This window comes from Leptidea sinapis, chromosome 8, assembly GCF_905404315.1.
Source record: "Leptidea sinapis chromosome 8, ilLepSina1.1, whole genome shotgun sequence".
NCBI lineage: Eukaryota > Metazoa > Arthropoda > Insecta > Lepidoptera > Pieridae > Leptidea > Leptidea sinapis.
The window spans coordinates 14,135,422-14,270,909 of record NC_066272.1 but is presented as its reverse complement, the minus strand read 5'-3'; the positions used below and the strand labels follow the sequence as shown (position 1 = coordinate 14,270,909).

The window sequence follows — 135,488 nt, the reverse complement described above, 5'->3', positions numbered from 1 at the left end:
TTTCACACAAAAAAGGAAAAAAAAAGTAAATTTTTGGGGGGTTCCCCATACTTAAACTGAAACCCAAAAAATTTTTTTTCATCAAACCCATACGTGTGGAGTATTTATGGATAGGTCCTCAAAAATAAATAGTTTGCGCGAGAGACACTTCCAAAGTGTTAAAACGTGTCCCCCATCCCTTGTTACTTCGAAAATAAGAGAATGATAAAACAAAAAAAAATATGATGTACATTAATTAATATGCAAACTTCCACCCAAAATTGGTTTGGACGAGATTCGCAATTTACGTTTCAATCAATTAACTCAAATATTATTATTATTATTAATTAATTAACTTTTATTTTATGTTACTTGCTGCTACGGAACCCTTTATGGGATAGTCCGACTTGCACTTCGCAGCTTTCTTATTTGTCTCTTGTCAAGGTATTATCTGCCTGTCTATATGGGTGAAGATAGATATTTATATGTATTAAGTATTTCATTATAGGGAGTCCAAATGTAAGTGAACGCATGAGTCCATAAAATGACAATGAAAGTTATGTTTGAAAAATGCGATAAAAACCAAATATTGAAATCCATGTATCGAAGATTGATCGAAGGAGATAATTTATCAGATGGGTAAATAAATTGAAAACTCTCTCTTTAATTCTACCCCAAATTGTGTCTCGTCTCGTGTCTCTGTGAGGTAGAAATAGGAATATTAATGAGGATGGCGGGAATATACCTACATCGATTTGTCTTCGTCTTCGGTTTTTGGGTTTTGCGAAGTTTTTGCCAGCTTCGTAAGTTTTTGTAAAACAATGTTACAATTGATCTACTGTTCGGTTTTTGTTAGCCTTTTTACTGACGAATGACGATGGATTTAAATGTTGGTAGCCAGTTAGGTTATTCAGTTAGTTATTATTTAGGTTTCATGTCGATACGATCAGTGGTTTAGGCTTGAAAGAGCCTCATTAGATCCCCCCACTTTTCTATCTCAGATAAACATAAATATTAGACAAATGGGCCAGAAATTTGTTCAAATAATACCTCGTAGGTTATCAACGGAAGCCATATTAGGATATCCCGCTGTAAGTCCTGTCTGTCAGCGGGCTGTATCGTATACACAGCAATTAAAATTCAAATATTTTCATTCAAAATCAATTCAAAATCGTACAATAAAATATATTATTTAAAAGCCTGAGGGCAGTCGCTCCATTCCCAATCATTAATAAAGTCATTTATGTTTTATAGTAACCTTTACCTAACCTGACAAACGTTTTTTTAACAATTCCTTTGAATATCGCAATATTGTTGCATTGTACATTTTCTGGGATCTTGTTTGATTTGATTCATCGCCCAACAAAAGACTTATTTACTCAACTTAGCCGAGTAGTAGGCATTATAGGTTTATGTTCGTTCCTGGTGTTAACATTATGGTTATGACAGTTTCGACCAAATTCACTTATGTGCCTTTATACAGGGTGGACCAAAAGTCCGTTTACATTTGAATCGGTTGCCGCGTCTAGCAGCGGCGGCGGAGGGTGGTGGAAGGGTTACGCATTGCAAGAGCGGCCAATGGGAATTTAGTACCATGGCGTCGTTTAGCGGTAGTCAACGTGCATTTTGTGTACGCGAGTACTATCGAAACAACGATTCTGCGACCTTGGCTCAACGAAAGTTTTGCAATCATTACAAGATACGACACAAAAATCAAGCTCCATCAGGTGTGTTAATTAAAAAAAGGGTGCTCAAGTTTGAGAAGACGGGTTCAACAATGGATTTACGTCGATCTGGCCGGCCTAGAACGTCGATGGACCCCGAAAACGTGGAGCGAGTAAAATCGTCTGTTCGTTACCAACCTGGACTATCAACTCGAAAGCGGTCTGCTGTCCTTAACGTGCCAAGATAATGATGTATTAAACAGCATTCTCAAGAAAAATTTAAGTCTACATTCCTATAAAATCCAAATGGGGCAGGAATTAAGGCCTCAGGACCATGCCACTAGGTTGCAGTTTGCGAACGAAATGGTAGAGCGATTCACCAGTTTTACAAACATTTTTTTCTCAACTTTGTCGTTCAACGAATTGTCGTTATTGGAGTGACACCATGTCATGGTGATCAAAAACCCCTGCATTCCAGCCAACCAACCCAGTAACTCTTGACGAACTAAAGGATCGTATTCGCACAGAAATCCAAAACATCTCAACAGAAACATGTAAAGCTGTCATCGAAAATTTCCGCTCTAGATTGCAGCAATGCCAGAATAATGAAGGATTGCATCCATATGATGATGTGATTTTTAAGAAATAAATTCCCCTTTTGTTTACTATCGAAAATACAATTTTGATCTATTGTAATTAGTTTTTTTTTAATCATCATTCCAATTATAAACGGACTTTTGGTCTACCCTGTACTTAGTGTGGCCATAAATACTGTTACAATTAAAAATAAACAAAATATTACATTTGAATTTGGAATCTGTCTTTTTTATATGATTGTTCATTGAGTTTTATCATTTTGGCGCCAATACATTGTACGATATTTTGCGATGTTAAAATGGAGTGGGGTGATAAAGAGAACTGAATCGCTGTGATTGCCTTACACAAAGTAGGTATGGAGCCAAATACAATTTTTAAACTCTCCATACGTTTGGTAATAGTAAAATGTTTGTGTACCGGGCTATTAATAGGTACAATGAGACCTCCTCTGTTGACAGAAAATGATCTGGTCATCCACATAGTGTTTGTACAAAAAGGTTGGTCAAAGCAGTAATGGAAAGAATTCAAAGAAATCCTGTCCGAAAGCAAAAGATTCTAGGGAAATGAAGATAGCACCTAGAACCATGTCGCTTATTTTTAAAGTTGATTTAGGACTTGCATCCTATAAGAGACGCATGTAGGTGAACGCATGAGTCCATAAAATGGCAAAGAAAGTTATGTTTGAATAATGCGATAAAACCAAAATCCATGTATTGTGAAAGAGATAATTCATCAGATAACTGGTCATTTCTTAGCTGATAATTTAAAAAAGAATAGGGTGGTAAAATCGGAACAACTACTGAAGCGGTACGCAAAGGGAGGTCACAGAAAAATTTTTGTTTACGGATGAGATTTTTTTTACAATTGAGCAACATTTTAACTTTAATTTTTATTTAGTTTTAATGATCAAAGCTCTAAGGAAGCTTCCCAATTAGTCGGTAGAGTGCAACGTGGGCACTATCCGACTTCAGTGATGGTTTGGTGCGGTATTAGCTATGAAGGAGTGACTGGCCAATATTTTGTGAAAATGGTATCATTAAATATTAATTTAATTTAATCATTTTCATATTTGTGAAAAATCATCGGCACAAGTGTATCAAGATACCATTCTTGAGAAGGTAGTGAAGCCCCTTAACATCACCATGTTCAATAACCAAGAATGGTCTTTCCAGCAAGACTCGGTTCCAGGTCATCGACGAACGTTTCGGACTTCATCAGAGCTGAAGAATGGCCGTCATCTAGTCCCGATGATTTATGGTCAGTTTTAGAGAGTACGACTTGCTATAAGCGCCATGATAATTTGGAGTGCCTAAAACAATCCGTACGATTGGCAGTGAAGATTTCCCATGGAAAAATGCTTGATCCTATTGACGTTTATACGACTGTATTGCAGCCAATGGAGACTACTTCGAATGAGATTTTATATTTTAAATTGTTTTATATTTATTAATTAAACTAACACACTGTAAAAGTATTATATTATTATAATTATTATAATAGAATTTTTTTATTTGTTTTAGTATTTAAGGCAAGACTATACATAACATTATCAAGAATACATTAAGAGGCAACAGTCAAGATGTTTATTTCTTTAAATTTTGTTCTCCATGATTCTTTAGGACCTAGGTTTTAAATAGCGCGAATAGCCCTTTTCTGCAGCATATGGTATTATATCCCATTGCCCCATACCATTATACCATAGTATTATATCCTATGGCATAGGACATATAACTTTACATCATTATATAATATACATAATAAAATTCGACTCTGACACAAATCTTAGTTAAACTTCTCAGCAACTAACTACCTATCTACTCGAAGTTAAAATAAATATATAAATAAATAAAAGGATATATTCAAGCGCAAGTAATCAATCTTAGAATTGCAATAAAATATTAATACATAAGATATCTTTTTTTTATAACAATATTGACACACTCTTACACAACTAATTATCTTGCCCCAAACTAGGCATAGCCTGTAACTATGGGTGCAAGACAACGATATATTTAATACATCACTTAAATACTTACTTAAACATACATAAATAAAAACAAACATCCATGACTCGGAAACAAACATTCATATTCATCATATAAATGATTGGATACTACCTACCGGGATTCGAACCGGGGACCTTTAGTTCAGTAGGCAGGGTCACTAACCACTGGGCTAGAGGGGTCAATAAGAAGCGATCATTTACCTAAATTTGTATTGTAATTTACAAAAACCAAACATTGTATTAGCCAATGAGTCGGTAAGTATTATCACGTACATTCTAGATTAAACAGATTTATTCACGTATAAGGCCGGCAATACACACGCGTGCCACTGGCAGTTACACCAACCAGTTACTCAATACTACACCACAGGACTATTATATGAATACATGTGCCATACTAGAAGTAAGTATCTGGGCTTGCCATTTAATATTTATTAAAAAAAAAACAATTAGTGTATTTGAAAATAGAACACTCCGAGAGAAGTTTACATTTTTATTTGTGTGATTGTCATTTTTTTTGCTATGTGGCATTGTTTTGAAAGGCTCATAGTTTCAGCAAAGGTTACGAAATGTCGTAGTTAGATATGTGACATTATGAATGAGAATCTATAAACTTACAAGATGGCCTAAGTATATGCTTTTTTATAACAATATGTATAAATCGAAATACAGTAATGTTTTCTTATTTAGAGAATTTCCAGACAATAACTTATTGCACAGGCACACGTAGCAAGGGATAAAAATACCTTAGATTATTTATACGTCTCCTCTTGCTAATTAGGCAACGCATGAAAACAGGCCAGGATTATTAGTTTAGTGTGTGTACAAGCTACATCTAACAGTAACTACGTGTATGTCACTTTGTTTTAGTATGCGTGCGTTGAAAATTGAGGTTAACTGTTCGCCACTATTTTTTCGATGTGTCCACACCACAGCATGCTGTCAGTCTGTCTAGACGAATAAATTATCTAAGGAAAATACAATCTTTTCATATCTTTGCCCCTACATCCTTGCCAGGAGAAAATAACGAATTTTTTTTATTTATAAATTATTATTATTACAATTTTACACTAACATTACAGGGTGAACCTAATGCGCTAGTGTAGCTGTCCATTAAAAATAATTATATATATAATTTGTCAAATATTAAAGTTAATTTATTCAAAAAAAAATCTTATAACAATATTTACAATACTATGACAACATAATATTAAAACTAACATTTAGTGGAAGCGTACCAAGAATACTGGCAGCATTTCCGCCTTGGATAGCAAGGCTGATCCGTTGATATGTCAAATTAATAGGTACAATTTAAAAGCTTAGTTATATAGATTATAGCAAGTCACACAATGTCAAAATATGTCAAAACTAGTTGAAATACAATCGAAAAATCTAACTAAATTGCAATAAACATACGATAAAAAATTTAACAAGTCAATATTTTGTCTTAACATTAAACAATTTCTAAAATACAAGAGGCTACCTTTATGAACTCAGTCAGAATACCTACATGTGAAGAGATCGACATAAATTGATATAAGATAAAATGTTTTCATGATACATTGTTTCATTGCTTTGACAGTTGTATTAAAAATATTCAAATTAATTATTTCACTGCTTAGTTTATTACAGGTGGTGCTAGCTCGCAAGATATAACTATTGCTCAGGTAGTTAGTAGATGATTGAGGTACATACAATAAGCAGATATAGCGTAGTGCAGTTGACGAAGTTCTCAATGAAATTGTCGAAAGAAGATCTGGTCAATCAACCTTATTTTGAGCTATTTTCAAGAAGAAAGCAATGTCAGAGATCATACGTTAATTAAAGGCATTTTTGAAACTGCTTTATAAAAAAAAACGAAAAATATAAATGATTGTTACAAAATTTAAAAACAATCACGCCTTATCAAACTGAACTAAAATTAGAACACTATTTATGGAGAGTTAGTTATGTTTTTAAAAAGGCCACTGTTTTATTATTAAGCATGTATAACAGGCCTTATACATAATTGCTGCATCGGGCTTGCAATAACGTTGCACCAGTTTATGTGTTTCAAGGACTTTTAGTCACTAATGTATATTTATATTAATACATTTACTCATGGAGACTTCAACTTCTCTGTTCTCATTAACATGCAATATCATTTTGCATTGCAATATTAGGGTCAAGATTAACTATATTAGTAATAATTATATTATACTAGTATTTACCTATATGCGTATTTAATTATAATTTATGAGCTTTGTTCTATCTTATAATTATCGAATTTATTATTCAAACAAAACAAATCTTATAACAATATTTACAATACTACGACTACATAAAATTAAAACTATCATTACGTGGAAGCGTACCAAGAATACTGGCAGCATTACCGTGTTGGATAGCAAGGCTGATCCGTTGACCGAAATAGCTGCCAGTAAAAATTATAATTAATTTTAATATATTGGAAATTATTAATTTTCATAATTATTATTGTTTGATTAATATTTAAATGATAAATCTATTGAAACAAATTATTTTTCAACTAACGTTAATGACATAAACTATTGAATACCCCACATCCCACATAATATTGTAAACTATGGACCAGGTTAAATTAAAAAACTAAAAAACAATAGCATATAGACCAGTGTCGATAATTTTTGAAAGCAAAAAAAAAATTAAAAAGATAAAAATAAAATACCAAAAACTTAATTCTTTCAATTTTTCACGAGGTTATGTGAAAACAAAAGACGTGATCTTTTGATTACCTACTTTGCCATTTGACTTTTTTCCATTGGACTTGCAGTTTTGCCGGAAATCGAGACAAACTGTTTTTTACCATAAAACACCCCCCCCCCCCTTTTCCACTTCCGGACAGATCCTGTTATTTATTTTTCCTTTCATTTTTGTTATATTCTCATCCTTTTTCAATAGCTTTCATCCTACTATTATTATTGTTTTACTTTTTATCATTTTCAAAGTCTTTAAACTTTTATAGTATCTACGCAAAACACTGTAGGATCTAATGCGGTTAATAGTGTAATATCTACTTTATTCTCGCATTTTAACTTAGATTAAGAATTGCTCTCCGCTGCGCTCCAACTAGATACCGCAAGCGTGGTCACAAAGTGCGGCAACTAATACTACGCCCAAGTGGGCGTACTAGAGCCAGTCTCGATCAATGTGTGACATTGGCCACATGTTCTTTTAAACTTTGTTCAAGATAAACTGTAAAAATAATACTACTATAAACAAGAGAGACACTGGGATCACATATCTTCAGGTAAGTATTTTATATTTTATTAATTTCAATGTAAAATAACATGAAACGTATGTTACCAAATTTGAAAGATGCCATTGAGTGTCAACGTTTTATTATCATATAAACGTTGAACGTCAAAAATTAATTGGAAAAAGTATGCCTCAGACATGAGAAGAAAATTAGCGGTCTTTTTTTCCTTCATTAAAATATGATGACAATGTAATATATAGTACAAAAAAAAATATTATTTAACAGCCTGAGGGCGGTCGCTCTATTCCCAATCTGTGGTATCATTAAACAAGTAATTTTTGATTAAGCATCCATCTCATGCTCTATGGTTATAGTAAACTTTACCACACAAACGTTTTCGACATAGGATGCTAAGTACCTATCATTTGCAAAGTAATATGAAGAATAATTGAAACGCCCTGCCCATTACAATGCAGTGCCACTCAGGATTCTTGAAAAATTCTGAGTGGCCCTAGGATTGCCCTCGTCACCCTGGGACATAAGATGCTAAGTCTCATTTGACCTGTAACTTGACTAGCCACGGCGCCCTTCAGACCAAAACACAATCATGCTTAAACATTATTGATTCACGGCAGAATTAGGCGCCGTTGTGGTAACCATAATCTAGCCGGTATCCTGTGCAAAGGAGCCTCCCACTGTTAACCTTTAAATTGAAACAATAATATTTGCACATGACTGCTTCACATCAGAATGACACACCATACATAACTTCTCCATTTGAAAATCTACTGAAAACCAAAGTAAGTCCAAGCTCACAATACAAATTTTTTATATGAAAAACATTCTAATTCTTCGTTTTTCTTCAAGACTCTTGAATTGTCATTATCTTTGCAATAATTGATTCATACATATTATGTAATCGAATATTATCGACTATGCAGTGAATCTGTCGGTAATATTTTTAGACGGTTAAAGAAAAAAGGAAGAAGTGTTACAAATTTAAATGAAACACTTTTTAAAGGATTAGAACGGATGTCCCCTCGTCCCATACAAACGTGCTCTGTCGCGAATCGTCGGGTTACCTAAAATAATAATTAAGATGTAACTTTTACGCAAAAACGAATGTAAAAACACAGTTACAATTAATTACAGGCGTTGTAATTTTTTTAAAATTTAATTAAATATTCTCAATACTTTTTGCGTTTTATCCGGACATACATACAGTCAAAGACACGAATTACTTTTTTGGGCCTCCGTATTGTTTATAGATCACACAGAATTTAGAATTATTCTAAAAAAATATTATTTCCAAAAAAAATGTTTAATTACGACTCTAATATATGTATAAACATGATTCACGTAAAATTCAGTTTTTAAATGCCCTATCTGTACCCATAACAGTGTATTTGTCAAAAACTATACCTACTTCTATAATGTATGTGTGTCATTCAAGCAGAAGTGTGTGTAATTTTTATTTTATGTTTTTATAAAGCATTTTATATAATAAAAACAGCTTTATCCACTTCTTCTCCGTACTTGAAAAAGGCGTACAATGTTTTCACTTTAATGTTGCTGTATATATAAAATAATATATTATGATTGCAAAACTGAAGTGGCAGTGGGCAGGGCACATAGTTCGACGGACAGATGGCCAGTGGGGCAGTAAAGTCCTCGAATGGCGACCACGTACCGGAAGACGCAGTGTTGGTAGGCCCCCCACAAGATAGACCGACGATCTGGTCAGGATCGCTGGAATACTTTGGATGAGGGCAGCACAGGACCGATCGTTGTGGAGATCTTTGGGGGAGGCCTTTGTCCAGCAGTGGACGTCTTCCGGATGATGATGATGATAATTAATATATAGTTTAGAATACATTTAGTATTATTGAAAGATGTGTCAGCCACTGATACGAGTATAAGTAACTCGCTCGATATTTCTTCAACGTTCGTAAATTGTTTGAACTTTCAATAACCTGTGGTGTTGTAATTCAGGCGGATACTTTACTGTGTTACGTTCGTTTCATTTACCAAAGGCCTTGTACTTTTGTAGAGTAAATACCAGTAATCCAATTATGTATTGAAGAATTCCGACAAAAAATTTGAGAATAATATACATACAAGTAATATGTATGTGTATATACAGTTTATGATTTAAAATTCAAATATTATATTCAAAATAGGATTATCATATTATAAAATCACTTATTGAAATCAAAAACTTCCACATTAAAATTCTATATGATATATATTAATTAATATATATATGGGGGTACCACAAGGGTCTATTCTCGGACCGTTCCTCTTCCTTATCTATATAAATGATCTTCCTAATCTTATAGAGAAAAAACATAAGGTAGTATTGTTTGCGGACGACACTTACTTACACTGATTTTCAAAGTGAAAAGAAACCAAGCTATGTATGACGAAGTGAACGATATTTTATCTGACATCGTGTACTGGTTTAGCGCTAATAACCTATTGTTAAATAGCAAGAAAACTAAATTCATTAAATTTACCGTACCAAATGTCAAAAATGTAAATGCAAATGTTTTGTTAAATGGAGAGGTGATAAAACCGGTGGAATCTGCTATATTTCTTGGCATAACTCTAGATTCCAAATTACAATGGGGCCCCCATATTGAAGGATTGGCGAACAGACTTAGTTCTGCAGCATACGCGGTTACAAAAATTAGACAATTAACTGACATAGATGCGGCGCGACTAGTATACTTTAGTTATTTCCATAGTATTATGTCCTATGATATATTGCTATGGGGCAACGCTGCCGATATTAATACAATATTTGTGCTGCAGAAGAGGGCTATTCGCGCTATTTGTAGGTCCTAGGTCCTAGGGAATCATTGAGAGCAAAATTCAAAGAAATTAACATCTTGACTGTTGCTTCTCAATATATTCTTGATAATGTAATGTATGTTCATAGGCACATAAGTGAATTTGCCAGAAACTGTCATAACCATAATGTTAACACCAGGAACAGACATAAACTGATGATGCCTACTACTCGGCTAAGTCGAGTTAGTAAGTCTTTTGTGGGGCGATGTATATGCTTTTACAACAAGATACCAGAAAATGTTCAAAACAAAGGTGTTACGTTATTCAAAAGAATTGTTAAAAAACGTTTGTGTGGTAAAGGTTACTGTAACATAAATGACTTTCTTAATGATACCACAGATTGGGAATGGAGCGACCGCCCTCAGGCTATTAAATAATAAGGTTAATTGTACAATGTTACTTTGTAAATGTTACTTTAATTGTAAAACATATTTTTGATGAAAAAAAAAGCCCGCTGAGTTTGTTGCGCCCATTCTTCTCAGGCCTGAGGCATTCACTTTGGAATGGGTGGTAGTTTTATTGACTTTCAATAAGTGATTTCACATCCTATTTTGAATAAAAATATTTGAATTTGAATTTGAATTTGAATTTGAATTCCAGAGATATATTATACAGTCTCTAAGAAACGAACATTAACGTTTAATTCAGGATGAAATAAAATTATTTATTTTGCTTTGGAATAAGGTGCAGCTGAACTTAAAAATTACTTTGTGGTGGTGTCTGGTTTCAAAGACTGAGTGGCACTTGATCAGTTTAAGAAAAAAATAGCTTAGTATAGGTAGTGTATAAGAAGAAATATACAAGAAAATAAAAGTATTCATAACGATTGCAGTATGGCTTTTTATCGCTAGATGGCAGTAAAACTGAAATTATTTATAATTCCCCAGAAATTATAGTGCAATATCAATTTAATTGTTGCAAGGACGTTATTTGAAAAAACACAATAATTTTATAAAACTGTATTCATTACTATTATTAATATTACTTAAATTTATTTATTTATATTATTGTCATCAATGATATATATAGTATTCCGCAGTTTTTAAGATGTAATGAGGATCAATATTTTTTTAAGGAGCAGGAGGACAAACGAGCTTACAGGTCACATGATGTTAAGTGATCACCGCCACCCACATTCTCTTGCAAGACCCGAGGAATCACAGGAGCGTTTAAGGTGTACGTGCTTTTTTGAAGGTACCCATGCGGTATCGTCCCGGAAACACTGCACAAGAAAGCTCATTCCACTTGTAGTACATGGAAGAAAGTTCGTTGAACACCGCACTGTGAAGGAACGCCACACATCCAGATGATATGGATGATATTATCCTAATTTATGGCGTGTCGTGTGAAGGTCGAATTTGGCAGGAATCAGGTGAAACAGCTCTTTGAAACACTGCATGTATTATATTATATATACATAAATACGGTAGAAGACACACAAAGAGGCGACGTCTCTACGATCATGATGATGATGCACACAATGATGCTATATCTCAACGCAATGCCAGGTGATTGAGCCGCTAAACCATTTACGAATCACTTACCACGTTAAAATAAAACAACTCTCCACGAAAACACTTCTACACTTTAGCTTACAATTTATTAAGTCAGCTCCAAATGAAATTTCTTCGTAATTGATGAGCCTTAAAAGTCTTGTAAAACGAGGAAAATGTGATGCGTCTTCAGACAAATGGGTTATATCAATTTCAACGTCTGTTTCTTCGTCTAATATGGTAAGATATCTTTCTTTTCCAACGGAATAATAAGAGAGTGTAATTTGTAAAGCCGTTGAAATGACGTCATTTGTGTTTATCATTTTCTTCACATTTACGCGCCTTTTGCAGCCCTACTTGAATAATTAGGTATTTTTATCAAAAAAGATTTTCCTTTGGTTGAGAGGTATATTCATTATTATTATTCTGTATATTAAATATTTATTACTGCCAAACTGAGACTAGAAAAATTATACACTTAATAAGTAAATTGTATTAGTTTATCTTTTGTTTATTTGTCTTCTCTCTTCATTACTGAAAATAAACGCTATTTTTTAAACTTTTTATTGGCTTCAATTTTTTAAATGGAATGGATATTGGCAGTTCTTTAACAGTCATATTTCCTCACTATGTGGATAGGGGACGTCGTTTATCCGCAGTGCGGTTTCCAAGCAATTCTTGAAATTTATATCACCACATACAACCAAACTTTAAAATGACCTGCGCGGTGTTTCCTGGATGATAAAAGAATGGGTAAATATAAAAAGTAAACAAAAAAAGCATGTACACTTTTCTAAAAGGCTGACAACGCTGCTGTGATTCCTCTGCTGCTGGAAATTGGGCGGTGGAGATCACTTAGCATTAGGTTTTTATTTAAACATTATTGTAGGGTGTGTACAGAGAATTAGAATAAAGAAGTGACAAGATGTTACCCTAGATATAAAAAGAGAACCAAAAAAAAATAAAAAAAAAAAATCAGACGGTTTACTGACATAGATACGGCGAGATTAGTATACTTTAGTTATTTTCATAGTATTATGTCCTATGGTATATTGTTTGGGGCAGTGCGCCCGATATTAATACTATCTTTGTGCTGCAGAAGAGGGCTATTCGCGCGATTTATAACCTAGGTCCTAAAGAATCATTAAGAGAAAATTTTAAAGAAATAAACATTTTGACTGTTGCTTCTCAATACATTTTTGATAATGTTTTGTATGTTCATAAGCACATTGAGGAATTTTCTAGAAACTGTGACATTCATAATGTTAACACGAGGAACAAACATAAACTTGTTATGCCTACTACTCGGTTGGGTCGAGTTAGTAAGTCTTTTGTTGGGCGATGTATATGCTTCTACAATATGATCCCAGAAAATGTACAAAACAAATGTGTTACGAAATTTAAAAGAATTGTTAAAAAACGTTTGTGTGGGAAAGGTTATTATAGCATAAACAATTTTCTTAATGACACCACGGACTGGGATTAAAGCGAACACCCTCAGGCTTTTTAATTATAAATGTTTATTGTACGATATTACATTGTAATCCATGTTTTATATAAAAAAAAAGGCCCGCTGAGTGTCTTGCGCCCATTCTTCTCAGGTCTGAGGCAGTCTCTTTTGAATGGGTGGTAGATTTTGACGTTCAATAAGTGATTATAAATCCTATTTTGAATAAAAATATTTGAATTTGAATAAAGGTAGACAGCATCGAAGATGGGAAGGTGATATTAAAAAAGTTGGCAGGAGCGAATTGGATGAGGAAAGCGTGTAGATCTTTGTGAAGAAAACCAAGGGAGGTCTATGCTAGAAAGCAAGACAATCAAGACACCACTGTTTAATACGAAAATGATGACATACTTCTATTGATGTAAACAAAATACAACAATTAGTAGAATTAAGATAAAATGTACTGATACTTAAGATTGTTAATAATGGCTATTATTTTACATCACTATTTCATGCATTTGCGTTTTTACTATCCTATCTATATGTGCCTAATGCGATTAACACACCGTACCTCAATATATTTTTAAAGTCTCAATTTTAGTATTTTTTTTATAAAACTAAGGGACGAGACGAGCAGGACGTTCATCTGATGGTAATTGATGCGCCCTGTCCATTACAATGCCGCGCAGGATTCTTGAAAAACCTCAAAAAATTTGAGCGGCACTACAACTGCGCTCGACACCTTGAGACATAAGATGTTAAGTCTCATTTGCCCAGTAATTTCACTAGCTACGGCGCCCTTCAGACCGAAACACAGTAATGTCTACACATTATTGCTTCACGGCAGAAATAGGCGCTGAATAGTAATAAGATACGCACATTAGATTTATAATATACTTAATAATTGTTACAGAAAACTTAGCCCTTCGATCGACATTTGATAATATAATATAAAACGATGTTCCGTTATGCAATTATAGTTTTAATTTAAAACATGAAATAGCGGATGTAAATAGTCTATAGCTGCGTATTACCAGCACTACGAAATCGCTCACGATGGGCAGGCTTGCGTAAATCCGTTGTCATAATAGGTGGCAAGTGTTAGGGCATCGTGGAGCAAATGAAATTAATTTGATATTGCACACTTTCATACCGGTTTCTGTTAGGTGGTGGATGGTCGGTGCTGTCTGGTCGGATCTGGCAGTGATCGGACGGCCGTCGACTCCGGCGCAGTGTTACGCCGCCGTTATATCGTAATCGAGAGTTCATACCGCGTAACGTTTACCCAACATTATCTTGTTTTAGAGGAAGTGTTTCCGTGCGTTCAACGTTTTTAATAAAACTAAGGTTTGTAATTTAAGTTTTTCAAGTGATTACAGAATATAAAGGGATGGATAGATTTTAATTTATAAAATTAAGAAGTGGACCTTATTAATTTTTTTGTATTCTTCTCACAAAACTGTTACTAGGAAACAGCTGTTAGGAATCGAATATTTATTGAAACGTGTGTCTATATTGTTAAATGACTACAAATGATTCTCTTCATGCTATTACGATTATGAAGCGATAGCTAAATTAAATCTTTTATTCCTTCTAAATAAGTTTATGTATCTCAAAAATAGCTTTACCAATTTTTATAAAATATTCTTCATAGGGATTTTTATTTGTCGTTTTCTAAGTATCTTCCACTCTTAGTGCGCATATCTTTAATGTAGTAAAAAAACCATAACACCTTTACATCTAGGTACCGAAAACATTTTATCGTGACGGGATTTTGACATTTTAAATAAATTATCTTATTAAAATATCAACAGTAATTTGTGCTCATCTTCACCAAGTGAAACTTTTGTTGAATAATTCAAAATCATTATCTAGCACAATTTGTTTGTTATCTGACTCTTTTACTCATGGATTTGAATCTGAATCTGGAAGGTAACCCTTTCAAATAATATTCCAAATCAGTCAATATAATTCGAAGTTTTGAGGTACTTAATAAACAAAAAAAAATATACAGATGATTAAATCTTATCCTTTTATGAAGTCGGTATAAAACATTGAGGCCCCTTGCCTAAATCAGTCAATATAATAATATAGAAGTTTTGAGGTTAAAAACAAGGAGGCAAGCCGTGCTTATTTCTGCTGCTGTACCTAATGCTGTACCTAATAAAATTACTGACTAAATGAAATTTATTTATTCATTTAGATACAATTTGTATGGTTATGAAAGTCGATCTTTAAACACATATTCCTGACCTTTATAATACGCTTCCTTCATTAAAATTTCATTAATATGAAGCTTCAGTGTTTCCACATGAATAAGTGACCATTTCTGTCTGAAAGTTGGAAGAGCAAGACTATTTCTACTTCTTTTGTTTATATATTGATAATTACTATTCCTCAATGGAAATTTTTATGACCATACACCATGTTGACATATACGTATTGGGAAGCAAATGTCAAATGAGACTTGAGCGGAATTGAGATGCAGCTCAAGTTTTGGGCTATTCAACAATACTGAGCGGCAATGCACTGTAATGGGCAGGGCGTCTCTTTTACGATCATATTTAGCTAGCTACCATATTTATGTCCTCCTGGTGTCTATGTAGAGCAACAGGCCGGGCAAATGACGTCAGTATATATATTGAGGTGTACTCGGGTCATACATAAGACAATCTCTTCTTGAACTATGATCACGTAGTACCAAAGCACTGTATTATTTCAACGACTGTCTTACGAATTTTCGATCAGGTCACGTGTCCTGTATGCAAGTTTAATATTTTATAGGAATCCCATGAAAAGTACGTCAACGCCACTAAAGAAGTTTTCACTTCAAAAATCTAACCAGTTTTGTTCGTTCGTTCGATCGTTCTTTGTCTTAGAACACCCTCAATCAAAGCAGAGAACGTGCCCTGCCTGGACCCTCTGAGGATCCTATGTTTCTTAAAAGGAATAGGTCTAGAGAATACAATTTAAATCCCGGCACACGTCTCCTAGTGAGTAGCCTCGATTTCTCCACAGCTGATTGTTTTTTAGACATAAAAAGTCGAGGGTAGGCGCGCGAGCGCAAGCCCCCTGCTTACGCTTGCACAATAGATCCTAGGATTTAAGTGCATCTAAATCCCCTACTCATAATAATAATAATAATGATTCAACAATAATTGTCCCAATAGTCGTTTTCGTGAACGGTCTTATAGCAAAGAGCCTCGACCATCATCTCAAGAGGCTCTCGCTTAAGAACTGGATAAAGGGTCAGTTACAGAAAGCAGCTGTTTTGAGAACGGCACGCATCGTGCCTCAGTTCCTCAGTCTATCGCCCTAACCACCGCGCCGGCGGAATTATCGTGAACCAACGCCGGCGGGACTCTATATTTTATATTTATATTTGTAATATTGTTTTTTTATAAATATGTTCTACATACGTATATATGTATAAAATAAGATGAAATTATAATAAAGAGAATAATAATAATAACCAATTTTGTAATAAAAACTTAAGTTAATGAAATGTTTAACAGCACTGTTCCAATATTATGAGTAGCTCTATCATAACCGAATTAAACAGCGCCTCGAAACCGGTGTTATGTACATTGCGTTGTGCATTGCGTAAATAATAAAAATAATTGCTCTGACCAAACCAACGTTCTATTTCAATACATTTGTAAATTTTACTCACGATCTCACAACTCTAATAATTGAATAGTAGTGTATCGAAAAGTTTGAAGTAAATATTATAATGTACACAGGATACACAATTAAAATAGCGCCTTTTTATATAAAGTCAATTTCATGTGTTATTTAAAAAAAAAGTTTTATTGACGTGGTAGTGTAATAATAATAAAGTTATGAAATGAATAAAAATTTACAATTTAAATATTTGGAAAGTTATATGTGAACACCTTAACAATACAGCGACATAGATTTACAATAATAATGAAATTAATCATTAACTTAAATGATAAATGTTTGTACCTATGTGTGAGTGTGTGTGTGCGTACGATACTGTGTGCGATTCAAATCTTATAACTATATAATATTATTATAATAATAATATTGACACACTTTTACACAAATTATCTTGCCCCAAGTTAAGCATATATCCTGTGTTATGGGTTACAAGACAACGATATATTTAATACAATATGCTTACTTAAACATACATAAATTCATATAAACATACATAAATACATTTAAACATCCATGACTCGGAAACAAACATCCATATTCATCATATGCTTGCACCTACCGGGATTCGAGCCCGGGACCTCTAGCTTATTAGGTAGGATCGCTAATCACTCGGCTATACAGGTCTTCATAACTATATTTACAATTCTATGATTACATTAAATTAAAACTATCGTTACGGAGAAGTGTACCAAAGTACTGGCAGCGTTGCCGCGTTGGATAGCTAGGCTGATCCGTTGATCGAAATAGCTGCCAGCGCTTGGGTTTCCAGTAACCCTATTGAGGCGCGTAGATAGTTTGTACATTCTGTACAATTGTCTCGACACCATACGGCACCAAGATGTATAAATCACTGAGACCGACATATTTGTGACGTTTCCTGTCTTGGGTAGTGGAAGTAGCAGCCCCAGCACCAACTGAAGCATCTTGGACATGAGAAGGAGCCAGAATGTCGACGCAACTTAAGACCCACAGAAGCGTGGTGATCGCTCCATTCTAAAGGTGATATTGTTCCTATAATTCTCAGTACAAATCATTGTAAAATTCGAAATAGATTGACACCAGATTGACACACTTTTACACAAATTATCTTACTCTAAACTGGGCATAGTCTGTGCTGTGGTTGCAAGCCAATGATATATATTTAATGCGATATACACTCTTAAATATAGATACCATTCATGACACTGTAGTAAACATTCATATGATGACTTAAGGTACACAGACGTGGTCGATAACTATGGGCCTGATAAGAAAGCTGATAGTCGCTCAGAGGGCAATGGAGAGGGCTATGCTCAGAGTTTCAGAAATGAAGAGATCGGTAGGAGAATCAAAGTCACCGACATGTCATCGTGTATGATCGTAGAGCAAAGTTAGTTTAAATAGAAAGCTGATATATTTTTATTCCGGCGAAAGTTGCACATTACCACGTGCCATCGCAGCTTGAATCACTGCTTAAATATTGCGTAGTATCGCAAAGGTTACTTATGATCTTGGTAGCTTGTAAACTGAGTTGAAACATTTTAACATTTTAACAATTAAACAACTGACTTCAAAGAAACTGTTCTAAAACATATAAAATGCACTAAAATGTAAAAAAAAATAATTGCGTATTTTTATACAATCTAATTAATTACGATAAATATAGTTACAATTTTTGTTATTTTAAGAGTTACTTTTGTTTCTTTGGAATCGGTGACCTCCATCCGCGGTCTCAATCTCGCCTCTCGCCTCCTCACGTTGCACGTGCGACTCAAGCACATCTCACCTACAACTATGTATATAGTTACAAACCTACCTTGGTTGACACCGACTGTACCGACCGTATGTAAGCTTCTAAATTGGTATTTATATACATCTTAGTACCTTGATTAATGGCTTTGAATTGTGACTTGTACGAACTAATAGAACTGAATACGTCTTTGGTTGTTACGTTTTTTACTGCCACTATCAAGTTAGAAGGAGACTTATTATTGTCTAGTAATCCTAGAGAAAGTGCGACGTAGGGCTACATAAATAGAAACCTTAACAAGATATAAGAAACATTTAAAAAGCCTTAATTTGAGCACATTTTATTACGACTCGAGTGTGGTAAGGTGCACTCATCAGATGCAATCTGCTATTGTATTTAATAAAATAAATAAACAATAAACGGCCACAATGAACGAATCTAAAAAACTGGAGATAACGTTCCAACAAAAAAACAACTTTCAGAAGTAATGTATAGAGATGATAATTATTAATTATCTCAAACAACCTATTCAAATATCAATTGATTATCAAACAATTATTATGAACAGGTTAATAATGTTCCTATACTCGCAAATATGTCAGATTTAAATAAATTTGTACTGGATCAACAGCTGTTCGTCGGTTTTTTATTCAGAAAATGAAACGATATTTAGGTTTTGTATTTTAGACCAATCCCAAGCAAATTATGTCTTAGTAAGCCACAACTTGGATAAAAATTAGATCAAAGGATTTGAAAAGCTAATTCACACCAGAATAAAAATCGTAAAGAATCCAATCGACATCGAAGACTCGTTCAACGCAACTACATTACAGTGAAGATCATTCTTATATTAATACTAGTGGGCCCGACAGACGTTGTCCTGTACACACGTCTTAAATTTGAAAAATCAGTCCAGCCGTTAGGAGGAGTTCACTAACATACACATGAGCAGGAGAATTATATTAAATGGACGGAATTGAGAATCTAAACCAATTTAAAATTCACTGGAACACACAAAAAAATCATCAAAATCGGTCCAGCCGTTTAGGAGGTAGTTCAATTGTGAATCTAAACCATTCTCGAATCCACCTGCAGACACACACCAATCTCAAATTCACTGGAACACACAAAAAAATCATCAAAATCGGCCCAGGCGTTTAGAAGGTAGTTCAATTGTGAATCTAAACCATCCTCGAATCCCCTTAAACTCACACAAAAAATTTCATCAAAATCGGTCCAGCCGTCTAGGAGGAGTTCAGTGACATACACACGCACACAAGAAATATATATATTAAGATAATCGCTAGCTAAGCTTTACATGATCAGTCAGTGGGTTATCTGAAGAGTGCTTGACATTTGGAACATTTGACCGCATACAACCGAGAGCGGCTCGAATCATCAAGACATCTCGAATTGTCTTGATTCTTAGGACTGAAATGTGGGATCTTCTGCCGCATATAACGTACATAGTGGAGTTATTCAGGTCAATACCAGCAGTCAAACCGGACATTACGTCAAAAAGCGAAATTTCACCTGAATCACAGTGATGTCTGAGATTCCACAAACGCGCGTGTCACCAGAAACTTATCTCACAAATCAGTTTTTGTTTTCACCTGAGAGCTGATGTATTCCGATACGGCTTAGGGACCTTCAAGATTAGAGCAAAATTTCATCTTAAAGTCCGGCAATGAATCTATTGACCTCTGGTATTGCAAACGTCTATGGAGGCTTTTTTTTTCTTTTCACCATGTGAGCCACTTTGTCCCCTCCGATATAAAAAAGTTAGCATCGACAAAATTGATTCACGATCCACATTGTGATGATTCTTTTAAAAGCCTTAAAATGGTTAGGTTTATATTTGCACGAAAAGATTGTATGGCAATTGGTGGATTGTCAGTGTCTAATAAAATGATAACAGAAGGATAACAGTTACATATGAAATGTATGTTCAAGCGAATTTCGACCTACTTGTTTATTATGACGGTAGGAAAATGACATTAAGGTGGGTTACGATCCAATTTTGTCAATAGTCAATCATGAAAATTCATTTTATTGACAGCGTGGGCCGTATTGACATAACGCATTGATGGTACATTGTTAAAGCTGTATCGAGAGAGGTCACGGGCCAACGCGGCTTACAAAAGATGAACTTTCACCGTTTGTTGGGTCTGCCCGACGATCGCCGTGTATGTCGTGATATTTGCGTAATACCCACATGTCAGGTATTGCAATAAGCTTATAACAATGCTAACTTCTGTACACATTTAATTATCATTTATAATCTTTTAACCACACCAGCGACCGCCCACAACTAACCCTGAGTAGATTTCGTCTGATGGTAATTGATACGCTATGCCCATTACAAAGCAGTGCCGCTCAGGATTTAAAAAAAAAATCCAAAAATTCTGAGCGGCACTATAATTGCGCTCGTCACCTTGAGACATAAGATGTTAAGTCTCATTTGCCCAGTAATTTCACTAGCTACGGGGCCCTTCGGACCGAAACACAGTAATGTTTACACATTTACGCTTAGATTACGCTTTACGGTAGAAAGAGGCGCCATTGTAGATCCATAATCTAGTCGGCATCCTGTGCAAAGGAGCCTCCCATTGGTACTCCTACGTAATCTTATATTGTAAACAAATTCATGGGTGTCCTATTTGAATTCATCCATTCAAAACTTGATGCATTCATTCTAGATATTGACGTACTATCAACAACTAGATTTACAATCGCCTATTAAAATGTTGTCAAAAATATACGAGTGGCGTTGTATATTAACATTAAACAGTAACAGATATACAGATGAACTGCACGGAGAGATTCAATCAAATGAACACCTTATTTCGTAGCTGTAATATTCAAAGTCTATATACGCTCATAAGAAGCTTGTGATTGTGGTGCGAATTTGGCTTCTCTATCGGACATTTCGTTAGCGATGTATTCTGCTTTAGCAATTGAAATGTTAGTTACATTTAGCAAAATGATTAAAAACGACAAGTAACATACATTATAATGGCTACCAGAAGTTGCAACAATGACCCGAGTAATGTGTAATTAATTGCACCAGGAGCGTCGAGGATTCCAACAATTTCAGCAATTCTTATAAACCTTTCGTACGTTTCTCCTTTCTTAGTTCTGTTCGGTATATCATAAGAACTGACTGTTTTTTGCATCGCAATAATAACCTCTTTTAAGTTTTAACTCCCGTTTATTGTATCATCTGGCGCTGGCATTCCTAACTTTATTAACAAACATTTGTCGCACATCTTTGGTCCCTTGCAATGGTTCACGTCCAAAAAAGTGAACCGATGAACTGATAATAACATATACTCGTAAATGCCGCGGGTTAGTTCACGAAAGAACGAAAGTATTCATTTTCGAATGTTTTAAATATAATGCTGAATAGCCTCATTAGAAGACAAAGAGATAATTCACCTTACATTCAACACCAAAGCAATTACCGTAATGAGGCTGACTCGACCCGTATTCATGCAAATCATCTACCGGGGACTGACATATTTTTTTGCACCGCATTTGTAATTTGTAGTGTTATAAATTTCATAGCATTACATCTAATTATACCTGGAGTCTTCATCCGTGGGAGTACTGGCACCACAATTATTTCTGCCGTAAAACAATGGAGCACTGTTCTGTTCCAATCTCAGTGTATTATTTTTTATTGAAGAGGAGAACTATCGAGCGTACGGGATAATTTGATGTTAATTGATCATCACTGTCAGTTCTCCTGCAACACGACAGGTATATCATTCTTTTAGGAAGGTGTACTTGCTTAGTTGAACTGTTTTCCCTTTCAACTGTTTGATTGAACATGGCAGAAAGGTCCTTCCAACCCCCGTCGTGGAAGAACACCTCATATTCAGATAGTGACAACGATGATACGACTTAGGGATCTGTAAGCATAGGGCATACTCTGAACTTAAAGGCTAGCAATGCATCTCTTACACGGGAGTGGGTCAAGGATTGGGTGGGTGAAGGAATACAAAGCTTGAAGGATCGAACCTTTATTGCGTTCACTTTTCCAAACTTGGAATCCGCCGGTCTGGCACTGTTTCTCTTGCCGATAGCTGTGCCTTTAGCAGGTCACACTGCACCGAACACTAGTTCTCTCTATCTTCTTCTTCTCCTCCTGGATAACCTTCCACTTTTCACTACTTCTTCTTCTCTTCCTTTTTTTGCTTTTTGCTTTTGAGTCTGAGCTAGAATTGCCGTAGGCTACGCTTAGTACGGCTTATATACCCCCGGATCTGTTCTATTTTCAAAATGATTCTCTTCCATTCCATCTTTAAATTTAAAATGTACTAGTAATTTCTATTAACTATTTTTACACATACTTATACATTCTTACACATTTTCCATCCCTTTTCCCCTGGTGTTGCGAATGTCCATGGGCCGTTGCTGCACTTTGTTCCATCACGCGATGCTCTAGTCCATTTGCCTCCTCCTTCATAAAAGAATCTAAATAACTGACAGCTAGCTGACAGAAAGACGAATGGATGTACAGATTTTCTGAGTAATAACGATATTTCTCTCCCGTGGGTAACCTTTCCAGAACCTTAAATAAAAGTAAATTGTGCTAAATTGTATAAAGTCACGAAATGGAAAAAAGGTTTCATTGAAACAAGTCACGTAGTAAACACGCCAGGGGCAGTCTCTAATAAAATGTCGCGTTGGATAAATTATTACAGGATAGCGCTTAACGAGATCGTCAGAGACAATTTGTGTCTTATATTTCTGTATACTTACTAAAACTGCTTGCAGAGAATTAATGAAAAGCATATTCAGGCCATCTGATATTTTGTAAGATGTGATATTACTTGAGTGGTAATATTGGTTATTGGTTATATTCTTCTCAGGGACTACTCTTAGATAAATCTAAGGGGTTTGGACGTACCTAATCAAAATAACGACTACCATATCATATTAAATATCATCATAAAATATATATCAATTTCAAATATATATGATATTTTGTAACAAAAAAACTTGTAACTAAAATAAAATATAAGTACATCTATTCAAAATTTTGAAGTTGGTGTCATTGCAAACGAAGGCATTGCAATTGAGAAGAGCAGCCTGAGTAACACAGGAGAAAAACACAAAGAAGAGATGATGAAAGTCCATCTTATCTCTTTCATCGTCAAAGCAGCTAAGAAACTTTTTCATTCGACAGTTTTCTCTGACTTACTTTACCGACTACCACGAAAAAGATATTTAATTTTTCGTGTTAATATATAGCCTATGTCGCTCACAAATAATGTGGCTTTCTATTGGCAGAGTTTTCAAAATCAGTTCAGCAGATCCAGAGATTACCCCCTACAGACTCACATACTCACAAACTATACCTCTTTATATCATAAGTACAGATATCATAGACGGAAAGCGAAGCAGAGACAGATGAAGGATAAGTTATATACTGTAAATCAAGAATTAAATAAATCTCACGGCGTACTAGGAGGTCGATGAAGCGTCATTGGATTGAGAAGAATGGAGGCAATTACATAATTAAATTATGGTATAGAGACTGCACGAGAGAAGAGATAAGATCTACACAAAAATACGACACGTTTCTATATAAACTTCAACGGCCTTACAAATAAACTTGGTTTACAATACAATGATAATTCTGAAGTTTTTCGAATGTCAGGCAGTATTGCAAAAACGCGGGAAACGTTATAAGCAAAATGTCTATTTGTAAAGTTTTGGCATATTATTCTTGGTGTTAGGTTTAACCTTATACCAAGTTTATTTGTAAAGCCGTACATGTTTCAAGAAATAGAGGGAGACTATAAGATGGGAAGATGATTTCAAGAAGATTGCTTGGCCAACATGGAGAAGATCAACTTACGACAGGAAAATGTGGAAAGATCTGGAGGAAGCCTATGTCGGCGGACAAGCGAGCAATGATTAACATAAGATATAGTCTATATTAGGTGAAATATAATTATGATCATTTAGTATATTAAGTTGTAGCATAAGTTAAAAATGTACCTTTTTAGTTTGCTTGCAGTAAAGGCTTCATTCATTCATTCATATATTTCAAATTGACTCTTCTATATAGTGGTTAAAAATTTACCTAATTCCAATATAGAAATATGTTGGAATAGTTAAATTATAGACATAAACAGACAGATAAGACGCCATTGGTACACTTAGGTATTTGTAGAACAACTTACGTATGACCTGACGTAGGTAAACAGAATACTTGATTTCTCCTGAAATCGGGTCAATCATCTGTAGGTATTCACGTTATGGCAGTAATATGTTAATAACAAAATCAAGCATTACATAAAACTGTGGACGAAATATACTCACTAACTAAATTATTGAAATGTGTTTCTTATTACATATAGTTGCGTTCTGCGGTTTTACACGTGTATTATAATTTGTTTGTCATAAATACCTACTGTTGGCTATATATAAAAAAAGGCTGTTATTGATGTAAAGATTGGGAAAATAATACTATACTACCCACTGAGCACAAATTCAAGAAATATATTTAAGCTTCTTTAAAAAAAAGGCTAAATGTAGCTATACTAGATTATAAACGACATGGGTACCTTCAAAAAAAGCGCGTACACCTTCCTTAAACGCCGGCAACGCTCTTGTGATTCCTCTGGTGTTGCAAGAGAATGTGGGCGCCGGTGATCACTTAACACCAGGTGACCCGTACGCTCGTTTGTCCTCCTATTCCATAAAAAAAAATAGTAGATTATATTAGATAATATAAGATAATATAAGATAATATAAGTATAGCACATTCTGAGACTTTATTCTACTTTGTTTTTTATTCAACCTTGTTTTAGTGTGCTTGCGTTGATGAAAATGGAGGCTAACAGTTCACCGCTATTCTTTTTGACGAGTTAGTCGCTGTCACTGTCTGTCTAAACCTATAAATTAAAATGTAATAATTTAGTTCATAACTTAATTTTTAATGTTAATTGATTATCTCTGTCTGTTACTGTTTGTAATTTATAGCGGTGGTACGGAGGTATAAAAGGCATTTATTTTCTTAAAATTTATTATTTTAGAATTATTTTTGATGTCTTTTCTAATAAACTAGATACTACTACAGCTTCGGAAACAAATGTTTTATAATTATGCTCAGTTTTTTTAAAAATTTATTAACAATATAAATTGTCTAATTTTGTAATTCGTTATTTTCAGGTACTCTGCACTATGTGTGACTTCTGACAAGACTTGAATTTAGAGTTTCTGTAATAATGTGCTCAATAAAATTAAAAATGGGAACTCTTGTGGTGACAATATTTGTGGTCGTGGGTGTTGTGAGTGCGACTAACTCATCCGTACCAATGAATAGTTCACGGATGACCTGGATAAAGAACCTGCTGGATCACCACTTATGGGCTGATCTCTTGGATGGAAACCACACCGTAGCTGCCAGCTGTGAGGCTGATCTGAAGACCTATGTCAACGCTTTGAATCAAGGACAGATATGGGCCTCGAAAAGTGAGTGATATCAATAAGATGTAATTAGCATAGTATCAGGGGCGTGTTGGTTTTCTAGCAAGGTTGGCACTATAGATGTAACTAGTCATAGTTGGGTGTTTTTTATTTTTTTATACCTTGACTTGCCTTTAATTTTTTTCCACACGTTTGCGTGAAATTATTCTTTTACTGCTTTACTGACTGTTACATATATTTATATAGAAGTAATTAAGTATTTAAATTGAATATACCCCCTTCTTTGAGTGTGAGAGTGTCTCACGACAAGCGGCCTTCAGAAAATATAAAAAATCGTTATGTGTTCTTAAGAAGCAACTTACATTTTATAAAGCAAGTATTAATCTGATCTCATTACATTGATTTTTAGTTCTGTTTCTATACTGCATTAACGTTATAACATTTTAATGTGGAATATATTTGAGTCGCATGGCCAAAACTTAACTTAGTAGAAAAAAACATTATGAAAACAAAAGGAATTATATTGTAACTAAGTAAAACATTAAGATGCTCAAGCTGAGACAAATTTTGCAATAATCTGGTTGCTTTTTATGACAACTTTCAAAAAATTATAATGTTCACATAACTAAGATTACAAGAAAACCCATAAATATCATTTAGCTGTCAATCATTCTTTTTCGTCAAACTTTGGTACAAACGCAATATCTCAAAAATTTAATTCACTTAGGTACACAAAAATAAAAAAAAAACGCCCAGTTGCGCTCTAGTCTGACAGTACTAGTTTTTGAGATCTACATACTGGAGTTGTTTGTGTTTCGCATATAGTTTCCGTACCATATAGTCAACCTAATATTTTAGTTTGTGTTATTTATGGTACAAGTACTTACCTACCTACTAATATAATGGTTAGAATTTAGATATTGCACATCTCACAAAGCGAAACGGTTAACGTTGTGCCCTCATGTCAATTTTGTGATTTTTTAATACTTAATAGCGTATAGACCACCCGATAAAGCGTGATCAATTTTGATTGTCAATGTGTGCGTCAGCTTTAATAAAGTTTAATAAAGTTAGTCAGGTTTAATAAAGTTTTTTCACAATTACACTGCTAATTTTTTATTACTTTTTATGATATATTTAATATTTAAAACGAATACGAATTTGTTATGTATATAACAGCCAATATAACAACAATTTTGTATGTTCTTCTCACAAGCTCAAGTAAATTCAAAGATTAAAAGAAATATTTTTTCTCAAAAGACTTTACTCAAAAGGCTTTGTAATACTGGTTATACCTAGGTACCTACCTTTTGAGTAAACCTAAGTTTACTTATCCTTCAAGAATTACCCGTAACATGAACTTTCATCAATAATGTACTATATTTTGGGGAACGGTAGTAAAATAGGCAAGAGAAATACGGTTACAAATAAAGTGTGTTATTATTTGTGTTTAGTATAGCAACGTGCGGTTACCTTTAAATATGGAACAATAACAATAATAACAAAAAGATCTACCACCTACCATTTACCAATGGGAGGCACCTTCTTATTTCTGCCGTGAATAAGTTGTTTACTGGCAAAATTTGACTTAACATCTTTTGTCTCAAGACACCGAGCGTTATCGTAGTGCCGCTCAGAATATTTGGGTTTTTCAAGAATCCATTGTAATGGGCAGGGCGTATCAATTGCCATCAGCAGAACGTTCTGCTCGTCTCGTCCCTTATTGTCATAAAAAATAATTATAGACTTAAAATTAGCAACATATTTCTAATAATTCGGGGTAGGATAGAGTGGTCCTTGTGAGTAAAATAATTTCCTACTTAATTCTATTTAGTTTAGTAAAAACCTAAAGCAAAAAACTGCAGTAATAGGTATACAAAGTGATACCGTGTTATTACGTAACACGACCGCATTGGATATGTTGCAGTCCGTTAGGATAGTTGGACAATTTAATATGAGACCATTTTATGTCGTATGTTTTAAGTTTTGTTTAAATGTATGTTTTGAATTATGTATGTCAATAACACACAAAGTGAAAGATGGAAAGACAGGACAAGAAAGACAGAAAACATGTTCACACGGTTCAATTTTGTATGATCAATAATTTCTGGAACATTCTTTCACGTGGCGATGAAATTCGATTGGTAATTTGAATAAATATTTATTAGACTTGTTCCCGGAGTCAGGAACATTAATTATTATAGACAAAATCGGTTCCTATTGTGGTAGAGCCGATATTTCGGCTAGATTAAGCAAACGGACTTATATTTGTTCACCACTCTGATTGGGCAGCTGAAACAACTCCTTATCGATGGCTTCTTATTCAGACTTACTTACAATTCTTAAGTCTTATTTTCCCTCTTTTTATGTTTTTTCTGTTTGAAGTCCGCTTAGGTTATATTTTTATATACCCCTCTCCAAAACCTTTCTTTCATTGTATATCTTTAACTATATATTTTTGTTATTTCAAACTTACGTTTACCTTAAAATGTAAAATTAAATAAAATTAAAAATGGCTACAGTCGCCGGTAGAGCAGGTAAAGTGTACTTGGTTAAGTGTATAATAAACTATTTGAAATAAGATGATTTATTTGCTTTGGAATGACTAGATCTTGAGTGGAACAAGACATATACAAGATTTATAACGAGACGTTACTCGAACGGTTGGCTCAGTGGAAGAGCACTCACACGGAACGAGAGAGGTCAGGGGTTTGAGTCCCGCATCGTTCATAAATTTTGTTTACAAATTTAATTTGTGTTATAATTAATCACAGAAGTGAGGATTATCACTTTAAAATAACAAATTGTTTAGAATTGCTAGAGCGACATCTTAAGTCAATTTCATAACATGCAAAATATTGGGGTAGAGCAGGTTATCAACTGTAAAGTACATCCTGTAGATGAAGCTACAACCTGAGAGTTGAACAAGACATATATAAGATTTATCAACGATAGGTCACTCGAACGCTTGGCTCAGTGGAAGAGCCCTCACACGGAACGCGAGAGGTCGCGGATTCGAGTCCCGCATCGTTCAAAAATTTTGCTTATAAATCTAATTTAAGTACATCTTTAATATTAGAATGTATCCTCAATCCATCTTATATGAAAAAGCATACAAAAACACAACACTTAAGATATTCACTAATACTATAAACAAAGGGATTGTGTGGTTTTAGGAAACCACGGTAAAAGTGAAACTTTTTTCACATTATAGACATTTAACTAAAAATTTTTGGAATAATATTTACATTAAAAACTGACAAAAATAAACAAAATAGCGTGGAGCACTGGCACAAATGAGTAATAGTCTATACACTATACGGTCAGCTGCTACGAGCTATAGGCGCCGCCCTACCGTCACGCGACATGCAACACACAGACGAAAAAGTGATGCAACACACAGACGATGTAAAAATATTTTCCAGCAACCATTAAAAAAAATCTAGGTAAGTATATCTTCTTACTTATTATTTTCAAGAGAAAGCTCGCCAGGTTTGTGTTTAAGTAATTGAAACCTAGGCACTTCTAGCTACGCCTATATTCAGTACATATACGCATCAACTCTTGTTATATTTTATGATGTCGTTAAGCGCACCGTGCGTACGCCACGCCACTTATGAAACGGGTCAACACTTAACACTCGTATCATTTCACGTTTCAATCTAATAATGTTTTATATTTATTTAAACAACAAAATTACTCTCGTTTTTAATTTTATAAAGATTCATAAAATTTAAATTAATTATTAGCAGTAAAATATAAGCAATGGTGTATTTAATATAGCTGTTTTAGATGTGTACATATACTAAGACTGACCATAAATACTGTTACATTTAAAAATAAAGAAAATATTACATTTGAATTTGGAATCTGTCATCTTTATATGATTATTCATTGAGTTTTCAAATTTTGGCGCCAATACATTGTACATATTGTGTTATCTCGAAAATGGCAAGCCGTTTACTGTTTTTTCTGATCACTTAGCTATCAAATGGTTCCTTTTTCTTACCAACAACAAACAATCGACATCAAACATCGTCGAGGCAAAGATAAGATTCCACCTTCGCACGACACTCCACAAGTTAGGATATCATACCTGGATGTGTGGCGGTCCTCCACAGTGCGGTTTTCAAGGAGCTTTCTTTCCGTACTACAACGCTGTGGAATGAGCTTCCTTGTGCGGTGTTTCCGGGACGATACGACATGGGTGCCTTCATAAAAAGCGCGTACACCTTCCTTAAAGGCCGGCAACGCTCTTGTGATTCCTCTGGTGTTGCAAGAGAATGTGGGCGGCGGTGATCACTTAACACCGAGTGACCCGTACGCTCGTTTGTCCTCCTATTCCATAAAAAAAAGATAACATAATCCCTGATTCATTGTCTAGGGTTCCTACGCTTGCAGCCATCTCCTTAACTATCATATCTAAAGACACATTGAACCACTTTGTACCAAAAAAACTATCATGCTATGTGTGTAGAAATATTTAATAAGTGACCAAAAGAAATAAGAGAGGAGACAGTGTTAAAAAGATTTAAATTTTTATTATTAACACTATTAAAAAATATTGTTTTTACTCAATAAATGAATATTATCAAACGAAGTGGTAACTGTACCAATACTATTTTTTACCAATAATATTATATTTTGTGGTGATTATTTTTACTACATTATCTCTTAGCATTTCATTTATTATTGTAAATGTGTATTTTAGGGTCTTTATTGGGCTTTACGTTGATTAAATTAAATGTAGTTGTAAATACTGACTGCGTTACGTTTATAATATTGTGAAGTGAAACCACAAAAATATTTGCATGTCTGTCAAGGCGAAACATGCGCCTGCTCCTAAATTTGTCATAACTTTATTTGTAAGTATTTCTGGCAAATAAAGAACTTTAACTTCGAATTTGACTTTGACTCCTGGCACCTTCAACTATTTGAAAGCTGTCAAAAGTCTCCTAGTAGCTTCCCAATTACCGTGTTAAGAATGGATGCTAATACCGATTTATGAAAAATAAAAAAGGAACAACGCATTGATATCATTGTTAAAAATCACTCTGAGCCAACGGCACTTCGAAATTTTCAAAACCTATAAAAGACTGTTATTGCGCCATTACTGGCCACGTGTGTTGCCTATAAAACACATACTCACGATACAGTGGAAAAAAATAGCAGCAAACAGTTAGACTCTATTTTCAGTCAACCACACTAAAACAAAAGTATTAAACCTGGCCTGTTGTCGTACGTTGCTTAAGGCGAAGAGTAAGCAGAAAACACGCAAACAAGGTGTTTTTAGACATGTTTTGTGGTGAAAATATAGCATTTGGAGCTATGAACACAATTCTATCCTGTTACACATACCCTTACGTCTTACTTGTTGCTAATGCTTGCTGTTAGTTAAACTAAACACTCCAGAGCTACTACGAACACTCTAGTACTACTTATGAACTACCAGATTTGTTTGCAGTTAAACAAGTTTTTTCTCGGCATGATGCATTTGTTTAGTATACTGCTCTCATAAAAGTTGTTCTTATAGTTTTACCTTTTTTGTGTTGGTACATTTATTAAGATTAGTAATCAATAATGAGGATTGTATGCAATTAAACTGTTTGCGCCTGTTAAAATGTTAAATCTTCGACGCAAGAATTTTGAAAATATTGGCTTTGTGGAGCCGTGATCTCTTATCGCTCAAGGTCGCCGGCATTTAGTGTCGCCTTAATATCAAGAGGCTCTATCTAGACATATAAATTATATAAGCTTTCATTATTATAATTTCTATGATGTTATAATTTTATTTTAAGCTAACTGTCGCTAAAAATTATTTAAATATCTGTAGTCAGAGTAACTCTATTAGCATTTTTGCATTTATACGTCCGTAATGAGCCATAACATTGTCCTGTTATCTGTGGTCATACATAAATTATACAATGATGTAACAATTATTGCAGAAGTACATGGCTTATGTAATATCTTAGATAATTAATACGTATAGATAGACCCCCTTATTCATAATAGTCTGCTAACTTAAAGCATTGCTAATTCTCACTCTGTCTTCTTCTATTGGCCTAGGTCAGAATGAGAAAGAACACTCCTAAGCGGCTGTTTAAAGTGAGCGGACCATTATGAATAAGGGGGTAAGTCTCTTGCTGTTAGACAACCGACAAAACAGGCCAGGAATATTAGTTAAGTGTGCGCGACAAGCTACGTCTTACAGTCGCAATTAGTATGACACTTTGTGTCAGTGTGCTCGAACTAGAGGTTAGTTCTAAACTCAATTTATTTCGACGTTTTCAAAACTGTCATAGTCTATCTAGACGTATAAATGATCTTAGATTTATAGAACTCTCAATAGGTTACTTAGTACCACTTTTACTTATATACTTACTATACTACTACTTATATACTTACTATTACTCACTACTTAAGTCAGGTGTCAAGAACTTCATGGACAAGAAATTCTAACCTTAGTTGTACTTAGCTAAATATTTGCATGCTAGGTAGGGCTAGCAAAACATTAAAAGCTTATTATTGTCTTATAACACTACTGAATACTATGTTATATGCAAATAAATATACTATTATTATTATTATTATTAAGAGACTCTCATAAAGTTATGCAAAATATTAGGTATGTTCCTTCATAAGAGCTTAAAATTTTATTCATTATTTAAAATACGTAAGCATAAATTATATTCAAATAATAATATTTTCAAAAGTGTAAGCAAAAGAGTATTTCAATGATAAATCATATAGTATTGAATCAAATCAAATTCACTTTATTCATGTTGGTCAAGAAAATGACACTTTGACAAAAGTTTTCTTATCTTTATATATTTAACGCCACTTCAGAATTGAGCTTTAAATAGAAGTGGCTAGAAACTCACGCCACGCTCTAAGCCACTCTTATATATCAAGATTTGTAAAAAGATCTTTTCACAAATCATTTCAGTTACTTACAATAAAATATGTAAAGTGATGCAACAAAAATTAATGTTTTTACAAAGTACAAAACTCTTTAAAAATGGCGACCGGCACTTAAATATTCGCATAAGTATACTTAAGAAAATCTGGTAATCAAACGTAACATTTACTAGGAAACACAAAAAAAATATATGTTCATTGAATTGTAAATGCCAACATGACCCTAATCTGTCCACCCGAAAGGATCAAGAGTTGAGTCGAATGTTATTATATCATTTTAATAATTCATTACCCTCCTCAGTAATGTAACAATATAATAAATTTACTTTACATACATTTAACATCTTACTGTTTTCACAAATAGCCAGGTTTTGCCCAGTTTCCTTAATTTCCCTCGAAAAGCATTTCGGAAACACAATAGATAAGGTCATTTGAATAAGTTTTCCAAGGCCTACATAATTTGAGGCTTAAATGTAAATTGCCTTAATGCAGTTATATAAGCACTGCTGTAAATATTTATTAGCAAATAAAGAAATTTGATTCTTTTGTTTTTCTTTATTTTACCTTACCTTCAGACAAGGCCTTAGTAACGTGTCTCGATTATATATGGAATGTTTTTCATGAATTTCCTTAAGATTTACATAAGGTCTTAATAAGGATGAATTGTATTTTTAAATCACGTTTGAGACGTTTGACAATATTAATAAGTGGCTAATTTTCCCTAAATTCGTTTATTTTCAAGGTTAATAAATGTCCCTTACTCAATGATTCCCATATGATATTAAAATTCTTACTTAAGTTACTTATATTATTATCCTTAATTAAAAAAACAATCGTGCCATGTCGTTTGTCCGCGATGAACCGATTTTAATGAAAGCACACAATTTATGGAATTTGAAAGATAGGGTAGTATTGACACCCTAAACCCTGACCCTTTTTTTAATTTTGTATTTTATTTCAGTTTGAATAATTCTATGAGAACAGGGAAAAACTAAATATTTATTGTAACGACTGAACTTCTACAAATTTAATAATTAAAAGTAATTAACAAAAAAGGTTTTAAAGTTTTCATATGAAATGTTGTACTGTGAATCGCATTAATATTTTCATACAAAAATAGAAGAAAAACAATAAATTTTGGGAGTTCCTCAAGCTTAAAACTGAAACTCAAAGTTGTTTTTCATCAAACATTATGGGCATATGTCTTCAAATGATGGATAAGCTCTTCAAAAATGATATTGAGGTTCCTAAATTTGTTTCTAAACTGAATAGTTTGCACAAAAGACACTTCCAAATTGGTAAAATGTGTGTTCCTCCTGTAATTTCTAAAATAAGAGAATAATAAAAAAAAAAAAAACATATGATGTGATGACGTCATAAGTCGTAAACTAACTAGGACTTTTATATTATGTTACTTGCTGCTACGGAACCCTTCATTGGTGAGTCCGACTCGGGTTAAATGAGAGACCTCATTTTCCAATTCGGTCAGTCAACAGCTCAACGGAGAACAGGTTTGAAAACCAGCAAACATGCTGACTGGGGACCACTTTGTGACGTATAGAAATAATTTTCCATAAATTTGTTTGCTTTTTTCTTTCATAGTATAATTTTAAAGTCTTTAGTATTTACGTATACTATACGTTACTAAGAAACATAATATTAAGATTCGTAACATTTAAATGCCGACAACGCTCCTATGATTCCTCTAATGTCATACATGCATACGCTTGTTGAATACCAGACTTTTTTTTATGGAGGAGGAGGACAAATGAGCGTACGGGTCACCTTATGTTAAGTGATCACCGCTGTCCACGTTCTCTTGCAACGCCAAAGGAATCACAGGAGCGTTGCCGGCCTTTAAGGAAGATGTACGTGCTTTTTTTACCAATGTCATATGGTCCCGAAAACACCGCACAAGGAAGCTCATTCCACAGCTTTGTAGTACGTGATTAAATCGACTTGTCAGAAATATGATAAAAATTTGCACATATATTTAACATTTTTATGTCACATAGCGGTTTCTAACACGCTTTCGAATGAAATATCTATGAGTCGAGAATATTGCATCATCCCTAGTACAAACAAGACTGGTTTATTCACTTATGAATGAAATAATCTGTTACGGCGGCCCAGTTTGGCTAATGAAAGTGAGAGTTCTATTAACTTGTTATTTCATATATTTACTATCAATGTGTTATACTTGCGAAATAAATTTAAGTACTTCTGTTTAGTGAGTCAAAATCATAGGGTGAAATGGATGGGTCTTACAAAAATAAATACAATATAATATTGACATAATTTTACACAAATTATCTTGTCCCAAACTAGGCATAGCCTGTACTATGGGTGCAATACAACGATATATTTAATACGATACACCGCTCTTCGAGAACACTTGAATGCTGGGTCTCGAAATCTGGAGCGATTGCCAATTCCGTAGCCATCTGGAGGGCAAAGCCAAATTGGCTTCGAAGAAACTGGCCATCATAAATAGAGCATGGCAATACTTCAAGCCGGCCCACATTCTAGCGCTCTACAAAGCGCAGGTCCGGCCTCACATGGAGTATTGCTGTCATCTCTGGTCTGGCGCACCCCAGTATCAGCTCGATCCATTTGACCGCGTGCAACGCAGAGCAGCTCGAATTGTCGGCGACCTAGCGCTCTGTGAACGGCTGGATCACTTGGCGTTGCGTAGAGACGTCGCTTCACTGTGTGTCTTCTATCGCTTTTATCACGGGGAGTGTTCCGAAGAGCTGTTCAACCTGATTCCTGCCGCCGAATTTCACCTTCGCACGACACGCCACAAGTTACGTTATCATCCCCACCATCTGGATGTGTGGCGGTCCTCCACAGTGCGGTTTTTAAGGAGCTTTCTTCCTCGTACAATGAAGCTGTGGTATGAGCTTCCTTGTGCGGTGCAAGAAAAGCGCGTACATCTTCCTTAAAGGCCGACAACACTCTTGTGATTCCTCTGGTGTTGCAAGAGAGTGTGGGCGGCGGTGATCACTTAACACCAGGTGACCCGTACGCTCGTTTGTCCTCCTATTCCATAAAAAAAATATACTTAAACATACATAAATACAAATAAACATCCATGACTCGGAAACAAAAATCCATATTCATCATATAAATGTTTGCACCTATCGGGATTCCAACCCGGGATCTCTAGCTCAGTAGGCAGTGTCATTAACCACTGAGCTATATAGGTCGTCATGTGTATATATGTATATATATATCCCTCACTTCTGAGATCAAATATAATATTGTACCATAATTCAAGGATGATGTTAGACACGAAGTGCTCGGACAGAACTCTAGAGGCCCGGATTCGAGTCCCGCATCGTCCTATTTCTGCCGTGAAACAGTAATGTGTAAGCATTACTGTGTTTCGGTCTATAGGGCGCCGTAGCTAGTGAAATTGCTGGGAAAAATGAGACTAAACATCTTATATTAGAGGGTGACGAGTGCAATTTATAGTGCCGTTCAGAGTTTTTGGGTTCTTCAATTATCCTGAGTGGCACTGCGTAGTATTTGGCAGGGTGTATCACTTAACATCAGTTGAACGTCCTGCTCGCCTCATCCCGTATTGGCATAATAGATCGTCCACGAACTTTGGTACAATTTAAACTTGTAAAATCCTTCTTTCTTGGCACCTAAGAAAAAGAAAACGAAGAAGTCAGAATGGAAGGTGAGAATAGAAGGACTAGAAAGGCACTCCTCAGATCTGTTTCTTTTCCGTTGACTGTTCGCACTTCACAGATAAAATCTTTTGCTTTCGGACAGGATTTCTTCGAATTCTTTCCCTTGACCTCCTTTTTCGTACGAACATTACGTGGACAGCCAGATTTTTTCCGTCACAAAATGAGGTGTGGTCTCATTGTACCTATTAATAGCCCGGTACACAGATATTATACTAATACCAAGCGTATGGAGAGTTTTAAATTTTAAACATTTGGCTTTGTGTAATGCAATCACAACGATTCGGTCCTCTTTATCACCCCACTCCATTTTGATATTGCAAAATATTGTACAATGTATTGGCGCCAAATTGAGAAATCTCAATGAACAATCCTATAAAATTAACAGATTCCAAATTTAAGTGTAATAATTTGTTTATTTTTATTGTAACAGTATTTATGGCCAGACTAAGTATTTAATCGTGCAGAGTAACAAAACAGTAATTACTCAAGTAAGCAATATTTTGACCTTATCGATACCTCAGTTCTGTGTCAATGTGTGACAAGGCTTAAAAGCCTTGTCACACATTGGCAAATATAGGCACTACGTTTGAGATCATTTTTATTTCAACCAGAAGACGTCCACTGCTGGACAAACGCTTCTCATGACGATCGGTCCTGCACTGCCCTCATCCAACGTACTCCGGTGATCTTGACCAGATCATTGGTCCATCTTGGGGGGCCTATCAAACAACGTCTTCCAGTACATGGTATCCATTCATGGACTTTACTGCCCCAACAGCTATCTGCCAGCTATATGCCTTGCCCAATGTCAGTTCGATTTCGCAACCATATGAGCTATGTCGGTGACTCTGGTTCTCCTACAGATCTCCACATGTTTGAATCGATCTCGCAGGGAAACTCCGAGCATTGCCCTCTCCATTTCCCTCGATCATGAGCTTACTCATAAAGTCCATAGTTAGCGACCACGTCTGCGTTCCGTATGTCATCACTGGCAACACATACTGATTAAAACCACCACCAGCACCAGCTGATCAGCGACTGCCAGTACGGTTTCCGTCAGGGTCGCTCAGCTGGTGATCTTCTTGCGTACCTCACCCATAAATGGGCGCAAGCGGTTGAGTCGAAGGGAGAGGCGTTGGCGGTGAGTTTGGACATAGCGAAGGCCTTTGATCGGGTGTGGCATAATGCGCTTATAGCGAAACTGCCATCCTAAGGGCTTCCCAAGAAGTTGTGCAAATGGGTCACTAGCTTTTTGGCTAATCGGAGCATCAAGGTTGTTATCAACGGTGCATGGTCCGACTTAAAACCCATAAACTCTGGTGTCCCGCAAGGCTGTGTGCTATCCCCAACGCTGTTTCTTCTGCATTTCAATGATATGCTGCAAATCAGCAATATTCATTGCTATGCAGACGACAGCACGGGGTATGCTTCCTACACCGGCCGTGCCAACATGTCCCGGGATAGCGACGACGAGAACCGGAACAAACTTGTGTCTGAAATCGAGACTATGCTTTGCAAAGTCTCGGAATGGGGCCGACAAAATTTAGCCCAATTCAACCCCAAGAAGACACAAGTTTGTGCGTTCACCACTAAAAAGTCTCCCTTTGTCGTATCCCCTCGATTCGAGATCACTCCTCTAACTGCCACAGCCTGTATTGGCATACTTGGCGTCGATATATCGAGCGACGTTCAGTTCCGTGGTCACTTGGAAGAGAAGGCCAAACTGGCCTCTAAAAAGCTTGGTGTACTCAGTAAGGCGAGACAGTACTTCACTAAAAGCCACCGCCTGCAACTTTATAAGGCGCTAATTCGGCCTCACATGGAGTACTGTTCTCACCTCTGGGCGGGTGCTCCCCAGTACCAGCTTCTTCCATTTGACCGCATACAACGAAGGGCGGCTCGAATCATCGACGATCAAGTCATCCCCGATCGGCTTGATTCTCTAGCATTGCGTAGAGATGTGGGTTCTCTCTGCATCTTCTACCGCATTTATCACGGGGAGTGCTCAGAGGAGCTGTTCAGGTTGATTCCAGCGGCCGAATTCCACCATTGGACATTACGTGCAAAGTACCATCCGCATAACGTAGATGTCTGGCATTCCACAACCGCGCGTTTTCTTCGAAATTTCTTGCCTCGCACAGCCGCTTTGTGGAATCAAGTACCGGCAGCGGTCTTCCCGAACAGATACGACTTAGGGACCTTCAAGAAAAAAGCATACTCCCACCTTAAAGGCCGGCAACGCATTTCTTGACACACCTGTTGTTGCGGATGTCCATGGGCGGTTGCCTCACCTCTCCCCATCCCGTGAGCCTCTTGCCCGTTTGCCCCCTCGCATATAAAAAAAAAACTCCATCTTCAGTTATTCTTCAGTCTTCAGAATACCGGTATTTGGGACGAGAAGATTATATGGAGCTTTCCGAATGCTACCTATCCGAGTTGGATTCGACGAGTGACCTCTTTCCCTAAATTGGACCTGCCCAACTGGATTATTTGTTCAAGGTAGACATACTCGTCAACAATTTCAAGTTTGAGAGAAGTATGAGAAATGTTCCATAAACGAAAACCCACCCTTACCAATGAGAAACAAGTCGATAAGTGAATGCAGTTTAGTTGTTACCTCAAACATTTCTTCATAAGTCTAGAATATTTTCGTTTCAAACAGTAATAAATCGAATTGTTTTCTTTTAGAACCCTTTTCTGTATTGTTACTCTTTGTAACTTAGGTATTGTTATATACTATTAAAATAAAACACTTTTAAAGGATTAAAACGCGTGTAATTGTAACTGGTTTTATATTAGATTTTTGCATAGTCGCGTCAGTCCCCCTGAAAACAAGTTCTGAAAAGGTCTTGAAACGTCGAGTTAACAAAAATAAAAATGTAACTTTTAGGTAATAGTATAACATAAAAACAGTTACAATAATTACACGCGTTTTAATCCTTTAAAAGTGTTTTATTTAAATGTGTAACAATCGCGTCTAATTAATTGTTTAATTACTAACTAATTAGTTGTTAATTACGCGAATCTCTCAACACACAACCTAGATCTAAAGTGTTTAGTAATATTGATTATTTTTGTTGACAAAGCTAATCTGTGAATATAAGGGTTCCTTAAGATCTAAACTGACTTTGAAAACTGAAAATTCACTCTAGTTATAACCGTTTTCTCTAAATGAATGTAACTAGCAGTGGTAATTAAATATTAATAATAGTGCATGTTATAATAGGTTTTTGTACTTTATACTTTTCAAATCTCATATTGTAACTAAAAAATCATAAATTGACCTCTGAATAGTAGCGTAGTTTCAACCTAAACGTTCGGTTAAAACTACTCCAAATAATTTATGTTTCCATAAATGCAAAAAAGAAAATTACATCAAATGGTTGTCTTAGCTTCGTTTTAGTCACAAATTATTATTAATTACTTCTTATTTTAACTGTTAAATGCGTCTCGTACGACCTGGTAGCCCGCCCTCGCCCTATCAGTAAAGTCATTTTTACTTTTCAAATCTTATGTTAATACGGCATGTATATGTAAATTTTGAAACCTAATATTTAATGACTTAAATTAAATATTATTTACACTCTACGTCCTAACAATGGTCCTATATTTTAATGGAAGCTATGTCTTGTTGATAAGAACAATACAAATTCAAAAGAATTTCATAAAAAACTACTAGGATAACATGAACATTAAAGAGCTTTATTAACACAACGACTGCGTATCCAGATTGCCCGTAGGTATACCCGATCGCAAACTCGCTATAGCCTATCGACAAAACTATCGGAACTAAATAATCTTAGTTTTTAGCTCTATTCGCTCCTGGTTCATCGCCGACGTTGGAGTAAGAACCTAAAACATGTGTAAGAATATTAATAAGTAGATTGTCATATACATAAAGATGTATGACGTACATTTAGAATGGTCATTGGCACAAATTAGGTAACGCATGCGCAGTGGCCTGTGATTTTGCGGTCACTAGTTGTGTGCCAAGTGAGCCACCGTGATTTAATTACTTACAGTGGGTATACAGACAATCTGGCGACGATGTCATTGTGTTGATAATGCTCTTTAAGTTTATGTTATCCTAGTACTTTTCCATAAAATTCAATTGAATTTGTTTTGTCCTTATGGAAAAGCTTACGGTTAAAACATGGGACCATTGTTACATATAGAGTGTAAAAGATATGTAATTTTTCATTTATTTATTAATAGTATTTTTGAAGAATGGACACTTATAAAGTCAATATAGGCGAAGAAAGCCAAAGTAACACATTAAAACTCAGCCCTTGTTTTTAAAATACTGAGTACTCGAATTTGACTTCCTACCAACAACAAATTATTTGGCAAATTGATATTATATTGAATTTAAAAAGGAACGTTGACATTATCACTCACACCACGGAGTCCCCGGTTCGATCCTTGCTCGCCATAATAATGCGTTTTCGGTTTTCAAATTCATAATAATACTAGCTTTTACTCGCGACTTCGTCCGCGTGGAATAGTTACATTGGGCAGCATTTAAATTTTTTAAGATACTTTGAAAATAAAACACATACACACAGCTCTTTCCGCTGCTGGTGGCGCTCTTCTACGATACAGCGGATATCGCTTGTCAATGTGGACAGTCTCTTTAATAGTATTTCCCTACAAACTTTAATATCCCCGTGAAGGCCAAAGTTTCAAAAATGCTCAAAAAAATATTTATAAATGACTACTTATCAAGTGCCTTAATACAAAGTTTCGTGGATTTATTCATTCATTCATTAAACTTGCATCCCCTATTTAGGCCAAAGTTTCAAAAATGCTCGAACAAATGTTTATAAATTACTACTTATCATGTGCCTTAATACAAAGTTTCATGGTTTTATTCATTCATTCATTAAACTTGAATCCCCTATTTGAGCCCCTCCATTATTTTTTTCCCAGTCAAAGGTATACTATGTCCTTTTCCAAGCTCTAGTATATCTCTGCATTAAATTTCATCAAAGTCGGTTCAGTGGTTTCGGCGTGAAAGCGTAATAAACAAACTCACATTCACCTTGATAACATTAGTAGGGATGTACTTTTGTTCGACGCTATATAAGAGCTGCAACGATTTTGAGATTCTTCTGGTGTTACAAGAGAGTTTGGACTGCAGTGGTCAGATACCATCAAGTACCATCATAAACATTGAGGAAAATGTCGCTATAGTAAGTAATTTTACAACATCTTAACCTAAAGACTTTATAAGTCCTACTTACGAAATTTGCAATCGAAAGTACAACTTGTGCAAGAACAAGATATCTACAATGAAGGAACAAGTTGCCGAGCCCCGTTTTACTTGTTTTTATAAGCTAATTCATCTGCTTAAACACAGATATGCTAAAATCACCAAAAAATACTACAAACAATCTCAGAGTTATTACATGAAAATATTTATATATATATATATATATATATATATAGCAAAATTTCATATCTTTTATTGTGTATATTTTGTAAATGTAACCACAAAAAGTACGAAGTATTGACAATTCACAATTTCATTCATAAATCACTATTTTGACCTCGCATCCTCTGCCCTTTTTCTGGGTCTGCGATTTTTAGGGTTCCGTAGCAAAAACCGGAACCCTTATAGCTTCGTCATGTCTGTCTGTCTGTCCGTCCGAATGTCACAGCCACTTTGTTTCCGAAACTATATGAACTTGCACTTGCACTTGCACTTGCGCTTGCACTTGCGCTTGCACTTGCACTTGCACTTGCACTTGCACTTGCACTTGCACTTGCACTTGTACTTTTTTTAATGAAATGTACTCGGGCAACGTACTTGCCAAAAAAACTCGACGAAGTAATTGGCATAGTACATAATCATACATTCTGCAAGTTTCCTTAAATATAAATATTAAATTACAGTATACCGTGTAATAAATCACTGTTACTTGTTTATAAATAGATTATTTGTTGATAAATCAAGTGTTTTGAGTGAAATGTGAATCTCTAGAAAAATTAATTATATTAATATAAAAGTCCCACGAGTATTGTCGACGTGATAAATAATTGAAGGTTATCCGTAAAAAGTGCGAAAGTTCAGCTGAGCAAGCTTCTGAGAAAGCTTCAATAAGAAGTGAGTTAATGTGATTACGGCATACACGCCATCGCTACAGGCCGCACTAATATAATTCCTGTACATTTTTTCGTGTAATATAGTTCCCCACAAACTTTTTACACTTATGGTTTTGTTCTTCTCAAGGTACGACATGTGGATGGATAGGTCTTCAAAAATGTTATTGAGGTATCTAAAATCATTTATTTCTAAGCTGAATTTGAGCGAGAGACACTTCTAAAGTGGTAAAATGTGTGTCCCCCCCTGTTACTTTTAAAATAAGAGAATGATAAAACTAAATAAATACGTCATAAATAACTTTATCAAAAAAAATACACTATTATTAAAACATCGATCAAAGTTACAACGAACTACAAGAACTTTTATATTATGTTACTTGCTGCTACTACTAAGGGTTCCTTCATGGGCGAGTCCGACTCGCACTTGGCCGCTTTTTTATATTATCAATAAATACATTTATAACCGAGACGTAATAATTTTATGTTGTTAATAACTGTTATGTTAAACATTTTTGAGAGGAATTAATAAAAATACTACGAAGTATAGGTAAATTACTTTCGAGACTTTTTTGCATTTGTGTGTGTGGACGTCTATGGTCAGGATATAAAATAATTATACCTTACTTTTTTACTACTCTACGGCTTCAAATGTTGTTAGGTTGAGTACTATTAACTGAGCAAAAGACTCTGATATCATAATAAATATATTTAAAAGAATAAGGTAGAAAATAAAGGAATAGAAGAATTAGACCGGCAATGTCCTATCGCAAGTCGTCGATAAGTCGCTGAGTTTCAGTCCTATTGAGTTGTCGTCCTATCGAATCAGTACGTGATCACCAATTTTGGACCAAGTCTCAATAGGATGACTTCTGAACTACAACGATTTTTGGATTGTTAGAATATACGTGAATCGGGCTCTGGACGCTTAAGACTAATCACAAGATTTTTTCTTTTAAACCTAGATTTTTTTCTTGTTCCGAATATAATATTTTGCATATTTATCCTAGAGTTATTAATTTGAATATGCATAATATACATACAACATTACTTTCATAATGTGTTTATTCAAAACAGTTATTTCGTGCGAATTTATAATCAGAATAAATAATATTATGTCTTAACGTCTATTTGAATTTGAAACCAGTTTTCAAAGTGAAAGTAATAAAAAAATATTCTCACTGACTGGTTTATCGCTTATCTCGAGGATAATTAATCTTCAATTCAGCGTTTCTTTTTAAATTTATATCAAGTTGAGAAAAAAATAAAATGGCCGTAACATCCTTTTCTCGAAGCAGTTCAGGCGATTTTCGACAACAAAAACTTCGATTGTGGATAACATTAGAAGCCTAAATTTTTATTTACCAAGCAGGCGTATAAGCACGGTTCATTTCAATTTTCCAGTTTCCAATTCAATTTTCAAGTTCATCTATTTATAACCATAATTTTTTTAAGAATTGATATTGTCATTATAAGATGTTGCTAGGTTAGCTAATTACGTAATAACTCAATACCCTTAAGTTGAGACTGAAGGCATAAGAGGCATGTATTTTCTCAAAATTGATTCCTTTAGAATTCTTTTGGATTTAATTTCTAATCACTACTAGATACTACTACCGCTTCGGAAACAAACGGCGCTCTGAGAGAGAAGAAGCGGCGCAAGAAACTCTCCCAGCATTCTTTTTTGCGTTCTTTTCAATAAAAATATACAATATTGTACAGTCATTTCTATTGCTATAAAATAATCACAATATAGTCCCAGGCTGTCCGATCATTTAGATATTCAGCAGTAGAGTAATAGGATTTACGAGAGCCAGTTTTTTGTAAAACATTTAAATTTATTTATAGATAATGCCTGAACAGTGGCTGGAACTTTATTATAGAAGTGTATACATTTACCCTTAAAGCTATTATGTATCTTATAAAGCCTACTAGAATTAGTTACAAGCAATCCCTTATTTCTAGTGTTATAAATTGGCCTACATGGATCTCACAGCTGTTTAGAACTGAGTTGCGAGACTTGGTTTGTTTACAAGCTATGTTTTATTTTATTTTATTCGGAAAACTTACAGTTTACACCAATACAGTTTTCACTTATATGTATTAACAATAGCAATTATTGTAATATACAGTAAAGCAAAATACAAAAACTTTGAAGTAAAATACAACAAGATTAGATTGTATTCCTTACTCTAAACTACTAAAGAACATAAAATAAGGACATGAACATACATTAATATTAATGGTCAGAACATTGGGTCAGAAAACTTACACAAAATTAAGGAATGGTATATATCCATTCCGCTACAAGTTAAAGCAATGAATTGTAGGATTTGTACAGAATTATACAAATGATTTAAGTTTTCTTTAGTGTTAATTCCGCCAATATTCGTTTCGCCTCTACACGAGGCATCCTCAGGACGTGTTGTCTCGCCAAAATCTGGCACGGGACTCAACTTGGCGAAATTAACTACTAAACTACCTAACTACTTACTAAAGAAAACTTAAATCATTTGTATAATTATGGATTTCCGCAAAGTAACGCCTAATTCAATAAAGTTTCTTTGTACAGAATTGCAACCTTTATCCGTTCCGATAAATTTCAGTCTTTGATGCATATTGTCAGAATTTTATGCGGTTAAATAAAAGTCAAACAGTGTTTCAACAGACACTCAAACTAAAAGCCATTCGCGTCAGAATGAAACAAGAATTGAACATTTAAACAGTTTTACGCCAGAACGCTATTCAATATATATTTTATCACATGGAAATAAAATAAACGGTCTTTTGTCTGCTCAAACAGTAACTGCAACATAGATTATGGATTGGTCTTCGCTGCGCTCCAACTAGATACCGCACTACCTAAGAACAATAGCTTTTGTATGACGGCAACTATTAGATTCTTGTGTGCGTGGCATCTTTCTAATTTTGTAACACTCGCTTCGTGTTACTTTACATTGAAACTAATAAAATACAAAACACTAACTGATGATATATTATGATCCCTGTGTCTTTCTTATTTCTTGTAGTATTATTTTTATAAACTTTTACTACACAACCTAAGGAACACAACCCAACATTTTAATTTATAATTATTAGCAAAGTTTAACAGAGCATGTGGCACGTCACGTCACACACTTGGGCGTAGTATAATCAGTTGTCACACTTTACGACTACGCCTGCGGTATCTAGTTGGAGTGCAGCAGAGACCAGATCTTAATCTAAGATCTGCAATAATATTACTCTGTGATTGAAACGAAATGAACACAAAGGCCGATATTGAATAGCAGTATTTTGATTTTCGCCCCGATCTTCAAATAGATACAATATTATCTGCCCTTCTTTTAGACTTACTTGTGTAAAGAGGTTTTACCACAAACGATTACTCGCTACTAACGTGAATGGCGTTCATGTTTGTTAAAAAAAAAAAAAAACTAATAATTTAACGTAAGGACATCATCATTGAGCAATCAATGCAGGTATTTAAATTGGCTAACTTTTATCAAAGTCAAATCAACTTTATCCAATTAGGCTTAAACTAAGCGTTTTTGAATATTCACTATAAATATTTCTTTTTAATTACTGAAAATACCATATGTGCGGAAAAAGTTGAGCTCGTGAGAAGAACATACAAGAAACTCAACGGCAACTTTTTTCAATTTAATGGATTTTTTTTAAATGGCTGTAATATATATAAATAACAAATTAGTTTGGAAGGTATATATAACCGTGTTTAAATAAGTCTCATAAAAAGTAATAAAGAATAAACTGTTTAAATATAAATTATCGTATATTGGATGCATCAACCTTTAGAGCTTGAATTCATTGTTTGTTTAAGGATTCTTCGTGAACATGATGGTCGTGATTACTATCATCATAAGTAATTGCATCCAACAAATTAGATAATTTGGTAATGGATGGCTGGATGATTAATATACAATAACTACTAAGTCGCAGACTTCGACACCTTAATCATTTTGTGATTTTTAGCATTACTTTACATATATAAGAAATTTATATATATAAGAAATTTCCACGTATATAGTCACTCATCACGATATCTCTGGAACCATTAGAGCTAAAGACTTGTAATATGGTAGGATTATTCTTTTCACCGAGTAGAGGTTCAAAATTCCACCCGCAAGAGTTTTTTCTTTATTATGAACAGAACAACGTCTGTCGGGTCAGCTAGTAATTCATAAAACGATGAAGATATATGTATAAGTATATTGGTTTAAGATAGTAGCAATGAGTTTCTTGTTTTCTCATTTCCGAAGTAGTGTTAAATACTAAGTAATTATGTATTGAAATTCATTTATTTGACCTAAATAAAGAAATTTGCCCAATTTTGCCAAAGGCATTCTGGATAATATAACCTCCCACAAGATGGACTGATCTGGCTAAGATCGCCGGAACAGGTTGGATGAGGGCAGCGCAGGACCGATCGTTGTGGAGATCTTTGGGAGAGGCCTTTGTCCAGCAGTGGACGTCTTCCGGCTGATGATGATTTGACACAGTTCTGAATGCGCTTCTCTCGTCATAATTAAATGCATTACAAGCGGCTGAAAGCTGATTAAAATGTTGCAATCATTTCCGGAGTTTGTTGCCGGAAATTTCTTTATTAGCGAACGGATGACGAAACAAAAATTATTCACTAATTTGTAATTACTTATGAAATATTTCTGTTTAATTTACCAATTTATGTTTTGTCATAACGCTTAAGCTATTAAAACGAAATTAAAATTTCAAAAAGTTTGCTTATCTCTCTGACAATATTTTTTCACATTAATCTTATGGTAATTGATTTATTCAAACCAGTATATTATACTGTTCAGTATTCTTGAACACCCTTGAATATTATTGCCGTTTTATAGTTTTTTTTTATGAGAACAAGGGACGAGACGAGCAGGACGTTTAGCTGATGGTGGTTCCCTGAGGATTCTTGAAAAAGCCAGAATTTCTGAGCGGCACTACAATTGCGCTCGCCACCTTAAGACATAAGATGTCAAGTCTCATTTGCCCAGTAAATTCACTAGCTACGACGCCCTTCAAACCGAAAAACAATAATGCTTACACATTACTGATTCACGGCAGAAATTTCTGCCAACTGGGTACCAACCCATAATCTAGCCGGCATCCTGTACAAAGGAGCCCACTGGTGGCTAACATTACTGGCACCCATAGTACAGGCTATCCTTAATATCCCTAATTAGTGGCTAGAAAATATACTGCGTGAAGTATGTTGTATATTTTTTTTAAACCAATACCATCGCTTCGTAATAAAAAATGGCGTTCTGGCGTAGATGAAAAATATAGTAGACGTGTAATTAAAGATGAAATTATACATATTAAATTTGTAACCAAAACTGAGCCACCCATTTGAGTCACAAACAGTTGTACATATTTATTTTGTTTAATTAATCCCAAACGGATATCATTTAAAAAAACGAATTGTTCTGCATCGATAAATTATTACATTTTACTACACAAATAAAAATTTAAAATTTAATGAACGATGCGGGACTCGAACGGTTAGCTCAGTTGGAACAGCACTCGCACGGAATGCGAGAGGTCGTGGGATCGAGTCCAGCATCGTTCATAAATTTTGTTTTCAAATTTTATTTGTGTATTAATCCTAGAAGTGAGGGTTATCTCTTTAAAACATAACAAATTGTCTAATACGTTTTCTTTTATTAACTATAAATGATATTGTTAGTGTTAATGTGACCATTAAATGGGTCGTTGACCGACCGTGACTGACCGTCAGACGGTGTACAATTACTACCCGTGACACACCAATGAAGGTATAATAATGTAAGCATCGTAATAATGTCTATCGACTACTGGAAATAAATTTTTGTAAAGGTGTTCGTTCACTAGGTAACATTTGTAATACTGTATATGAACTAAATTGCAATCAGAAAGAGTTTGATCTTACAACAGAGGTCGATGCCAAACACGGAGTATCCTATATATAGGCTACGTCGCTCAATAAGTTGTGATGTTTGAAATTTAAAAATGGAACGCATTTGTATTATATTACAATATTTTGAAAAGTTTAATATAATTTTAAATAATAACTGAATAAGCCGTTTACCATATTAAAAAAAAAAAAAAGAAAAATTTCTAGTAGTTTCGTTGCGTTTCCCACAATGACTTTTAAACTTTTTTACGCTTAAAACTGTGGAGACTGCAGTGTCGTATATGTAATCGAGTAAGTATATTGAAAAATGATTTAAATACAGTATATGTATTAAGTAATTTGTTTTGAGCTGATGGTCTTGTTGCCAATGCTCTAAAGTCTATATAAATAAAATAAAAATTATAGAACTGTCAAACTTAACCGCGAATACTTCCCCGCTATCTGTTACGTTTCTAAATTTGGTTAAAGCGAATAATTGAGTTTACAACGGTTACGTATAATTAGCATTAGATACTCAATTCCATTTTGCGCAACCATTTTTAGGTGGTTTGTTGAGTTGATAAGGAGTAATATTAATATATAGAGGTAAGATTAACTGAGGCCTTCTAACGTGGCCCTTTTTTTTTATAAAGATTTTATAGCCTGGTACGCAACCTTTAAGCCAAACATGGCGCATAGGTGAACGAGACAATAATTGAGCGATGAGGACTTACTAAAATTCCTGAGTAAAATCTCAAAAATCAGGATTTCGTAGGCAATTTCCTTCTCCAAAAATTATCCAATCGTAATTTTTTTTTAATCGAATTTAAACGAAATAATATTGTGTGTCTGACTGTTTAAATTTTTCCATTTATTGTTGGTAGATTTGTACAACATTTTGTTTGCGTAATTAATTTGTTTTTAATTCACTAAGGCCGTTTTGCGCATTTTTGAAGTAATTTAAGTACTTACCAACACAAAAATATTTAAAAAATCACACATGTATTGCTCATATTGATCTAATTTGTAAATTATATTGATCTAGGGTTAAACACCAAGGAGAAAACAGTCGAGAACTTTTATATGGGAAATATCTCCAAATTTATTTTGTTTCATTTCCTGATGTGTTTGTGTTATCTTAATGTGGTTCACAGAATACATCTACTTACCAAGTTTCGACAGTATAGTTCTTATAGTTTCGGAAAAAATGGCTGTGACATACCGACGGACAGACAGACAGACATGACGAATCCATAAGAGTTCCTTTTTTTCCATTACAACAACCTAGGGCTGTTATCTCGCTTAAGATGTTGAGTTGCAGAAACCACCACGTGAATACTTAGTTTTAAACTGAAAATTTACAACTCTTAATAGGATAATTTTAATATTATTTTTTTTTGTGAACTATCTATAATCACACAATAGATAGTTAGTTATGAAATCGTAACAAAATTCAATGTAATGGTCGTTGCTAAGTAAAAATCTATGTGGTCTCGTAAAAAATGAAGGTAATCTATACTAATATTATAAAGCTGCAGTGTTTGTTTGTTTGTTTGAACGCGCTAATCCCTGGTACTACTGGTCCGATTTGAATGATTCTTTCAGTGTTGGGTAGTCCATTTATCGAGGAGGCTATAGGCTATTTTTTTTAAAATTAGGAATCCGTAATAAAATTGCTATTTTGTAACACAAGGTGTAAAATCGAAAACCTATTTTTGCGTGCGCTGCAAAAACTATTGACAATAGAACAAAATGATGTACAGGCTATAATATAGGCAATATTTTATTACTTATAAAACTATCGCGTGAATTATACTTTATATGGCAAAACAACGTTTGCCGGGTCAGCTAGTTATTTGATAATAGCATAAAAGTTTAAACATGTCGTTATTTTCTATGTTTGTAATCCTTAAATGGGTTAATTATGATTACTTTGATTTACAAAACCCTATAAATAGGCTTCAAGGTTATCGAGTATGGAAACAAAGCCTTGACATGGAATATACATATAAAGTAAGATACATTATACTTCAACAATATCTAATACAATATACTTTCATGATGTAAATCTTATTATTATGTTAACGACTAATAGCGCAAGATTCTGTTTGTAACCGACTTCAAAATGGAGGAGGTTCTCAATTCGTTCGGGTTTTTTATGTATGTACACCGACTACGCTGAGATTAATGATCCGATTTTCGTAGTCCTTTTTTAGACCGATGCGGAATAGAGGCCATTTGCTCCCATAAAAATTTTAAATAGTCTGGTCCAGTATTTTTCATTTTATGAACGTTTTTTAAGAAAATTTTTGTTTACGTGGATGATATAATTTTTTTTTTGTATGCCGTATACAAATATTTTTTAGGAGTTTTCATTCAGATTGATTATATATTAATATTATTAAGTGACACTAAAAAATAAAAACAGTAAGTAAGCTGTTTATAATATTTAGTTTTTTTTTGGGCTTGGCACAGACTTAAAACCTATCAATAGGTAGCACATATAAATAATAGTATTTTATTAATATTAAAGGTAAAGGTTTGCTTAAGAGATGTATAAAATTAAATTCTTAGTTATTTTATACTTTGAGTTTTAGAAGGCGGTTTTTTTAAACGTAGTTTTATTTTATTCGATTTATAAATAAGTTCTACGAAACTTCGGTTGCTTAGTACAATGCTTCTTGTGCCGGGATGGTGCCATTAATTATCGAAGTTTTAAGTTAGAAATTTGGAAGAAGGCTGTTTGTTGCCCCTATCGCATCACCATCGTCCCACGATAACAAAATATGTACATAGAAAGCATGTTTCAACATATTATATCCAACCCAATTTTTTTGTTTCATGATGAGACGAGCAGGACTCTTGAAAAACCCAAAATTCTGAGCGCCACTACAATTGCGCTCGTCACCTTGAGACATAAGATGTTAAGTCTCATTTGCCCAGTAATTTTAGACCGAAATACAATTACGGCTTCACGGCAGAAATAGGGGTCGAAAGATGTGACAGTCACGTACTCTCCCCAGAAACTTTAAAACGCTTTAAATTTTACAAAATATTTTTTATAACATATATAAAATATTTGTATAATATTGTATATATATCGAAAATCGTAAAAGTGCCAGGCGGAGATCGTTGACTTCAGGATGAGAGGCAACGGCACTAGTCTACTTCACTGATGTTCCCAAAAAATATATATACATATATGGCCATTATGTGATGAGATTCTTTGTTTTGTCTTCGTCATTTGATGATGAAGTTCTAATCAACCAACAGATACAACACCGCAAATTGAGCTGGATAGGCCACACTCTGAATGTATCCCATCCCATCTCAAGGAAAACGGAAACGCTGCCGTCCAACGCAAACCTGGCGGCGGACTGTCATTGACGAAGCAAAAGACATCGGGAAGACCTGGAGTGAAATCAAGAGAGATGTTCAGGACTGATCGCGATGGAGATGCACTGTGGATGCCCTCTGTCCTAGGGGTTACAAAACTTAAATGAATAATTGAATTGCGATCCTTAGATCATTGATACTTCTGGATAGACTATGACAGCTGTGAAAGCGTCAAAAAAATAAAGTTTGAGTTTAGAACTAACCTCTATTTTGAGCAATTCACGCACACTTACACAAAGTGTCATACAAATCGTGAATGTAAGGCATAGCTTGTCACGCACACTAAACTAATTTTCTTGGCCTGGTTTTATCGGTTGTCTAACAGCAAGAGAGTCTATCCAGACGCTTATAAATTATCTAAGTTGCCGTCATTTTGCACAACGTTGATGCACAAGGCCCTCAATATCCACGGCGTTGCAAACATACCTAGAAATATTTTGTATCACACCAATAATATTTCTATTACCTCCTTATTTAAATTTCTATAGGAGTAAATATTATTTGTTAAGTGGCAACTTGATTTATGTACTTATATAGTGATGTCAAGGTTGACTACAATTACATAAGTCAATTACATAAGTCATGATTATAATGACGATAGTATTTTACAATGTGTATTAACTGCAGGATTATCTTGACCTAATACTCTCTATAATTATGTCACTTCTCAATGATGTTTCGGTTTAAAGAGCTTTACTGAAGTTATACTACTTTAGGCGCGTTATGAAAAGATGATGAGAGTGAAATTTTAAGATACGCGCGCATCACTGTAATACAAAAGTAACAGGTTGAAGTTGGTTCCTAAAATTTTCTGACATTTGCGTCATTCGTTATTTTTTTTTTTTTTTGGTTTCTTCGCCCATTACTAGGGCAAAGGGTTCAAGCCTATACAGCCATATTATTATTTAATAAATAATTGTGAAAGCCAAAGATGGCAAGATTTTTACAAAATTGTTATTTCTAAAAACGTGGAATAGCACGAGTAATATAGTATATTTTATTACGAGTGCGGAAAGCCTGTCATTGAAAAGAGTTGAGGCGCAGCCTAAGGTGGGGGTCGACAGTCGGAACAATTTCCGACATACATTGAAATTGGTACAGTTTCTTATACTAACTGGGGAAGTCCTAGGTTGCATATTTACTGTTTGAGACAACCTATTATTAATTTCGTATATTTGTCAAAGGTGTTATACAATGGCGTTTGCTAGTTAATGGAATTGGATCTGATGAATTATCATTATCAACGAAGGTAGATGGACGAACGTTGTAAGTATTGTCATGTAAAGAAGACGGACTGAACTTTAAATCAACGTATTCTGTATTTTTTACCCAGTTTTTAGTTTGTGCAAAATAGCCTTCTGCAACTTTTTCTTACTTCCAACCTCCTAGTCGCTTTAAGGACGTCAAATTGGCTCCTGAATCTGCCAATAATGTAGCAGAGGTCCTCCTGAAGCTGTGTCCAGTATAATTGTCAGCATCCGGCACACCAAAAAACGTAGCTATTTCTTTTGTCATATTACCAAATTTGTTTATCCCGATTGAGCTGAGCTGTACACTTTCCTTTTTAATAATTTTGGAAATAAACGGTCGGTTTTTGCTTTTTGGGACCGCTGTCTCATATATTTTCACTATTCTAAGAAAATCTCCTTCAACAACAAAGCTTCTCGGTATCTTATTTCTTGTAATTGGAATCTTGATTAGTAGCATTTTTCATGGGCTTCAATATCTTTTTAAGTAATATTGGCTAACTGCTCCGGCAAGCTCCAACAACCTACAAAAAAAGGGATTGATTAATCTTTTTAAAAAAAAAAATATTTTGACTGTATTTTGCGTATTCGTAAACCTTTGTGGCTAAATAACGATCATTAGGAGCTTCGTTCAAAATTCAGTTCAAAACTTCATTCGATGTTAATATTTTCGACTTTTTACTTTTTCGTTGTAAAACCGTCTCATTGTCCTTTTAAGAAAGCATTTAGTTAGGTATTCACTTATATCCACGTTGTTCCTTATTTTCAGCATACTTTTTATCATCGAAAATCACGACCATAACGTAGAAGGTTTTAATTTTGCCGAGAGTATGGAGAAGTATGCCAACATAACATTTTCTGAAAAATTATTGACTTTTTCTCTTCTCTCCATGCAATAAATTCGTCGTATGTAGATATGTAGCGACTGTTTCACATTTCTGGTAAAATGTTCTTTTACGAAGCATTTTATGCAAAAATACTGAGTTCCGGTGGTGTTCATTTTTTTTAAGTTAATTTAGATAAAAAATCGTTTAAATTACTCATTTTGTGCAACAAACAACTAAACTCGCAAAGATAATTTTGGAAAATTGCGCCAACCGTAAAAGAATATAAGCAGAGATTTTTTTTATTTACCCATTCTGGGTAGGCAAAGGGAACTATGCCCATACAACCAAGTTTTCAGTAGTTTTTTTTATTGATATGAAATGAAAATTTAATTTAATGAGATGAAATGAAATGAAACTTAACCTAACTCATTGAATGAAATCATTAAATCTGATATTGAAACCAATAAGGAGCTAATTTTTAGAAATATTTGCATGAATCATAAAAACTTCTAGGATTTTTTTTGTAAATACTTCGTGGTTTGTTTTTTCTTTTTAATATACATTATTTTGACAGTTGGGAAAGAGAACGCACGAGTTCGGAAAAGGTGAAGAAAAAGCTCGAGTATGTAATAGCCCACATCCCGAACACTATATGTCCCTGCAATACGCCACTTTTTGAGCAACTGTATTAAAAATCATTTTAATGATTTTTCCTTCGTTAGGCCAAAGAAGTATAACTTCTTGCGTGCATACATAAGTACACATCACTTTTTTCTCATTTAGACAGTCGTCACTTATTTGAGAACATAAAGTTAGTGAATGAGAGGCGAATTTACTCATTCCGGTTTTAAGGCGGTGGTCCAAGTTAAAAGATATGGTTTATTATTATTATATTAGCAAGATGTTTATATTGATTGGTTTGTATATGTATATCATATACAGCCTTTTTTTAAAGATGTTGAGCGGAGTCGCTTCCCTAATAGTTCTCGGAAGCTTATTGTATAGCTGTGCTCCTGCAAATGTTATATTATTTTTACCATAGTTGGTTCTATTCTATACTAGGTAATACAAGGTGACTGGCGCGACGTAATATATATTTGTTGGTTTTGTGTTTTGTTGTGAATGTTGAATTTGAGTGAATTAATCTATGAGTTATTTTATATATAAGTATGCATGTTTATTTGTCGGAACACCATTACTTTCACAATTCTTTAAGCAATTTTATGATTCAAACATAATTTAAGAGCTTATCTTTGCCGCTATAAATAGACAAATACATTAATATTACTTTTATTTTCTGTTGTATTAATAATTTACGTGATTACAAGCATTACCAGAGGGAGGATGCATCCTTTGCACAGGATGCCGGCAAGATTATGGGTACCACAACGGCGCCTGCATTACTGTGTTTCTAGCTAGTGAAAAAAGTGGGCAAATGAGACTTGTAGTACCGCTCAGAAATTTTCGGTTTTTCAAGAAACCTGAGCGACACTGCATTGTAATGGGCAGGCCGTCCGGCTCGTATTTTCATAAAAAAAAGCATAGACTGACTGTTCATGGTCAGTACATTTAAGGAAATTTAATATAGCTTCACAAAATCGTCACCTTTTTGCTCTTAATAGTGATTTTCATTATTAGAAATTAGGGATTGCTTGTAACTAATTCTATTAAACTTCATAAGATACATAATAGGTTTAAGGGTAAATGTATACACTTTTACAATAAAGTGCCAGAACTGTTCAGGCATTATCTATTAATAAATTTAAATGTTTTATTAAAAAATGACTCTGTCGTAAATCCTTTTACTCCACAGCTGAATATCTAAGTGATTGGACTGATTCCAAGCATGGGACTAGATTATGATTATTGTATAGCAATAGCAATGACAGTAAAATATTGTATATTTCATTAAAAAGAGCGCAAAAAAGAATGCTGGGAGAGTTTCTTGCGCTGCTTCTTCTCTCTCAGAGTGCCATTTGTTTCCGAAGCGGTAGTAGTATCTATTATATTAGAAATCACATCCAAAAGAATTCTAAAGGAATCAATTAAGGAATCAATTTTGAGAAAATAAATGCCTTTTATGCCTTTTAGACGAGTTTAGGTTATGGCTCCTGTAGTAATGTAATTTTGGTTACAAATTTAATTTGTATCTGAAGCCACAACCTGAGAGTTGAACAAGGAATACCAAAATATACGAACCATGCGTCGCTCGCACGGTTGGCTCAGTTGATAAGAGCGCTCGGACGGAACCCGAGAGGTTGCGGGTTCGAGTCACGCATAGTTGATAAATTTTGGTTACAAATTTTATTTGTATATATTAGTGTATTCGATATCTATCGGTTGCGACTTATCTACAATGGGTAGGAGTAACTCAGGTCTAACAATATTCCAGAAGAATCTCAAAACGTCATCCGTGGTCATGTGTACGTCTCAGTTTTGTAGAGCTTTGAAAACAGTGTTTCACGCGAAAAAATGCTTGAAATTGTGAAAAAAACCGATGCAATATGAAATTTACTTGAATAAAAATGGAGGCGGCAACCTTGAAATATAAGGCGAGAATGCACATTAGATTGAATTTCGAATATGGCTTCAATAATTGGAAATTTATCACATGAAGCGTACCTAATACCCAGGTATTGAAAGTGCTATCTGAAGATTTCATTTCTGCGGTAAATTTAAATGAATATTGAATTATGACTTTCATGGCAAATTTATCTTTTAAGTATTAAAGAGACGTACATTTATTTCTTTTAAGTATTATACTGCTCTGTGTATTTTTTTTTAAGAAAATAAGGGAGGAGAAGAGCAGGACGTTTAGCTGATGGTTATTCAAATACCCTGGCCATTACAATGCAGTGCTGTTCAGGATTCTCGAGAAACCCAAAACTTCTGAGTGGCACTACTATTGCGCTCGTCACCTTAAGTAGTTAGTCTCATTTTCCTAGTAATTTCACTAGCTACGGCACCCTCCAGACCGAAACACAATAATGTTTACACAATAATGCTTCACGGCAAAAATTAAGCCGTTGTGGTGCCCATAATCTAGCCGACATCTAGTTAAATTATATCTTAACTAGCCACCGCCCATAACTTCTTTTGCATAGATTTCTTATCGCACTCTGTTGGGAGTATGTCTTTTCCTATACTCCTGACAACGTGTCAGAAATAATTCATGATTGGTTGTGCATTTGAGACATTAAACGCTAAGGTTTTAGTGGGTTGTTTGCAACTTGACGTATTACGTGCGCCTATTTTGCGTGATGAGTTGATGATGCTACTCCTGCCAACCCAATTCTACCAGGAAGCCCAGCAGATCCTTGATTTTGCCGATGGTCTCTGGCAAAGAATATATAATACTATATGTACAAGTGACCTCGGCCTTCCGAGGTATTGTTCCCTGAATTCCGCCACCTCTCGACTGTGGGAAACACTTAAAGTAAACAAGGGTTTATTTAGTAGAGCATGACCGGTTTAAAAAAGTTCAGACATTAAATACAAACAAATAAGGTCCCATCTCCATTTTCATACACTCTTACCAGAGCAGACAATTAAAAAATGTATAAAGTTAAGTTTACATATTTTCAGTACTCATTAAAGCTCAACCTTTACCGAAGTGTTGGTAAATGTAAAAAGAAAAGTAAACTTTTGAGATTAATAAGTGTCATTGACCTACATAAATAAAGTGATTTTGATTTGATTTGATTTAATAACCGTATCAACTTGTGGTTATGATAAAAAATAAATACCAACTTCATATACCTATTCGATCATTTTAGCCAATTCTACTTTTTTATTTCAAAAAAGTAGAATTGGTTTTAGTCAGAAATAAGACGTTTACTTATCGGAAAGTTCTACAAAAATATTAATTACAGACAGAGGGTTTAAAGTCTTTAAAAAGTTTTTCATTCAAACTCGCGTTAGTCAAATACAAGATTAAGGTAAATAAATTAAGATTGTACGAAAAAAATTAGACCTTCCCATGTGGAAATTTATCTTTTCCACACTAGTGCTTTTTGATTTCCTCTTGCATATAACTTACCTATGCGTGTCCCGTACCATTGTCCAAGCACAAATAACTTCGGTTTACAACACAGAGTGTGTTGTAAACCGAAGTTATTTTGCCTACAGCATATTTAGTTAAGTTAGGATTTTTGTTTTTATGAAAATAAGGGAAGAGAGGAGCAGGACGTTTAGTTGATGGTAACTGATACTGACTGCCTTGCTCATTACAATGCAGTGCCACTCAGGATTCTTGAAAAACCCAAATATTCTGAGCGAACCTAGAAATGCGCTCGTCACCTTGACACAAGATGTTAAGTCTCATTTGCCCAGTAATTTCACTAGCTACAGAAACACAATAATATTTACACAGTCATTACTGCTTCACGGCAGAAATAGGCGCCGTCGTGATACCCATAATCTAGCCGGCATCCTGTGCAAAGGAGTCTCCCACTGGCTTATTAGGAATATATTTACATTGTAATTTTTTCTTATTCTCATTCTCATTCCTAATTATTGAACTAAAAAGTGCATCTTGGCCGCCGTTGTTCGACAATTTGATATTAGGTACATTCTTTGTTCCTAAATGAAGAGTTTATATAATTTACTGTTTATTGCTAGTGCAGCTAGTGTAGAAGACAGTGTATTTAAGTGACAAATTAGCAATCCGTTATTCTGATTTGTTGACACTTTACAATCGTCTGCAAAGAAACTGCTGTCGTGTTGCTGCTGCATAATTTTGGGTATCTTTTAGATATCGGTAAGGGCCCTCGCTGTTAGAGGAAACATGCTTGAGCGATGATTTGCTAAATGCAGTAGGGATGTAACCACTACCCTCTTCAAAGCTTACTGCCTAGGCATGTACACCTGGCAGCTGTGGGTAACATCTATATACAAAGCATTTAGAAGGAGAGGGGTCATGATACATCAGGCCTGTTCGTTGAAGGTGGGGTCCCTGACTTCTTCGCTGTAATAAGAACCAGAATCACGACGTTATGGTGTCGATTGCGCAGCTCAAATAAAAAAATCCTCACGGCTATATTCTGACGATATCAGGAACCCTTTATATAAACGATGGATATCTGTTCACATGGAGAACAGCAAAATATAAAATGGACTTGTATTAATATTATGATTTTTTATATTTTGGACAACAAAACCCCTATACATGGTTTTCTAGTTTTTAAGATTACTTTTAATTCGAATTAGCAAACTATGGGACGTAATAACCTGAAATAAAAGAATATAATATTATTATTATATTTTACGTAATCTAGGTTTTTCCGTAGTTGCAAATTGATACTTTTACTTATTATATTATTATTTTTGTAACAGATTTTTTAATGATTTCAGTGTTCGACGCGTCCGGCCAGTACAGCACGAATGTATTGTTCGGCAATGAGTACTGGATGGGATCCATCAACGCGTGCAAAGATCTTCAGTTGAAGAAGTATTACGAGCAAACTCCGCCATTTGCCGCCAGCTTCTTTGTTGCCAAAGTGAATATAAGCGTCGATGGAAACCATATTCCTATGGTGCGTAAAAAATTATATACGTGTTTATGTTGAATTCACATAACTCTAAGGTATTAACGAGACCCTCTATTAGAATCAAATGGTGTATGATTTTTTATAATAATGTTTTATAAAATAATTGAAATAATTATCAACTTTTACGAGAAAATTGGCAGCACTGCATACTAAGAGCTTCAAATTAAGAATTCAAATTCAAATTCAAATTCAAATTCAAATTCAAATTCAAATTCAAATTCAAATTCAAAAACATTTTATTCATGTAGGCCACAAAAATGATACTTATGAATGTCAAAAAAAAATATATAAATATTGTTTCTTATTGAATTTACCGCAACTTCGTAAAGGGTTGAGCTAATGAGAAGAAGAAGCAAGAAACTCATTGCCACTCATTTAAGTCAAGATTTACATTTTAGTTGTTTTACAAATCATTTCAATTACAATATATGCAAAGTGACGCAACAAAAATACTCAGAAGTCAAAAACTGAAAGGCTTACATGAGTAAGTCAAAAAAAGAAAAAAAAGTAAATTAATACTTATAAACACAAGAGTTATTGAGTATAGTAGATGCATCAATCCACACATACCGTAAATAAATAGAGGCATTATGTGAGCATTTCATAAAATAAAATATATAATAACTTTAACTTTAAAGGAAATAATAATAATAAAAAAACACATCAAGCAGACCTCCCGGTAAAAAGATCATCCAGCCCCCACGAGTAGCACCCGTTCACGAGCATGTCGCATGGACCAGCCATAGCCTCCCTCGACCATATTTTAGGGAACGGAACGACCCGCACCACGTCGCCGCCACAAGCAGAGGCATTTAAGCGAGCATGACGATACCTGCCACGAGAAATAATAACGATTGTACTTAACTACTTATCAATGAAAAATAAGTCAGTAACTTGCTTTTATTGATTACTAGCTGACCCGACAGACGTTGTTCTGTATATAATAAATAAAAAATTTCAATAATATATCATAACATCCACCCTGCTGTCGTAATGAAATTGTTTCACAGCAGAACTGTCAAACCGTACGCCAATAAATTCTCTCATAGAAATTATGTATGGACACATCAAAGGAAAAACAAATTTGTTGTTTTTATTTAATTTAGCAGCATTTTCCTATTTATTGACCTTTTAAACCTTCTCTGGACTTCCACAAATAATTCAAGACCAAAATTTGCCAAATCGATCCAGCCGTTCGCAAGTTTTAGCGAGACTAACGAACAGCAATTCATTTTTATATATATAGATTATGTCCTTTGATTATCTTTGTAAGTGTAAGTGTTTGGCAACGTCGCTAAGACTAGGACTTGGCATACTGGTTACAATCAAGACACTATGTATATTTAAAAAAAAATTACACGCATAATATGAATTTTAGAACACATGATTCTTGGACTTTTCTTTTTAGCTATAGATTATAACTCTTAAGTTATGGGAATTCAATAAAAACACGTTCTATACATATACATATAAGAAATTGTCAAAGTTATCTACAATATTATACTATGCGTATAGTCAAACAAAGATGAGAAAGCTCATGGTCGCTCAGAGGGCAATGGGGAGGGCTATGCTCGGAGTTTCCCTTGTGAGATCAAATGAAGAGATCCGCAGCAGAACCAAAGTAACTGACATAGCCCAAATAATGCGAAACTGAAGTGGTAGTAGGCGGGGAAAAAAGTTGACAGATGGCCGTTGGCGTAGTAATGTCCTCGAATGGCGACTACGTACCGGAAGACGCAGTGTAGGTAGGCCCCACAAGATGGACCGACGATCTGGTCGAGATCGCCGGAATGCGTTGGATGAGGGCAGCACAGGACTGATCGTCGTGGAAATCTTTGGGGGAGGCCTTTGTCCAGCAGTGGACGTCTTCCGGCTGGTGATGATGATAATTATCTTTATTGTACAATGAAAGAGAGCGAGATAAACGAGACAACGATATTGATATATGATAGACAACCAAAGCGTGCAAGAGAGAAGAATATGATAAAGCAAAATAGAAAAGGATAGCGAATGTGTATCTACTGTAACCGATTTTGATTGACAAGTCGTAAGCAGTCAGCCACGTTTGCCATTAGCTCCTTAATATTTTGAATATTGGATCTTGTGGCTGTAGTCAAAGCCTCAAATGTCCTATCAGTATATTATATCTACTACAGCACAAGAATAAATGGAAAAAATGCATAAAATGAATATGATAATTTATTATATTTTTGCAATTGGAACCCGCGGTGGAATGGGCGGATTCTTTCAACGGCCTTGTGATGCTGTCGTTACATTGAAAACGGTACTTTTGATTGGTGGTTTTAAAGTGTATGATCTGAAATGCTATGAAGATATCTGTATAAGATTACAATTGACGTCATCCCGGTCTGTTCCAATCAAATAAACTTTTAGCACCTACATAATATTGATAGCAAAAATATTTTACCGCGTCTCATGTCAATGATAAATCATACAATTAAAAGTATTTGTTTGTATTAATTAAAACGGACTAGGTTGGTCAGACGCGCCCTTGTTACTAGAAATAATTTTCATTCTTATATGTACGACTGTATAGCCGAGTGGTTAGCGATCCTACCTACCAAGCTAGAGGTCCCGTGTTCGAATCCCGGTAGGTATGATGAATATGGATGTTTGTTTCGGAGTCATGGATGTTTATATGTATTTATGTATGTTTATACGTATGTTTATAAGTATTTATGCATGTTTAAGTAAGTTTATTGTACTAAATATATCGTTGTCTCGCAACCCATAGCACAGGCTATATTGGGGCAAGATAATTTGTGTAAAGTGTGTCAATTTTATTATTATTATTACTATTATCTACTTCTTACAGACTCGATCAATGCTAATCGGTCAATGCGTACCAGCGTCATGCGATGCGGACTCAATGAAAGCGATGTTCCTTCTTGCGGAGACTGCAGCGATGACGTCAGCAGCCGCGGCAGGAATTAAAGCCTCGGCGAACACTCTCTACGTACGACCAGTGCCCGGACCATACAACGTTCTGAAGGACTTCAAGCTACATATAGTTGGGTAAATCCATCGATTTTATTATACATACTCTACAGTTCCATAGTATAAACATTTCTTTGAAATGAATCTTAAGTGTTTATCATATGTCAAATCAAATCATAATCAAATAAAATCAAATCAAAATGGCTTTATTAATGTAGGTCAAAGTAATGAAACCGCACAATGAAGCTCATTACACAGATTAGTTGGTCGTGCAAGAAAGTTCTTTGAAAACCGCACTGTGGAGGAACGCCACACATCCAGATGGTGAGGATGATATTCATATTTAGGAAACAGATCAAACAGATCTTTGGAACACCGCCGATGATAAATGTGGTAGAAGACACTAAATGAAGTGACGCGGACGTCGCTACGCAACGCCAAGTGATCTAGCCACAGAGCACTGGGTCTCCGACAATTCGAGCTGCTTGAGCGCATTTATTTATGACTTATAGATGATATGTTCCTCCCTTAAAAAATTCTTCATGCTCTGTTGGCGTCTAACATAACATGAATAGTATATTATGATACAAGTGAGCCAAGTTGCTAATTATACACGAGGTTGTGGTTTGCCGGCCGTAAATCAGCCGAGTGTCTAGTGAGTAAATTGCGAGTTTCATACGCACTTTTTCAACACACTTGGAAAAAAAGATATGTATTGCATTGCGATACAAACAAAATATGTGAAATGGCGCGCAATTTTTTTGCACGCGCCAAATGCAAGGTGATTGATTACGTAATATAGCCATACAGCCTAGTATTGATGAAATGCATAATATATTGTTTAACAAATCATTGTGAATTATAAATAATTTGATAATAATAAATGTTTTTTTGTCTTAATTACAGACACATTTTTTATTCCAAAAATGTAAATGGATTTTCAGCGGCATAAATCTCTTTGTTGTTCCAAAAAAACTGTATTACCCGGTCAAATTTAAATTGCTCTGTTTATTCTCACATAATTTGTAGTTAGGTACAAACTAACTTTAACATAGATAATTCTATTATGCACGTGTGTGTTAAATTCGCTTTATGCCTCTAAGACCGATAACTGTATAGACATAAATACGACGACCTGTATAGCCGAGTGTATATCCTACCTACTAAGCTAGAGGTCCCGGGTTCGAATCCCGGTAGGTGCTAGCATTTATATGATGAATATGGATGTTTGTTTCCGAGTCATGGATGTTTAATAGTATTTATGTCAGTTTATATGTATGTTTAAATGAATTTATGTATATTTAAGTAAGTTTTTTGTATTAAATATATCATTGTCTTGTAACCCATAACACAGGCTATATATGCTTAATTTGGGGCAAAATTTTTGTGTGTAATATATATATATATATTATTGTAATAAGGCTAAGTTTACGACCAAGTATGTTGAAAACGTTATTACTGAGAAAATATCACTTTAAGTAATTAGTAATAATTAAACTTAATTAAAAAAATTAAAAAAATTAACTTTTTTAACCAATTTAACTAAAAAAAAATTTATAAATTTGAATCGTGTGTAATAACCCAGGTCGGTCAAATGGTAATAATAAGTAAAATAAATAACTCAATCTAGATAAATAACTTTATCTAGATTTAATCAGTATTTTCTATACTAAGGCCAACGAGTAGGGATAAATAATGTAAACAAACGGACCGTTACTCATATCAATATCCCATAAAACGCATATTTCTTTGGGGATGTAATGTCACATGCTTAGAATAGTTACATATCATGTGTTGTGTGTTTTACTAATCTGTTGGTCCTGTTGGTAACTAATGCTATAAGCAAATAGTTTTGAGGCAAAATATGGTTTTTGTACATGTTTTCTTCCTATAATTTCTATAGATACGATAAATTTTCAATACACATTACACACTGTTCGCTTAGATGGGTGATCTGATGAACATCCGATAGATGGCGCTATGAACTATCGCAATAATTCCATAACGCGCTATCAAAGTCTATTCAGTATTGTGGACTACCCCAGTTTAACATTATTTAATCATACTTACCTGGCGTAGGGGACACCGTGATCAAGAAGGCGGTTCCCCCAGAGCGAGGCCCTTCCATTGCACTGCGGTCGGGTTGACCTTTGCGATTATCCCTAATGCGGATAACTCGGACGCGTAATTTTTGTTAGTGGGACTGCGTACGCGCTGTCCCCCCCCATTATACTAGAAATTGAAACAAAGTTAATTGTTTATAAAAGTTTGATTAAATTATTTTAAATTTTTCACAAAATAAATTTGATGTATTATATGCAAACTAGAAACTGTTTTGATAATAACCACCCACAAATTCTTTTTTACTAAGTATCCTTCTTGGTAATCTAGAGTCTAAAGATTTTTATTAAGGTAATAAACAAAAAACCGAAAGGATATAAAAAAATAAAAGTATGTGGAACGTACTATGATAGGTTCTCGGAATCACGCCGTGAAACAAAACGCTTAGAATCCGAATGTTATGATTTATATTTTATTCAGAAGGCTCTTTGTCTAATACAGACGACAGCGATTAGAATAGGGAGTCCCTAATTTCTACATAATTCAAATAAAAAAGTTTTGAATCCCTGAAACTTTGTTTACATTCTTTATCTCCTCTCGTTGGCCTTACTATATATTATATTATATATTATACTATATATTATATTACATATATTGCCACTAGTTTGTATATTTCACTTTGACTGTGTGACTAATAGTCACTTGACTATGTTTTTTTGAGAATATTTGAACTTAAGTTTTTATTTTTCTTTTTATTTTTACTTTTTCAGATCAGTAGCTTTATTCGTGGCTATATGGATGATAATTGCGTCGTTCTATGAAGCTCAACTAGAACGACAGTACCTGGCCAAACAAACAGAAGACTTAGAGATTGCTAATAATAACCACAAGATGCCTGCGAGTAAAGAGGTATATACACTTTTCATAATTTCATTTTCGTTAGTGGTTCTACAGTATTGTGTATGTATACAGGATGTAATCGTTTAGTGTGGCGATTATTCCCGTACTATTACAGATATCAAAATACTTTGAAACAATATCGAAAGCACTTAATATTTGTGGTCCTGTCGGGTTCCTATATAAGTATTTTATATAGTTTTTATATACGTTATGTAGAGACATTTAAACAGGATGTAATCGTTAAGTGTGACCAGGAGATTATTCTGTAACTAATACAGATATCAAAAAACTTTAAACTGATATCGAAAGTACGTTACCTAATCAGTAAAATCACATCAATAACTTTTAAAAAATCAAACGAGAAGTTATCAAAATTTGACATTAAAGACATATCACATCCTATACATTTAGTATGTAGTAGAAAGGTCATTGTATGGCACGAGGACGCACTTCTAACATCTGCTTTGAATTAAAAAAATTGTTATAAGTTTATTTTGTATGTTTGATCAGCCTAGCTATCCAACGCGGAGATGCTGCCAGTATTCTAGGTATGTACGCTTCCACGTAATGATAGTTTTAATTTTATGTAGTCATAGTATTGTAAATATTGTTATAAGATTTGTTTTGTTTGAATAAATAAGTAAATTTTGTATTTACTAAGAAATAAATATTATTTAATGAAAAGATAGCTTTATTACTTTGTTAGCTTAACAGTTTCCTTTAATATTAGTACTAAGCTAAAATAACCTTTTATAATAAGGAAACTAAAACTTTTCTACAAATCTCATACTAAATGTATGGAAGTGTTTTATATCAAAATTATGGATTTTTAAATAGTTATTGATGTCATTTTACTGATTAGGTAACGTACTTTCGATACTAGTTTAAAGTTTTTTGATAACTGTAATAGTTATGGAATCATCGCCTGGTCACGGTCTTAACGATTACACACTGTATAAATGTCTCTACATAACGTAAATAAAAACTATATAAAATACTTATACAGGAACCGTCAGAACCACAAATATTAAACATAGTAGAAAGGAAAAATAGGCGTAGATATTTATATATATGTAACTAGCTGACCCAGCAAACGTTGTATTGCCGATATTAAAATCGCGATACAAAAGTAACTGTTGATGGTATGGGTGAAAATTTGAAGTTGTTTATATTTTTTTATTGCTGACTCATAATCAAACAAATTTAAAAAAAATGTCAAAAAAAAATTTCGTGTGGAACCCTTAACATTTAGGGGGATGAAAAATAGATGTTGTCCGATTCTCAGACCTACCCAATATGCACTCAAAATTCATGAGAATCGGTCAAGCCGTTTCGGAGGAGTTCAAAGTTTAACACAATGACACGAGAATTTTATATATTAGATATGGCATACTTTGTTATATGTGTGTGATTCGTTCTCTCGCAAATGCCAGATTTTTTACTTGGTTTACTAAAACGGAAAGACTTAGTCATAAAAATACTTTCGGTTTCGTGAACTTGGAAATGATGTGATATACACTCAGCAATATAGTTTCGATTCGTTGAGATCGGTCAGAACAATACAGATAACTAGCTGACCCGACAGACGTTGTTCTGTACATAATAAATAAAATACTGTTTTTTATGAATTTGTAAATAATATTTCATAACATCAAGAATTATTTTGTAAAATATGCTCCCTGTCAGTGACCTTCTATATTATGTAAGACGTCATTGCTCCCTGTTGTTATAATGAAATTGTTTCAAAGCAAAACTGTCAAACCGTGCGTCAATAAATTCTCTCATAGAAAATATGTCCATACAAAACAAATATTGCAAATAAAAATTGATATTGGTCCCAAATCAAAATAAAAACGATCCTATCTCTCAAGTTGGACTAGACTGCACGCCACGAAATAATTAATCCTCATTAAATCCGTTCATTAGTTTAGGAGTTCACTGAAAACAAACATAAGGACACTGGATTTATATAATATATTACTAGCTAACTCAGGAAACGTTGTATTGCCCTATACAGTAATAATAAAAAAATCAATAATTAATATTTTTGGGGTATAAAAATAGATACAACCGATTCTCAGACCTACCAAATATTATATCGTACTATAATTAATATTGTATTCGATTGCGATCTTGCTACCCTATAGCGGTTTTGTGGATGGAACAAAATAATATAAGAATTTCGATACAAAAATAGTTGTAGATCTTAGAAGGGCGAAAATTTAAAAAAAGTAAAAAATATCTCAAAAAAATAAAAATATATATATTTAGGGGTGGGGTCACCCTTGCTCTCATCATTTAGCGGTATGAAAAATAGATATTAGCTGATTCTCTGATCTACCTGAAATACACAAAAAATTTCATACAAATCTGTTCAGCCGTTTCGGGGTAGCTTGGTAACAAACACCGGGACAGGAGAATTTTACATACTAGAAGATTGATTGGGTAAGGTGATAAATAACATGGTATGGAATATTTTCTTTAAAATAAACGATGCTTACAGAATCACAGATTCTACGGTAGTGTCACATAGGATAAAATATTTTATCAATAAGAGAAAAATAAATAAATATTTTTTATTTGTAGAATGCTTCGACGAAAACCATCGAATCATCGGACGATGAAAACAAGGACAAGGATCTACGACGAGACAGATGTGGTAATTATATAATATTTAATAAAATTAAAAAATAATATCATTTTTAAAACTACACTTTTGGCAGCTATTTAAGGTATTTATGTTTAAGATGTTTTTAGTTTTACGACACAGTAGGTATGTATACTTACATATTAAGTTTTACCCTTTGATAATTAATACGTCTAGAGACTCTTGCTGCAGTACAACCGATGAAAATAGGCCAACTATAGTGTGTGTCACAAGCTACGTCTTTTTTTAAATTAAATTTTGTTTATTTCTAATGCAATAGCCCGGGGGGCTGCTACATTCCCAAGATCTTGATGATCATGATCAATCCCAAGTGATATTAACGTATAACATAGCGTCCAATATAAGGATAAGCTAAGGTCATTTATAAAAATTGTAAAAAACGTTAATAAAATTGAGGTTGACAGTTAACCTATATTTGCACGCACACTAACACAAAGTGGCTGACGTATCGCGAGTGTAAGACGAAGCGGTAGTAGTATCTAGTATATTATTATATTTATATATATAATTTTATATAGTTATTATATTTTATGCCTTTTAAGTTATTTAAGATTATATATATTATTACCTTCAGTAAACAGCCTTCTTTCATAATATTGTGATTTCCAGGGATATTGGCTGAAGTATTACTGTCATTCTCTGTGTTGTCAAATGGACGTGCCATTCTTAGCACTCAGCGACCTAGCGACGGCGCACTTACCTGTCTACATGGAATGAGGTATTGTTTAATATGAGATCTGCTTACTTTTCACAATTTACTTTATATATATTTTTAATAGTATATTTTTCCAGAAACATTTATTAAATAAGGGGTGGAAACATATATTTTTGAAGTTATTCTTCAATAGGCGCGTTATGAACAGATGATGAGAGTGAAATTTTAAGATGCGCGCGCATCACTGTAACACAAATGTAACAGGGTGAATGAAGTTGTTTCCTAAAATTTTCTGACGTTTGCGAAAATCGTTATTATTTTTCTTTGGTTTCTTCGTCCATTATTATATATATATATTTAACGTTAAATGTTGTACCATAAACCTGTGTGTGAACCTGTAATTGGCAGTCGGCCATCGCATAATATTTTTGTAATTAGTTTAATTTTTCCGTGCTGTTGGTTCTATAATGTTAAAAAAAAAACAATTAGGACAGGCAAAGGGTTCAAGCCCATACAGCTGTATTCGTTATTTAATAATTGATTGTCAAAGCCATCTGTGGAAGATATATATAATATTGTTCTTTCAACAAACGTAGAATAGCACGAGTAATAAATCATTTTAAGGAGTTTTGCTTTGTTACGCCAAAGAAGTGTAACTTCTTGCGTGCATACATATATACACATACCCTTTTATTTATATTTCAACCATAAAAAGCTCCAATTCTTTCTCACATGGAGAACTGCTCTCGCCTTTGGGCGGTTCCTAGTATCAGCATTTTCCATTACACCACGTACATCTAAATTATTCCCTGATAAAATATTTATTCCAAGTTTTGTTGCCCGCTTTTTTTTTGACACTCATTTGTATTGTCTAATAATAAAAATGTTAAGATATAATATAAATCTTCAATAATATAAAGTAAACACTAAATTTAACTGTAACTGACTGATAAATGATAGAAGAAAGGCGAGTGAAATCTATTATTATCGCATAATATCAAAATAATAGCGTCTCGTAATGCGTTTGATATTGGAATGTGAGAATTTCTTTCTATATTTAGCGCAATCTAAATTTGCTGATGTAAGATTGATATTTTTATCCATTTCCTGGTTTTGAATGTGATAGATGAGCGATTTCTATAATATTGTTACTGGGTGTGCTGGTGAGGAAAGATAAACAGGGACGGAGGGAACTGACCTGGTAAATGCTGGTACTCCTCTGCAGCCCCCGGGGGAATCAAATTGGCTTTTATATATACCATTTCTTTTACGTTACTACTTCTAGGTCACTTATCACTGATGAGGTTAGTTAGGTGGCGCGTCCGCCATTAAATTAAGGGAATACGCGGGTCTTGGAGCTCTGCGCAAGCGTGTGAGCGCGTGAACCACCGACGAGAAAGTGAGGTACGAGGTAGGGGGAGAGGGCACGGTGCGGAAGGAGGGATGAGGAAGCGGGGAGTGGAAACGAGAACTTGACAACTGACGTTGACGCTGACAGTTAGAAGTTCGTTTCGAAATGAGCAAATGAAAGATGGCGCCAACTGCCATTGTAAATTAAGGTTGGCATATTCAATTGTAGTCAGGATAGATTCGAATATTTAAAAAAGTCTGGATTCTAACAATCTTAAATAAAAGATGATTTAATCCGTAGCTGTTACCGTAAGTCAATAAATTCAAATTTATTTATTCCAACAAACAACACATATTTTCATTAAAAGGAGGATTCTTAAGTGAAAACCTATCACGCATTGGAACATATATAAATCAGATCTTGGAAAGCACGGGCGCAAGAAATTCGTCAGGCATCTTTCTTGAAATGAGATATTGAGAAAGCGCGGCTAACTGTTTACGATTTGTCAGTCAAAATCAGTTACAGTAACAATAGATTCGCTTTCCTTGTCTATCTTGATGTATCTCCTCTGATGAAGGACCTCTGAATGTTCCGAAACAAGTGAACCGTGAATAAAGCCGTTTTAACCAAATAATAAAGTTGATGTATATCCGTTACAGAAGTTCTTCTCTCTTGTAAGGAACAGGAAGTTAGTTCTATTATAACAGTGACAGATTAATATACACCTTGTTTGTCCGTGATGAACTCCTGCTGCCTGTGGTGTCGCACCAGAATAGCACTACCCCATCTCCTCCCATGGATATCGTAAGAGGCGACTTAGGGATACATAGAACGGAGGATGGGCAGCGGCATCCTTCCGAGAAGCACCACCATTTACTGCATTTTATCCATCAGTGGGCGTCTTCCGGCTGAAATGATGAACACCTCAACTACTGAATTTTAATAAATTTTTGCACACTGTGTCCAATTTGATCTTACTTAGATAGGATAGTTTTATTTCGATTTTTGACCCTTAATATTTTTTAATTGCAGTTTTATTTCTGTATGAATAATTCTATGAGATAAATTTTTGGCGCTATATACTATAAAGAAATTCAATTAAAATATTGAAGGATGGCGAATAGGCTTAGTTCTGCAGCATATGCAAGATGGCATGGTTAAGAAAATTTGACGGTTAACTGACATAGATACGGTGCGACTAGTATACTTTAGTTATTTTCATAGTATTATGTCCTATGGTATATTGTTATGGGGCAGTGCGGCCGATATTAATACCATTTTTGTGCTGCAGAAGAGGGCTATTCGCGCGATTTATAACCTAGGTCCTGAAGAATCATTAAGAGAAAAATTTAAAGAAATAAACTTTTTGTCTGTTGCTTCTCAATACATTTTTGATAATGTTCTGTACGTTCATAAGCACATTGAAGAATTTTCTAGAAACTGTGACATTCATAATGTTAACACGAGGAACAAACATAAACTTGTTATGCCTACTACTCGGTTGGGTCGAGTTTGTAAGTCTTTTGTTGGGCGATGTATATGCTTCTACAATATGATCCCAAAAAATGTACAAAACAAATGTGTTACGAAATTTAAAAGAATTGTTAAAAAACGTTTGTATGGGAAAGGTTACTATTATTATTACAGCATAAACGATTTTCTTAATGACACCACGGACTGGGACTAAAGCGAACACCCTCAGGCTCTTTAATCATAAATGTTTATTGTACGATATCACATTGTAATCCATATTTTATATTAAAAAAAAAGCCCGCTGAGTTTCTTGCGCCCACTCTTCTCAGGTCTGAGTCAGTCTCTTTTGAATGGGTGGTAGTTTTTGACGTTCAATTTCACCAATTAATACAATTAAAACAAATATCACTATTAAATCATATTTTGAATAAAAATATTTGAATTTGAATAATATATCTTCACAATAGATTACATAATACAAATAAACTTCAGTTAGATTTATAGTTTCATTTTTATTGTACGATGTAATGGTGACATATAAGACAAGGGTTCAAGCAATTCCATTTCTCATGTTAGGTAGTCCTATCGTTTGAGTGTCCCGGCCAATAAATGGATCACATCCATCAATGTGTTTCAAAGATTCTTTATCGCTCACGTTTTTATTTTAATCTACAGGCAATTCTAATAAATGAATCTTATATTTTTAAACGAGGAATTCTTGAAAATATATTTCTATCTTAGACAATTTATAGATCTAGATAGATAAGTCTTACACTCGCGATTTGTATGTAACGTTGTGTTAGTGTGCGTGCATTGCTCAAAATAGAGGTTAACAATCAGCCTCAATTTTTTTCGACGTTTTCACAGCTGTCACAGACTTAAAAATGATCTTATATTTCTATATCTGGAAAATGGCTCTATTTGATGCAATTTACTATATTCCCATTTCATCATTGGGTAAACGTGATTTAACGAGATTTCCCTTCCCTCTTCAGCACTTGTCCCTCTCTCCTCTCAAGAAAAGTGCGTCACACATAACTTACCTTCACGGTTACCTACCTTTTTAGGTTTACCTTCACTTTGATTATCAGTGAAGTGTCGTCCGCAAACAATACTACCTAATGTTTTTTTTTTCTATAGTATACAACTTGCTGAGCTTGTATAATTTAAGGGCCGGCCTTCAAATTAAAGTTTTCCTAGAAGCGCGGCAACGCTCCTGCGAATCCTCTGGTGTTGCGGGAGAGTGTGGGCAGCGGTGATCACTTAATACGAGGTGACCCGTAGTCCTCCTTTTCGATAAAAAACAGTAACATAAGTTAATTAGTTTATATTTAGTTGGTAAGCCTTTTTGAATAAATAAAACTTACCAAATAGTGGCACAGCTACAACATCATAATATATTACCCCGTAATGGAATAGTAAAATTTTTATTGCAAAAGTGCAAGTAATACGTTTTCAACTCAAATTATGAATACCATCTGTATGATCCGCACGCATTGAGAACGTGACTAGCCGCCATCTTGGTTACGTCATAGTGACGTCAGAACCACGAAAAATCTTCAAAAATCACCAATTAAAAGGGCAGATTACATACTGACATCATGCAGACTTTAGAATGATAAGGTCTCATCCCTATTTCAACGTGCGAGTATGAACTCGAAGTAAATATATAAGAAAAAACCACCAGTGACATGACTCCAGTAAATTTTTAACTTTCTGTAAGAAATGATATATATATGTAAATTTTTAATTAAAACTAATATTGATTGCATTGATTCAAAAATTTAAATTCAGAATGTTTTGTTTTAGATTTCTCTCAGTACTTTGGGTTATTATGGTACACACTTATCTAACCGTCTGGTATATAGCAGACAATAAAACTATGAGAGAGGTAACAGAAAGAAATTTCCTCTATCAGTCGGTGGGGAATGCATCCTACTGTGTTGACACATTCTTTTTCATAAGGTACGTATCAATCAACAGCTATATGTTTACTAATATTAAGTTCTCCTATAACTTGACTCTTGAAGAACTAAGAATCTTGAAACCATTTAATAACCATAAGAGGTATATTCTTTTCACCGGGACACCTAAGTGGCGCAAGCAGTGGCGCCACCGTGGTGTCCTTAAGCTACCAAACTAGACACCATAAAGACACCAGAGTCGTGACGCGTCCGACGCTGGTCGCGCCATCAAATTGGTTGCGGTACCAAACGGACCCCAGGTGAGTAACTCTCTATACAGCTGTACACATTTTGTTGGTAGCGGCGACTGGTTGCGTCACTCTGGAGTCGTTGCGCCGCCGTGATGTCCGTAAGCTACTCAACTAGACACGATATAGACACCAGAGTCATGACGCGTCCGAGCTGGTAGCGCCAACAGATTAGTTGGGCAACCAAACGGACACCAGGTGAGTAACTCCTTACAGAGCTGTATACATTTTGTTGGTAGCGGTGACAAGATGCGCCGCCGTGGTGTCCCGGTGAAATGTAGCCCTAAGACAAAGCGATATTGATATTTAAATGAAGCTAAGGTTAGATTTAATTTTATTTATTCAAATATTTGTAAAATTAAAAGTTAATCTAGAACTTTTGATTTTCATTTTCAAATCAAACTTATTTTGAAAAGTAAAGTTGTTATAAAATAGTATTTGTGAATAAGCAGAATTTATATATTTTTTTCTTACAGTGGCCTTTTAGTAACAGTCCTATTTCTACGAAGCGAAGATAAGAAGGCAAATAGAAGGAATATAAAATTGCCTCCATCAGATAAGGATATAAATAAAAATATCAATGGCTACACAAACTCATCACTGTCAGTGTCGGAAATAAGCCAGCAGTCGTTTTACGAAGATATATTGGACAAACCGAAAACCAACAAATTTACAATAACAGAAGTTTCTGGAATATTTAAATCATTTCTAGTCCTACTCTCCTATAGATTAGTTAGATTAACACCAGCATATGCATTCGTGATTGGTGTAAATGAATTAGCTCTGAGGTATACGCATAACACAACAGTTTTTGAACCGGCCATTTTTGATCACATCAATTGCGATAAATTTTGGTGGAGAAATGTTCTATACATAAACAACTTCTTTCCGCAACGAGAGATGTGTATGGTATGGTCTTGGTATATGGCCAATGACACGCAGTTCTACGTCGTTGGTATCATCTTGTTATTAGTATCAGTTAAGTAAGTTATCACATTTTACATTTGTGTTTTTAATTTACTTTCTTTATATTTTTTTTCTACTTTTGACACTTTTACACAATTATGTTGCCTTTGTCTTAAATGTGTGATATTCTATCAGATTCTCGAATTGAGATTTGCATTTTGTAAGTCAAAGCTGATAATGGTGGCGATTGGAGATTTTTTTCTAACCCATTTCCTATTTTCTGCATTTCAACAACCTTTTAACGTTTTCTATATTAGTTAGTATTAAATTGTATCAATGTGATAGATAAGTGTTTTTTATTTACTATAACGTGGATTTTGGAAAATTATTATTTATATTATTGAAATGCAAATTCAGGATTGATTGAAGTATGACAAGGTCTTGATTATAATAATCTTAAACTAGATTGCATATGAATTAACGACGTTAATTTTTAATATTATATACATTTTATTCTGTACAGCTATGACGTTTGATACAATACAAGATAAGCAGCGAATTATGTGCTATTATCTGTTATCTAGTATTTTCTGAGACCATTTTAGCGCGTCGCGTCGTCGAGTTTCCGAACGATATTGTTATCATGATTATCCGTGCATTGTTTTCTTTATATAATAAAATCCAATTTTTCGCTCGTACGGACAAGTTACCTCGTTACTGAATTCAAATTATTATTAGATTAGAGTGAGTAATTAAAATAATGACTAACACGATGAAACAGTAAATGTTTATTTAAAGGAGTTGCAATGATTTTTTTGCGAGTTCTTCTCGTATAAGCTCAACCTTTTCCGAAATGCTAAAAAGTATAACTTTTATGTATAGCGGTATCGCAATTGCGCTGGTAACTCTGGACATAATTAAGATGTTAGTCTCATTTGTCCAGTAATTTCACTACTTACAGTACCCTTTAGACCGAAACACAATAATGCTTACACATTACTGCTTCACGCATAATCTAGGCAGTATCCGGAGCAAAGAAGCCTCCCCTTGTGCGGTGTTTCCTGGACGATACGACATGGGTTCTTTAAAAATATGCGTATACTTTTTGAATACCGACAACGCTCCTGTGATTGCCCTTAACCTGAACGCCCTTTTGGGTTTGCAATGCAGGCAGCAGTGATCACTTAACATCAGATGACCCGTGTCCTCCTTTCCCATAAATCATAATCCTGCGAGTAATAAATATTATTTTTTCGCAGGCACTTAAAATTTGCTACTATATCATTAATGGTAGTGATGGCAAGTTCTTGGGTAACGACAATTTACATTTCTCTTTGGCATCAGTACAAGGCTCGGATACAGGAGCCCTTCGAGATGTTTGACCCTCTTTACGATAAGCCCTGGTCCAGAATAGGCCCTTATTTGATTGGTAAGTTGATATTGTACATTATTTGAAATGATTTTCTTTAGGCACGCTCGTTCGCGTAATCCCGACTCGATTTGACTAACGGCCGTTTTCAATAACCTATCTATCCTTAGTTAATCTTACTAGAGGTAGACAAATCTATCCTTTTACGCTTACTTAGATTTTAATAACTTATCGACAGATAGCATTGGACTAAAAGTTATAATATAACTATCGTGGATATAACTATGGAAAGATAAGATCTTGCCAATAAACGGTGATAGCAGTATATCCGTAACTAGAGATATGTTATAGAAAACGGCTTTTAGGGAGCAATAAGAACCATAGACTATAAGAGATAATAGAAAGAAGAATATCTCTAACGTAGATACAGCAGGATAGAAAAGGAAAGCGAATCTACAGCTACTCTAACCAATTTTGATTGACAAGTCGTAAACAGTCAGCCACCCAGCTCCTTCGTATTTTGAATATTAATCTAGCTAAACACTAGCTAACACACACAATGACAAATAATAATTTGGACAGGCATTATCGGGCTGTTAGATCTCCTGTACGCTCCATGCCGCCGTTGCACATGAGGAATGACACCCTGGCCCATACGGCAAAAGAGAAAGCCGATCTCCTGTGCACTCTTTTTGCCTCCAACTCGACTCTTGACGACAACGGAAAAACACCGCCGACCATCCCGCGGTGTCAGAGCTCCATGCCTGAAGTACAGTTCCGACAGAAAACTGTTAGGCGAGCTCTGTTTTCGTTGGACGTTAGGAAGTCGAGCGGGCCGGATGGCATTTCTCCAATCATGCTTAGAATGTGTGCCCCTGCGTTGACGCCGGTGCTAATGCGTTTATTCCGGCACTCTTATTCAAAAGGCGTAGTCCCTGATTCATGGAAGTCAGCCCTTGTCCATCCGATCCAAAAAAAAGGACAGTTCGGATCCGGCAAACTACAGGCCTATTGCTATTACCTCCCTGCTTTCCAAGATCATGGAGAGCATAATTAACCGCCAGCTCTTGGTATACCTTGAGGGTCACCAGTTGATCAACGACCGGCAGTACGGCTTTCGCCATGGTCGGTCGACTGGCGATCTTCTGGTATACCTAACACATAGATGGGCCGCGGCTATTGAAAGCAAGGGGGAACGCCTGGCAGTTGGTCTGGATATAGCGAAGGCCTTTGATCGTGTATGGCACAAGGCGCTCCTCGCAAAACTTCCATCATTTGGGCTTCCCGAGAGCTTATGCAAGTGGACCTCCAGCTTCCTCACTGGGCGCAGCATACAGGTCGTTATCGACGGTTATTGCTCGAATCCCAAGCCCGTGAACGCTGGAGTGCCCCAAGGCTGTGTGCTATCTCCCACGCTGTTTCTTCTGCATATCAATGATATGTTGGACACCGCCAACATGCATTGCTATGCAGACGACAGCTCTGGTGATGCCGTATACACGGGCCATGCAGGTCTCTCTCGGGAAAACGTCGACCAGTGCCGGGAGAAACTTGTGTCTTCTATCGAGTCCTCTCTCGAGAAGGTCGCGGAATGGGGTAAGTTGAACCTTATCCAATTTAACCCCCAGAAGACTCAAGTTTGCGCGTTTACCACAAAAAAAACCCCATTTGCCGTATCTCCGCTCTTCGAGAACACTTCCCTTAAAGACTCGCCTAGTATCGGAATACTAGGTCTCGAAATCTCGAGCAATTGCCAATTCCGTGGCCATCTGAAGGGCAAAGCCAAACTGGCTTCAAAGAAACTGGGCGTCATAAATAGAGCACGGCAATACTTCAAGCCGGCCCACATTCTAACGCTCTACAAAGCGCAGGTCCGGCCTCACATGGAGTATTGCTGTCATCTCTGGTCTGGCGCACCCCAGTACCAGCTCGATCCATTTGACCGCGTGCAACGCAGAGCAGCTCGAATTGTCGGGGACCCAGTACTCTGTGAACGGCTGGATCACTTGGCGTTACGTAGAGACGTCGCTTCATTGTGTGTCTTCTACCGCATTTATCACGGGGAGTGTTCCGAAGAGCTGTTCAACCTGATTCCTGCCGCCGAATTTCACCTTCGCACGACACGCCACACGATAGTTACGATATCATCCCCACCATCTGGATGTGTGGTGGTCCTCCACAGTGAGGTTTTCAAGGAGCTTTCTTCCTCGTACCACGAAGCTGTGGAATGAGCTTCCTTGTGCGGTGTTTCCGGGACGATACGACATGGGTACCTTCAAGAAAAGCGCGTACACCTTCCTTAAAGGGCGGCAACGCTCTTGTGATTCCTCTGGTGTTGCAGGAGAGTGTGGGCGGCGGTGATCACTTAACACCAGGTGACCCGTACGCTCGTTTGTCCTCCTATTCCATAAAAAAAAATATATTCTAAGTCTATGATCAGAGCAAAATAAGCCAGAGTAATTTAAACACAGATGTATATTATTTTTATAGAGATTTCAAACACTGCCTGAAAAATACGTTTAGAGCTTTTTAACTTGTACAACAAGATCCCAGAAAATGATCAAAACAAAAGTATTACGTTATTCAAAAGAAATGTTAAAAAACGTTTGTGTGGTAAAGGTTACTACTATAACATAAATGACTTTCTTAATGATACCACAGATAATGTAGCCCTTATTAAATAATAAGTTTAATTGTACAATATTATTTTTAAACATATTTCTGGATGAAAATAAAAAACCCACTGAGTTTGCTGCGCCCATTCTTCTCAGGTCTGAGGCATTCGTTTTAGAATGAGTGGTAGTTTTTGATCATTTTTTTTTATATGAGTGGGGGCAAACGGGCAAGAGGCTCACGGGATGGGGAGAGGTGAGGCAACAGCCCATGGACATCCGCAACAACAGGTATGTCAAGAAATGCGTTGCCGGCCTTTAAGGTGGGAGAATGCTTTTATCTTGAAGGTCCCTAAGTCGTATCTGTTCGGGAAGACCGCTGCCGGTAGTTGATTCCACAAAGTGGCTGTGCGAGGCAAGAAGTTTCGAACAAAACGCGCGGTTGTGGAATGCCAGACGTCTACGTGATGCGGATGGTACTTTGCACGTAATGTCCGGTGGTGGAATTCGGCCGCTGGAATCAACCCGAACAGCTCCTCTGAGCACTCCCCGTGATAAATGCGGTAGAAGATGCAGAGAGAACCCACATCTCTACGCAATGCTAGAGAATCAAGCCGATCGGAGATGACTTGATCGTCGATGATTCGAGCCGCTCTTCGTTGTATGCGTGATGCCCAGAGGTGAGAACAGTACTCCATGTGTCCTCCACTCCAGTACTTTTAGTGAAGTAAGCCTTACTGAGTACACACCAAGCTTTCTAGAGGCCAGTTTGGCCTTCTCTTCCAAGTGACCACGGAACTGAACGTCGCTCGATATATCGATACAAGTATGCCAATACAGGCTGTGGCAGTTAGAGGAGTGATCTCGAATCGAGGGGATACGACATAGGGAGACTTTTTAGTGGTAAACGCACAAACTTGTGTCTTCTTGGGGTTGAATTGGACTAAATTTTGTCGGCCCCATTCCGAGACTTTGCTAGACATCCTATTTTGGATAAATATATTTGAATTTGAATTAGAACGAATTTATAAAGAATGCAACCATGGAGGTCAACGTAGGTTTATATATGAAGTCTAAAGATGTAAAAAGTTTAATGCTGTTCCTTTATACGGTTGAGTTACACTGAAATTCGCTATGAATATTTTATTGGTACTCTTGGTCGAAAACAACTTTAGTGGAATGTTAAAATGGAATTTTCTCTATCTGTAGCGTAATTGAGTTTGCTTTTATGGATCATAAAAATATTTGAACAGTTATAGGTCGAATGAAACACCGAATTGGAATTTACTGGTATTGGAAGAAAAAAAAATGGCAAAATGATTTCTTATACTTAAAGCAGTTCATGCATTTTTAAATAAATAAATAAATTTCGTTTATTTCAAGGATTACATATACATTCTAGTAGTCAGTCTTTTTACGTGTTTTCTTTAGAGAGGATATTTGCTGTCACCATCTCGGCAATTTTGAGGGTAGGGACCTGTTTTCTCTCTGGCTTCACGTAGATTTTGAGGACCACGTTCGCAACTACGTGTGTGTCCACCACGGGCATAGCTACTGCTTTATCAATTATCGTATGCCGTATCGTATGCAAGTATGCCGTATCGTGGCCCTCGGGTTACGGCCCGCGACGTGCGTTAGCAAAAATTAAAAAAAAAAACTTTTGTTGCTTGTTGAAAAAAAGGCAAGAAGAGTGTATATTTAATTTGAATTGTTTGTAAAAAATTTGAAAAAAGTGACAGAGATAATTGTGATAAATAAATATTTCTTTTGATTTAATGCAAACAATTATTTTTCTTTTGTGAGTAATCTTTACACTTCATAAGGCAAGCAAATTTTTATTCGGGGCTCCGCCAAGGCACGCTACGCCAATGGTGTGCACACATGTCGCATCATTTTACATTTTACATATTATATTGTAATTGAAATGATCTGTAAATCTTGATATAAAAGAGTGGCAATAAGTTTCTTGCTACTTCTTCTCATTAGCTCAACCCTTTACGAAGTAGCGGTAGATTCAATAAGAAAAAGATTTTATTTTTTTTGACATTCATAAGTGTCATTTTCGTGACCTACTTGAATAAACTGATTTTGATTTGATTTGATTTGTCCAGGACCTATAATGGTAGCGCAGAAACAGATTTCAAACGGCAATTATTGACATATGGCGTGAAATGCGTTACTAGAATGCAGCGGAATGCAAGATTCAATTCGAACAGCTGTTCAGAACATATCGAAGCGATTTTCGCGATTTAAAGTTTTTTTTTTAATTTACAGGAATGCTCGTGGGGTGGTTTTTACATAAGACAAAATGTCAAGTAAGGATACCATACTGGTTATCAGCGTTTGCGTGGCCCGCGTCATTTGCAATCATGGGGAGTGTCATATTCGGTATGGTGGATGGCTACTTTGAAGTGTGGCCAACGGCTTTCTACGTCAGCATTGGACATACAGGTATCAAGTTCAAAGAATCGAATCACTTTAAAATGTATACAAAAAAAAAATTGTACATAAATCGGTTAGGAGCAGTTCAGGACTTTTAAAACGTATTGACTGCTCGAAATATTTTAGAAAAGAGACAAGCTATGGATTCTAGACCACAACTGACTAAAGACTATCACAAACTAATTTTAATATAAAAAGATATTTAAAATTTTAAATGCCTTATTTTGTCTTCTCTTGTATTATTTGTATGTACGAAAAATAAAATAGAGACAATTTTAAATTGCATCGCTCAAAGCTTAAACATTGGACATGAATATAATATGAAAGGATAATGATTTTATGTGATACGATTGTATTTGGATCACTTATGAATTTTGAGTTTATTATTACATTATTAAAAATGCAAGTTAAATTACAATAACAAACTATTATAAGAAATATTTTTGAACTTAAAAACATATAATTACGAGACGTTGGCCCGTAGATAAGTTCACGTTAATTTTGATTATGTAGCGCGCGTAAATTTGTTATAAAAAATTAGCATGAAAGTGCTTTGTGGAATAAATTGATTTTGATTTGGTGTTAAGTGGGAGACTCCCTTGCACAGGAATGCCTCCTAGATTATGGGTACCACAACGGCGCCTATTTCTGCTGTGAAGCATTACAGTGTTTCGGTCTGAAGATCGCCGTAGCTAGTGAAATTACTGGCAAATGGCACTTAGATAACATCTTATGTCTCAAGGTGACAAGCACAGTTGTAGTGTCGCTCAGAATTATAGGGCTTTTCAAGAATCCTGAGCGGCCATACATTGTAATGGGCAGGACGTACCAATTACCATCCACTGAACGTCCCTGTCGTCTCGTTCCTTATTTGCATAAATAAAAAGAGTGATTTTTCGATTTTCAAAGTAAATTCAGTCCTTAAACTGTTTAAAAATTAATAGAATTTCGTGAACAGGTTGGGGCATAGCTCTCGCTTGGGTGGCGATAGCATGCTGCTGTGGCTACGGAGGACTCATCAATTCATTTCTATCGTACAACGGCTTCCTCCCTCTCAGTAGACTCACGTACTGCGCGTACCTCATCCATCCCACCGTCATGATGTTCACCTCCTTCCTCCTGGATGGACCCATGCACTTACAAAACTCTATTGTTGTAAGTATACTTATGTTTTAAGTTTAATGAAAATTATGCTTCCATGCATATGTACTATCGACACGCGTGTACAGATAAGTCGCGCTGTCTAGAGTCGTCGGTCTACGTACATCGGTCCGCTGACGCGCTATGGTCATAATATACTACAATTATTATTATTGTGCACGCGGAATCAAGTTTGTCAGCTGAGCACTAAACGCAGCACTGACAATTTGACAGCGCGTACGGACACACGCTACGCTTGACCGACGTCAGCGCTGACCGTCGGTCAAGCACTAAATGCAGCCTAAAAGCTCAGCAAAATCTCATCTGTCATATGAATATAAATACCAAAGAAAATGCTCGTATCATGGTGGCGGAGTATGACCTCACGCCTCAGAACCAATCATAGCGCGAAATATAAACAACCATAACTACAACCGAATTCTTATGATAAATGAGGCATGACGTCATTCATGTATAAGACAACATGGCCGATTGCCATAGTTTATACTCTCTTTTTTTTTCAATAAATATATTTTTAATCTAAATTTTTATATTAAATTACTTAAATTTTAATTAAAAATAAATACATCAATATGTACAATATAGCTATTTTGTGCTTTATTGTTGATGTTTTAGTCTCGTGGTTTTAGCTAGTATTATATACCACGCCATCAAAAGTTATGTCACTAATTAACCTTCCGAAATCGGCACTAGATTTTTCAGATTCACTTATACCAAGTGCCGTACGGCACTCTATTTCCCCATCAAGTTCTGACCAGTATTTTGTTTATAAGATGGTTTATTTTACATAGCCTTATAGCATGTTTCAATAGCTTTCAGATAAATTTACTCAAATTATACTAATCTTAAGCAATCTATTAATAGACGCCAAATAATACGCATTGACAGAGTGCCAAAACCACGCCGATCTGAGGCATATCGCGCGAGCAGTTTCCCGGAAGGGAAAGGAATTTTTTTTTTATATTCGGACCTAGACTGAAATCCCTTTGTAAAGCAATGTACTTCCATAGTTTATCACTCATGTATGAAACCCTTTACAGCTAACAATGTACGCGGGATATGCAGCTATGGCATTCTTAGCTTCATTTATTATTTCCCTCTCATTCGAAGCACCAGCAGTCCGACTTCTGAAGATAATCAGCGGAGGAGGCAAGAGAAAATGACGCTGATGTGGATTGAAAAATATCTTCCGCTAAATGTGGCACCAAGGTTATGAACCACATTCGTATTTAAAAAAATACAGACAGAAAATCGATAGAAAAATATCGGATGAATATTATATAAGTAAACACAATTGTTTCTTGAATTAATTTTAAAATCAAAGCATTTTGTCATCGTTATATTCCAAAGGGTTAGATTAATTTTGTAATTAGTGGATCGTTAAGTATCAAATTGTGACCGAAATACTTTGGTTAAAATTATTCATTTATATGTTAGGATTAGAATAAAATTGTAGAAGGTGTAATAAATCATATATTATTAAGTTAAATAGTCAAATATAGTTACCATATAGTTTACCATTAATTATATTAGTAAAATATTGTAAATATTGTGTAGAATATTGTGGTTATAAAATGTTGGTTTCAATACAAACATATTTAAAAGATATTAAATTAAATATAAAACATAAAAGACAGTTTTGTGACGAAGTTTTATATAATTTTTATTACATAAAAGCACATTATCATCAGCCGGAAGACGTCCACTGCTGGCAAAGGCCTCCCCTAATAATTCCCGGACGATCGGTCCTGCGCTGCCCTCATCCAACGTATTCCAGCGATCTTGACAAGATCGTCCGTCCATCTTGTGGGGGCCTACCAACACTGGGTCTTCCGGTACTTTGTCGGCATTCGAGGACGCTACAGCCCCAACTGCCTTCTGTCCGTTGAACTATCGAACTATGTGCCCTGCCCACTGCCACTTCAGATTCGCAATCATTTGAGGTATGTCGGTGACTTTGGGTCTCCTACAATAAATTCATATATTAAAATTAATCTGTGATTCCTGATTGTAGAGTTCTGTAGTATGTATAATCTACAATTTATGTGTGCATCTTAACACTCAATGGCATCTTTAAAATTTTGTAACATACGCTTCATATTATTTTACATTGAAATTAATAAAATACAAAATAGTTACTGATAACAATATGTGATACCAATATCTTTCTTATTTCTTGTAGTATTATTTTTACAACGATTTACTACGCAACACGGTATTTTAATTTCAATAAATTAGCAAAGTTTAACAGAACATGCGGCACGTCAAGGTCATACATCGTTCGAGACTGGCTGGAGTACGCCCTATTGGGAGTAGTATTAGTTGCACTTTGCAACTACGCCTGCAGTATCTTCTTGGAGCGCAGCGGCGACCAATCTTTAATCTAAGCATTCAGTATATGCCTGTTCAATGTATGTGACAATTTATTTAAAAAAAATATATGTTTCAAATTTTAATTAACAATTTCTTTTATCCTGATGTTTTATAAAATATGGACTTTGTTATATTATGAACGAAATTTGATTTCTAATTTGTGATATTACCTTAAACGATATGACAAAAATATCATTCCTGTCTACAACTCGACAGATTTTGTAAATATTATCTTTATGTAAAATAAATAATTTAATTCTAGTCGTTAATAATCTTTTATTTCTATTCAATGAACTTTCAAAAACAAATCTCAGTATTATTTGAAACGCACGAGAAATATTAAAGTACCTACTTATAGTTAAATCCATCTCATACTAAAGTGCTATAAAGTGCTATAAAGTGAGCAGTTCCTTCATATTCATAGAGTTGATTATTAATTCTAATAACATAATGAGAACAATGCTCATGTAACTTTTTTTTATGGGAAAAATACGGGATGAGACGAACAGGACGTTCAGCTGATGGTAAATTATTCCAATGCCGCGCCGCTCCGGATTCTTGAAAAGCCCAAAAATTCTGTACAGCACTACAATAGTGCTCGTCACCTTGAGACATAAGATGTTAAGTCTCATTTGCCCAGTAATTTCAATGGCTACGGCGCCCTTCAGACTGAAACACAATAATGATAGCACATTACTGGTTCACGGCAGAAATAGGTGCCGTTGTGGTACCCATAATCTAGCCGGCATCCTGTGCAAAGGAGCCTTGAACTGGTATCTAATCTATCTAGATGTATATAATTATATAAGATATACACTTGATGACCTACTCCTAGTACCTACTCCTTTTTTGAAGTCACAATAAATAATAATCCCTGGCAGCAGAAAATGATACTCATATAGTAGCAGCTTTCTAGCCAACATCCTGTACAAAACAGTCTCCCAATAGTTATGATTGTAAGATAATTAATATCTACAGATAGCGCGTGAATTGAATGCAGATTTCAGGAATGCGATGGTGCTGTGACCTAAATATAATTGATGACCATAATCATGAGTGTGTCGATAAATTTAAACAATGCTTCACGTTTAATATTTAACAATTTATAATTAATGAAAAAATATTGTTCAACAATTCAGTATTATAATGAAATCTTAAATTTTTGTGCTACATTTCTCCAACACACATGTTTAAAACATTTCTCGCCATTTCTCGTGTTTGGCGATGAATATTTTTTTTTTGTAACCGAGCCGATACTGATGTACTCTTATCAGTCATTATTAAAATCAAAAAATAACACGGGTTCACAACTCTACTATTAACATGATAACACGGTAAGCCACAACTACAGCACATCACTACACTGCAGGCGTGCGGACAGCGGGGGGAAATGCTCCCGTTCTTTACCTCAGGCTTGTACTGCATTCAACTCGCTCAATATTTATACACGAGCAGTACAAGTAACTAAATTAAGTAGTATTTAGTGTAAATTAAATTCAAACTAGCTAGCTAAATGGCAAAATTTGTCCGTCTGTTTGTTCCGGCTAATCTCTGAAATGACTGGACCAATATTGACGGGACTTTTATTGGCAGGTAGCTGATGTAGTAAGGAGTAGCTCAGGCTACGTTTATTTTAGAAAACAATCTTTTTTTTCCAAGAAACGGTGTTACTCTAAAAATAATTTATATGGCAAAACAACGTTTGCCGGGTCAGCTAGTAATTAATAAAACCAAAGTTGCAAGACTGCAATAATTGTATCACATATCTCATCTCAATTATGTTACACATGTTGTCTATTATTATTACCTTCAAGATTACCATTATGTTAGGCTTAAGGGCTGGCAACGCTTCTTGACCCCTGGTACTGCAGGTGCCTCTTATCCGTTTACTTCCTCTTAAATAAAAAATATATTTAGCTTATTATATATTTATATATATTATATATTTATTATATATTATATATTTAGCCTTATAAAAATATCCACGTTGTTGCTATGATCAGCGCCTTTATGAAACTAAAAGTAATTTACGCCAAGTTTGGTTAAACTCAATAACAACAGCGCTGATCTCTTCAATAACAATATATTGAAATCAAATATATAAAACAAATGTCATATTCATAAGAAAACATCCTTTTGTACGATCATGCATATAAAATATTTTTATATTAAATAATACTAATTTAAATGATTATTATTAAATGAGTTTTTGTTAGTCTAAATTGTAACATAACCCTTATACCATAAATTATTGCTGCACTCGCCGACCACTGTTACTTTTTTAATATTGAAAGAACAAGATGCGTCGCAAGCCGAACCCTTAGGCCGATCGTACCTCTCTATCGCTTGTTCCGCGCTCTCGCTTGCACCCTCGGCTCAGCCGGAACGTGACATTTTTTCATGCATGCAGTCTGCCTTATGACGTCACCAATAAAAAAGACGAAAGTAATAGTATCTATAAACTCGTACGGGCCAGTAATGACAAATGACGGTAAGTGAGAAAAGCAGTAAGCCTATAAGAAGTAAGACTATGTTAGTCGAAATATTAATTTTGAGAGCACGAGTTAAATGACATACTTACAAATAATTATAAATAACTATTCATAAATTTATGCATCGGTCATTCATGACGGGAACAATGTAATAATTAAATAATATTGCATTAAACAATTAAAATTTAATATCAATAAACAAACATTTGTAATATACGAAACCACAATTCGCTCTAAGATTATTTCAGACATGTGCCTACATTATGGAATTGAAACGATGTTGGTGTCCAAATCTATTCTATTCGGCTAAGAATTAAGGCTGCGGGAAACTAAGATATTATGTTCTACCTTTAGTCCAAATAAGACACCATATTAATAAATACATTAATATTAAATAATCGCACTAATCTAAACATATAAAAATGAATTGCTGTTTGTTAGTCTCGCTAAAACTCGAGAACGGCTGGACCGATTTAGCTAATTTTGGCCTTGAATTATTTGTGGAAGTCCAGAGAAGGTTTAAAAGGTGAATAAAAATATGCAAATGCTCGGAATGAAATAAAAACATTAATTTGGTTTTTCCTTTGATGTGTCCCGCGTCGTTGAGAAATAAAATTGAAAGAATAGTTTAAAATGAATAAGTAATTATAATCTTTATATCTTTCTAACTATCTCAGAAGATAAAGAACAAACTTAATTTTAGCTACCTATAGTTGGTAGATTTTATGTACGATTTTATATTTGGTAGGTCTGAGTATCGGTCGTCATCTATTTTTTATACTTACCCCAAAAATTTTAATTCTTGATTTTTTTCTTATTGCTTTATATGGCAATACAACGTTTGCTGGGTCAGCTAGTATTTAATAAAGATATTCATCTTTTATAGCTAAGTTCCTAGTGCCCGTTTCTCTCAGGTCTGAAGCATGCCATTACGAATGGGTGGTAGTTTATTGACGTTCAATAAGTGATTTTAAATCTAATTTAAAAATATTTTAATTTGAAAGTGAAATAGTATTTTATGTTATGAATTAACAAAATGAATTCAAAGCCTAATGCTCTGCAATGAGTTAGCTGGGTGATTTAAAAAAAATATATATCAGCGACTGATAATATGTAATCTCCAATCCGAACGTTCAAAAAATTAGGAAAACGTAAAATACCATGTAATAAAAATAAATGAAATGAAGCTGTCTTCAACTTTAAATTTGCTACTGCTTCTAAACTACTGGTGTAATTTTTATTAATCTAATAAGAGAGAATAGCTATTTTACTTCCTTAAAAAGCAAACGCTTCAAACGTTAAAAAAACATATAACTTTGACATAAGACATAAGGCGACGGGAGGCGTGCTGCTGACTTTCACACGAATTATATTTGTTTGGGATTGGTGTGCGCGTGTTAGATTATTAAGCTTTTATGTTATTATTTAATAATAATAAAGAATTAAATAACACTGAAGAAAACCTAATGTAAATAATTCAAAGTTAAAAGAGTTATGTTTTGACATAGGGAGAAGAACCGATAAGAAACTCCCAGCTCATCTTTTAAATCATAATATTACAAAATATATTAATGTTACAAAATAAATAAATGTTATTATTAAGACTGCGCTGATCTCACAAACAATCCATCAAGATGGCCATGTGGTATTTTTTTAGTTACTGTTATGTCAAAGCTGTAATAAATAAATAAATTAATAAAAAATGTGATGTCAATATAAAAATCTTTGCACAAACAAACAATATAATTTAAAAATAAGCTATAATTTTGAAAATGGACGTCTTTGCACATATTATCATGTAATCATGTACTTTATTCATTTGTTTTACGATTTATCGGCAAATTGAAAATTGTCTGTGTCACGTAGCATGGATTGTCAACAAAAAAGTTATGATAGACTACGATTGGCCGATGACACCCCACCTCGTGCCACAGTTTAAATCTGGCTTAATTAGTATAAGCGTGGTCTTTCGATCTCACCAATAATCTGCGTGAGGGACGGACTTCTACAGTGATGACTACATAATATCAATGTTGTGCGGCGATACTAGAGACTGATTAAATAGTGACCTATCAGCAGATTTGGACAAGCTCAGGTATGACTCAGGTGCATAAAATCATCCATGAACAATAGCGATCAGGAAGCTTTGTGCCCGTTGGATACCTCTTAATATGAGGCCCAAAAACTCCGTCTTGTTGACCGTGTCGAGGTGACTCAAATGCTGTGTAATGCACAAGGCGTGTAATACAACATTTCATTGTACGTTACGCTATCGAGTTATTTCAGGAGCGTACCTACCACACATATTATGTTGGTGTTAAAATCTATTTGTCCGAAACCATTCTCCAAAATCCTCCATTAGCTACAATAAGCTGCCATTACATTCAATCTCAATATGCCTTTGTCGAACACAAAAGAGTATTTTCTGTTAGCTTACTACACATTTTACTTCAATAGATTATCTCTTGAAAGATATTCGAAAATTGCTTTATCACATTTTTGATATTCCTAAATAAGTTTTCGCTAATCCTGTCAGCCCTGAAATCTGATAAGAGTTATCTGATTATTTGTAAAATTGTTAATAATTATTATTTAGTGGAGAGTTCCGAAGAGCTGTTTAACTGATTCCTGCCGCCGAATTAAACTTTCGCACGACACGTTAGGATTATGATATCATCCCCACAACCTGGATATGTGGCGTTCCTCCACAGTACAGTTTTCAATGAACATTCTTTCACGTACAACAAAGCTGTGGAATGAGCTTCCTTGTGTGGTGTTTCCGGGACGATACACGATCAGTACCTATTTCTCTGGTGTTGCAAGAGAATGTGGGCGGCGGTGATCACTTAACACCAGGTGACCCGTACGCTCGTTTGTTATCCTTTTCCATAAAAAAATAGTAAGAAGTTTTATTTCTAGAAGTAATTTTTATGGCATTACTTAATTATAAAATGCTGCATATTCCATGGACCGCCTTTCGCACCAACGTGTCTATTCTAAGAGCATTTAACGTTAAAACTAGACTTTCCACAATATGCCTTCGTAGGATGCTGGAATTCATTGGAGATATTGCTCGTAAAGAGGGTCATAATCTGGAACAGCTGATGGTGACAGGCAAGGTAGATGGCAGGCGTCGCAGAGGACGCAGTCCCACGAGATGGTCGGACCAAATACGATCTGCACTAGGCATCAACTTCCATGATGCCTTTCATAAGGCTAAGGATCGCAGCAGATGGAGGGGAATCGAACGGGAGAAACTGATGCACCGGGGGAGTCACGAACCTCAGTAATGAGGAAAACGACGCGAGGAGGAATTAATTATAATTTGTCAACCTGTCAACTTTGTAACTGCAGCTATCGGGCTTTTTCCACTTTTTAACTAATTACAAAAAAGGAATAGATTCTGCGTTCATATGTTTTTGTGTGTGTACAATATCCAATTTCTCTACCAATTGTGAACGGTTTTTATACATCTCAAAGGATATCGTGATTTATTAGAAGGGTTTATCCGAAGGGTGGTTCTTTCATAAATCTTATGTAAGAATAGCATCCTTGAGGGTAGGTATTGGAGATGAAATTTCATATATCTTTTTGCTAGTTGTAAACTGATTTTAGTTAGTTGCCAAATTTTAATATAAATATAAAATTGTGGTGTTTTGGTGTTAAGAGTTTTTAAAGGTTGGTATTGTCATATTTTCAATTTCAATTTTAAATATTTTTATTCGAAATAGGATGTGACATCACTTATTGTAAGTCAAAAAAACTACCACCCATTCCAAAATTAATGCCTCAAGCCTGAGGAGAATGGGCGCAACAAACTCAGCGGGCTTATTTCCCATCAAAAAATATGTTTACTAAGTAATATTGTACAATTAAACTTATTATTTAATAGCCTGAGGGTGGTCGCTCAAATACTAACACACTTCAATAAATCACTATTTAAATAATTAAGACGCTTGTAGTTGTAACTGTGTTTTTGCTCACCTTATGTTAAGTGATCACCGCCGCCCGTAAGCTCTTGGAAGACCAGAGGAGTCACCGTTGCTGGCCTTTAAGAAAGGCATACGCGCTTTTTATGAAGGTACCCATGTCGTATGGTCATGGAAACACAAGGAAACTCATTCCACAGCTTGGAAGAATGTTCCGTGAAGACCGCACTATGGAGGAACGCCACACATGCTCACACAGTGGGAGGCTCCTTTGCTCAGGATGCCGGCTAGATTATGGGTATCACAACGGCGCCTATATCTGCCGTGAAGCAGTAATGTGTAAACATAACTGTGTTTCGGTCTTAAGGGTACCGTAGCTAGTGAAATTACTGGGCAAATGAGACAACATCTAATGTCTCAAGGTGACGAGCGCAATTGTAGTGTCGCTCAGAATTTTTGGGCTTTTCAAGAATCCTGAGCGGCACTGCATTGTAATGGTCAGGGCGTATTAATAACCATCAGCTGAACGTTCTGCTCGTCTCGTCCCGTATTTTCATTAAAATAAATGCAGGTGGTGGGCAAGATATCCTAATTTGTGGGGTGTCCTTTTAGATAAAAAAATTATATAAGGAACCTCAATATCATTTTTGAAGACCTATCCCTAGAGCCCGCAAAATTTATTGTTTTTTTTTCTATTTTTGTGTGAAAATGTTAATGCGGCTTACAGAATACATCTACGTACCAAGTTTCAACAGTATAGTTCTTATAGTGTTGGAAAAAAAGTGGCTGTGACATACACGGACAGACAGACATGACGTTTGGCTACGGAACCCTAAAAACAATACAATAAACAAACAGACTTTACAATCATATTCGAAACAAAGCTTTAGTTGTTTTTTACCTTACAGCCGAGATTTAAATTAGTTTCTTAAAGCTCAGCTTTTCTCGCTTTAATTAAATAGCTTTTCTTCTGAATCACGTAAACTGAAGGTTCACTAATAAGTTAATTAAGTTCTAAAATACTTACGCTTTAAATTAAATTACAATAGGCGCCTTTGTAGTACAAAGCGAAATGCAAAACGAAAGTATTTTTCATAAATACCCAATCATAGATAATTTATACTTACGTCTTTTTTTTATGAAAATAAGGCACGAGACGAGCAGATGGTAATCGATACGCTCTGCCCATTACAATGCATTGCCGCTCAGGATTGTTGTAAAACGCAAAACCCAAATTCTGAGCGGCACTACAACTGCGCTCGTCACCTTGAGACATAAGTTATCAAGTCTCATTTGCCCAGTAACTATTCACTAGCTACGGCGCCCTTCAGACAGAAACACAGTAATGGTTACACATTACTGCTCCACGGCAGAAATTGTCGCCGTTGTGGTACCCATAATCTAGCCGGCATCCGGTGCAAAGCAGCCTCCCACTGGTAAAGGTTGATAGAGTCTCTTTCTATAGACAATTAATGTAATCAGTAAAAGTTTAGTTTCATATATAGTTCCGTTGGAATTAGACCGGTGCAACTATAATGGAATGAAAACATGAACCTTAATAAAGGTGTGTGAAATGACCTTATTTGCAAATTGCAAATGCCTTTAGCAAAGGTGTGGTCATTACTCAATATCTATTTAGTATCTATAACGTATTAACAGCGAAGTGCATTTATTGAAAATATTTTTTTTGTCAAACATAGCCGTCAATGTATGCACGCTACTGAACCCTTTACTTCCATACCTTCCTTGTGTAATGTTTCGGGGACGATACAACATTAATTATAGGCCGGTAACGCTCCTGTGTTTCGTCTGCTGCCATATCATACCCTTAAGATTTCTTATGCGGTGTTTGCAGGACGATACTACGCGTACTTTAAAAAAAGGGTATAAACTTTTCTAATAAGCTGGCAATACTCCACCGATTCTTTAGGATTTGGGCTATGGTAATCATTTAACATCAGGTACGCTAGTTTGTTTCCCCTTCCAAAAATAAAATGTTTGGTAGAAGTCTCCACTACTTTAACAAAAATGAAGTTTGAAATTACTTGATAAGAGACCCTCCACCAGACTATGATTGAAACAGAATGATAACCACTTGTGAAGCTTCTTTGGAGCTCTGAACGTATACTTTATCAAATTGCTTGTTATAACTATTTTAATTTTAAAGTTATCTTCAATGGTGAGAATTATTTCATCAGTAAAAATAATATTTATGTACTTTACACACCCACACTGTCTGAATGGGGTACTGCAGTACGCCGCGCGACAGGATGCGATATTTTTAAGATATTTTCAAAATCATGACTTCCACCAAGCTTTTTCCAATATTTGTCTATAAAACATTTATAACAATAATTTAACTGAAATACTGGTAATATTATAGTTCTTATCGAATTTTGTAGTTTGTATTCTATCCAACACATAACTGTAATAATTTATTATGTTGTGCAATAAGGGGTGTTAAAACATGAAAATGGGTTTATCATGGGAATGGGGTGGGTTTATAATATAATGGTATCATATGAGTATTTTAATACCTAATTATCAACAATTGCATACAAGACTTTATCTACACCCAGAATATGAATCCTGTATAAAAGATTCTGAAACAGTTAGCTTACTACTCACATTAAAAAAGCCAGTCCTAGTAACCATTATATCATCCAAAGGAGTGTTATTATGAAAACGGGTGATATAATGTTGTACTGAATTTCATTACAACACCCGTTTGCATAATGTAATGGTTATTAGGACATTGGATGTTTTAATGTTGGCAATAAGCTAACTGTTTTAGAATCTTTAATAGAGGATTTAAAGCATGGGTGTAATTTTATTTAGCTCAGATTTTAATTAAAGTTCAGCTTATAGTAAAATGTCAACAAAAACGACTACTACAAGGCTATCCATGTCATACTGTCGAGGATGTGAGAGAACAATTTCATTGTAATGCAGTCTTCACTATGCTATCAAAATACCTTCAGGCTTTGTGCTATCACGCTTTACGAAGGCTTACACGAGAAAATAACGAAATTTAATTAAAGTAAAATGTACACAAAAACCAGGTTCTACGGTTTTTTGTATTTTGTAAAGTTAAAGCTTGAGTTATTTAGAAAAACAATAAAATATTTAAACAATTTGTTATTTTTAAAGTTATATTCCCCACTTCTGGGATTAATTAAACAAATTAAATTTGCAACCAAAATTTGTGAACGATGCGAGACTCTAAACCGCGATCACTCGGGTTCCGTCCGAGCGCTCCTTCCAACTGAGCCAATTGTTCGAGTACGCGTGGATCGTATATTTTGGTAAATGTTGTTCAACTCTCAGGTTGTAGCGCCAAATACTGGATCTACTTTTCAGTTGATAACCAGCTCAACCCCAATAATTACATATTAGGAAATTGACTTGAGATGTCGCTCATTCAAATCTAAACAATTTGTTATTATTAAAGTGATATCCCTTACTTCTGAGATTAATTATACAATTATTAATTTTTGTTAGTAATTGTTGACGCAATAAACAATAAAGAATGAAATCATTGTAAACGTGTTGTTTATGTAACAGTAAGTTATGTCATATTCGTCCTTAGTATTTGGGTCATAAGGTTCGAGATCTCATTACGCCGGTAGTTTCCTATCGAATTCTATAAGTCACGCGAAAATTCGATGTAACTTTCGTAATACTATTTATACTTAATTCAAATTAATTCTACATTGTTTTTAAGAAAGGCTTAACTTTGAAGGAACTAATAAACACACTACCGTTGTGTATCGATCAATTTATGCATTATTTATTTTAGTTTTTATTAAATATATTAGCGCCTATTTCTGCCGTGAAGCAGTAATGTGTAAGTATTACTGTGTTTCGGTCCGAAGGGCGCCGTAGCTAGTGAATTTTGAGACTTGACATCTTATGTCTCAAGGTGACGAGAGCAGTTGTTGTGGCTCTCAGAATTGTTGGGTATTTCAAGAATCCTGAGCGTCACTACATTGTAATTGGCAGGGCGTATCAATTACCATTAGCTGAACGTCCTGCTCATCTCGAACCATATTTTCATAAAAAAAAACTCCGATATTGTCTTAATATCAAATATCTGTGTTAAGGAAGAAGGAGAAAATAATATATTTTCTATAATAAGGTCGCGGATTATGAAAAATAAGATTTCATTGAAACAAGTCACGTATTCATACACAAGGCACAGCTTATTGTAAAGAGTCACGTTGGGGGAAGAAACCCTCACAGAGTTATTGTGGTAATGGAGCAAAAGAAGATTCTCAAAGGCTTTTATCTCTTGTATTATTGGAATCTAATTGGAACTGCTTTCGAAGAATTAATTAAAAACCCCAGTCATTTGGCGTTTTGTAAGCGTATTTTTTGTTTAGTTATGAGTACTTATTAAAAAATGTACGGAATTTTTAATGCGCTTTAGAAAATTAATGTTGAGAACCTCAAATTAAAAATATCCTGAATGCTGTACAATGTTACTTTAAAAACATCACCTTATTTTTTATATCAACAAATATACCTATGAAGTGCAATAAGATGGTCTCGAAAACCACAGAGAGCTAATCTCGTGTTCAGGACAGCTTTATTTCTTTGTTAGTTCTAACTTTAGATTTCTGACTGTAGCAGTTAATTAACTTATAAATTTCTGTATTTCATTTGTATTATTTAATTAAACTAGGAACGCTGATTGCTTTCCTTCCTCTTCCATAAAAAAAAACTTTGAAAGAAGTCTCCACTCCTTTAACAAAAATGAATATTGAAGTGACTCCTTGACAAGAGACCCTCCACCAAACATGATTGAAACAGAATGATTACCACTTGTGAAGCTTCTTTGGAGCTCTGAAGGTATACCTTATCAAATTGCTTTTTATATTTATTTTAAATTTTTGTTTATCTCCAATGGTGAGATTTTTTTCATCAGTAAAAAGAATATTTATGTGCTTTACACATACACAATCTGAACGGGTTACTGCAGTTGATAATAAATAATTCGATCTTTTAAGTTAAGCGTTTGAGGAATTTTATGCAATTAAATGCTTATTAAAATATTATTTAAGATTAGTACGTATTTACATGTAGTACTTGAAGCATTAAGAGAGTCAACTGTTTAAAAGAATTATTTGAATCGATAAATTCTCTGATTAAAAGACGAAGCAACGTTATCTGAGTAATGAATTAAATTGTAGAGTTCTTTGAATCTACTCAGCAAGTCAATAAATCTCACTATCTCATTGATGGCAATTGCAAAGTTCCTTATCTTCTCTGTGTAAAACTATTATCTTAGCATGCACTATCGAAGATTGAGATTGTAGTAATAAAACTTTTGCAGATTCGTCTTTACAAATAACATATTGACTTTCAACTTTCATCTTGTATGTTCCATAAGTACGTGAATGTATAATACCACAATTTTAATTAAGGACATCCAGTTACAGTTACACTAAAAGTAATCTTAAAATAAGTAAATGTCTAAATAAAATTGTAAGTGCACTGAATATAGGTGCCACAACATGCAAACCAAGTAACAAAATATATCAAGTACAATAAGTTCAAAACTACGTGAACTCTTATAGCTTAAGAATTATAACTTACTTAAATACTATTTAACATTATTAAAAAAAATCCGAACTGGACAAGTCTTAAATGCAATGGGTTACGTGTTAAATATGTCTACAGATACATCGAGAGAATTATATGTTTGGCTTAGTCTAGATATAGGTGAGTGTATTTTCAGATTAGTACGAGCTAACGGCAAACGCAAAAGGCCCAGGGGTTTATATGGTAATCGGCGAGGAACTCTAAAAGTGAAAGATTTGATTGAGATGAGCTTTTTTCTGTTGGTCGCCTCATAAAGGCCCCACTATTGTGGATGGATTGGGCTTATATAATACACCTCATTTTTTAAAGGGATTAAGTTGCGTATCAAGACTTAGTACCTATGGTGATTGCGATGAATTTCTTGCCTCGTACAGCCACTATAGAATTAATGACCGATTGCAGTGTTGCCGAACTATCGTTTCGACTTGAAGACCTTCAAGCATAACTCATACTCCTATAATTTAAAGGTTGGCAACGTATCTCTTGATTCCTGCTGTTGCGGATGTCCATAGCCTGTAGTGTTGTCACTTGTTATCTGAGTGAGTCTCTTGCCCGCTTGCCCCCCCTGATATAAAAAAGGTCAAACTACAGCCAACGTGCTAATACGCTAGCACTCCTTATAAAATGGTAAAATTTTGCTGTCTTTTCAAAACAAATCAAATCAAAATCACTTTATTCATGTAGGAAATGACACTTGTGAAAGTTAAAAAATTTCCTTTTTTATATCTACTACCAGTTTGGAAAAATGATCTTTAATGAGAAGTGGCAAGAATCTCTTTTAAATCAACATTTACAGCTTCAGTGTTTTACAAATCATTTCAATTACCTACAATATTATCATATTATATAAAGTGACACAACAAAAATACCCAAACGTCACAATACTAAATGTCATAGACAAATAAGTCGAAAAAAAGTAAAAGTAAATTAATACGTAAAGTCACAAGAGTTATTGAATACATCAGATGCATCAATTAACACAAATCAATAATGGCATTATGCGAGCATTTTATTAGCGATTATAAAAAAATATAATTACTTAAATAAAAAAATTGCATTTAGCAGACTTCCGTCTCCCCTGTAACAAAATCATCCTGCCTTCACGTATATGACGCAAGGAACAGCCATCGCCACCCTCGACCATATTTTAGGGAAGGGGTTAGGGAACGACCGGTCCCACGTCACCGCCACAAGCAGTGGCATTTAAGCGTGACGAAAAGCGGTCACGGGAACTCAATCAATTAATAACAAAAAAGAATGTTGTACCATATAATGCAATACTCACTAAATGCCTCTACTTACAATTTGACAATTTTGTTTAAATTTACATAATACTATTTAACTCATATTTGCGCGCCTTAGCCCCGAGTAGGTACCCAATAAGTATGTGTCGATAACTATGTGCGTAAATTAAATTATAAATGTATTATTAGTACAGCGCATTACGAACTGACTACTATTTATAACGAATATTAGTGTCGTGCATTTAAAGTAGCTTTTCCCTAGCTAGTCATGTGCTGTTACTCTATTCTAGGAAATAAGATCAAAAGGGTTTTTTTATAACAATTGACAAATTTAAACACCACCAACTAAAAATTCACAAACAAGCTAACATCTAAATAATTAACTTTTAAATGCAATAGATCAATTTGTTAAGCTTCTTAGAATAATTTTCAAATATCGTGACTAATATTCGAACAGAAATTGGGCAGAGTAACGACCTAACTAGTCAACGGTTGCATCGGAAATGTGTCGACTATATAGTGTATTTATTATCTATGGTGTCGACGTCAGGGAGACATCGCCTTTTATAGACGTCTTCACCCTGTCCAGCTGTCACTGTCAACACTATATTCTGTGCCTAAAGATACACACCAACCACAACAACACAATTGCTCCGCTATTTTACGTAGGAAATAAGTGTGATTTGCAGGTAAAATTGGATTTCTTTCACGTCGAACTCATAATTCGCTATCTTATTACACTATCATCTGTATACAGCATAATGTATATCAAAACTATAATATTGCTTTCATATATTTATTTATTTATTTTGTAACTGTTTATTTAACTTTTCTTGATGCCAATTTTCCCGTTTCTTTTTATTGATTAAGTATGTAAATTTTAGGTAAAGGTTGGAAAGAACGTAATACAAAATTAATTTTATATGAAATGTCTTTGAGCATAATGTATAACAGGATGGTTTTCCTTATGTCCCTTAATAATTCAGGTCTAATAATGTTCTTTGCCGCGATGTTTATGTTTAAATATTTTATGTCGGTACTGAATCTTTACAACGTGTATCAAATTATAATATTTTGTGTTTAAAACCTTTGGTTTGACTAACTTTGCGGGCTTGTGGCCTCTATCTGGCCTATGGATATATGCACTGTTGCTATGGTCAATTTAGTCACTGCTTGTTGTAGAGATTTCTTAAGAGACTCGATGTCGGCGTGTCGATTAGAACAGGCCAAAACTTCTAAAACTGACTAAATATTTAAGTCCATATTGTAGTATTGTAGTGTAGGCCACATAGTACGACGGTACACGGCCACATAGTAAGCGGTGGGCACATAGTACGACGGAGAGGTGGCTGGTGGGGCAGTAAAACAAATGGCGACCACGTACCGGAAGACGCAGTGCTGGCAGGCCCCCCACAAGATGGACCGACGATCTGGTCAACTGAATACGTTGGATAAGGGCAGAACAGGGCCGATCGTGGTGAAGATCTGTCAGGGAGGCCCTTGTCCAGTAGTCTTTGTCCAGCAGACGTCTTCCTGCTGATATGAGAACGATAGCCTTCAGCTAGTTGATTACCAGACAAGCTCTAGTCTGTGCCTTATGACCAGGTGTAGTCTTTCTTAAAAGTCCAAGGAACATTTAAAAAAAGCGTATAGTAAGGTTTCACAAAATTATACAAGACAAATCTAAAGAGCCCAACTCCAATGCGTGACTGCCCCAGGATTATGAACACGTTGCACTCTTCTGACCGCTTGTAAGGCTTCTTAGGAGCTATAAGCTTAAACTTTGTTATTTTGTTTGTTTTTACAGTCTAATTAAGCAATTGTAAAATTTGTTTATCAGAGCAAAGGATATCTGTGTTTCTGTGTACTTTTCACGAGCGTATCAGCAAATATTTTGATTGCACCACTCCCTTTAACTGTAGTTATTATTTTGTCCTATCCTGTATGTAATATTATCTATTTATATTATTTGATGATACGCGAAAGAGTCCTAAAGGGATTTTTATTTTCTTCGTGTTCTCGATTTAGTTCCTAATAGTGTTTCAGCTACTTCTAACAGGAAGTGTTTGCCCCGATCGTTTATGGTTTTCGACAGAGGTGTATTGTAATTTTTATTGATATATATTTTTTTATGGAAAAGGAGGACAAACGAGCGTATTAAGTGACCTGGTGTTAAGTGATCACAGCTGCCCAAATTCTCTTGCAACACCAGAGGAATCACAGGAGCGTTGTGAGTCTTTAATGAAGGTGTACGCGCTTTTTTTGAAGGTACCCATGTCGTATCGTCCCGGAAACACCGCACAAGGAAGCTCATTCCACACTTTTCTAGTACGTGGAAGAAAGCTTGAAAAGCGCACAGTAGAGGACCGCCACACATCCAGATGGACCCACCATGATATCCTAATTTGTGGTGTGTCGTGCGAAGGTGGAATTCAGTGGCAGGAATCAGGTGAAACAGCTCTTTGGAACACTCCCCGTGATAAATGCCGTAGAAGACGCACAGTGAAGCGACGTCTCTACGCAACGCCAAGTGATAATACGATATGCAAAATATACGACCAAACTGTTCAAGTGTCTTGAAAATGATCGACAACTGTAATACGAGTACGTCTAAAATAAAAATACCCACTTTGTTAAATCATTGCAATTCTGTTTTGTGCAACACCCACTTATTTTATTTATTTTTGATTCAATATGAACCTCGAAAAGATTATGTGAAATAATGGGAAATTATCGAAGTTTCTAATATAACAAACGCATTCCAAATTTGAATTCTTAGAGTCGTTATTTATATTAACAATTGTAATAACTTACACTTAAAGCCGTCAAAGAATATATGACTGAATGACTAAATAACTATAATTAATGACCCAAGGTCTGGTAGCAAAATACCTCTGTCAGAGGATAAGTTTAGCATTACAAAGAGGTAACGTTCCCAGTTTCATGGGCCGGCTTATCTGCCGTCACCGTTCGTAATGACAATTACTATTTGTAATTAAAGTTATGAGATTAAGTTTTACTGTTAAAGTAATTCATGTATATAAATGGCATGGAAGTATGTATTCATGTAATACCCACAAACGTACGCATTACATGAATGATAAAGCCGATTTATCATTGTAACACATTTCCATTTCAACGCAGTTGTCATACTTTCCTTGATTTATCTGTCTCAAGTCATACGACAATGTCATAAAGATAAATATTACACCGAGGAAACATTCCAAGACTTTCCAGGATGTTTTCCTTATTTTTATATTGAAAAAAATTATTATTGCAGATATGAATATCAAATTACACTTTGTAGCTTGCATAATTTTAAACATTTTAAACTCTCAATACATTCTTGATACTGTTGTGTATGTACATAAACAATTTTCCAAATTTTCTAAAAACTGTCGTAACCATAATGTTGACACCAGGAACAGACCTTGAATACCAGGAAGAGACTTGTAAGGCCCACTACTCAGTTAAGTCGAGATAGTAAGTATTTTGTGTGGCAATAAATATGGTTTTATAACATGATTTCAGAAAGTGTTCAAAACAAACGAATTACGTAATTCAAAAGGACTATCAAAAGACGTTTACGTGGTAAAGGTTCTGTAGCATATATAGACACATTGAATTACTTTGTAATGATACCACAGATTTAGAATTGAGCGACCGCCAGCAAGCTATTTAATTCATAAAATTTGATTATGACGAAATTAAAAAAAAAGAAGCCTGATGAGTTTCTTGCGACCGTTCTCCTCAAGTCTGAGATAAATCGCGAAAATCATCTGTATTGACTATCATTGATGTTGTAGCAAACATAATATTTGAATAAGACCCGAATGGAGCACGAGCTGTTCAAAATTTATTGTTGAACTATATTGAAATAAAATAACAAGTGAACAAATAGTATTTCCAATATTGCGTTATGACCACAGTCGCCAGAACGAATGGCGATGTATTAAGTTATGATTGAAATGAATTCTCATTGAAACAAAATACTGAACACTCATTCATATAAAACAAATATTAGGTTTATCTTAAATACAAACGCAAAAAATAAATAAAGCAATACTTAATGATCTGTGTGCCACTTCCAAAACTGGAGTCTACTCAGTAACAGCACAACACTGATTTTTAGTGACCCCATTTTGTGGCGTTGAGCTGAACTGATTTATTTTGAGAGTAAAAATACTTCGTCTGGCCATAAATATTGTTACAATTAAAAATAAACAAAATATTACATTTGTATTTGCAATCTGTCAGTTTTATATTATTGTTCATTAAGTTTTCTTATTTTGGCGCCAATACATTGTACAATATTTTGCGATATTAAAATGGAGTGGGGTGATAAAGAGAACCGCCGTGATTGCATAACACAAAGTAGGTATGGAGCCAAATGTAATTTTCAAAACTCTTCATACGCTTGGTATTAGTAAAATGTTTGTGTATCAGTCTGTTAATAGGTATAATGAGACCTCCTATTTGTGACAGAAAAAGATCTGGCCGTCCACGTAGTGTTCGTACGAAAAAAGTGGTCAAAGCAGTAAGGGAAAGAATTCGAAGAAATCCTGTCCGAATGCAAATGATTTTATCTCGTGAGGTGAAAATAGCACCCAGAAACATGTCGCGTATTCTAAATGATGACTTGGACTTTCAATTTATTTTTTTTTCAATTTTAGCTTTATTTCTTATTTGGTATGGCTTGGTTAAAAAATTAAGTTACATACATAAATTTAGAAGAAAAATAAAAGTTTTCACAGATACGAATAAATATATGATGTAACAGTTAACTAGACAACAAAAACGAAAATGATATAAAATGAGTAGCTGACCGAGCAAACTTGGTATAACCATACAAATAAATAAAAAAAAACGAAATAAAAATGTTTGGGTATAAAAAATTGATGTTGGCCGATTCTTAGACCTACCTGATGCAAACAAAATATCATACAAATCGGTTCAGCAGTTTAGGAGTTTTTTTTTATGGAATAGGAGGACAAACGAGCTTACGGGTCACCTGTTGTTAAGTGATCACCGCCGCCCACAATCTCTTGCAACACCAGAGGACTCACAGGAGCATTGCCGGCCTTTAAGGAAGGTGTACGCGCTTTTTTTGAAGGTACCCATGTCGTATCGTCTCGGAAACACCGCACATGGAAGTTCATTCCACAGCTTAGTAGTACGTGGAAGAAAGCTCCTTGTATACCACACTGTGGAGCAGCGCCACTGTAGTTTGGTAACAATCAAAAATTCACAATTAAACCTGATTTAAAAAGTCCTCGGTGATAGGTTACGGTCCTCATGCTTATTATGCTAGCAATTACGCACACCTAATTTCAACCGCACAGGTACGAAAAGGGAAAATGAGTGCGAACATGTAACATACAAAAATCTTTGTGATTTATTGCTTTTGTCCATTCGTTCCCACGAGTAACAGGAAATATGGTCGTTAATCTTGGGAGTAGCTCGAGTGCCATAATAAGGGTAACCTTTTTTCTGAATTAATTCAGTCTCAGGACAAATGTGTCCCTGTTATTCCCATTGTTAATCCCTTGAAGGATAGAATATTTAATTACAAAGAATCCTAGAATCTCCCGAATTCTCATGATAGTAATAAAATAAGCCAATGATATGGTTTCAGTGGTTAAGTCCAGTTAAGAGGTAATATCAGCTGAGATATAAATAATATTATTTATTTATTTCAGGCAGGATTGCCCATATATTGTTAGTATTAACTTATTCTAGGATTAGTTATATAACATGGATTTATTTTTAGATTTAACAGTAATATACCATTTTCAATTAATAAAATTATGTTTGAAATTATGAAAACTACATTATTTAAGAGTTTTTATTAATTCTATCCCTAATTGTGTTCTGTTCAGATGATCATTGAGAAACATCGATCGGCGTCATTTAGGGGTAGCTTTCGTTACTCGGCATCCAAATGTTGGAATAACATCCCGCCGCCCATTAGAAATTTGAAAAGTCTGCCTTTATTTAAAACGAAATTACGACAATTTCTTCTACAAGAGCAAAGAGCGCAAGAAAGCTTGGCTCAAGATATGAGTGTATTATAGGGTAGGTTCAGGTTTGGTCTTAATATATTTATTAATTTGTGAATTGATTAGCATCCGAACTAGGTAGTTATTTGTAATCATAGTAGTTTTTTATATTTAGTAGGTATTTTCTGTCTGGTGTTGGGTAGTTCTATTTCATTTTACCTTGTATTAAATTGTAATAATATTCTAATAATTGTAATATGTTGTAGTAATGTTTTAAATTCAAAGTTTTTCCCATTGCTTGTGTTCGTATTAAATTTGTATATTTATAGCGTATAAGTGTTGGGACAGTTACGAAGTCACAATGGCTCAAGAGGAAGATCGGCGCTGAGCATGCATAATATGTGTGCCAGCACATGCCGAGCTTGAGGTTATTTGCAGCTAAGGTTCCTAGTCTTTTAATAAGTATGGAGTGTTTTATTGTTTAATTTCAAATTTAATTTAATTTAAGAATTGTTTTATTTTTTGTGTTTTTTAGCTGCAAATAAAATATTTTATTTTTATTATTAATTGAAAATATCTGTTTACTCAGAATAGCACAAAAATAGATAAGAAAAATAGATGGATATAGCGTAGGTATTTGTACATGTATTGCTCCAACACATATCTGTTTATACGCACACTTTCATAATTTTATGCTTTCTGAGAGTTTTTTCAAGTGGACCACCAGCTTTCTAACTAGCCATAGCATGATCATAGTATATTTCATACTTCTTTTTCTTATCACAATATCCACAGTTTTCAAGTTAGTATATATTCATATAGAAAATAAGACGTGGTGTATGTCCTAATCCTAATTTAAATTAAATGATAGTACATATTATTATATGGATCATATTAAAATATGTGTCATTTTATCTCATTCCTTCCATTAGTATTTACATTCCAGACGACCGAGCCTTGCTCGGATTTTTAAGAATGTACAAAACTTGAACAAAAAAAATCTAATAGGACATCTGGATCCGAACCGGGGTGTTCTATATCCGGATCACCATGTTCCATCTGAGCTATTATAGTCTTGTATTTAGTGGCGAAAATTACCTCTGTATTCTAATGTTAATTGTAGCTGTTTCTCATTAAAACACGGATAAAAGTACTTTTTTTTTAATTGAAACGTAGCTAGATCGATTTATCGTCCCCGAAATCCCCTGTATACTAAATTTTATGAAAATCGTTGGAGACGTTTCCGAGATTCAGAATATGTATATATACAAGAGTTGGTCGTTTAAAGATATAAGACCTTGGCCTTAGCGCGACATTTTATTCTCGAATACGTCCGCACTCACTGTCTGTTACAACGCAACTGCCTTTGTTTGATGTAATCCGCCGGCTAAATGGATGTAATCTTCGCTCGCCAACCACAGATGGAATCACGCGCCTACAATCCAAGGACGATAAAGGTCACATCAATATTTGGTTGACATGTACAGTCTGGATGCATGGCATCCAACAAGGTCACCCCGGATTACACCCATATAATCCGGCCTTTAGAATCTCTAGTTTGCTATTGGTGATTCAATTATATCCTTCGTTTGCTCGGCCTTCAAACTAGCAACAAAAACGAAATTAACTCTCTTGTTGAACAATTAATAACGATTATACAGCATATTGAATCATAAATTGTAAGTGGAACGTCATTCTTCAAAGAAATGGGCATATATATTATTCAAACTCATTGAAGGTATGTATACCTGCTCCCTGCTTCACTCAGTAAATATTTGAGGAGCTCTGATTCCGATCTCGGCGTTGCTGCGGTTATATTCTTCTTGATTGAATGTACAAGAACTATGGAACGAATATTTTATACTTCAAATAGTAAAATTTAAAACAGAAAGCTAACAGACAGAGTGTGTACTTATGCTAGACTAATATTGAACCCAATTTCTCCGTATTCAAGCATACCATTTACTATTTAACTTAAGAACAGATAAAAAATAATTTCTTAAAAACATATAAGATGATTATCTTATGTCAAGTTTTGATAATTCGCTACTTTTATTAATTTTAACTTCAAATATTAAGTCGGTAGAATTTATGCGCGAAAATCAACTTTTTCCTAGATTTCTCTTTCTTCTTTCTATTAATTAAAAAAGAGTAAAGATCAAATAAATATTGAGGTAAACAAAAAACCACCAACATGTACTATGTGCGTTCTAGAGAAACTGTCATAAGCAAAAGTCTTGCTCCATTTTAGTAAGAATTATGAACTAAAAAATTTTGCAGCGCTATATTATCATCACCGCTGCTATAAATTTCATATTGCAGTAGTGATAGACTTTGCCATTCTATATATACAATGTGATTATTATTTGATGCCACTGAAGCACAATAAACAACTAGACTCACAATCACACTCAAAAAATTGTTTGAAGTAAGTCTGTAAGTTGTGTTTCGACCGCACTTTGAATACAACGCCACGCAATGACGAAATGTTCAGTGAAAAACTGTTCGAATAACAGCATATCCATACTTTATTACGATGGAGTGTCGTATTTCAAGTAAGTGCCCCTTTATATTAACAAAATTGTGTAACTAACTTGAAGTTTTAAATCATTTTGCTACATAATTACATTTCAATTGCTAAAATAAAATTTGAGTACATGCCTCGTTTTCGCATCCGTCTCGCGCATGACGTAGTGTGACTACTTCTTATGAGCGTATACAATAGACTTTGAACATTACTGACACGAAACAAGGTGGTAATTTGAATGAATGATTTAATGTTATTATAGTAAATGTCTACGTTAAACAAAACGCCGCTCCTTTAAATAGTCGATTGGGAGTTTAGTTGTTAATTTGACGTCAATTTTTGAAGCATATAAATAAAATAAAAAAACAAATAATCGTAGAATTTTTTATTTAAAACCAAATTAATTTCAACTCAAGTTATTTAACGCTCTCTATAAATCAATTAACACATTGCAGACACTATCTCCATTGCGCTCGTAATTACAATTACTATTGACAAGAATGATTGAAATTTATTACGCTAATATCGCAGCCCATTAGGTATTTAATATACTGGGTACTGTGTTTGTAATATTCACTATAATCCCTCAGGATATTGCACAGCTTATAAAGGTTTGTAGAGGCTGGTATAATGAATTTAATATACGTGAATATTTGTTTTAATATGACAAGCAAACTCATCGCTCTCATTGTATGCAATAAGCTCTTTAGCTCTTATATGTACTGAAAGACAACCTTACTTATTATATTACAGTGATATTAAGAACGACAATAATACTGTAATTGGTTTTCAGGCAAAAATCAGCTACAATCAGATATAATTATATATTTAATATTTAAAGATTTTAGTTTTAAAATTCTTAAAATTACTGTCTTATAAACGTAGTAAAAATTATAAATGCTGTGGGAGCTTATAAGTGAATTAGCTCTTATCCATATTATTATTATATTTTAAGTTTAAGCATGTAAAGAGTGTAATTTGTTAGTTGTCCAAATAAATAAATAAAAAATAATGTTGTGTAGTTTTATGTGGCATTTAATAATTTGGTGCATTCTGTGACACGTTTTTTTAGTAATTAAGAATGTCAGGTAAGTATTTAAAAATAATAAAGATGACAGTTACGATGTGGCCCTACCTAAAGAATGTCTCTTGCAGGCTTTGATTTAGGAGTGTGTGCGATGCATATTGACACTCAATGGCATCTTTCAAATTTTCTAACATACGCATCGTGTTCTTTTACATAGGAATTAATAAAATACAAAATACTTTCTGATGATGTGTGATCCCAGTGTCTTTGTTATTTTTTGTAGTATTATTTTTACAACGCAACACGGCATTTTAGTTTCAATAATTAGCAAAGTTTAACAGAACATGTGGCACGTTAACGTCACACATTGTTCGAGACTGGCTCATTGTCACTCTTTTACATCAATATTAACACCCTCAATCGTTTTATAAATCATTTAAATTACATGTAAAGTGATCTACCAAAAATACTCAAAACGTCAAATACTAAATGCTATACACGATGCAGTAAAAACAAAGGAAATGTTAATGAATACGTAAAAACACAAGAGTTATTGGGTACAGTAGATGTATAATCCACACACACCGTAAACAAATAAATGACGCTGTTTTGTCTTATAACATCCAAGGGACTATCAGAGGAGGAGTAGTATAGAATACTCTTTATACTTCTTCTATGTATATTATAATGAAAATGGTACTTGCTTGAGGCTCAATCACGCCTAAGCCACTGATCGTATCGATATGAAACTACCACCATTCGATGCGAAATTTATCCTAGATGGTTTATCTTTATTATTTTTTTATTGTATTTGTAATAAGATGAATATAATTTAATTTATTTCCTTTTAAAATACGCCCAGCGAAGCGGGCGGGAACAGCTATTATACTATATATTTGTACAATATCATATTCGTATACTTCCATCCTTAACAATTTTGCTCTCTCTCTCTCTTCATCGTCCAATAAGCATTCTATTAAAACTGCGCGAACCAGCGGAAAGTTAATCACTCATTTTGTGACGCGTTGTGAAATTACTGCTACACAAGGAGTTTATGAATGGGCCCGATTTAAAATGTAATTACCGATACTTTTTTAGAAACTTAGCTCTAAGGAATAAAAGCGATCACACTAAGTATCCCTCGAAGGACCTTTTGCACTCAGTGAGGCTGATATAAAATTAATGGTAATACCGAGTAATTTGCTATTTCATATTACTATGATTTCTGTATTTAAGTCACTCGAAATGACTACCCTGCTTAGGGTATAACGCTGCCCGTTCGGGAAGCGTAAAATCTATATGTTGCTATCATAGTTAGAAGGAATTAATTGCGGATATGTTTCGGAGTCGGTGCTCATAGACCATTTCAAAAAGCTAAGATTAAAGTCCCCCACTAAAATACTTTTATTATTAGAAGAGTTTAAAACATTAGAAACACTGTCGAGAAAGTTATCCAATTGTTAAAGGAGGCGGTAAATATACACCACAGATGTTGATAAATCTTGAATTAAAAGGCATAAAAGGCATAAAAGGCATTTATTTTCTCAAAATTGATTCCTTTAGAATTCTTTTTGATGTCATTTCTTATACTACTAGATACTACTATTGTATCAGTTCCAACTTTCAATGTAATCCAAAGGTCCTCGTTGTCAGTTTTCCAAGAAATTTGCCTATATGATGGTATTGATTTGGAAACTGCTATCAAAACCCCGCCGCCATCCTCACGATTTGATTGCGTTTTACTGCGGTCACGTCTGTATATTACAATGTAATAGGAATTCAATATCTCGCTATCAAAAATATAATCGTTTAACCATGTTTGCGTTGCAATAATCACGTCATATATGTACATTTTAAGCTAATCAAATGGAGGTCGTCAAGCTTAGACCTTATTCCTCGAAAGTTTTGGTAGTAAATTGATATATTATTGAGTTTCAGGGTCCCACATTGCAATTCCATACAAGTTAATTTAATTTGGATAAAGAATCCTCTTAAGATATATGAACAACGGGTGACGTGTCGTTCTTTCTCACAAAATTCTTCCGTTTCTAATCCAAACCCACTTAAAACCTCGCTCACGCGCGAGTATTCGGGTTTGCGAGTGGAGTTTCTTGTAGTAAGGTGAGAGGTGTTCAGATATATAGATAGCCGATACCGGGCTCCGTAGCCAATACTCTTGGAATTAAGTTTGTTTTCTTTATTATTTTTGTTGTAGTTCGCTACTGCAGCAATGACTATATCACGATGCTTAGTGCTGCTTAGTTTTAGTACTATAGAACGAGGTCGGGTATTATTTGTTTTTTGCTTTAATGTTATCATAGTAAATATCTACATAAACAAAACACCGCTCCTTTTAATAGTCGATTGGGAGTTTAATTGTTAATTTGACGTCAATTTTTGAAGCACATAAATAAAAAAAAAACAAAACAATCGTAGAATTAATATTTAAAACCAAATCAATTTCAACTGAACTTATTTAAGGCTCTCTATAAATCAATTAACATAATGCAGAAACTAGCTCAATTGCGCTCGTAATTACAATTACTATTGACAAGAATGATTGAAATTTATTATGCTAATATTGCAGCCCATTAGGTATTTAATATACTGCGTACTGTGTTTGTAATATTCACTATAATCCCTCAGGATATTGCACAGCTTACAAAGGTTTGTAGAGGCTGGTATAATGAATTTAATATACGTGAATATTTGTTTTAATATGACAAGCAAACTTATGGCTCTCATTGTATGTAATAAGCTCTTTAGCTCTTATATGTACTGAAAGGCAACCTTACTTATTTTATTACAGTTATATTAAGAACGACAATAATACTGTAATAGGTTTTCAGGCAAAAATCAGCTACAATCGGATATAATTATATATTTAATATTTATAGATTTTAGTTTTAAAATTGTTATAATTACTGTCTTATAAACGTAGTAAAAATTTTGAATGCTGTGGGAGCTTATAAGTGAATTAGCTCTTATCCATATTATTATTATATTTTAAGTTTAAGCATGTAAAGAGTGTAATTTGTTAGTTGTCCAAATAAATAAATAAAAAATAATGTTGTGTAGTTTTATGTGGCATTTAATAATTTGGTGCATTCTGTGACACGTCTTTTTAGTAATTAAGAATGTCAGGTAAGTATTTAAAAACAATAAAGATGACAGTTACGATGTGGCCCTACCTAAAGAATGTCTCTTGCAGGCTTAGATTAAGGATTGTAAAAAAAGTAAATGTAAATTAATACGTAAAAACACAAGCGTTATTGAGTACAGTAGACGTATAATCCACACACACCGTAAAAAAATAAATGACGCTGTTTGGGCCTATCACATCCAAGGGACTATCAGAGGAGGAGTAGTATAGAATACTATTTATACTTCTATATATATATATTGAAAATGGTCTTTATTTGAGGTTCAATCACGCCTAAACCACTGATCGTGTCGACATGAAACTACCACTATTCGATGCGAAATTTATCCTAGATGGTGTATGGCTTATTATTATTTTTTATTTACTTGTAATAAGATGAATAAAATTTAATTAATTTCCTTTAAAAATTCGCCTTGCGAAACGGGCTTTTTGACAATTTTGCTCTCTCTCTCTCTTTATCGTCCAATAAGCATTCTATTAAAACTGCGCGAACCAGCGGAAAATTAATCGCTCGTTTTGTGACGCGCTGTGAAATTGCTACACAAGGAGTTTATGAATGGGCCTGATGTAAAATATAATTACCGATACTTTCTTGAAACTTAGCTTTAAGGAACAAAAGCGATTTATTTATTTATTTATTAAAGCACACCACATCATATACAATACAATTTTCTTAATCTAATGTTACAATTAGTAGTTCTAATGTATACGACAATTATGGTGAACATAAAAATTACAAAAAATACTCCCTAAATACTTCTGAAAAATAGAACTAATACTATCTAAACTACTTATAATAAAAACAAAAAAATAAAAAATGAAAGTACAAATTATAACTTTAACTTATTAAAATAATGAAAATAATGAAGACGAAAAAAAAGAAAAACTACTTATTTGACAAATGCGATTGAGTACGAGCTAAGTGTTTAACAACACTTTCTTTAAACCTGACCAGCCCACCACCGAATATATCAAGTTCTGAATTGGTATCGTTTAACTTATTGTACTCGCGAAGAATTCGAGCGAGAGGCGCCTGAACTCCCAGGTTGGTTTTTACAGAAGGAACTTGGAAGATTCTCTTCATTTTGAACCTTGGGAATAAATATGGGACAGCAAGGTTAATATTCTGCAAGAGGTTACTACATTGTATTTGACCGTTTAAGAGTTTGTACAAAAATATTACTCCGGAAAGCGATCACACTAAGTATCCCTCGAAGAACTTTTTGAACTCAGTAAGACTGATATAAGATAAATGGTAATACCGAGAAATTTGCTATTTAGTATTGCTGTATTTAAAAAAAAACATAGGTAGTCACTCGATATGTTACCAGTGGGAGGCTCCTTTGCACAGGATGTCGTCCATATTATGGGTACCACAACGGCGCCTATTTCTATTGTGAAGCAGTAATGTGTAAGCATTACTGTGTTTCGGTCATAAGGTACGTAGCTAGTAAAATTACTGGGCAAATGAAACTTAAGTCTCAAGATGACGAGCGCAATTGTGGTGCCGATCAGAATTTTTGAGGTTTTCAATAATCCTGAGCGGCACAGCATTGTAATGGGCAGAACGTATCAATTACCATTAGCTGATCGTCCTGATCGTCTGGTCCCTTATTGTAAAAATATATATGACTGCCCTGATTACTATCGTTCTTAGGTGGCGCTAAGTGAGTAAAATGGTTTGGGTTGAAATTCATATGAAAACTCTGAGCATGGGTGCATTTTCTCAAAAATCGAATCATTATTTATCGACATAGCATCGAATTTAACCTGGAAGCCCAAGGAGAATAAAGGCGCCTTTGAAAAGAATTTAAAATAATATTTAGATAAGATAGATAGATTTAAATGAAATATGCACTAATTAATAACTTGCAAAATACTTGTAAATGAAATTGTCGACGAGTACGTCTACCTCGGACAAACAATCAAGTAAGGCAGGTCCAATTTCGCGAAAGAGGTCACTTGTCGAATCCAAATAGGATCGGTAGTGTTCGGGAAGCTCCGTAAAATCTTCTCGTCCCAAATACAACAGTGTCTGAAGACGAAGGTTTTCAACTAGTATGTGTTGCCAGTGATGACTTACGGTACGCAGTCGTGGTCGTTAACTATGGGCCTTATGAGAAAGCTCATGGTCGCTCAGAGGGCTATGGACGAGAGTTTCCCTGCGAGGACGAATCAGAAATGAGGAGGTCCATAGAACCAGAGTATGAACGCGAGAGGTCGCGGGATCGAGTCCCGCATCGTTCATACCTTGCTATTTACTTTGTGTAGAGTTAAAATAATGAGGCAATTTTGTGTAGGTATATAAAATTGTATTCATATACCCTATTTAATTTGCAAAACATAAGATTCTTATATAGCATTTGAAATCATAAGTTTTGGAAACGAAGCATCTTCTTATCATCTGGTGTGGATTAAATTCAAAAAGTATATTCAAAAGTAAAGATAATAAAGCTTCAATAAATCAATGTGAGAGGAAATTATCAAGTCAATAGAACGAATCCCAAAGGCACGTTTAAAATGAACACCCTAAAATGACACTCTTCACATTATACGGCGCAGTATTCAGTACAACTGGGTTTCATGTCACGCACTCGACCCCGAATCGTCCTCGTTACAGATCAAATCAGCCGGGACTTTTATCTACTTCTTATTAGAAGTCCAGTATAATTACATTTGCATGAATAGGTGTTTTCGATTTGGCCGATTTGGATTTGGAAACAACAATTCAAAACTTCATTCAATCGTAGTGCCTTGTTATTTTCAACAAAACTTGCTTGATTACTTTTGGAAAAAGTGGCTATTTTCTACCCAACATTAATATTATTTAAGAACGGATATTTTAATTACGAGTATCTGTGTTATTATTTATTTGATATAAGGTCATAATTATTAATCGTATTACAAGTCATTTTAAAAGAGTATTTATGTAGTTTCAAGCCGTTTCTTCTCAATATAAGCAGCTGAATCGCTGGTATTGTAAAAATAATCCGTAGTTGACGATACATTAATTTATGGAACAGTGGGACAAACGAGCATACGGGTCTATTATCACCACAGCCCATACTCTTTTGTGTCATTAGAGGAATTACAACAGCGGTGCCAACGAGAGGAGATAAAGAATGTAAATAAATGCACTGTTACTGAGTTACATTATCATAAATACGGCTGATTCGGACTCTTCCGACGAATCATCTTTGTCTAATACAGACGACATCGATTAGAATAGGGAAATAATAATTTGTATATAATTTATTCTAATAAAAATGTTTCGAAGCTCTTGTTTATATTCTTTAACGAGACGAGTCGTTGGCCTTACTATAGATATGTTCCATTACTTAAATAATATAGTAATGTCTTTCATAGCAGTTGAAATCATATTGTGTCATCCTAGCAACATGTACCAGGACTTCATATGCAGTTTAGAGGTTCATGCACAATGCAGGTTTCACTTTTGGCATGTGTACTTTTACAAACGCATTTTTTATTTATTGAAAATGTGTCTTTTATTCAATTTTAAAGATATTTATTTTCTCACTTACATGAGAACATAATAATGATGTAATAATTTGTTCGCCGTTCTTTACATATTTCAGTTCATACATATCTAGGTACTTAGTATATTCTTCTTCACAAAATTTATAATTATACACTTTTACAGGTCACTGTCGTATAACAAACTATTTAGACATGTTTGTTATAAAAACTTTGAAATAATGTAGTCTGATAACTTACATTTAAATGTTTTAATCGACTTAATCTTTTTGAGAGATGAAAAGAGACTATTAAAAAATTCCAATATTAAGCATGGATAATAAAAGCTTATAAATCGTGAAGTTGTATAATTGAGTTGGAGACAAAAGATTTTGATTACTAATTGCGGTTTTGTTTGAAACTTCCATTGTCATAAACAAGACCAGACTACCACAATGAGAACTCATTTTAATCTTCCCCGCAATACATAGGCGTCTTCTAATTACTTTATTGTTTGACTTACTTGCTTATATTGATGACTGTACTTTTGATTCTATTTTGTTATTAGCCCGATTGAGTTACCCTTATAGACACAGAGTGACAGAGTGACTAAAAAAGAAATCTGAAATATTATTTCATCATTGGTAAATAATATTTTTCACTAAGAGCAGTTTGTTATTTTAATGGTCCACACAAAATTCCACCTTCGCACGACACGCCACAAGTTAGGATATCATTCCCACCATCTGGATGTGTGGCGGTCCTCCACAGTGCGGTTTTCAAAGAGCTTTCTTCCTCGTACTACAAAGCTGTGGAATGAGCATCCTTGTGCCGTGTTTCCGGGACGATTCGACATGGGTACCTTCAAAAAAAGCGCGTACACCTTCCTCAAAGGCCGGCAACGCTCTTGTGATTCCTCTGGTGTTGCAAGAGAATGTGGGCGGCGGTGATCACTTAACACCAGGTGACCCGTACGGTCGTTTGTCCTGCTATTCCATAAAAAATGTGATGTTCCTCACTTTTGGGATGAGAATATATAAATTTAATTAGAACCAGGCGCGCTCTCGGCTGGTGATGGCTGCCTGTATCTCGACTTGGTTCCTATAGACACATCTGATGACGGCTGCTGTCACCTCAGATGACTGCTTCGCTGCTCTCTGTCAGTGGCTGCTGATCATAGACTGCTTTACTGCTCCCTGCCACGCTCCCTGCCTATGGCTGCTGATCGCAGAGTGCTTGTTACGCTTTTCCTCTCGGTTAGTAAACTACGTGGGCACTTCATTAACCAAACGGTCGTGAATCTACGCCCGGGTTACGACGATGCTCCTTCAGAGCAATCCACCCTGGTTTCTAGTCAATTTTTTTTGCGCCCACACAAATGGAAAGGGCAACCCTCCGGGATAATGCCAGGAGGGAGATGGTGAACGCTCGTGCTTACCAAAGCAGCCTATGTCTGCGTTGGCTATGTGGGACTCACGTAAAACCTAAGTGCCTACCCAATAAACACCACCTGAGGTTGGCTTTGGCCAAGTGCCCTGTAAGCCTTCAAAGAAGGCGACCTTCTCTTCGGGAGAAAGAGGCGTACTCCTTTGGGAGTATCAGCTAGTTATGTATAAAATAGATTTCATTTAAAATAATTAAATTATTTAGTAAGTATGTATTTGTTGAAACAGTTGCCTACAGTACAAATACTTTCATTATGTTGTAATAGATATAACTTCAAAGTTTTTATAATGAACCCTCTGAATTATCAAAGCAAATACACATCTTGAATGTTATTTTCAGTAAAAAGGTCGGCTAATTCATCCTCGGGTCTGAATAATTCACTGCGTCTTTTTCATCTCAGACAAAGTGTTCGTTGTATTGTTTGTAGAGTTCTAAATTAAATAAGACAGCTTTGTTAATTCACGTCAAAGGACTTTGCAGTATTTTTGATCTTTTACTACGAAATTTATTTCATTCTATTCATATCTATAAACAGACACATATTCGCATAGCTTGTCCTATAGACAATCAATTTACATTCTGTGGTTACCAATTTCTTATTGGTAGGCAACTTTGCGAAAGGTTAAAGAGTGCACAGTATGTTTTTTTTCTGAGGGGAAAATACCTTCACGTATCATAAGATCGTGGTTGTATTGATCTCTTATGTCGGGCTCGGTTCGAAGACCAATGCCAACTAAAACACCGCCTCTTCTTCTATCTCCCTAGTCTCCATAGAATCGCCGCAAGGCATTTCTTTACGGGGGGAGAATCTAGCTTTTTCTATCGCAAACTAAAAAAAAAAAATAAAAAATTACTGCAGTGCTTTTCTTGCCCTCTACATCTGTGTGTGTGTATGTGTGTGTTTCATCAAGTATTAACATCATGTCTACATAAGTGAGTGTGTGTAACTATTTCTGTATTTTAAATTTGACCGAGGAGTTTTTAGTAGAACATTTTAAGTTTACCTCAATATATATACATGGCTATGGGCAATGGGCTAAACCTACTTCCAAAAAGTTTTTTTGTTGTTGTATTATTATGATTCCTCTGGTGTCGCAAGAGGATGTGAGCGGCGTTTTTTAATATTAAATTTCGTATTTTATATTAAATCATTCCGCTATTGAGTACTATAATCGTTACTATTTTATCCTGTATATATATTAATAATCAAATACTTATAACAATGTTATCTTATAAAAACATCAAGTGAGATGAGAACTAAAAATCTAATAAAGATATTGTCTCACAAATGTCTGAAAACAACACCAGAAACACATTAATCAATAGAAGAAAAGCTTTTTCTAACCAGAATTATCTCAACTGGCTCACGCGTAATTCGTTTTCCTGAAAAGACATCTTCGCACGAGAAATCTAATATATAATGGCAACTGCTCTGAAAACGACACATTTTTCAGTACTTTTATTTACGACATTTTGATTCTATGATGTATTTGATTTGACTTTTTATTTATATATAGAATTTTGTAAATCAAAATAAATAATCGAAAATGGTTCATTTGAATTTTTTAACTCTTTTACTACAAATATTAAAAAGCCTGCTATTGAACAAAGCTATCGCCAACACTTTTATTGCGAAAGCTTAAATTTATTCACAGGTTAAGCTTTAACAACGGCCGAATTTTCAGAGGGAAAAATATCTAGAAAATTGAAGTTATAAAGTTATGAAAGTTGTAACATAGATCTTAAAGGATATAAAAGTTATGAAATGAATGAAATATAAAAATTATTTGAATAATGCTTAGTTGTGGTGTTAGTGCTTTCGTTTTTCTCAATATTTTGTGCTTCTACAAACATCTCTGAAGTACATGCAGTACTTCTTATTTATTTTCTATTATCTGAAGCACTGCATTATTTCTTTTCTACTTTAAAGATACTCAATTGATGGTAGGTATATGCCAACACGTTGGATATATTTATATTAAACTTAACATTGTGACTATTTACTAATTGAGGACTTATTACGTTCTTTACAAATGTATAGATTAATTCAAGTATTTAATTCATTTACCACTAATGTTTTACCTATTTCATGTTTTACAAGTATTATTTTATCAACTAATAGCTGTGGTTGTGACTTTGTTCATGTAAATTAGGGTGCATTTGTATGAATTTTTAATGTAAAGTAATAAAAGGCATTTATTTTCTCAAAATTAATTCCTTTAGAAATCTTTTTGATGTCATTTCTAATATACTAGATACTACTAACGCTTCAAAAACGAATGGCGCTGTGAGAGAGAAGAAGCGGCGCAAGAAACTCTCCCAGCATTCTTTTTTTGCGCTGTTTTCAATAAAAATATACAATGTTGTACAGTCATTTCTATCGCTATAAAATAATCATAATCTAGCCCCAGGCTCTCCGATCACATAAACATTCAGCTGTGGAGTAATAGGATTTGCGACAGAGCCATTTTTTTTACAAAACATTTCAATTTATGTATAAATAATGCCTGAACAGTGGCTGGGACTTTATTATAAAAGTGTATACATTTACCCTTAAAGCAATTATGTATCGTATAAAACAATGAAAATATTTTTTTTTTCTCCGTGCATCTAGATTTTGATCAAATACTACCTAAATATTGATCGAGGCTAAGCAGAAACCGTAACAGAACAGAATAAATTCATCGTAACAGCGGTAATATGGAAGTGGTGGTAGTACTGGTCTGGATAGTTTTATTTGAATCTTTGGAGTTCAAAATTTATACCGACCGGAATAACATCTGACATGATGAACAAGATAAAATCGGAACACTTATATTATCAGTAATATTATTATATTGATTAATAAATATAATGTGTAAACAAGCGCTACCAATGTAAGGCGGCCATAAGATTTACCAGTGGGAGGCTCAAAGGAGCCTGTGTAAAGACACAGGAAGCCGGCTAGATTATGGGAACAACAACGGCGTCTATTAATGCCGTGAAGCAGTAATGTGTAAACAATACTGTGTTACGGTCTGAACGGCGCGGTAGCAAGGGAAATTACGGGGTAAATGAGACTTAACATCTAATGTCTCAGGGTGACGATTGTAGTGCCGCTCAGAATTTTTGGGTTTTTCAAGAATCCTGATCGGCACTGCATTGTTATGGGTAGGGCGTATCAATTACCATCAGCTGAACGTCCTGCTCGTCTCGTCCCTTATTTACAAAAAAAAAAAACAGAAATCCCAATTAATAATTAAATTAACATTACTGCTGTTATTTATTACTGTGTTAGTAATGTTATTTTATATAATTATCACTTCAGTTTATAGATAGATATATTATAACTAATAAGAAGATATAAGACAAATAACTATAATAGCACTTGTAATATTGAGATCTTTAGTTATATTCGAATTCCACTTTCACACGATACGCCACAAGTTAGGATATCAACCCCACCATCTTGGTGTGTGGCGGTCCTCCACTAAGCGCTTTTCAATGAGCTTTCTCCCACGTACTACAAAGCTGTTGAATGAGCTTCCTTGTGCGGTGTTTCCAGGACGATAGGACATGGGTACCTTTTAAAAAAAGCGCGTACACTTTCCTTACAGGCCGGCAACGCTCCTGTGATTCCTCTGGTGTTGCAAGATAATGTGGGTGGCGGTGATCACTTAACACCAGGTGACCCGTACGCTCATTTGTCCTCCTTCTTCCATAAAAGAAAAATAACTTTAATTTGAATCTTACAAGTTAGTTGGCACTACTGCAGTGCTGAGTTCTCCTCGCCTCACGCGTTCCTGCAAGCGCTCTTACCAACCGTTCGTTGATAAAATCTTATACGCTTTGTTTAACTCTCAGGTTGTTGCTTCATCTACAGGATCTACTTTACTGTATTCTTTACTTATTGTGAATTTAAAGTGAAAACTCTGTCCAAATATAGTGAATACTACAATTGTATGTGTTTCTATAGCCACGCCTCTTACACTTATAACACGATATGTAGCACGTATTGATGACACAGTAGACAACGATCTAGGCAATTCCATTTGTCACGTCGTAGCTCTCTCGTTAAACTGTCAGCCGTAAAGAATTGAAATCGTCTATTACATCGGCCAATGTTTTAAATTTGTTTACAGAAATCGATGCACTGTTTCCCTCCATACTCTATTATATATTTGAATAAATTAATTTTAAAGTATCAACGCGTGTAGAACTGAACGCTTTAGATTACAATGGGTAAAAATTAACAGTAGGTATTTTTTTTTCGCTTTTGGGAAAAATTGTGAACGTGAATTTTTACGTTCCAAAAAGTCAAAGTAATATATATTAATCAGTTCCATGAAAACATTCGTATGCATTTAAAATGAAGAAATAATCTATTCTAGTAAGTAATGAAATAATTTTCTAGACAAGAATATTTCGGTAGCATGCCTACAATATTGAAATAAGATTATGTTGAACATATTTGTCGGAGAATGGAGTCTGCGGATATTTGTAATGTAAGTAAGGTTTCATATCAATAAGGCCTTTGTGCAACATAAAGATTTTCATATACTTTTCTATTTCAAATAGAAAAATATGTTGATAATGTGAAGGTTCGGCCCATATATTTTTAAAAACCCATTGTCATAACTTTTAGCATTTACTGAGATATGACGAATTGAGATATAATAATCTATACAAATAAATAAAATGGAGTGTCTGTTTGTACATGTATAATATGAATATATATACACGGTACATTTACCAAAGTATCATTTTTTTTTAATTTTGTCTGTCTGTCTGTTTGTTCCGGCTAATCTCTGAATTGGTTGGACCGATTTTGACGAGACTTTTATTGGCAGGTAGCTGATTTAATAAGGAGTAACTTAGGCTCCGTTTATTTTATAAAAATTCATTTATTTCAGAAAAATAAATTAATGTTGCAATGTCCAAGAAACGGTTTAACTCTAAAAATAATTTATATGGCAAAACAACGTTTGCCGGGTCAGCTAGTTTTAATACATATAAATACAGTGTCTTGATGTTTGTTTCCAGTGAACTCCTAAGCTTATGGGGATTACTTCATTGAGTTTAGTTTAGTCCAACTTGAGAGATAGGATAGTTTTTATTTCGATTTGGGACCAATAACTATTTTTATTTCCAATATTTGTTTTGTATGGACATATTTCTATGAGAGAATTTATGGACGCACGGTTTGACAGTTTTGCTGTGAAACAATTTCATAATAACAGGGAGCATACTTTACGAAATAATTCTTGATGTTATGAAATATTATTGAAAAATTAATAAAAAACAGTATTTTATTTATTATTTATAGAACAGCGTCTGTCGGGTCAGCTAGTACTATATAATATATAGTATAACTATAGTTTTGTATGGAAAAGGGTTCACCTGATGGTAAGTGGTCACCGCGCCCCATACTCTGTTGTAACACCAGAGGAATAACAAGATTGTTGCCGACCTTATAACGCGATGAATAAACGTACACATTTATGAAATAGTTTTGTAGGGAAAGTCTCGTTAAAACCTATGAGGTATGGTATGGTATGGTATAGGGGCTCCTGTTTCCGCAATTAAACCACTAGTATGGGCGCATTTTGCGTGCAGTATTGGCCAGTTACTCTAACCAGCCCAGCTCCTTCCAGAACTTCCTGGAGTAACCTCGTATTGGTTTTTGCCTGTTGGTTGGCCACCCCCGCACATTCCAGAATAACGTTAGTGACCGTTTCGTCCTCGGCTAGACAACCTCTGCACTTAGGACTGTCCGTTACGCCGATTGTGAAAAGGTGCTTGTTAAGTGATGTGTGGCCCATTAGGGTGCCCACCATTATACGGTTGTCATGTCTGTTGAGGCTGATAAGTGTACGTGTCAGTTTGAGCCACAGTGTAGGTATCGTTCTTTCGACTGTCTACAGCTTGAGACATTCATCCATCGAGTGTTGTATAGGTTGTTGGTGAGACAGCGTATCCATGAGCGCATTTGGCTGAAGGGCAGTGGCAGAAGTGGCAATGTACCAGTCACTTGGGTTGCCGATGCCCGCCTTGCAAGTTCATCCGCTGCATAATTACGCAACGAACCGCTATGTCCCTTAATCCATTGCAGAGTTACCCAGTTAACAGGCAACTTGTTCCAGGATTTGGTGACACTCGTATATTAGCGCTGAATTGTAGGTGATAACCCTTCAGCGCTGTTAGTACCGTCATACTGTCAGAGAGAATTCTGATTCTGTGGCCATGTACTTTTGTTTTTAATAGTGCGTTGGCAGTTTGCTTAATGGCTACACAGACACATGAAGATGGAGCTGTGTGTGCCCAAGGATATGGAAGTGTGTATGTTCAGTTCCTGTGAGAAGATGCCGGCACCAGTTCCAGCAGCCACTTTGGACCCGTCTGTGTAAGCCTATGAGGTATTTCAACAATTTATTTTATTACAGTATGAAGTAAAATGACACAAAATGACGCAGTGAACGCACCTTGGTATATTCGAAACAGCGATCTCCATCGGGACTTTAGCATCGAGTCTGTTGAAAAAGTTATATAAAAAAACTACGTTTAAAACTCAAAAGTATAAAATAACTTAATAGAGATTTAATTTAATACACCTTTTGCAAGTCTGATACCTTTAATTTTAATAAAATACTATTATTTGTATGTGCTACTGATAGGGTTTAAGTCGGCGCGCCTTAAACAATATAGATAGAGCAAGTAACATAATATAGTTCTTTAATAATAATAATATTTGAGTTGATTGAATGAAAGGTAAATTACAGTTTACGATTTATGATGTTTTAAAAATAACTACTAACTACATAGATCTCGTTCACACCAATTTTTGGTGGAAGTTTGCATGGTAATGTAATTTTATCATTTTCTTATTTTAGGAGTTACGGGGGGGGGGGGGGACACATATATTACCAAGTTGGAAGTGTATCTCACGCAAACTATTAAGGTAGAACAAAATGATATTAGAAAAGTGAAAAAAAAATATTGAGTTTAAGTTTTAAGTATCCCAAAATTTATTGTGTTTTTCCTATTTTTAAGTGAAAATCATGATGCGGTTCACTGAATACATCTACTTACCAAGTCAACAGCATAGTTCTTATAGTTTCGGAAAAAAGTGGCTGTGACATACGGACGGAAAGACAGACAGCCATGACGAATCTATCAGGGTTTTTCTCTGTACTTTCCCCGGGGCGTAAAAAGAATAGGGGAGTCCCAGGCCCATGGGTATCGTAAGAGGCGACTAAGGGCTTTTTAGAAGTGGGAGAGTCACGCTGCCGTCTTATGACGTCAGCACAATCGAGCCAGACTCGTCCGGGATAATTACCACACTCGCACAGAATACCGGCGTGAAGAAGCGGCCTGGTGCCGCTATGTTTCGCATAGGTTGGTGTCGAGGACCGGAGGCCATCCCTTCCCCCCCCCCCCCCAACAAAATATGAGAGCGGTCCATAAAAAGATATTACCCCAGGAGGGTACCGGCTCTACCAGAGCCGGAGAATCCCTCCCCGAGCACTCTCGCTCGGGCTGCCCTTCGTATTCTGGGGTGGGCACAGAACCGCGCATGACCGAGGACAAACGAGGCAGTAACACCACGGCACCCCACTCCACGCTCAACGTGGACTTTTACCATATCAGTGGAATTCACTCCAATTTAAACGCCGTCCACCACCACCTTGAGACGGCGCAGCCGGCCTTGTGTTTCCTTACGGAGACGCAGATATCTCGACCTAGCGATACGTCATATTTAACGTACCCCGGGTACGAAATTGAGCACAACTTTTTGCCTCATGCCGGGGTATGTGTGTACGTTAGGGAGGATATCTGCTGTCGCCGTCTCGGCAATTTTGAGGGTAGGGACCTGACGACCGCGTCCGTATCTATGCGTGTGTCTACAGGTCCCATAGTGGTAACGCAGAAACCGTTCAAGCGGCAATTGACGACGTGCTTGCACAGATCCCCTCCGCTGAAATCGTAGTCTTGGGTGATTTCAACGGGCACAATGCCGAATGGCTTGGATCACGTACCACAGACTACGCAGGGCGATCTGTGCATAATTTTGCATTGGCGTATGGTCTGTCCCAATTGGTTGAGTCGCCAACGCGGCTCCCGGATGTGGATAGCCACATGCCGTCCTTATTAGATCTTCTGCTGACTACACATCCCGATAGTTACCAGGTCTTTGTTGACGCTCCTCTCGGAACGTTCGACCTGTACGTTCGAACGTTGCCTGGTTAGGAGTGTAGTTCCTATCCGACGCCAACGTCACAGACCACCAGCGACCCGCCGCGTTTAGCACTACAAGTCAGCAGATTGGGATAGGATGCGTTCCTTTTTCGCATCCTACCCTTGGGGCAAGGTTTGTTTCCCTTCGGATGATCCTAGTGCCTGCGCCATTGCAGTAGCCGATGTGATACTGCAGGGCATGGATATTTTTATACCAAGCTCTGTAGTACCGATCGGTCGCAGATCACAGCCCTGGTTCGATGCGTCAGTTAAAGCAGCATCTGACTGCAAAAAACAGGCGTATCGAACTTGGGTTGCGGCGCTGGGCACAAAGGATCCGAACTGCAAAGTTCTTAAGAGGCAATATCTCTCGGGAAATCGTCGACCAGTGCCGAGAGAAACTTGTGTCTTCTATCGAGTCCACTCTCGAGAAGGTCGCGGAATGAGGTAAATTGAACCATGTCCAATTAACCCCCAGAAGACTCAAGTTTGCGCGTTTGCCACTAAAAAAACCCCATTTGTCGTATCACCGCTCTTCGAGAACACTTCTCTTAAAGCCGCGCCTAGTATCGGAATACTGGGTCTCGAAATCTCGAGCGATTGCCAATTCCGTGGCCATCTGGAGGGCAAAGCCAAATTGGCTTCGAAGAAGCTGGGCGTCATCAATAGAGCACGGCAATATTTCAAGCCGGCTCACATTCTAGCGCTCTACAAAGCGCAGGTCCGGCCACACATGGAGTATTGTTGTCATCTCTGGTCTGGTGCGCCCCAGTATCTGCTCGATCCATTTGACCGCGTGCAACGTAGAGCAGCTCGAATTGTCGGGGACTCAGTGCTCTGTGAACGGCTGGATCACTTGTCGTTGCGTAGTGACGTCGCTTCATTGTGTGTCTTCTACCGCATTTATCACGGGGAGTGTTCCGAAGAGCTGTTTAACCTGATTCCTGCCGCCGAATTTCCCCTTCGCACGACACGCCACAAGTTAGGATATCAACCCCACCATCTGGATGTGTGATGGTCCTCCACAGTGCGGTTTTCAAGAAGCTTTCTCCCTCGTACTACAAAGCTGTGGAATGAGCTTCCTTGTGCGGTGTTTCCGGGACGATACGACATGGGTACCTTCAAAAAAAGCACGTACACCTTCCTTTAAGGCCGGCAACGCTCTTGTGATTCCTCTGGTGTTGCAAGAGAATGTGGGCGGCGGTGATCAATTAACACCAGGTGACCCGTACGCTCGTTTGTCCTCCTATTCCATAAAAAAAAAGGGTTCCGTTTTTAGCCATTTGACTACGGAACCCTAAAAAGCATTTTAAACAATAAGAAAAGTCCATAGAAAAGTAACGCGAGTGAGGTCGTTGGCGGCAGCTCCTTTATAAAATAAAGTATTAACTATCTTATAACGTAAAGCTTTTCAATTCACATCTCCCTCGTAGCTTATTTCAGTAGCGTGCCCACAATATAGAATTGAGAATACGTCGATTTGAATCTATTATTATACTGCCAGAGAAGAAAATCTGCCGTCAACCGTGATATTAGGATGAAGGTTTTTGTCTAATAAAATATTTATAATGATTGTATACGGGTTTGTTTTAGTTATTTGTTTAGTAAAAATATAATATTAATAATTATAAATTAAATATAATATTAATTACAAACTTAAGCAGAATTGTCAAAATGTAAGTAGAGGTATTTGGTGAGTAAGGAAGAAAGACCGGAAGGTCTGCTTCACATTCTTAAAAATTATTATATTTTTTTATAATCGCTTTTAGAATGCTTACAAATTACTTTTATTTACTCGTATTTACGGTGTGTGGGGATGATGCAGCAACTGTACTCAATAATTTTATTTTTATTACGTAACAAATGGACGAATAACTCAATATCACGCCAACCGATTTCGATTTTTTTATTAAACATGAACAAGACATACACTAATATTGTTACAAAACATAAAATCTAAGCGCTGGTTTAATTACAGCTGTTACACATATTTCAAAAACATAGATACAAATAGAAGTAGTAAAGTGCTTACTAAGATGTTGATTAAATGATATCTTGAGTAAAACATTCCAGATTCATTCAGATTTAGTTATCAGAAAACTATTGAATCAACGTAAATGATGGGCGGGATGAAAAGTACTTAGCCTAGTAATGAAATATCTTTATGAGTGTGGTAAAAATGGTTTTATTTTTGACAGCTCAAGCAAGCTCTATGCACTACATCTGTCTATGAACTTGATGCCGCCTCTATTATGGTTTTTCTCATGGCCTTCAAAATAGCCACCTACTGCAGCCATCAACGTCATCTTTGCCCAATTAAAAAAAAATCAGTTTGAGAAATAGATGGAAGTCTTATTTTTAAAACGGAAAAGTACTTATTTCGTATTACCTTTACTTTTTATCAGTATTGGTCATGTTGAATTTTAACCAAAGAAATTTTGTGAAAGTTTTAAAGTAACATAACATACGTTGTAAAAAGTAATTAGCGTTCTCACATTATTTTCTTAGTTTATTTGGTTCTGCAGCTCTCGTTGCAGACTTTACTCAAACAAAGAGCAACTAGCGAACTCGTTTTAATTTCGGCCACAAATCTTTTTAATCTGGACTTTCAGTAGTTTCCACATTGCTTTTAGTGTAATTCATTGTGTAAACATTACTTTTCTGTAAACTAAGATTATAATTTACTCTGTGCATTTTGAAGTGTAAAGTAAGAGTAAAAGTTTGTGTCCAAAGAAGCTTCTTTAGCATTATTGTGGTTTGAAAGTCGATGAAACGAAAAAGCGCCAGTTAAAAAGAAACAGGCATATAAATTCATAAGATTTGGACATGGGAGAAAATGAGATAGAAAGCATTATACAGTGTTTTGGTATCAGGCGATCATAGTCGAAGAAGAAATCGTCTTATGTATGACGCGAGCATACCTTAATATGTTTTAACGTTATGCGCATGACGTATACTGCTTAGGCACCAGGAGAACATAAATACGGTAGCGGTGATAGTAATGTCTTTCATAGCGGTTGAAACGATGCAGTTTAGAGGTTCATGTACAATGCAGGTTATACTTCTGAGAACTGTACTTTGTACGCACGCAATTTTTGTTTTTACTATTCACCCGATGTATATGAATTGAATTGCGCATTTACCACGGGGAGTGTTCCGAAGAGCTGTTTGACTTGAGTTCTGCCGCCGAATTTTTTTCTCGTACCATGCTAGATAGCTTTTATTAATCCAAGTCACTATCGACAGTAACATCATTATTTGAAGTTTTAAATAAATATTACTTTACGTTAGTGATCGATATTTTGCAATGAGTGACTCTCTCCTAAGAAAGATTATCTAAATCTATCAGGAGAGTTTCATATTTTCTGGCAAATGACTTTGTAAAAATAAAGAAATTTTGAATTTCTTGAATTTGAATTTTGAACGTAACCATAATATATAATGAACTTTCTTGAAGGCAGTGCAGCATGATACCAAACCACATGAGAACCTTCAGAAAACAGAAGAGAGCGACTCGTTTGTCAGGCTATTCCATTCAGAAGTGTCCTGAGATAGCAGCGTATATTTCATTTGTTATAGATATGAAGTTAAAACTAAATAAATACAATCGTCCAATCATAACTTAATACATCGCCATTCGTTCTGGCAATCGCGGTTCAAACGCAATATTGGAAATACTATTTGTTCACTTCTGTTGTTATTTTATTTCAATTTAGTTCAACAATACATTTCGAACAGCTCGAGTTCAATTCGGATCTGATGCAATCAATAATAGTCAATAGAGATGGATTTGAATTTTGTCGATATGTTGGTGAGCTTGTAGCCTTATATTGTGATGCTTACTAGCTCTATATCAAGTAGGTCACCTAACCTTTATCTCTGAAAAATTAAAAAAAATCATTTACAACACCCAATTCACATCTAACAGTTAGCTGAAAAAGTTTCGTAGCTTGTAAGTTGTGGGTTACTGATTAATGAAGTGTTTTATTACCTTATTTTTAGGCAATCATTATTTAGGTCATTCAAGGGTTTTAAAAGAGACTAACGCGATTTTTTTACATAAATTAAGAGACGAGACGTCCTGGTGATGGTAATTGATACCCCCTGCCCATTACAGTACAGTGCCGCTCAGGATTCTTAAAAAATCCGAAAATTCTGAGTTGCACTACAATTGCGCTCGTCACCTTGAGACATAAAATTTTAATTTCACTAGCTACTGCACCCTTCAGACCGACACACAATAACGCGTACACATTACTGCTTCACGGCAGAAAAAGGCGTCATTGTGGTACCCATAATCTAGCCGACATCCTGTGTAAATAACTAGCATCCCACTGGTAAAATATCAAAACAAGATGAAAATAACAATATAATTTGAAAATACATGACTATAAAAGTTTTGCTATAACAATCTGAAACCTCGACGGCACATGCTGAGACAATAGTTTTATACAGTTTCTGAGGAGCTCCTGAGATTCTAATCAGTGAGATAATGAGATTTATTGACATGCTGAATCTTAGGTTCAGAAAATCTAACAATTCCTTGATCTTATTATCAGATATTTTATCTATCGAATTAAATAGCTCCTTTTAGTTGTTGGATTTCATTCACGTAGATTTTTTTAAAGTTTTTCAAGTAGCTCATGTAAATACTTACGTACTTATTTTAATTACAACAGATGATAATAATTCACAAGGAGTATCAGAGATCTTACTATTGTTGTAACAAAGATGTAAATCTGTCCTCAACTCGATATTTTGAGTTTTGTAAATCATTATTAAATCAACCAAACGTGGGGGCAGCATATTGCACTTATAATGTAGTTTTTAATATAAAATAACGTTTAATTTAATCAATTTATAGCTGTTAGATATCAATTCAAACGCGAATTCAGAATTCAGTAGGTTTTAAAGTACTTACCATTAACTTAACATAATATTACGTAACTTTCAAAAGATCAAATAAACTGGGGTGTTTAATTAAATTTTCGGAAGCAGTTCCAATTAGAGTGAACAATAATACAAGAGATAAAGCCTTTGAGAATCTTCTTTTGCTCCATTACCACAATAACTCCGTGAGGGTCTTCATCCAACGTGACTCTTTACAATAAGCTGTGCCTTGTGTATAAATACGTGACTTGTTTCCATGAAATCTTATTTTTCATAATCCACAATCATATTAGATAGAAAATATACGTAGTCTTGCCACAAATACTATAACAAAGAAAATAAATATTCTATTGCAAATAACATTTATTACTTTTACAGTGTGTTTGATTAATAAATAAATATAAAACAATTGAAAATGTAAAAAGCTTATTCGAAGTGGTCTCCATTGGCTGCAATACAGTCTGCAAGTCCTAGGTCATCTTTCAAAATACTCGAATGGTTATAGGTGCTATCTTCATCTCCCGAGATAAAATCTTTTGCTTTCGGACAGGATTTCTTGTAGTTATTTGCTGCTTTGAAGAACTTTTTCGTGCGAACACTACGTGGCCGGCCAGATATTTTTCTGTCACAAACAGAAGAGGTCTCAATGTACATATTAATAGCCCGGTACACAAACATTTTCCTAATACCAAGCGTATGGAGACTTTTAAAAATTACATTTGGCTCCATACCTACTTTGTGTAATGCAATTACAGCGATTCAGTTCTCTTTATAACACCACTCCATTGTAATATCGCAAATTAATATTATACAATGTATTGGCGCCAAATTGAGAAAACTCAATGAACAATCATATAAAAATGACAGATTCCATATTCAAATGTCATAATTTGTTTTTTTTTTATTGTAACAGTATTTATGGCCAGACTAAGTATATTTTCTCCCTCTCTTTTAACACAGAACACCAATACAGACCAGATTAAACCATAGCCATATAATATATACTGAGACCTCATCAGTCGCTAAGAGATAAATTCAAGAAAATAAAAATGATGACCGTACAACGTCAAACTTATGAATCCATACTACATTGTAATGGCTAATTATTGAAATTGAAAGAATAGTTTGAAACAATGATATTATATTATTAAAAGAGGTAGATATGTCACTAGCGCGCCGAAAATCAATCGCGTAAATGGAGTCAATTGGTTCATGTCGTCGTAGTCGCTCTCTCGATACGAAAACGGTACACACGCGTTTGTTGTTAACAGAATTGCTTACAATTTGATATAGGTACAACATTAAAATGCCGTCTTGTCAAAGTCAAAGTCAAAATATCTTTATTCATTGAAATCATATTTGATCATTTTGAATCGTCAATTTAAGGTTTCTTATAATAATACAGAGCTACATAATGTAGTTTGTAAAAATAATACATATACTTATACTCTAGAAAATTATAGTACATATTTTGTTTTATTAAGACAGAGTTAGAGCATGTTCATTCCCAAGCATTTTTATCATCTAAGTAATCCGTTATTTTATAGTAAGCTTTTTTATAAAGTTTCCCTTTAATTGAATTTTTAAATTTGTTTATTGTCAGATTAAGCATATCACTTGGGGGTTTCTTATAAAAGCGTATACATTGCCCTTTAAATGATTTATCAACTTTATGGAGCATGGTAGTGGTAACAGCAAGCTTATCTTTATTCCTAGCATTAAACTTATGACTATCACTATTTTTCTTAAACAAGTTAATATTCTTGTGCACATACATCAGATTTTCATAAATATATTGACAAGTGACGGTCATTATACTTATCTCTTTAAATTTTTCACGGAGTGATTCTTTGGGACCCATATTGTAAATTGCACGTACAGCCCTCTTCTGCAGCACAAAGATGAAGTTAATATCTGCAGCACTTCCCCACAGCAGTATACCATAAGACATAATGCTGTGAAAGTAGCTGAAATAGACTAGTCTAGCTGTGGCTACATCTGTATAGAGACGGATCTTTTTGACTGCGTTTGCTGCAGAACTGAGCTTCTTCGATAATGTATCAATATGAGGGCCCCACTGAAGCTTATTATCGAGGGTTAAACCTAGAAATACAGTGGTGTCCACGAGAGCTAATTCTTCGTTTTTAATAATAATATTAGCTTTTACTTGTTTCACATTTGGTAGTATAAATCTAATACACTTTGTTTTATTCTCATTAAGTAGAAGATTATTAATATAAAACCACTTTACAACCTTCGAGATTGCATTGTTTACATCATCGAAAACGTTTTGTTGTCGCTTAGGTTTAAATAAAAGTGACGTGTCATCTGCAAACAACACAACCTCATGATCGTCCCTCACAAAATGGGGTAGATCATTTATGTATACTAAGAATAAAAATGGTCCAAGTATTGAGCCTTATGGCACACCTAAATTAACCGCTGATCCTGGGGAACGCTTTCCATTCACGTTGACTCTTTGGACTCTACCACTCAAATAGGAAGAGAGAAAATCTAAGGCAACATCCCTAATACCATAGTGGTGTAGTTTCCTGATCAATGTGTCATGGTGTACACAGTCAAATGCCCTGGACAAAAGCTAAAATCACAGAAAACGCCCAGAGCGTCGTGCGATTCTTCCCAAGCATCAAAAAAGTGTGATATCAACTCGACACCAGCGTCAATGGTTGAACTACCCCTAGTAAAACCGAACTGTTTACAATGCAATAAATTATGCGAATTAAAGTGCCTTAACAATTGATTTAAAATTATTTTTTCGAAAATTTTACTAAATGTTGGTAATACAGAGATAGGTCTAAAATTACTAGGGTCAGGACAACTACCTGATTTGAAAAGTGGAGTTATTTTACTGTGTTTCATTAAATCAGGGAACACACCACAGCCGATACATTCATTGAAAATTAATGCAAGTTCGGGTGCAATCATATCAATTATTGGTTTTACAACGGTAATAGAAATGCCCCAGAGGTCTGTTGATTTCTTAACATTAATAAGTTTAAAAGCACTAATGATATCATCACTATTAATATAGTTACATATGAATTGAGATTTGCACTCCGATACGTTTTGTTTTAATAGAGATTCTGCTATTAGGGGAGAGGAGTTTAAAGATTTTGTAGTACAGATTGGAATGTCTGCAAAAAAATGTTCAAACGCTATAGCTACTTCCTCATCCAGATTAGTGGATGCATTGTTAATTTTCAAATTAAATTTTTTATTACTAATTTTGACTCTTCCAGTCTCATTATTAATAATTTTCCAAGTGGATTTTATTTTATTTTGACTATTTTTAATTCTTGAGCTTAGGTAACGCGATTTTGCTTCATGACAAACATTTTTAAATTTTTTTGAATAATTTCTAACTTTTTCTTTAAACTCCTCACCAAAATTATACTGCTTTTAACCATAAAGTTCATACAATTTTAGTCTACTTTTATATATGCCTGCTGTAGCCTAGTCACAAAACTTTATGGTGTCGGAGACCATAATAGACCTGGCTGTAAAAATGGAATTGAATGCATTACTAAATTTATTAAAAAATATTTCGTACATCTCATTTGGATTATTGGTGTCATATTGAAATGGCAGTATAGATGACAAATTCAATTTTAGTTATTCAAGTCTATCCATGGTCATAGGTACATAGGTAATTTTTCGCTTAACAGGGATTTTTGTTTTAATTTCTAGTTTTATAAATTGGCCGAGATGGTCAGACGGAAGGTTACAAATTAATTTCTTATTTATAATATTAGCATTTGCATAAATATTATCTATACATTTGGCCGAAGTGGCAGTTATCCGAGTAGGCTCCATAAATTGAGGCATCAAGCCAAAAGATTGAAATAAATTAATTATTTTGGTAGTATCTGAATTATTTTCTAATATATTTACATTAAAGTCACCACATGTTAAAATATTTTAATTGAATTGGATATTTTATGTAAAATTTCTTCCTCCAATATTTTTTGAAAAATGTCAAATGAAGCAGAAGGCGGGCTATATACGCATACACACACTCACCACAAGTTTGTAGTAAAATTTGGCCCATATTATTACCTATTTCATCACTATACATTATGGACTTACTTTGTCTTTCGTCGTCTTTGAGATCATTATTAAATTTCACAGTCTGGGTCTCTACTTTAGAGGTATCAGATCGTGGAAGGTTTACTGCCATCCGATTATTATCACATTCATTGTAATAATTCATGAGAGATAATAATTTTTGTTCATTTTCTTTTAAATCAGTCAATAAACCATCCATTACCGCACTACATTCATCTATCTGTCGTCGGTAATCCTCATATTTTTCTGTCATTGACAGTAAACAGTCTTTTAACGACTGGACTTCCACTTGTAGATCATGAATAATGGATTCACTCTGCATTTTATTATGATCTCTTAAATTACACAAGCTACATAAATTAGCGGAAGGAATCTGATCGATAGATATATTATTATGTTCGTTTAAGGTCGAGGTGGTAGAAAGAGTTACAAGATCAGGAGAGCTAGCTACCTCTAAGTTGTGTTATGGGAAGATGCATTAATTACGAAAGTAAAAAAAAACATAGAATTACATACCACAGTTAAGAAATCACGAATTATAACATTTTATTTGATTTCATTATTTATCTAACAAAATAAATATGTCGCCATGACAAAGCCGATCGCCGCCAAGCCGATCATAGATTAACGTACAGAAGTGACGAAATATTGATGCTGTCTGTTGCGGTATGATTGAGGTAGAATATTTTAGGAAATGATGTAAAAAAGTCGTTGCAGTGAATGTAATAATTTTTAATAAACAAGTGCGTATATAGGTAGCTGAACTATCAAACTACTAAAACAAGTTTTAGGGTAGGTAGCGGACGTAGACAGTGAGTGCTATTTGTTTACGTAGGAGTTTTTTCAGTAATACTGTCCCTTTCAGTAAGTATATCCCTTGCTAACTGCAGAAGAATCAATAGATCATTTTCTTCTTCTCCTATTACCTTATTGTAATAAACCCTCAACAAAAAGAGATTCATAAATAATATAAGATACAAAAAATAATAATTGTAATCTTAAAACTTTTTGGTAGCCGTCGTTGGTAAAATTGTAAAAATGGGATACCCTTACTGTAGATACCTTTGGGTTTTTATTTTTGGTTTCTCTATGTTTTTTATTATTTTATGTATAAATAATTGATATCATCGATGTGGCTCTACAGGCTGTCCCAAAGTTATGGGACACTAAGGGAAAGTACCATAATTATTTTTAAGAGTTAGTAATTCTGCATTCAAAGATTTTCTAAAAATTACTTGCCTCGTCTGGGAATCGAACCGACTTAAATGTAAAAAAAACACCCCTACTCTTATGATGCCAATCGAAAGAATGGCCAAAAACTAATAACTCTTCTAAAGTAACATAGTATTTTAAAAGAAAGTAGTCAATTAAGTGGGTATTTTTTTGTAACATAATTAATTAAATGCTCAAAATGTGATCCCTCTTGTCTTACGCAAATCGCCAATCTTTTAGTGAGTCCGCTGCCTGTTGATTTTCTTATCATTTTATGGTGAATACTCGATATTTTATGACACAATTCTGTTTATAACGCGCCCACGTTCTCGTTTCGCTTTTTGTATAGCATATCTTTCACATATCCCCAAAAGAAGAAATCTAATGGTGTAACGTCCGGGGATCTGGCCGGCCATCTAATCGGTCCATTCGTACCAATCCAAGTAGGAAAACATTCATTTTACGTTGTTCCTTTCTTTTCAAATACTATGTTACTTAAGAAGTTATTAGTTTTTGGCCATTCTTTCGATTGACATCATAAAAGTAGGGGTGTTTTTTTACATTTAAGTCGGTTCGATTCCCAGACGAGGCAAGTAATTTTTTGAAAATCTTTGAATGCAGAAGCATTAACTTTTAAAAATAACATTAAGTCTTCTTTCAGCCTATCTTCGATATTTAAGGTACTTTCCCTTCATGTCCCATAACTTTGGGACACCCTGTATATTATAGTCAATATTAAAAAAAGATCCATTATCTACCTAATTTCAATGCAGTTTTACTATTTTATAGCTTTTACTACATGAACTCATGAATGAATCGTAATTAAGGTATAAATCACGGTGCACGGTAAAAAATCATATCTGATGAATTAACTGTATCTTTTCTATACAAATATGAAGCAATTAGCAAACTAGATTTATCTCTTTTTCGCTTGCGATAATTGCATTTACTATCCTTCTTTGACGTGTAATCGTAATGTAGTGTGCTATTGCAATGTAAAATTATTCATATGTGCTTTAGTGTATCATTTTCAAACACCGAATGTTGTCTACGTAACCTATCTATACTAATTTTAAATATCATTTGTTTGAAATAAATAACTAATTAGAATTTTTATATCTTTATAACGTCTCAGGAGGTATAAAATAAAGTTTATTTTAGCTTTTATATCTTTAATATTAGGCAATTATCGAATACCAAAGAGATTTCTTAAATTTTTCTGATATTTGTGATAGTGACACTTTACTGCTAAGTGCGTGACAACTTTTCTCACTTTGATTAATT

General features: G+C 34.9%; 1 protein-coding gene and 1 non-coding gene across 2 annotated transcripts; both read left to right on the top strand.

Moving 5' to 3' along the window:
- Positions 1-14,447: 14,447 nt before the first annotated feature.
- LOC126965667 (nose resistant to fluoxetine protein 6-like) lies at positions 14,448-85,169 on the top strand. Its single transcript, XM_050809380.1, has 13 exons — positions 14,448-14,602; positions 25,857-26,159; positions 59,560-59,741; positions 62,593-62,792; positions 65,546-65,684; positions 68,262-68,334; positions 68,953-69,061; positions 73,632-73,787; positions 74,511-75,017; positions 76,200-76,369; positions 81,196-81,372; positions 82,322-82,518; positions 83,565-85,169. Exons 2-13 carry the CDS (start codon positions 25,913-25,915, stop codon positions 83,685-83,687), a joined length of 2,280 nt encoding a protein of 759 aa, XP_050665337.1. The 5' UTR covers positions 14,448-14,602; positions 25,857-25,912; the 3' UTR covers positions 83,688-85,169.
- On the top strand, positions 64,777-64,938 carry LOC126965824 (U1 spliceosomal RNA). The gene has a single exon (XR_007729613.1). It is a non-coding gene; the product is annotated as a U1 spliceosomal RNA (small nuclear RNA).
- Positions 85,170-135,488: the final 50,319 nt, after the last annotated feature.

What these genes read in the sequence shown, in the direction of transcription:
- LOC126965667 (XM_050809380.1), top strand. Translation starts at nt 25,913, where the DNA reads ATGTGCTCAATAAAATTAAAAATGGGAACTCTTGTGGTGACAATATTT. An exon ending in GACACATTCTTTTTCATAAG is followed by an intron (nt 73,788 to 74,510) that starts GTACGTATCAAT and finishes TTTTTCTTACAG; the next exon opens with TGGCCTTTTAGTAACAGTCC. An exon ending in CGTCAGCATTGGACATACAG is followed by an intron (nt 81,373 to 82,321) that starts GTATCAAGTTCA and finishes TTTCGTGAACAG; the next exon opens with GTTGGGGCATAGCTCTCGCT.